Raw genomic sequence first — 144,179 nt, 5'->3', positions numbered from 1 at the left:
TACACACACCAAAGTCTATAAATTTGCCATTCCCTAAGAGCAGTGTCTCAGCCTGTAAGAACATCTGAGCTGTGCAAGAAAAAAGAGCTTCTATTTTCAAACCTCATGAGCTGGCATAAAGCACAAAATTATTATTCAGATACTTTATTTATTATACCTGACAAGAGATAATAAGGTGTTATTAATACATAATAAGTATCATACATTAGGAATGTAATGAAGATGCAGTCTCTGACTTTAAACCAATTATATTATTTCATCACTTTATGGTGTGAAATTTGCCCAAATTTTCTGAAGAGTTCAAAAGGAATAGAATCCATACTTCTTGAATATTCTGTTTTGTAGATCTGATCAAAATGCTGCCAGTCTTTCTCATAAGTCTCAGTAGTATTTTCTAACTGAACTCAGAGGGAGATACATTAATGTATTGCAAACCCATCTTTGCCTTTAACAGAAGGAAGGTTTTCGCAAAAATAATAAAACTGAATGTAGGACCATACCTACAGCCCAGAATGTCTGAAAGCCAAAAGGTGAATTCCAAGCTACACACAGTGTCTTATGGAAGCCTTATTCCTGCAATTTCTGTGCTGGAGAAGGGCAGTATTGTGGAGGAGAGAGAACACCCTGTTTACCCACATCTTGTTCCTTGTGTAGATTTTTTCAATATTTTCTTTCATTAACCTTTAATAAAGATTTTAAGACTCTGTAGCTCATTGAAGCAGCTCCAGATTGCAATAGCAAGTAAATATTAATATTATTCATCACTGTCATTCAAACCTAATATTCTTTCTTACCTCTCCTGGTGTCCACATAAAAAAGCATCCAACTGAAAGTGTTATATTTAACTAACAAACAAGCTTGCCTGTGGTAGTTCAACCTAAATATTGAGAGGAGGATTTCTTAAGCCTACTCTATTGGAAAGCTGCTGGAAAGGAAGATTCTGCTTGAAATAAAACCAAGAACAAAAATGTGTGATGGGCTAGAGCTGCTGTTAATAATTATTTTTACAACTGTACATCAGTACATCACCAAGTTACAAGCACAGTCATAATGCCATGACAGCTGTGAGGAGCAGCAGTGTCTCAGACTGTGGGGAAACTTGGTCTTGGAAGATGCCAAATATGTCATGGATGGAACAAACTACAGAGCACACTCTTGGAAAAGAATGTGTCTCTTGTTTGCTTGCTCAAAAGGAGTGTTTAGAGAAGAAAACCTCTGCCTAGCCCAGGGGTGTATAGTTAATCCAGAAATTGGATTAACTGGATGTGTGCCTCAGGGCACACAGATGATTTAAGGTCCTAGGAGGAATTTTTAAGCTATGTCACTATAATTTTTTGACCAATGCAATGATGTTCTACATGTACTGATGTCCTTGGATTTCTCTCTCACACGTAGAGGAAAGAAAAGCATTCCCAAACAGTTCCCAATGCCAAAAACATTCCCCAACATCAGGTCAGAGCAGCACACATTGTCACTCAGAAGAAAGAATTAAATGTAAGAAGCAACCAGGAAATCATTTACTGGTCTTGGTATGAGGAATTTTTAGGATTTTCCAAACCAACCTGATCACCAAAATTTAAACCTGATCCACCTTCTCTGCTATACATGAACATAATTATCTGGCTGTGGCATTTTGTGCATTGGAAGCTTCTGCTGGAGCTCCAAAAAGAGTACCTGCCTTATTTCAGTTCATACACACCACTTGAGATGAAAGCAGCTGAAAATACACCACATGCTACAATGCCTTTCTTCCTTTCTTTCTTTGGGGAGGGGATGAGACATTTTCCTTCAGCCATGGGCTGCAGCAGCTCTCCTACAAGTCTGGCACTGGTGGGAAGTGAGGGGGAAAATCAGAACATTGCAAGACAGAGTAAGCCAAAGCATTTTCTGCCACTGAACCAAACTTCTCCACCTTCTTCTGTACCTACTGCCCAAGAATCTGTGGGGAAAATGTATAAATAAAAAACCTGTGCTAAGCAAAGTAATCTCCAACTTGTGCTGAAAATGTCTGAGATGCTGCAAAGCTACAGAAAAAGAAACATGGCAATTTAAAACAAGATATACAAGGAATATGGAGTGATTCAGAAGTCTCTTGTAAATCAAAGGTCTCACTCTTCTGAATAGATGGCTTTCATTAATATTTTTCCCGCATGATTTGAAAATGAATGAGTCAGTCTACTGAGATCACACAAGGGAAAGGAGGAACTGTGTGCTTAACTTTCTCTGCTATCTCTGCAGTTATTAATCCAGTGCAGAAAATAAAATCTTCACAAAACCTGAGACACACACCTTTAGACAACACTATGTTTTAAATTAATAGACAATATTCTATTATTAGACAACATCATGTTTTGAATTTTTAAATTTTTTTTACTTTTGATTTAAAATTTAAGCAGAAATTGTTTGAATAACTGAATAAATAAATTTTTAACTCATTCCTAAAAGCTATTGTCTTGCATTAATAGAAAAAAATATTTTAAAATTATGTTTGGGTTCCCTAAAACTTCTCCTTTAATGAAAATTTCAGTGGCCTTCAGTAGAGTCTATCCACAGAACATAGTCAAACAGTTCCAGTATCTGCTTTTGCCTCCATTTGTGGAAATAGATGCCTGGGGACAGCTTCTGTCAAGAGAAATAAACCTCACCAGCCAGATAAAAGTGGGCAAGCAGGAAGCACATTAGAAGCAGCATCTTGCACTGTGAAAGGAAAGTGATAAGAGCTGATCCTCGCTTTCTATGGCAGATGATATGCCTGTAAACGAGCATTTGCTTAATAGCACCTTATCTCCAGAGAACCTGTCTGGACAATATGATTGCAGATTTTTTTTTTTTTACTTTGTAGCAGTGCCATTTTCTGTTTTAAAGGAAAAAGAAAGAGTTTTCTGCATTGGCACAGCTTGGACTACTCTTATGGGGAAGGTTGGCATCATAAGAAGTGGTTTTATTTCAGGAGTTCTTGCTCCTCCAGGCAGACTCAACCAGCCTGGATGGGCACCTGCTGCCTGGAGCCTTGCTGGCACACTGCTCTGGGAATTCAGGGGTGCTCACCATCACTCCCCTCAGCCTGCAGGACACTGCAAAGGTTTCTGAACAGGCAGCAGTGTCTAAATGGGAAGGACATCTCATACCACTCTGCATGTGGTCAAAGAGCTGCCTAGGTCCTGGTCAGTTGCAGAGCCATTTTTAATTTGGCACCTTTTGGATACAAAGCTGTGGAAATGGCATACTAAAGAAATTAGTATGCCTTTGTGTGCCACTGCCAATTTTGGGAGGAATCCTTTCTGCCTGGGAGCCCCACCAGCAGCCTGCTGCTTCAGCCCAGCAGGACACTGTCTGGGCAGCCTGTTCTGGAGTTCCTGAGCGATTGCATTCATAACCCCACTGAAGTCTTCTTGGAAAACAAGATCTCATTTTATAGCACATCATATATCTAAGAAATGGGCTGTTGGGAATTCATTTACATTTTAAACTAAAGGGGTTTGCAATGTTGTGAATGGTACCACGTGACATATTTTAAAACCATGTCTGGCTTAAGTTTGCCTCTTAGTCCTTTGGAAAAAGCTCCTGGTGTCTAAGCAATAAGTAGTGAAGTCAGATGACCAACAGCAACATTCCCTATTGCTGAAATGAACCAGAGGTATATAACATATGACTAGTCAGGGTGTCTGGCTTTTAAACTGGTACCAACAAGAATTATTCTTGTCCCTTTGGAGGGATAGATAACATGCTAGCTGAGATTTTTAAATCTATCCCCTGCTCATCTCTCCCTGCAATTTGTGCTGCTCTGGTTTTCTGTCTAGAGCCTTCTGAGCAGGGTCCTGCTCACCGAGCATTAGTCAGGTAATGTCATCCTGCCTCTCTGGACTGTGTTTTATCTTGAAACGCGTGTGAAAAAGTAGACAGTGTGAGCTAACCTATACTTATCAAGGCTGACAAAGCAAGAGGAAATTCTGTTGAAGGAGGACATGGAAATTTAGCATGCAGATGACAGACAGAAGATATATTAAATTCCCACGGTTGTGTGGCCAGTGATGTCTCTCTCTCTCTCTCTGACAGATCCTCATTTGTTATTTTGCTTGTTGCCCTTTTGACGGCAATTTGCTTCTTCACTTTGGTCATTCTCAGGCCTCCTGATGACAGGAACATGAGAAGAGGAGTGCAGAATATTTTTCTTAGCCTCTCTGGACTCCTGGGCACTTTTCAAGGAGAAAAGAGTAATGAGAATTCAGCATTTCTTTATTTCTTTTTATTTTTTCCTTCTGAAAGTGCTGCTTGAACACTATGAGGAGGAAAGCAGGTGCCTGGTTTTAATTTTACACACTCACATGTGTGCACGCAGACACACACACAAACCCACCCAGAAACAGGAGAGCTATGCCTGCAGGGCTCAGGCTGAGCTGAAGAACAAACTGCTTTAATGAATATTTTGATCAATCTTGCCAAATTGATTTAGAGTGTGAGTACAGTCTGGGAATTTTTCTCATTAGTAGTGAACTTCATGTTGGAGGAGCATGGAGTGGTGAGCTCATTAGCAGCAGCCTGCCTGTGTGTGAAGGCTGCACGGTGACAGGATGACACCAGTGACGAGAGACACGGGCTCTGCTGCTGCATGGTAAAAATATCCCTTGCAGGGCAGCCCTGAAATATTAATTTTACTAACACAAGTCTTACACTCAGTTACCAAGAATTAATAGAAGAGTGGGTTGAGTTGAAAGCTTTTCCCTAAAAGGAGATCTGCTGGCTCCTTTGGCAAAGAGTGAAACAAATACTGCAACATCTGCCTTGGATTAGCAGCTTGTTTGCTTCAAAAAGGGGAACACTCAGCAGATGTGTCGCACAGGAAATCACAGCTATTTCTCTTTACTGAGCAGAAGCACACACAAGATTGCCAGGCTGGCTTTACCTGTGATACAAACAGCTAGCAAAACAGCACTGAAAGAAATGAATGAGTAAAATTGGAAGCAGCAGTAGGGGCAGGGATGAAGCAGAGCTGTGATGCAGTGATGGACTGGCAGCCAGCCCCACCTCCCCTTGGCTGCAGCTCCAAGGAGCCCTGCAGGGCCATACAGAACAACCTGCCAGCTGAAAACACTCCCTTCCTAACCCCCTGAGTTAGTGGCTGCCTCCTGGCCCAGAGCACTGGACTTTATGTCCTCCATAAAAGCACTTTATGCTCTCTAATATAACGAGGTAACTTCTGATTGTACGTAAAAGTGTCCACTCTTTCTAAATCCTGCTACACTCCTGACCCCAGTGATACCATATGGCAACAAGTTCCAAAGGTTAATGATAAGTTTTGCAAGAATGCCTTCATCCATTTTACATCTGTTGCATTTAAATGCTTTTGAACACCCTCTTCTTCTTCTGTAGTAGTAAAATTTAAATAGAGGTATAGATGCTCTGCAATATGCAATTCTTACAAATATCTCAGCATTCCCATTCTGCCATGTTTGAAATAGCCCAAAACTCACCCTGAATTGAGTATTTGTTAACATCAGTTTTTTAATCTCACTGCCTCTGTCCTGTCTTTGAAACAAGTAGCTCAGAAATCAGTGTGTCATCCCAAGAAAAGATCTTTATTTCAGCCATTTCCATCATTGGCATTATATATAAAGATGGTCCCTTATATATAAAGGTGGTTCCTTTTTTGCTACATCCTAATATTTTTTTCTTCCCTTTCACTGACACTTAAAGCAACACCCTGAATATTGCTCTATTTATTTTTCTTTCTTTTTGCCTAAATAACTGTTCTGAATTTTGAAATTCTTGGTCAAACTCAATTGAGTTGTTTGGATGGCACTGATTTCACATTTCAATTAAATGTTTCCTGATCTTTCTAAAATAATATTTCTTATATTTTAATAATCAAAATTAATTATTGCTAGCAAGTGTTCCTTGACTGTTATTCTTTTTTGTTTTCAATTTTAATAAAAACTTAATGTCACCATTTTCTGGGGTTTTTTTTACCGTATCATAATCCTCATTCTCTTTTATCTCTGTTGCTGCATTGCAATGCTGTGCAGTTTTGCAATGTTTCACTGCACATACTATTTGCAATTATTGTCTCTGAGCAGGTTTTGGTGCAACTCCATTTCTTGTCCTCTTTGTGAGAGATGCCTTCCTCCCCCTCCCCAGTAGACAGAGGGTTTTTTGTATGTTATTAGCTTTGCATTAGACCTGTTTTAAGAGCACCATAAAAAGTTATGTGCTAGTTTTCAACAGTAAAAAATTTATGCACAGTGGAATAATTTATGTACTGCTAATTGACATGAAACAATTTGCAATTCTTTTTTTCTTCATAGTCAAATCAGTAATTATGTTGTAAACAACCAAATCATCTGCACTAATAACTTAAACATAACTGTATATACTTTTAATGATCAAAGATTTTTTTTTCATCTAATTTAATTCCCTGTGATTTTAGATACTGACTTTCAAATACAGCCAGGTTTAAGAGAATGCACCAATAATTAGTTTTGAGACAGGATCCAAATCATTAGCTTTGATTTATAAGTAAAACTATCTGGGTTTAAGCATATACAGAATAAATAATTTTCTTAATAAAGTATTTCTTTTCTAGAAGAAGCAGACAGGATGAATTTTTCTGCCTGTGTACTACTAAATGTGAAGTTATCAATGTGATTTCAGACATGTTCTGCATCCTTCTTTCACCTGTCAACAGCCTGGTTGATGTGTTTGCTCAATACAGCTATGTCTTTAATCAGGGGGAAAAGATGGATCTTGACAGAGTGTAATTATTTTAATTGCTGTGGAAAGACAGAGAACTAAATTATAGGAGAAATTTGATTTTCAAGCTTAAGTGTGTTCTAGAACTGAAATAAGATTCCAGTTCAAAACAAACCTAACAAAATTTTGAGCTCTGAGGGTTGTTGTTCCAGAACTACAATAACTTTTTCTAAAAGGACCCATCCATTAATGACAAACAATCCTTACACAGGTGAACACTTCTAACTTTGGAAAGATTTGGTTTTCAAGCACTTTTAGGGCTCCTGTCAAACAAAATAAAAGCCAAGCAGCTTGTTCAGCAACCATGCAATCTTTCCATTCTCATTTGTCTACCCTTAAACACTTTTCTGTCACAAGTGGACCTATGTTCATTTGACAGTCACACTAAAATGAAAATAATTTTGATGGCTGACATCCCTCCACAGCTCCAAGATGTTTTAAATTGTCAGAAAAAAATCTAGAAAGGAGTCTGTGGGCTTCAGATTGCACCCATGCTGGGTGGGGACTGCTTCCCACCCAGGTTTGTACTCCTCCAAACCAGGAGCCAGCTGCAATGTCAGTGCCATCTCTGCTTATATTCTTAAATCCTAAATGAAGGTGTACTGTTTTCACTTTCCAACAGCTTAAAAATTCCACCATTTAAAACAAAAGACAGCTCTTCTCAAGGCCTTGGAGGCTTTTCCTGCCTGCAAATATTTGCTCTTAGCTCCTGCCCTCACCCTGCCCATGGAGGGCTTGGCCCCCAGCTGGCAGGAGGCTTTGTAGCTCTGTTAGCTGGCACCATCAGAAAGCACAAAAAGGTGTTTTTTTTTTTTTTTTTTGTCTTTTCCATGTTGTTTTTGTGTGAAAAGAGAAGCTCTGGGAATTTGTTGTTTGACATCCTGAGACTTCAGGGAAGGCACCATTTTCAGGCTTTATGGCACATAGTTTAGGCTGTCACTTAGGTCACACAACTTAACATTATAGTAGTCTTTTCCTCTGAGAAAAAAAAAATTATTTTGAAATCTCTCCATTCAGAAATAGAGAAGAGAAACAGAAGAACACAGAAATCTATCCCAAAGAGCTTATGCCCCTAAGTAAAATGGAGCAGGTGAGAAATATTTTTGATTCTCTTTGACACTTTCTCACCAATTTCTTTCATTTATTATCTATTCATGAGAAGACAGGGCCTGATATTGTGTTAAGGCAGGCTGCACAGAGCAAAGGTTCCATTCTAAGTAAAGCTGACATAATTAAATAAGTACAGTTGGGAAAAATAAACCAAAAACCAAACCAAAACCAGCCAGGTTTTTAAAGCAGTCATTTTGGTTTGGGGTTTTTGTTTGGTGGTGTTTTTTTTTTTTTTTTTTTTTTTTCCCAGAGAGATATTTTTAATCAATACTACTTATAGATGGGCTGTAATTTCTTTATATATTCCTTTATATAGATAGATAACAGCCACAAAAGTTCTCACATGCCTGAGGGACTATTTCCACAATTCCATGGACTGAAATTGGCTGCAAGAATAATCTTAGAGCCATTTGAGTAATCTTGCAACTGTTAGATGATTACTTGTTACAGAGACTGATGGAAGAGCTAGCACTTTTGTTCAACTTGTCAAGTGACATCTGGAATCCCTGAAGTACTTGTTAAAAATCAGTTTCACTGCAGATGCTGCCATATAAAAGTGCCTTTTTTTTTTTTTTTTTTTTTTTTTTTTTTACTTTAACAGAAATGGATCATAAGCCCTGTACATACTATCCAGCCACAGAAAGAGTCACTGCTATAATTATTAGCTTTTCCCTGCATGGAAACAAAGAATGGGACACTGTTTGAGGCACTAGAATTGTCAGTGCCTTTTTGAGTGGCACAAGTGGAGTAATCTCAGTAGAGGTTTCCATTTCTTCTTGTGGTGGGAGGCAGGACCATAAATGAGTGAAAAATCAGCAGATTGATTGGGGGGGTCCTATTGCTGGTTGGTTAAACCCTCTGGAGCCCAGCTGGCAAAGAGAAGAGCATTTCTTTATTAAGGTGATTTTCCAAACCAAGATGCAACAAGCAAACAGGTGCTGGGGGTGGTGATGGGGGTGACTGCTCCAGTATCTTTCATGGGAATCCAGTCTCAGACCCTGAGATGGTCTCAATCACCATGTGAGGTGTACACAAACTGTTAGAAAAGGTAAATTGTAACTAATTGAACATTAAGCATCCTCTGTTCAGTCCTCAGCAGGGCTGAATCAGAACAACTCCCTTGAAATGAAATAATCATCCTATGACTAACGTTTTTTTACAGAAGTCTTTGCCTTTCCCTGACTCTTCCACATCCTTTTCTACAGTTCCTTGGGCATGCCTGGCTGAAATTCACCAAGAATTACAAGTGATTCAGGCTGTCATAAAACTCAGCCCCCTTAGTGAGTATGGCAGGGAGGTCTCAGGACAGGACACCTGGGCACTGGACCATGAAAACCTGAGAGGGAGCAGCCAACAAATTACTGCCTCAGCAAGAGCTCTGAAATGTTCCATCCTATTTCTTTCACATATTAATGTTGCATTCAAAGCTTACAACATCTTTAACTGAAAGGTTAAATGAGGGACATGGAAAGACCCCAAAGAAAAGGTTGATCTCTATAGTTATGTCATATGGGTCTGTGTTACCCAGTTGCAAGTCTTTCTATGTGCAATTTATTCACAGTGAGTGCTTAAAGCTTCTTGTAAGCCTTGCTTCCTTTTATTTGTGCAAGGCTACTCAATATAACATCTGCATCCATGCTTCATAATAGCTTCATCTGGGGATCTCTGTAAGTGGTTTTGTTTTGCATTGTAAGATGTACATAAAAGGTTTGTTGTTGATTACACATATAATTTCTTACAAGTCAACACTTCTGTTGTAAAGAGGTTCTATAGCAAAACATATTTTTAACTCTTTTTTTTCAGGCACTCATTTTCCTTTCAGTTTAAATATGTTTTCGATTATAAATTAAATTGAATTTAATTTTGATTATAATTATCAAATATTTTGGTTTTTTTCTTAAAAACACCCAAACAAAAACAAAGAAAAAGCACACACAGTCCTTTAGCTTCAATGAATAACTGAACAATATTGGTCAGGAGAGGAGCTTAATGAAATATATGTTATAGAAAAATGACTTGCTCTCCCATTCAGGGTCAGAGCAGCTATCTGAGATAATTTTTTTTTTTTTTTTGCCATGCAAAACTATAAAAGCTAAAGAAAACTGCAAAATAAAGGAAAATCCAACACAAATGATCTTTTAGAGAAACCCAGAGCTAACAGTTTTTCAAAATATCACCCATTTTCCAGTAAGAACCAATAAACTGGTGTTTTTTAAGCCCAGATAGCCAGTCCTGGTGAGACAGCTATGGGAAGTGCCTGGAATCCCACACTAAAGGTGCAGTTCTGTGGGAAATGGATTTTTAAAGAATTTTCAAAACCTGACAGAAAGTTCACATAGTCCTGCGCATCTGTATGTAAACACTGAGATAAGGTGTGTTGATTTAGGAAGGCTCCGGAATAGAGATGACATTGTTGACAGAGAGATTGAACAAGAAATAAGTTTTAATAAGTTTTAAAATATGGCCTTGGAACAAGACTAGATATTTTAGAGAATTAGAGCTGTGAAAGATGGATTGTAGTAGGATCACCTGGGGAAAAAATATGGGTGATTGGTGTTAGAAATAATAGTGACATCGTGTGGTACAGCTAATAGGCTGAAAAATGTTTATAAGCATTTTAATTTATAAAATATGGCCTTCCTAAATCAGCACACCTTAACTCAGTGTTTACACACAGATGTACAAGACTGTGTGAGCTTTCTGTCAGGCTTTGAGAATTCTTTACAAATCCATTTCCCACGCAGTCCTTGCCTTGTTTTGGCAGTGGAGCAAGAGATAAGCCAGGGCTTAGGCTTGAATATATGGGCAGGGCTGTCATTTTCCAGGTTTGTGAAATGGTGGGAAACAACAGAGAATAAGGGGAAAACCATCAATTCCTACCTCCATATAGTTCATATTGCTCAGCTAACTACCCACCACTTGGAAGTGGGAATTTAGAAGTATGAGTATTGCTAAAAAAGCCTTGGCACTGCTTACAGCAAACTTCAGCTGGCATTTGAAAGCTGTGGGCAATCCAGGACATCCTGCACTGGAAGTTTGGACAGAGATCCCAAAGAGCCTTGGGCTGAACACCAAGCTCTGGATTTCCAGTCTGCACTCACTGCTGTTGAATGGATATTTGCAGAGCCTGAACTACAGCATCTTCATAAATTAAGTAATAAATAAAAATGTAATTTATAATCTTTGTGTATTCAAACAGAATTAAAATTTTTATATCTTTTCCACTTGTAGATCTTCTACTTCTACCACAGTCAGTGATGTTATATCGCTGCAGAAAGACATCTCTTACAATTGTGTTTTACAAGGCAGCTGAGTGCCAGTGTCACTGTGCAGAGTCCCTTGACAATTGTAGACATTTTCCTCCAGAATATTGAAAGATTCACTTGTCCACATGCATTTTCCTGCAAGCTTATCCCCTAGAACTTTTAAATTAATCTCTATTCTGATCACCAGGTGTGCAATTTGGTAATGTCCTGTGGTATACATTGAGTGTGAAGGCACACAAGAGAAAATGTGCCTCCCCATCCTGTGAAGAAGAGTTCTGTGTGTGAGACGCCAGGACCTTAGTTTATACTAACTATGGGGCAGAACAGAATCCTGTCAGAAGGTGACACAGAATATTCTGCATGGTAGGGCTATTTCTACTCCACATCTCCATGCAGTGACTCTGATAGCCACACATTGCAACACATCCTGCACTCTAGAAGAAGCACTATTTCATTCCAGAAACATTCCATCCTGCACTAAAGGATGGCACTGAGAAACTTCACTGATGGTCCCTCTAAATTTCTCCTTTTACTCCATTGTTTTAACATGTTGGTTTTGGTCTCCTTAATCCCATCTCACAGATTTAGACAAGAATTCTTTTACTCACTGAGAAGTCAAATAAAGGGCTAATTTTGTGCAGGCAGTGCAAAAGATGAATTATAAATATACACTAGAATGTATAGATGAATTATAAACATACTATAGAAACATACTTTGGACCAGATATTCCTGTCAAAAACAGATAAACATGAACAGATCCTAGATCAAACAAGGGGTTTGGGGTACTTGGGGTTCAGTTGTTTTGGTTTAACTATTAGCTTGTCTGTAGGAAAAAAATCAGGTGTGAAAACTAAAAGTTCTTAGCAGAGGTTTTTTTGGGGGCCCTGCGCGATGCTCTTAAATTTATTTTTGTCCCTTACCACAATATTTCCTGTAAGTTGACCAGACTGTATCACAGAAACTCCAGACAGAAAACTGATGGACATCAAAAATCCATGGCTAAGGCCTCTCCCTGAGCTCTGGAACCACCACACATGCTGGTGATACAGCCTTTTGTAAGGAAGGACCACGGTGCTGCCACAGTGATGTTTCCATGACCAAGGTGCAGATGTGAGATGAATGGCCAAGATGAAGGCACTGGAGTGCCTCAAGAGTAAAGTAAACTGCAAATCACCGGGAAAAGAAAGAAAAAATACCCAGGTATGTTCATGCACAGGCACACACACTGATATTTCTCAAGGTGGAGTGGTTTGATAAAAATTATGACCTTTTTTCCTCTACCCTATTTTATTTTGCAGTACTAAAAATATTGCAAGTGCCTGAGGCGTAAGTCAGAGCAAACCTCCATTATCACCCCAGAGAGTTGGCAGCCTTGCTCGTTAGGCTTCTTAGGATCTCACTGAGTGACCTTGTTTGGTGGGAAGGCACAGATGGAGTCTGTCAGTAAATCTTCTTAATGTAGCCACTATCCCCACTGTTAGATGAGGTTTGCACCTCCTAGGAGCGTTCCTAGCCCCAGTAAACAAGCACTGCTCCCTCCTCCCAGTGTCAGCCCCTTTATTTCATGCCACCAGGTACTCCAGCATTTGTTTTCACTGTCAATTACAAAAAAAAAAAGAGAACACCTTGCTGTGAGTGTAGGATGATCCTTCTCTCAAAGGCAGTCGTGCACCTCCCTTCTAGAGAAACTGATGTTTGCTTTTAAATTTGGATGTGTTACCTGGTAAACAAACACTAAAGCTTTCTCCTGCTGTGAGTCTTTTTCTGAGCTTGAGAAATAATTCTATGATAGGAATGCAGTTTTTTCCTGAAGTCATACTCACACAGTTGTACTATACAATAAAAATAACTAATATACAAGTAATAAACAAAAGGTTTATCTATGAGTCAATTTTAGATTGTCTAAAATTTCAGGATGTAGCCTATTTAGTTTCAGTGAGAAAATAAAAAAGCTACTTTTAAAGTTCATTCAGCTTCTAAAGGGCAATGCTAAAAATGTGACACCACCTTGGTTCAATGAATGCCTTTGGGTAAAGGAAGAGGGATACAACAGTAACTGAAATATTTAAGTAAAATTCATTGTTGTGACCCTGAACACCAGGACAAAATTCACACTGTATAAGCCATGTTTCTAAGTGCAACAAGCCACATTTATAAGCCATATTTTCTAAGTGTTTTGCACTGCTGAAGTACAGCAACAAAGCTAAGAGTGCTTGAATTAGGGACTCCCATTTTTCAGTTCTGCTTTCAGATTTATTTACTAAGTTTCCCATCCAAATGCAGATGTGAAGACATCATTCCAAAGCAACAGCTTTCCATATTTTGAAATTATATTCCATCCTGCCTTGCAGATGAAAGAATCAAGTTTGAAATCAGAAACTGGGATGGATCTCCATTGTCTCTTCCCTGACCACTTGGTTCTACAGGCTAGTTCAGGGCTCCAGCACTCAGAATTTTGAGCCTGAATAAAAGAAGAATAATAAAATAAAAGAAAAAGCAGCATCCTGCTTGCCTCTACCTGTCCCTGCAGGAGGGGCTGGCTGCAGTGGGGTCTGCAACACCTGGTGCCTTGGATTGCTGAGAAGGAAGAAAGAGAACAGACAGAAGCAACCACGTGGCTTTTACTTCTGCCTTTCCACCCCTCATCCCTCTTCTAAAAGCCAGCAAGCCTCAGCCCTGCTCACAGCCCTACTAAGGTTTATAGTGCCTGCTTGTTTGTTTTTAAATATTATAATTTATCTTATGCCATGTGTGTTTCTGCCAAGCTCTTGTTGCTTCCAAGGTTCCAACACTTTTTTATTAGTTAAAACTCCTCTGTGCCACTTGCTACTGTAGGGATTATGAAAAGAAATTAAATTTAGGGCACCAAAGATCATCTCAGGCAGAGGAATAAAACCTCCCTGCAAGTTTAATTAAAACAAGAAGATGGGCTGATAACAGATAATGTTTTGCTAACTAGGCACCAAAGGTAGTACAAGGTAGGTCTGCAGAAAAGGACACACTATTCGTTTTTTTAAATGCATACTATTACAATATAATAATAATATTATATTACATACTATTATTGTTATTAAAATCTTAGAGCTGCATGAAAGCTGATGTCCAGATCCTGATACCACAGGAATGGGAAAAGCTTCTCAGGATCTGATGAGAAAGAAATGAGCAGAGGGTGTTAAACAAATAAATGGAACAGAGGAAGCTATTCTAGGCAGAAATATGTTGGAAATATTTTGAAGTAGAGTCCTGCCAAAGTGTTTTCAACATTGTTGTTAGTAAGGTTTGAGTAACACTGGTTATTTACTTGCTTCAGGTTTTTAGGAAGTGAAATTATGTGCTGGTGTGATCCATGATTCCAGAGATGAGACCCTTTCCTGTACCTGTGCTAAGGGGCTGAAAAGTCACCTAATTGTTTTGCTTGCTCATTTGGAACTACTCAGTAGTGTAAGAGATATCTACTTTTTTTTTTTTTTCAGACAATACAACTTTATATAATTCCTTGGGGAAAATCCTCCATCAGTGAGTGCATGTAATCTGCACATTTCACAGGAAATATATGCTGGACAGCATAAGTTTTGTAAATGGAATAATAATAATAATAAATGTAGGCAAATACATTTTAGCTTTGCCTTTTCCTCAGGGAGGACTAATTGGGATTTGCATGTTGTGAATACTTGTTAAAGACATGAGCTGATGTTTGTGCCAATTTTGCGTGCTGTAGTGCAAAATTAGGTTGATTCTTTCTGAGATTGGTAGGTCAGGATTGTCAAGCCCTTCCTTCCACTTGTCCTTGTTCACTGGAGCTGTTTTCCTGTGAGAGTGGCTCTGTGTTGCAGGGATCAGTGTATTCCAGGTGTCCTGCCCTGCATTACCATTGCTGTGGGTGCCTGCAGTAATGAAGTAGCAAGCCTTGGCAATTCCTCCTGGTAATGGTTTGTTCTCATGGTTAATTGACACAGCCATGGAAGCAGAGCCTAGGATTGCTTCTCCATCTCTGCAGACACACTTGCAGAGAAAATATCTGGTCCTAGGAAAACACCGTTCCCCTTCAACTGATAGGCCCTGCAATGAGAGCCTGGGGTAGCTGGAAGAGGTGGAGCCTGAAATTCAGATTGCCTTCATTTTATCAAAGTAAAACTACTTTTTTCCCCTCCCAGGAAATTCATAAGATATTTCCATTGCTAGTTGATTTTACCCAATTCATCCTAAACCATCCAGATTTTTTGGTCAGGTGTTGATTGTCATTATGTGCAAATGCAATTTTTCAAAGGAGAACAAAAAAAATCTCCATTTGTACTGTATTATTATGGTTGGGGTTTTTTTAGCTAACTTGCTACATTTAGAAATGAAAACATTCAGCAATGAGTAAACTATTCTTGGAGCAAAAACTTCAATGCAAGGACTTTTTATCTCTATGTTGAGTTTCTGTATTGAGCTACACTTGACAAATACTTGAATGATTGAGATGTTGGTTTCTCAAACACCAAAACAAGTTTGCCACTGATTATGGTCACCTGGAGTTGTCCTGGAGCAATATTTTGCTTCACAAGGCTGGATTTGCTGCTAACAGTACAAACTTATTTACTGTTAATTTGTTGAAATAACTGTGCTTATTTCTATAAATTTGGATTAAGCGTAGTTTACTTCAAATTAGTAAAATTAAACTCACAAAACACCCACTTTTTTTTCAGATTATTAAAAGTAATGAAGAGGAAATGAAAAGTTATCATGACATTATTAATTTAACCATGAATCTTTACCTTCCTACAGGCCACTGTCAACATATTTAAATAAAGTGCTGAGATCAAGGTTGATGAGTTGCTGTTTTGAAAGGTCTCTGATTTCATTTAAATCCATGCAAATCAGTGTAACACCATTCAAGTGTATTGATAATTGAAAACTTTCCACTGAAACTAGTTTTAGATGTGGGGAAAATAATATTTTTTTTACAAAGATAGTCATCCTTCTTAAAAAAATTCCAGGCAAAGAAGAAGAATGGTCTGATTTTCATAGGAAATTTTAACAAAAAGTAGTCTAATATTACTTCTCTGTAGTCTCACAAGGTATATAAAATAATCCTACCAGGAATCTGGAGCTTGTTAATGACTGGCATCGGCTCCAATGTCCTTGATATGTGTCATGGCATAGATTATTGCTCAAATCAATACAAAGCAATTTCCAATCAAGGGAAACATTATCCATTGGTTTGCTCTGAGCCATTTTCAGAGAGTGCCCCTACAGCCTCCCATGGATTTGCAGCTGCTCAATTACAGTTTAATTGCATGACCCCTGCAGAGTGACACCCAAGGAGGGCCCATGGTACGTGGTGACATTCAGAACAAAGGAAAAAAGCAAACACAGTGAAGACTGCAGCTCACACAGGAAGGGAAAGCAGATCATGTGAAAATAAAGATGTCATGCTAACATACAGTTGTCACACATGTTCTTGTACACAACTCCAGGATTCTTGTGTGGCTCTAAATGCCCACTCTGCCCACCAACTTATTTGAAGACACACAGAAATACTGATTTTTTCTTATCTACAGGAGAAAGAACAAACCAGAAGAAAGAAAACAACCAGTAGCTTTCACAGCAAAGTTCCTGGAGAATCTTCTCGTTAAAACCAAGCAAACATCTAGCAAGGCTGGTGTGCTAAACAACACCAGGAGTCATTGGGGAAATTGGAAAGCACCTTCAATCTTTTAGATATTCCAGATTTGGGAGTATTTACTGTAATAGAAACTATCCAAAAGCAGCAATTTTATGGCAGGTATTCAGACCTCCCCATACGTTACCAAATACCCCTGGTCCAGGGAATAATCCTTTTTGTCACACATAATTGTCTTGTGGACTTACAGGAAATCAGTTGGACAGAGAATTTCTACCCAGTTCCCAGGTCTGTCTCCTATGATGCTTCAAATCAGGTTTAATTATTCCATTTTTTTCCTGGCAGGATGTTGTGATGGTGTTATGCCAAAAGGTTTGAAGAAAGCTCCCTTATAATGCAGCATTTATGGTGTGGCTTTAGATATTTTACTGCTTATTTGAAACAACATTTGGACATTTTGCTACCCACTTTGGAAAACCATTTTATATACATTTCACACTACATCCATCTTAAGGAATGTCTTAAAGCCATTACTGTAACTTAAGGAGCCAAAAAACAATATATATAAAAATAATGTATGCATAAATAAGACAATGGAGAGCAAAGAAAATCATTCCATCAGTCTCTATCATCTTTTTCTAGACTAATGTTTTAAAAGAGCAGCAAATTTTTCTTTGTGACAAGGCTTTTCTCCATGCCTAATAAGGTTCTTCTATGTCCTAGGGGTAATCCATGCAATTTGAAGAAACAGATGAAACACAAAAAGATAGCATAATGAAAGTCATTGACAGGAAAAGAAAGAGTCTGTAAAAGAGAGTTGTCATATTATCATTTCTATCACTGATCTAATACAGAACATGGTTTTTCAAAATATTCACCACATTTTAAGTACATGAGCCAATCCTTCTTTCTTAGAAAATGTATTTACTGCTTTTGTAGTTACTAGGATTCAAGCACATACTTCAGATGCTTTCCTAAGTGAGATTACAGTGGGAAACAGTACATTCTAGAGATCTTGCTTCAAGTGTTTCCACTTCTGATTATACCTCCACTCCCTCTCTTAAGAAACCCTTATTATTCAGTAATAAATCCCTCCAGAGCTTTCTTAGAGGTTTTTTTTTTATGATAAATCTTATAGAAGGGGAGATGTGTGCCATGTCAGATGGCTGTAAAAGCTTTCCTGCCTGGAGCTGAAGTTTTAACAGGAACTGCATCCTCACATAGCACAGGACAACATTTTGGGTATCTGGGCAAGCTTATTTTAAAACTAAGGAAGTTGTTTATGTATAAAGCACTAAAATAATATAACTGACAACAAAGCACACTTTCTCATATTAAACATTCTGAACCAGTTTCAGATTTAAATGAAATTTTCAATTATTGCTATATGGAATATGACAACCTCAGTGATGCTGACCATTTCCAGTCACCTAAGTGATTTTTGCTATGGGAAGAACAGAAGGGATCACGATTTTTTTTTTTCCAGGTGTCATCCCATACCCTAACTTTGCAAATGCTTCAAACTTTTTAAAATAGAAATGATAGTGTGTCTTATCTATCTCCTTCTCATCCTGCAGTTAAACCAGTTTGATTATCTTGTAAGTCTTTGCCTCTTTTCTCCTTGCTTGCAGGATGGAAGAATGGGGACATGTGGCTTCCTTGGGGCATGGAAAGAGCTGACAGAAATGTTTCCACTCCATCTTGACCTTTTCCTAGAAATATTCTTTTCCACAGTCACCTGGGGACAAGCTGAGTGTCTCTCTGAGCCCCCAGGGTTTGTGTCTCCTATCAAGCACTGACCACAGCTGAAAGACTGGAGCACCAGACACCCCCAAACAGCATTTGAGTGTTGGTGCACTTTCCCTGGGCAGGATTTGGTACCACAAGAGAGAGCAGAGAGTGGAAGAGCAACCTGAAGTGATTTCAGCAGTAATTACTGCTGAGACCTGAAGCGATTACTGCGTTGCTAAACAGCCACTCACATTCCACGAGCCACTGTCTTGTGTTTCCAGTTAGCCAAAATGACAATTCCTATGCCTGGAATACAAAAGTCTTAGCACAAGGACAGCAGAACAATCTCACCATGTTCTGGAGGGCTTTTCACAAACCACTTGGCAATTTATTCCTTCCTGTGCAAATGCTCAGGCTAACCCCAGCAAGCATGAGCTCACAATACCTGCTCTGGGACTCCATACTGTCCAGGGAGAAAAGGATTTCTGTTTAAAATTGTACTGTGGGCAGGACACACTAGGCTCCTTTCCCTCTGTGCGTGGGCTAGAGGAGATGTGATTTGAACACTTCCAATTTTGGAAACTTAGTTAGGATCCTAAGTCAGAAATCATAAAGCCAGTCCTGAATGCGGTTATTGACAGCAGTGATCACAGCAAAAAAACAAAATAAAACAAAACAAAACAAAACAAAACAAAATAAAATAAAATAAAATAAAATAAAATAAAATAAAATAAAATAAAATAAAATAAAATAAAATAAAATAAAATAAAATAAAATAAAATATCAGGCTGCATGTACATGCTGGGATGAAAGTTTGCAGTTCTGTCCAGTGACAGAGAACCCGTGGGAACTTTCTATCCATTGCATTTGCACAAAGCAGAGGAACAGTCCTTCCTAGAGATAGAGAAGACATGTACAGCCTCCATCTGCTGCGGACACACAACCCAGGCTTTCAGCCTTTTGCTCTCTGCAGGGAGCTAGTACAAGTCAGTCCCCATAGACTGAGACAGATCAAAGGTCTCAAAGTCTGGAATCCTTTCCACCACTCTTCAGGAACCAGCACTGAGCCAGCCAGGAGTTAACACACGGTGCTTCCAGCATGTTTGCAGTTCCAGGAATCCCTTTTATTTTGCATAAACATCCCCACCTTTATGAGTCTGGCTCTGACATGTCCATTGAGCACTCTGCCCCATGTTTCCCCAGCCTCTCCCTCCAGCTCTCATGGGCAAGGCACCCCCTGACTCCCTGGCATTCTGCAGAGCCACACTCACCAGCCTGCTGAGTTTGTTATTGTGGTATCCAAGAATATGTTTTTTCTCTCCACAGGGAAAGTCTCAGAGACACGAGGTAGTTTCTCAGTTTTAGATTGTACTGGATACAGGAGGTTTTACACAGGGTCACCCACTACTGATTAAAGAGAATAGCTTCCCTTCTATGCTATAATTTAATCCATTGCTCCTTGCCAGTCCTGTACCTCTACTTGCTAGGCCTGTTATTACCTTTTTCCAAACCCTTCTCAACAACATCCTTCTATCTACAGATATAATTCAAATACTTTTGCTAATGCCATTATATGATTTTCTTCTGAATAGGGAAAATGTTTTGATTAAAAACCTTGGCATTATGTTTAGAATAATCTACCAATCAGTAGATGACAAGCTGATAGAAGGCAACATGTATCTAAAGAGTTTACAATCATATCCCTGGGTTATCTTAATTAATGCAGTAAGACCTGTGCATATAATTCACTCTTTTCTTAAGATATTGACAGCTGACCTCATTTCTCCATGGCATTTTAAAAATGCATTTATTGTGCTGCAGCCAGTGTGAAAACTTAGAAAAATCCTCTATTACAGAAGAAATTCACATTTTGTAATATTTACTTATAGTGATTAGTCTCAAGGTGTTCTGAAAGATACAACCAAAGGAGTAGAATGAGAGTCCATGAAGACAACAAATGACTGTGCTACAAAACATTATGCTAGAAGTATTTATCATGCTTTTCATGCATGAAATGGAAATAAAGGCCTTCTACATCAACCAATTCATTTGCTATTCCTTTTAAAAATTTTGTTTTCCTCTGGGCAGTACTTTAAGTTTGGTTAGGATAGAAAGAAACGAGAAGAAAGAAAGGAAGGGAAGGAGGTGAAGGAAAGGAAGGAAGAAAAGGAAGGAAAGGAAGGAAAGAAAGGAAAGGAAGGAAAGGAAGGAAAGGAAGGAAAGGAAGGAAAGGAAGAAGAAGCTTCTGCTTCTTACTAATTCAATTTTTTTAGTGAGGAGTCCATAGCATTTTCTGAACTAAGGTGACACACACTTTGAATTTTATAAGCAATAAAAACACATTACTGTGGACACAGGCAACTGAATTTTAGAGTTGTAAAAAATACTGGAATATGAGAAGTTGGAAAGTACTCTTGTTACAATTTACTGATTTGAATAGAGATTTCTGTTTCAAAATGGCCATTCCACTGGCCAAAGTTCTGATCTGACTACTAACCAAAGCAAACAGAACAAGATATTTCAATATCAATAAGATGGCCTCTTTTTGTTTTGTACTTTGGTGGGTTTTAAGCTTATCCAATTGACAAGTGATCACAAAAAGGCCCAAATCCATTAAGTATGGTTATATCAGCCAAACAGAGTGATGGGAACTCTTGTAACTACTCTCAGGCACTAATATTAGTAAAGACATGAGAGATTTGTCTTCTCCCATCAGAGTCAGATGATTTGGTGTGCAGAAGGGTGGCACATCCGCAGACAATGGGCACGAGTCAGCCCCAGCCGTGAATCTCCTCCTGGCACACAGGTGGGAGGGAAATTGTTCCCAATGCTCCACACAGGCTCTGCTTGGCTTCCCAGGGAGCTCCAGCTGCTCCCCCCTCCCAGCTGAGCAATGAGATTTCAAGCTTGGGAGCTGCTCTGAGCTGTTTTTGTGGCCAGGTGGAGTTTGCTTGGGTAAGGTGGGCCAGCTCACAGCTCCTGATTTCCACAAAGTCAGCTTCTATTCCATCTGTCTCGTGGGGCTGCCCTGGCGCTCTCTCGTGTCTTTCATGCTTCACAGAGGGACGTTTCCAACGTGGCCATTGAGGCAAAGGCTGCCTCAAAAGCTGTGCTTTTCTGTGGAGCATGAGAAGCAGCAGGCAAGAGCAAAGCACCTATGGCTCCTGGGGAAAAGCTGGCAGGTGGTGAGAAGCCAAATCCTCTGTGCACTGAAGTCAAATGTCTCAGATGGAGTGAAAGGACAGATGGAGCAAGACAGAACAGCAGTTCCAATGTTGTGCAGCACTGAAGTTTAGAAAAGTGATGCAGAATTTAGCAAGAAGGTGACCAATGTGACTGCAGACATCAAGGGAGGGACAACATTTTAAATCTATATCCTCATTCAAACAAATTAGTGTGAATATCTTGAAGCCAGTATAAGTCTGAATTCTTCTGCAGTGTAAGACATATGTAGAAGACTGATATGGTATGGAATGATATGTGTATCATACCATGAAAATGTCCCTTAGGAACAGGACTGTGACCACATATGGACTGAAAAAACTGGAATTATTTTCTCACACCTTGCAATGTTCCACAGGAATCAGCAATAATGTGTTACACAAGGAAAAAAAGGAGAGTACACATTTCAACCAACACCTTGTCCTCCATTTTAATTGTAACAGTCTCCCAGAAGATTTGCTCTTTAAAACTCATCTTTTCATGCAATTCACCACACACTCTTCATATAGCTCTCACAGCTCTCTTCTTCAACAGCTTCCTGAACACTTAATAATCTTGGCTCTTGACATTTAAGAATCTGCTTTGCTTCAGAAAAATGCCAAACCCACCACACTAATCTCCATCTTACCCACCTCACTGCTCCCTCTCCCACTTATGCTCCAGATGGGCGCAGGATAATTTTCTATGTGATTTTTTTTTTTATTTTTTCTTTTTAAGCTTCCTTATCTAAAAAACAAAACAAAAAACAAACAAACAAAAACCAGTCCAAAAAAAACCAACCAATTTTTATATGAAAATCTCAAACGTTCTCACAATTTTCAAGTCCCAAACAGTGCATGCCAGACACTATTTCTTAGAACAGCATTAAGTTTTCACTGTCACACAGCTATTCTCCAAAGCTGCTGTTCATCTGCTTCTCAACCTTTTACAAGTCTGGATGCCTTTCCATATTATCCTCATTATTACCTAAATTTTTCAGGCACTGTAACTCCTTCTCCAGCAAAGTGCTGACAGTGGGAAGAGAGGACAGGAAAAGGCCACTGCAGCAGTTCCAGTCTCCTCCCTCCCCATTCCCCTGGTGATATTCACACCTTCCTCTCTTCACAAAGGAGAATTTCCAGACTGCTTTTTTCCAAAACATCATCAGATGGTTGCTTGTGAATACAGGAAGACTCTGTGGAAAATCCCATGGGATATGCTGCAGTAGCATTTTTGTCTATCCTGGGACTTAGGAAGCTTTCCCTTGCCACACCGGAGGTTTTGGTCCATTGCAAATACAGCTGTGAGAAATATGTGTGTGACTGAAGCTGCTAGAGGTCAGGCAGACTTGTGTCCTTAGTTTCAGATAGAAGGAACCAAGACCAGGACAGAATTCTGAATCATTACCTTTCAGGATGTTTTGGTTTCAATCCATGCCTGAATCCAATCTCAGACACACTGAACTTCTATTTTCAAACAATAAATCCCCATGACCCATTTCACCACTCGTGCAACTTGCCCAGTAAATCAGGGCAAAATAATAATGGTAAAAAAAAGTGAAAAATGTTACGTCTCAAAGCTCTCAGATATTAAGCTGCCTACTACTGAAACTGACACCCAGTTAGGTTGTAATTCTAAAATATTAGATTTATCCACATACTCATGCCTACATGTACAACTAATCATATATGTTTGTATAAATATAATTACACATACAGACACTCTCTACATAGGTACAATAAACATACTCAGAAGGCATTTTATTCACTGGTTGAAACAAAATATTGAGGTGTGCCAGAGTCAATAGACAGAGGAGGGGGAGCTGTGTTTTATGTTGAGGAAGGATTTGTTCCTCTTTTGTTCCTGTTTCTTGTGGGAGCAGTTATTATTTGGCAGTTCATTTTGATCCTACATGAAAACAAGTGAAACTTGTGAAAACGAAAACAAACAATTCTCTACAAGTTTAAACACATTTGGTTGCTTGTGCTCTGTTGGACAAACCAAGTAATTTTTAATTTTGCCAGTGTTTGCAGGCTTATTTCTATATTTGTGTTTTGAAAATACAACTGCAAAACCCAATTCACTGGCTGTGAACATTTCATCAAAATTTTAGTTTTCAGAAGCAGCTAATCCATGGCCAGAACTTAAAGGACTCCAGTAGGAGCTGTGAAGGATTGGGTTCTAAATTACCAAAAAGTAAAACCCAAACTAGGTACCAATAGCACATTGCCAATGTTTAATTTTTCACATGTTTACATCTTTAATCTTTCACATCTTCACATTTATCAATTTTGATTTGATAAATTGTGGATTAATAAGAGCAGTTTACAGAGGTTGCTTTCTACTGGACATGCACACAGGGAAAGCACAAATGATATTTCCTCATTCGTTTTTGAATTACTGTGAATTACACAACTGAACTTAACGTATTCCAAACACAAACAGACTAAAATGAGCCAAACAAACTAAAATGAACCAAACAAACTCTTTTGGGACGTTCCTTGTCTTTATGAGCTGGTTTTACAGATATACAGGCAGTGTGGTGCTGAGACAGGCACTGGAGGTTTAGGAAATGTTTAGTCAAAAAGTTTAAGAAGGGGAAGCCAAAAACCACCTTGCATTTAACTAAAAGGTTACAAGGAGATAAGGCTCCATAAAAGAACATTGTTCTGCACCTGTTATCCTACAGCCTACAAAAATTGCTAAAAGATACATTATCATCTAAGGAAGAAAAAGGATTTTTAATTTCCCATTCTCCCTGACAAAACTAAAATAAAAATCCCTTGCTACTGATGGCTGGAATTTGATCTCCTGCTGCTAAGGTAGAATAATGTCTGTTTCATGAGAACAGAGTTTGCTGTAGGCTATCATCCCTACCCTCTCTGTAGGAAAATCTACAAGTAAATAGACATAAAAATAAGCAGCCATGTTAATCTGTGTCTCCCCACCAAACCCTCTCAAATGGAAGGAACTGAAGAACATGGCACACCCTGACTAAATAAAGCTGCAAAGACTGAAATCTTCCTCCTCTTTGTGTTGCATCTACTGCAGCGGTTTTCTTTGAAGCAAAAAGGCAAAATCTCTGAGTCCAGCTGTTGTCAGTGCTGTTTCTGAGTCACTGAGCAGCAGATGCTGAAAGTGCTGTGTTTCTAAAGGCAGCACTTCTGCTGAACCTTAATTTCCAAGGCCCAGCATTATACACAGACAGAAAGAGCAGCTGACCAGGTGTGTGTCACTAAGAGCCACTCTCAGGGTGAAATCAGAGAGATTGTCTGCAGGAAATGGTAACCAAATGCTCTGGAGGCACTACAAAATTTTCAGCAGTCCAATGGCAGGGAATTTCTTCAGAAAGCAAAAGAATTGAAATGATTTATCTTACTTAAAGACCACTATAACTTTTTCAAGACATACATGTGTCAAAATTCCGACTTAAATTCAGTGTGGTCTTAGTCAGACATTTCAGAAAAATGCTGCTTCTGGTTGCAGAAGCAACAAAAGAATTAATTCACCCCTTCTTAAAGAACACAACAGATTTACATGGTTATCATATAAAACTGTTTACTGAACAAATTCAGTGTAAACCCAAATATTTCTCTTTCTTGGAAAGTAGGGAAAGAAATCAAAGATTATTTCTGAACTGGAATAAATTTGTTCTTCTGACCTACAGTGCAACAGTCAAAAATTTATATAAAAAATATTTATATTAATTTTTATATTATACCTTTATTAAACAGTGTAGAAGTAAGTAAAGTTTAGTAACTGGCAGAAAAGGAAAATAGCAACACAGGCATTGCTTTAAGGGACACAGTTTTAAAACATGGATTATAAAACTATAAACTTGTGTGTACTCTTGAGGGTCCCATTGTCCACCCAGCCTCCCTGCTTGCCTGGGGACCAAGAGGACAGGCACAGATCCTGGGCAGACTTTTCAGAGTGGCTTCTTACTTCAAATTTTCCAAGTGTTTGTTGTATTTTTGGTTACAAACCACTACTGCTACCTAATGCTGACAGCTGTGCGCATCCAGAATCTCCTGGACAGAAAGTGCAGCAGAGTAACCAAGTGACAATGTGTCACCACAGCTTGGGAACAAGCCTGGCTCAAACAAAATACTCCTCATCCTCAGAAAGATGGTTCCCTGCCATCAAAGTAGAGACCGGTGCAGTGTCACAGCTAAATCTCCTCACTACCTTTCAGTACCATGGTTTTCCTCCATCTCCTTTTTTTCTCCAAGTATTTTCCTCCCCAGACTTATTCCTCCTTTTGCTCTCTGTTGGTCTGTAATGTTCCAATGCATTTTGTAGCTATTTACACCTGTGTGAGGTATGTGGCAAACAATGCTGAAGGGAAAGGTCTCTTGGTACAGGAGGTGCTTTGGACATTCAGCATTAACTCTGGTCCCTGTCTGTCCCCAGGGGGCTCATGGTGCATTCACAGCATAAGAGAAACAGACTTATACTTGTAGCCATGCAAGAAACTGAACAGAAAAAAATAAAACCAAAAATTTAAAGTAGTCTGAATATACTGCATTCATTATCCCATGCCAGCCAGTGTAAGGTGGCATTGTGAAACAGAAGCCAGGCAGAATGTAGCACACTTGACATATTTTCTCAGCTCTGCACACTGGGAAAACCATAACACTTATCACATTTGTCTCCTGAGTGTGTGTTTCACCTTTTAATGTCACACAATGCAGTAACAAACCCAGAGCTGTAGTGCATATGAGCTTCTGTTTACACTCTCTGAAATATTTTTGTATGTGGCCTGACATAATAACTGCAACACGTGCTCACACCTGTAGTCACAAAAATAGAGTATAATTTTCTTCTGGGTTTTTTGTGTATTTTTTTTATTTTTGGTGTTTTTCTTTTCAAGTTGGGAGGATCTTCTGACAATCTCAATTGTAAATTAATTTCTCCTTTTCATAAAATTTATCGTGATGAGTTCATGTGGTTTTAATCATATTCTTTTAATGCTTAGCTCAGTTGTGTGTTCCTAAAATCTCTACTGGGTTTTCACTTCATGTACAGCATTAACCACAAATAGGGTGAATTTACAGACCAAAGCCATCCCTCATAAGACCAATGTAATGAATCAGACTCAAATACTTTTGTGGGAATGTGTCCCTAATTCTGAGTGCATTGTGCATGGTGATTTCTGTCAGGTTGGTTCACTGATTCCATGGAAGCAGCCTGGATTGTTATTTCATAAACTCAGTTTCCAGGTTTCTTTCAGTATGTTTTATTGTGCTGCCCACTCACCCCACAGTAACAGAACCCCAGGACCAGCATCACCTGAGGTGCCAACTAAAGGCTGAAAGTACCCATGGGAGAGTGCTGCTGAGCAGAATATTGATAATTAATGTGATCACTTGGTACAGCTGCCCAGCCCTCCTGTGAACCTTGAACTGTGTCTGTCTACTGATCCATCTAAGAAATGATAATACAGGAAGGGAAGAACAGCAGCACTGATCATAACACACTCTGTGATGCACTCCTGCCTTAGGGAATGTAAATTTACCACAGCAAAGGGGTCTCTGTGGTAACCACAAGGTTTGGCCCCCAGTAACTACAGTCCGTTACAGTCAGTGCCTGCTTAGGCACTTACACACTGAATTGAGTTGTTTCCTGGTGAAAACAACAGTAACAAACATCCCTGTCTCACTGCTGTGCAGCTGTGCTCCTGAATTCCCTTTAAAAATCAGTTCCACCTACATCTGATAAATTATTTATTTAACTCAACCTTTAGAAAAACATGGAACAATTAATTTGCTCCAACTGAACATAAATTTTCTTTTCTGCCTCTATAAGCAGAGAAACAACAGATATCATGGATCTGATCTGGAGGCAGCTGGAGACACAACAGTTTTAAACCATTTTCCCAATTCTGGCCTCCAAAAGGATGTTTTTGAGAGTTTAGCAGAATGTTTATGGCATATTTACAGGTATGGGTGTCTGTTCAAGTCTGAAGTCTTCCAGAATTACTAAAATAGGAGATTAAATTTGCCCTTTTTCATCTACACATTCTAAAGGGAGAAGATGAGAATTTCAAATGAAGAGAAGGGTTTCAACAGAAGGTTTAGTAACTCAGCTGACACACTTGTTCAGATTTTGCTCAAAGGATCCCCAGTTACAAGAAGGCTCAAGTGACCCCAGATGACTCCTAAGCCCTCAAGCTCAGGCTCATTTCTGCCCACACCCCTTTGTGTCTCAGCTCCCTTCCCCTGTGCCCTCATTTCCACACTGGAGACTCCAACCCACGGGATGGGGACATGGTAAATTACAATTGTAGGAAATAGCACAAAATTGGGATTTCCTCTCTGGCTGAGAGATGGCTCTGCTGCTGCTAAAAGAGAACTTTGGGAGCTAAAACTTGGATGTACTGTCTCTAAAAGCCTTCTCTCCTGGTTATATCTGGGTGACTTCTGAGGGCGGAAAAGTTTTTTTTAGTGTAAAGTGTTCTGATCCTTTGATGAAATTAGGTGGTAAATTCAGCGGCAGCAGGTGAATGCATGCACATCCTTCAAGCCCCACACATTCACAGCTTGAAGGGTGGGCACAGGCAGCCACAGAGCTTTGGGGTTCAGAGCCTGGGGGTCGTTCTGGTGGTGATTATTCAGCTCCTTCCTGTGTCCGTTCAACACAAATTGCTCATACTTCAGCCATTTGCTGTTTTTCAAACCTTGCTCCTACAACTCTGTGAATGATAGTGCACTAAGAGTTTCCCTTGGGCAAACTTATTACCTTTTTTTTTTGGTTTGTTTTCAAAGCATTTTGGGGTTGCTTAAAGTCTTTGGCAGATGTAATGATCCAAAGCAGCAATTTCTACAGACTCTGCATGAACTCTGTGTTTGCTAACACGTCTCACTTTATGGAGTCACTGCACATTGTTAAAAGGGTGACAGTGCCAAGGTGGCTTTTTCCAAAGAATCCTGACAGTTTTAAGGACATATGGGCCTTGGAGTGGCTGCATATGTCTGACTGGGAATGTGCATCTCCACTGTGGCAGCTGTAAGATTATCCAATAGATTTTGTTGCTTAAAAACATGAGTACACAAACAGAAGCTCATCATGATGAGCTAATTTCAGCTGCTGCTATGATATTTCTAGGCTTGTTTTTAACTTTCATAATGAAGAATTGTGACACCCCAGGCCCCTACTGAAGTTCCACATAGCACCACAGTCCCACAGGTATTCTCTGCTGGGAGTACCTGAATCCTGGGATAAACTGGCAGACCATGGCCCTGATAAGAGCCAGAAAAACCTTGCACCAGTCTGACACAAACAAACCCCTCTCCTGCCTCAGCCATTCTTTCTCAATTTTTCTCCTAGCTAGGAACTGTGAAGTTACAGTGAATTTTACTCTCAGTAAAAAACATCAATTGTAGAAAGAGACAACCTCTTTTTGCTAGTTATCAGCCAAGAGATGGCCTTACAACTATTTGTTTGTTTAATGATTTTAGATACATTATTGTCAGGGTGAGTGACAGTAACAAAGATAAAACGAAAAGATAAGATAAATAACAGGAAACAGAAAATGAAGGAAATAGTCAAACACTATTAGGAGCTCCAATGGACCTCAGACTAAGACTGAGGACGATGAATGTGATAACCTGAGTACAAATGAGTCCCAAATAATTCTTCCTTGTTGCTCACACTTGCATTTATCTACTTGATTCGGGTAATTTGTATAACTGGAAGGTAATTTCCTGTTAAAAAACATGATAAAATGCTTTCACTCCAGCATGTCTCTCCATGCAAGGGCTAGTCTGGAGAAGCCAGAAGTATGGTAACGGAGTAAAATTTTGAAGTCTATGAACAAATAAGGAATAAATAAAATAATGGAGAGAAAGCAAGTAAGACTGCCACTTTCCAGGAGTTATCCTCTCAAAGAGTCACTGGTGAATGTAACTCAGGATTGTAACTCCAATTCCTAAAATATCAAAGACAAAACTAAAGCATGCTTATAACAATCCAACTTTGAATAAGTTATACAACCAAAGGCTTGACCAAGAAGGATTATTAAATAATCAATGATCAATTTGCTAAGTGATGCTTTTTAAATATGAAAGACAGTTGGAAACAGCTTTTGCACAGAGGGTTCAAAGGCCCTGAAAAGACACCCAACCATGCCCAGTTTACTGAAGAAGAAAAGACTCAACTGCAATCTGACCCACACCAGACTGAGTTTTACAGTGGGTGAAGGCTACAGTGTCTCTTGCATTAATTTCCATCAGATTTATGCTGTCTTTTAACTGCTGAACCTTGGCATTACTGACCTAGGATCCCTTAGAGATCCATCTCGATTTATGTTGCATAGAGAGGCAACTGCTTTGTGCAAGTCTGATGAGGAGAGGAAGCAGAGACCTACTGTTTCAGAATGAGCAACAGAAATTTGTGTTTCAAGAATGAGCAATAGAAATTTGCGTTTCAGAACGAGCAGTAGAAATTTGTGTTTCAGAACGAGCAGTAGAAATTTGTGTTTGTATCAGCTGAAGCTGCCTGATGCTCAGCTCTAGTTTTTTTTCAGAGGTTTTGTTTACTGGCCATAAATGTCCACGACTATTATTCTCTGAAATCTCAGCATGTTTTAATTTTTTAATTTCACAAATGTAAGAGCTACCTCTGGTCCTGATCAGACTTTGTGATGGGCTGTGAACCTTTTGCACAGATTGAGGTCCATATTAGTCCATCACCTGTAAATCCTCATTTTAAAGGAATTCCTGAAACAGGTTGCTTATCCTGGGGCCAGTAGCTGTGGGATACCTCACAGCCAACATTACCGAGCACAATATCAGCTCAAAACAAAGTACAATATTGGTGACCCTCTTTATGGGCAGACCTTTCAAGGTTACCTTAGACCAAAGGAGCAGCAATGGGACTTCACTTCCTCTCCTCTAACAGCAGGGAACAGGAATTTAGGGAGGTTAGAACTCAAGGACCAAGGGAATTTAAAGTGGGCCTGTGCTGAAGGTTCCTTTAGTAGAGATAAATTGTGGGTGACCCCCTCCAGAATGGGGCTCTTGTGCATCAACACTAATTGCCTCTTCAGGTGATTAAAACCATTGAGAGCACATTCCATAGCTGGAGATCCAATCCATGGGCTACTGAGCCAAGAGATGAGCAAACCACTGTACAGAAATGAACACATACTGCCAAAGGAGCTTGGAATGAAATCTGGGTTCACTGAAGCCAAAGGTTTCATTGAAATCAAAGATCTAAGTTCATTTCAGATGGAATTTTCCTATGTAAAAACACAAAACTCACCTAATACTACTTTTGCTAGGTTACTGTGGATAAACCATTTTTCACTGCAAAAACAAAAGTATTTTTTTCCTTTTAGTTTATGGCACCAGTGAAATTGCTTTCATGGAAAATCAGTATGTATGAAAACAGAATGAATCACATGCCCAGAATTTTCTTTCTTGTCTGTAGGCTTGCACAAAACACTGAAGATGACAGAAGAAATCTAAAACTTTCTAAGGTTTGTGTGATTCTTTAGACCAGGACCTCATACAAATATAAACTCTTAGGTTTGCTTCAATTTAATAATTTGATGTTAAAATTACAATAGAAAATGAAAGAAAATCCAAACTTTAAAACCAGTTCAAATCCATCAAAATGTGTATTTTTTTTCTAAAAAGGAGTTTAAATGAGCATTATTTTAAATAAAAAATAAATTATTTTTCAATTGAAATGGAACCAATTTCAAACACTGTATACATTTCTGGTGCCAGTTGGAATCAGGATTTAATTAAAATGTGGTGTGGTAACACAAAGTAGTTTTGATTTTGCAGCTCTGGTTTTCTTGTTGGTCCTTCTATTTTTCCCCATCCCTTATTTTTGCCATGGTAAGAATAATATTTGTTTGGAAGTAGCCATACAAACAGTGAATATATTATAATCACTTCCCAGGGGCAAAAGACACTGAACTGCTGAAGTCACAGTGCAAGGGACATTATTGTGGCTTTCTTCTGTCATAACTGTTTCAGACAAGAACAAAACATCTTCTTATCCTAACAGCAGAAGGAAAAAAAATGAACTTATTTTGTCACAAATTAATCTGAGAGTCACTGGAAGTTCCCTGTTATAACTTTAACTGGTATATGCTACAATCCTTCCAGAAGTATCTCAGCCTTCCTTAGGTCAGACTCAGTTGTCTAATAAAGACTTATCTACAAAATAATAACCATTAACTACATTATAGCTTTCATTTAATAGCTTAGAGAGACTTGCTAGCAATATGGAACTATTTAAAAAAGGAACAGTTGACCTGATTTAACTTTGGCTTAATGCAAACTGAGGTTTACACTACTGCATGTGAAAGCTCTTTGCATATGGAGTTGTTTGCAGGTTAGAAAGACTGAGAGTTTAATTGAGATATTATTTGTTGACTGAAGGCAAATTAAATGATAAAACATGATCTCATTTTTTTGGAGTACTAACATTCACCTGGAGTATTCATGTGTGGCTGTTTTTATGCAAGTACTCAGAGCTAAGGGTAGGCAGAATTTTTGAAAACCTGGTCAGCTGTTTGACATGAACAACATTCTTTCTAGAGATGTGTTGGGAAGTCACAACCACAGCTCCACAAATTCATGCCTGCACTGACCTTGCCAGACCTGCTGGTAAACAGACAAAGCAAAATCTGCAGGAAAAATTGCTTCAAGGCCACTGCAAAGGTATTGTGAACCTTCATACCTCAGACCCAGTAGTCTTGTCAGGTGAGGTACACCCTGCCCAAAGAAGATTATGAAAAGTTAAAGATTGACACAACCTCCTCTCTTCTCAAGCCAATAGCTGAGTTAATTAAGTCACAACCTCTCCACACAGCACCTGTCTTCAGCACACACTCTGCTTTAGTCAGGATTAAAACATACAGTGAGGACTGAAGCCTAGAAATCTACTAAGCTAATGATTGCAGCTGCAAGAAGTGATACTTCCTAAATTTCAGTGCAACACTTGCTGTAGTTCGGTTACTCCAAAGTAACTGTGGATCAATGTTATCATGTTGTGTGGTAATCATTTGATGTGTATAATTTATAAAATTAACATAATTCCTTAAGAAAACAGTTCCGTGATGTAACTTTTAGCACATTACACTTCAATACAGGGAGCATTGCATTTTCTTGAAGGAGAGGCAGATTTTCCCTATTTGCTGTTCCAATTGAAGTTGAGAAATCATAAGAACTGCTTCTCATCACTATCCTTTTTAAGATTGGGGTGGTAAATTTGAAGAATGAAGTGAGTTTTGAGTGAGAAAGGAATAAAAAAGCAATAGGAATTTTACCTGACTGCCTCAAGCCTTGGCAAACACTGGTGGGGATTCACTGTGAAGACAAGCTAAGATCCTTATTTCCTTTATTATAAGCTGTGAACCTGCCTTCATTTTATTCACCTGACTTTTCAAATAAGAAAACAACCCAAGCACAGTGCCCCTCACAGCCCCATGAGTTCAGGAGGACCAGAGCAGACTGCTGACTCCATCAGACAGCCAAGGCAAGGAGCCACAGTAAATGCAGGGGATGCTGCCAGCACTCACTGATGCATTACCATTACATGCACTGCAGGCAGGGATCACATTGCACCTAGACAAATCACTCTGCTGCTTTACATCCTGTTGAAATCTCTTACTCAATTGCTCCCTTCTCCTGGGAAGTGCAGGGTTTTCAAAACACAGCCAGCACACTTTGAGGCCATCCAAAGAAGACAAACAATTATTGATATTTCACTTCATTCTTTGCAAATAAAATGCTATGCTGCAACTCACAAGAGCATGCTGAGAACACACTGGAGAGCAGAGAGGAAATGTTGCCCTGTTTATTCTTCATAAATGATTGAATATGATATTTCTTTTATGTTACTGTACATTTTTCTCTTTGAAAGACATTCCAGCTGGCCATACCGTAGTGCACATTTAAATGGCCACTGTTGCGCCATTTTCACTACACAGACCTACTGGCACCAAATCATTTGCAGCCCACTGGGCCCAAGCCTATCAGTCTAAGAAATGGCTAACATGGATCAGAAGATGACACAAAATTATGGAAGAATGCAGTTAATAAAGCACATTTCTCTATAGAGCTGATGCTAAACAAATTTCCCAATTTTTACTAGTGAGGGATGAAACCTGGCAATGCTGCTATTCCACTCATACAAACTATACTTCCGTGTCAATAATTCATATTTCATTAACAATACTAATAGAAGCTGGAACCATTATCAAAACTAAAGTCAGTATACTAACATTCAAGTAATAATCAAAGTCCTTGTTTCAATGATTGTTTAATAACTAGTTAAATTTATTGAATGTAATTGTTCGTAGTTCAGCTAAAGCCTGGCTTAAATTTGCTAGTGAAAAAAAAGAAATTCTGATTTCAATTGTGCTGGGTCACACTCTAAAATTATAAATCCATCAGTCATGTTAGCTAATACAGCAATGCTGCATTCCACGAGTTCTCCTTGTTGCTTGAATACATACACTACATGTTTCCTGAAAGCATTTTGGAATGTTTCACAATGAATTTAATATCTTGTTGGCTCTAATTCAGCAAAACTCATAAACAGAATTTAAGTAGGTGAATAATCCCTCCCAGCTTCAGTAGGATGTCTAACATGCTGAGAATTAAGCACACAGTTAAATCTTTATCTGTTTGGAAGTCAACTGCCACACAACCATCTGCTTGGTGTGCTTGCTACAACGCACAGCGCAGTTTTAAAATGGTCAATATATTCCAAGTTGAACAATTTTATTTTATGAGCGAAATCAATCAATTAAAGGACAGTGAATGACTGTCCTTTTAAAGAAGAAGCTTTAGCATATTTTTCTCATTTATCTTCTTTAACTACATATTGTTATTGTTATTATCATTATTATTACTATTATTATTATTCTCTTAAGGGCTCTTCCCCAATTACCATTGCTAACAGGGAAAAGCTGCCCCTATTTCATGCCATCTGATGAATCTATGTGGTAGAATTTCATCTGAGCTTTGCAGTTTCAGGAAATGAAAGTAAGTTCATAAATACCCTAAGACCAGCAAAATTCATTAGTAGGCTAAGTTTCAAAACTGATTTTACCATCTATAGCACAGGAAACTAAATAAGGATATTTGATTCTCATTTACAAACGTTCTAGGAAAAGAAATGGTAAATAAAGAAAAGATCGGCATTACTTAGGATTGTCTGAAGGGCTGTTGTGAGTAGGGAATACAGGCTTGAAAGAAAAAGGAAAAGTCACCTGGAGAACTCCACAATAGGCCTGTTATGTATATAACTATATTTCCTTGTCTTTTTTTTTTTTCAGGAATGCTGATCTGACCAAACTGCTTAAATGCAGACCGAAATCCGCCGCAATAATTCTCCATGAAAAGTTTGACTCGCAATTACTCCGGATAGGTTTCTTTCCCAGTCTCAGTGTCTCCTGTCTGGCAGCAAGCCCACAGCCAGGGTAGTTCACCTGAGGCTGTGAGCCTGTCACATTCTCCTGCACTAAAAGAGGTCAAGCCAGGTCTCAGCTTAAATAAGAGAACATGACAGATTCGAGTCCCTGCTCTACTAACAGTGCCAGCCTTTGGACGATGCAGAAAAAGAGTTTCTTCTGCCACTGACAATCCCACAGCAGTTGTGAAATGATGGTCTAATAGCCTCTGTGTTCTGGCCAAATTCCAGTGAAGATGATTGCCTTTACATTGTGTAAAAATCCTTGGGATTTCAATTTGGAATGGTTTCACTCTCTGTCAGGTCATTCCAGTGGTGGGTGACAACTCTGCATACAGAAGTCAGAGACACCTAAGAAAGTGAGGTTATTAGGTGATGTTATTTATTTATTGAGTGTATTATTAAGTTCTTCCACTTTAATTTATTGTTAGGGTTTTTGTTGGCTCTTTTACAATTTTTTGTTCTGAAAAGCAGCTGAAGCAAACTGGGTCTGCAGTATTAACTCTGGGAGAAGGATAACGGCTCTAAATAAGCTTCTACATCCAGTTATTGAATTGGAAAACATCAGGATTACATGCTCTCATATTTCAAGAAAATGTCTATTCTACTTTTCAGATCCTTATTCCTTCATCCTCTAAAAACACATGCCCTATATACCATTCTGTAGCTTTACTCCAGCTTTTTTTCCTCTTTTCTCCCTTCCTTTCTTGCAGACTTTTTTGAACATGAAGTTTGAAACATTATGTTGAATTATGTTGCATATTCTTTCCTTTCCTTCTACACCTCTGAGAAAATAGGCAGGCATGATGGAACTTGGCTTGCACAAAGATTTTGAAGTAAGGACACAGGATTCTCCCTTTAACAACCAGCATTTAAACCCATTTTTAGAGAGTGTACCAAGGGCAAAAACCAGCAGAAACACCCAGATATTGCTGTCAGTCAATGATTTCTTGTCATCTAGGCTGCAGTGAGACACAAACCTGAGGCCATTGCAAATTACATCAATGGGCAGGCTTCAGGTGCTTTAGGATCAATGCAGAAGAAAGATTAGTTCAGGTTGCCCTCAAGGATAACAGAGGCTGACTTGAGTGTTACATCAGCAAGCAAGGTGCAGCTTTCTGCAGAGGATCTGGCACTAAAATTTGGTTTATTTTCCTCTTTCTCCCACACATGTCCTGCACCACATTCAGCACAGCACCCTCCTGCCTCACCTTTTCCTTGTTTACAAGCTGGTGGAAGCAGTTCATTTCATGCCGTGCAACAAAATGGTTTTGCTGCCCTGGTTGCTGTAACATCCCTGAAGTACAGGGATGTGAGCCTCTGGGACCTTGTTAGCTCTGCTGAGGAGTTTGCTGTAGCTTTATTTTTGCCATTGTTGTTTGCTGAGACATTTTCAACAAGCACTGAAAAGGAATTGCTGTCCTCTGGTGTTCAACACTCAGCCCCAGCTCTTGCTCCCAGTACGACTGCAGGATGTTTTCATGGCCCTATCAAGCCTAGCATGGACTCACAGAGACTCAGCCCAACTCCAAGATGTTAAAAACCCAAAATAATTTAACGCAACCTTGCAATTTCTTTATATCCTTTGTATGCTCTCATGCCCTATTGAACAAAAGCGATTTCAGAAGTGGCTTTAAAAGGACTTCCACAGGCAAGAAACACTTGACACCATGAAATGATTGCTTACCCTAAAGGGAAAATATGCATCTGGAAAGAGCAATAGGCAATGATCACATCAGGGTGGAACAATGCTAACACCTCACAGCAAAATGCCATCAAAGGGAACATTTGCTCTTGTGAGATTTAGAACATTCTCTGCTACTGTGCATTAGCATAAATTCATTAAAAACTGCAGGATATATTGATTTTAACTCACCAAGACTCTTTAAGTACTCTAGCTTTTTGTATATGTAGGAAAGAAAAGTAGACCTGGAACTCACATATGAGTATCTTGCACTTTAGTATGACAGTATTTGGGGAGCAGAAATGTAGAAAAACTAGAAAATGTTTTCTGCTGAATTGTATGTCCTTTCTAGGAATGTCAGAAAGAAAAGAAATACACATTTTATGCTGACATTGACAAATTAAAAAAACAATAGCGTTAAAGTCAAGCTTATTTCTGCAGTACCTTAAAGACATGTTTTGACAACTCAGAGTTTTCTGCTATTGTGCTCTTGTAGCTTCAGGTAAGAATGTGAATTTTGGTGGCTTTGCAATTGTATGTGACTTTATTTGCAGCAAAATAAAATTATAGAAAAGCAGATTAATTAGATTGCAAGCTACATAGCATGCATATCCAACAGCCAAACTACTGGGTAATCTCTGTGTAGTTCTTGTATTTATCTATTTGAATCTCAATTATCTGTAAAATTCTTCAAAGAGACACAGAGTCTCTAAGAACAGGCAAAATGCTTGATGGCTTTATCTGATGCACACTTTCCTTCACAGCTTAACTTCTTTACATATCAAACCTAGCACAGTCCCAGGGACTGCATTAGGGGTGGTAAAGGCTGGATCCAGCCTTCAGCTGATGCTGAAGAAACCAACCAAGCAAGACAGCCACATAATTACTAAAAAGTTCAAAATGCCAGCACATCATTTTGCTGATACAGCTGAGGTTAAAGAGATTGAGAGAGATGGAGAAGGAACTTAAATATAAGCTGGGAAATTCTACCAAAAGCAATATGAAAGTTTTGATTTAAACCTTTTTATAATCTGAACTTTTTATTTTCTTGAGATGAGAGCAACTTTATCAGCTGGACATGGAAGTTAATGAAAGGACTTTCGTGGGAATGGATGGGGTGTTACATAGAAGAGCACTCTGAGACAGGTTAATCTCAAAGCAAAAAGTAAAACTAGATCATTAAATTAACATCTCTGTAGTAATTTGAGTAACATCAATTACTTCAGCCTAATTTTTAGATCTCAAAATACATAGGAATAAAAAAAATTAGACTTTTTCCACTAGAACAACTTGTTTAGTTCCCTTGCCAGTTCCTTGCCCTGGTAAATGAAAAAAGAAAAAGACCTCTGCTTCTTATCTGGAAAGAGTTTGTTCCTCAGTTTGCCAGGTTCCCTTCCATTCCTATTCACTGTTCAGGAGAACACTAAATCCAGCAGGCTGTGTATGCCTTTGCAGTAGGATTCAGAGTATCAGACAAGCCCAGATATTGTCTCAAGCTCCAAAATTCTCCTAATTGATGTGGTAAGCCCTCTATTTGAACCCTTCTAAAAGAAATTTCTTTTTTGTGACATCCACCATATGATTTCTGAGAGATGAAGGCAGCCATCCCTGTCTTTGATACAGAGGATCCCACTGAGTAGAAAGGGTTCAACAGTCAGTTCAGATTCTTTCTAAATACTGCCAGACATTTGTCTACAAAACTGTGACTTCAGTCTGGTTTTCCTTTTGACACACAGAGCCAGACAAACTGCCTGAGCACCCCGAGCCATCTGGGAGCTGTTCTCTCTGACCATTCACTGCTTGCTCTTTGTGCTGCCACATTAGAAGACAAGTTTTCATTAAAACTGAAATAAGATCAACTCCTTTATTTTGTCACAATGGAAGCCCTACCAAGCAGCTGTGTGGTATTTGTTCTCAGGCTCTTTGAGCACTGGGGGGTTTTATGTTTATAAACTTAATAATTTTTTACCAGGAACACAGAAGTGTTTAGTAGACCTCGGCAGCAAAATGCACAAAGCCATTGAGCACTTGAAAACTCCATGGAAAGGGACACAGCCATAACCACTGAGGCTGCATTTGATATAACAGAATTGGATTTCAATGGGCTTGACTGCAGAGGCCTGGGAAGGATGACATTAATACTGTAGGAAAATTAGAGGCTTTTATTTTATTGCTGGTACCACAGAAACTCTCACAGAGATGGGACTGCTTCTCTGAGAAGCATGCCTGAAGCAGGGAACTGATTCTTTTAACATTTTGGCATAATGTTTGGTGATACATTCAGCTGTTCTGTTTGATGAGCTGTCACCATCTTCATCTTATCCAAAAAGAACATTTCAATGTGGTTTCAGCAGTGCTCTGGAAAGGAGGATCCCATGAAAAGCATTTCAGTGCATGAGACAGCACCAAGAGGATCCCAGCTGGAATGCTCTGGCTGATGTGGAACACTCCAATTTAGAGACATGGATCAAAATGCAAGTTCAGAAGGGAGTCATGAGAAGTGATCAGCAGCCTAGAAATTTGTACTTATGGGGGAAAAAGCCCCATAATTATATATATAAACTTCTGCTAAGAAAAAGTGGAATAATCTTCCTAACACACCAGGCAAGAAATAAAACTATAGACAACATTTTAGAAAAGTGCTTTCTCCTATCTCAGTAGCAGAAGAAAAGAGATAGAAATTTCAATCAGAGGAAATTTAAAATCACAAGTTAAATCTGGCAGTGTTCTTATTGCTGAAATTAATTTGGGGAGGATTGCATCATTGATTTCCTGAAACTCTCCACCTTATTTTCAATAATAGCAGGATGGTGTTGCTAATAATTTCAACTTAATGACTTCAAGGAAGAGGATGCCCCTATTTCTTATTCCGAGAACAAGATGGAAAAGAAGGAGAATACAGAAATTTGCAATTCTTTAGCTAAGTAACAGAGTACGCTTGCACTGCACTGAATAATAAAGATATAGACCTGCATGGCATGTTGCTTCTTTACCCTTATGTTCTTGTCACTCAGCAGAAAAGCAGAGTGAAAACAAGAGCTGAACCAAAGACAGAAACAGAAACACAGGATTAATAAGGGAATTACCCAACATTTTGCTCAGGTCCTGTTGGTTTCTTTAACCTACTGGAAGCTTTAGTGGTTGATTTCATGCAAGGAAAGATTTCTTCATAAAAATGCTAAGAAATTTTTGAGAACTAATGCAATTTAATGAAATTTTCTCTTCAGAAGACAGAACTAGGGCATTTCTATTTCTATTCAGTTTTGAATTTACTCTTTTCAATCACTTTATTAAATTACTTTCCCTCTGTCTGTATCAGTTTCCACTTTGCATGGATGCTTTTTGGAATGCCACAATAAAAACCTCAAAGCCAGGAAGTCCTGCTGAAAGGCAATAAAAAGGCACAGCATTGACAATAGATAACTCTAATTTTTAATTATGACCATCCTGTAGCAGCCAGAGCCTATTAGCAGGCCTCCTCCAGAAGCAGACAATTGTTCAACATGGGATTTTCAAGAATGTTCAGAATGCTTTAGTTTCCACTGACTGAAGCCACCACAGAAGGAGAAAAAAGGGAAAAGGAGACGTCTTCTGATAAAATTTGGAAAGCCTGGCCCCAGGCTGAAGTGGAATGGGTCTGGCAGGTCCAAGGGCACAGCAAGGGATGCCCAGGGAGGGGCTGCCAGGGGCACTCATGGCTGATGCTGACAAGTTAGAAAACCTGTAGTAGTCTGCTGCTGCTATGTGTAACCAGAGCTTTGCTCACTATTTCAGCTGTGGTCTTTTCCTCTTCAAGGGAATGCAGTGCTCTGGGGAGCTGCAAGGTTTCTCAAGGGCACGAGAAAGCAGCTATCTTAGCTGGATGAGGAAATTCAGAAGAACTGTAATCTGCACCATTAACTATTTTTAATACTTCACAATGTTTTACTGATGCATTTGGGTTTTCCATTATAAGAGGATCCTCCCCTTATCCCCTCTCCAGGATGTGAATCCAGTTTTATTAGAGCATGAAAAATACGTCCTCTTCTTCCAGTGATGTGGGTGAGAGGAATAAAAGATGACTCTGATGATATATCCTCTCAATTTCACTAATAACATCTCATTTTTTCCCAACTTATCCTGTTGCTGCTGATAGAAGTGTTTCTGGTACTGCTGTGAGGTGTCACTGTGATTATTGCTGTTCCCTTCGTGCCTTTTGTGCTCTGGGATCCAATCCACTAAAGCATTCTGTTCAAGGAGATTTACGTGGCCGGATTGCACAAAGAAAAATGATAACAGCAGCCCTATTTTTTACAAGAACATATTTACAAGTCCAAGACATCATGCCAGAAATAGCTTTCCTTGTAACACATAGCTCACTAAACCTAAATCCCAGCCCAACCTTTGGGCTTTCTTAACTCTGAGTTCAAAAAGTTTCAATGTGGTCATAACTACCAACAAGCTGAAGATAACAAAATTTCCCAGCAAACAAAAATACAAATTAAAAAAATCACCCAGCAAAACAAACAACAGGACCCCCACATACACACATTTATAAGCACTTTGTCACGTTTAACCTCTCTGAACCAGCTGACACAAAAGTCAGTAACCTCCTCGACAAGAATGCTTTTGCTGGAGCAATATTATGATGTTTTCTGTGAAGTTACTGGTTTAGTTATTACTTTGTGCTTTGTTGCCAGTATTTTGGTAGGAAAGAGATTTTTAATATATTTTTTATCCTTTTAATAGTTCTGAAACATTTCTAAATGTTCCCTGTCAGCCCTTGTGATTGCAAAGATGACAGCCTTAAGTGCACTTATACCATTCACAAATATCTGTCACTTCACACCTGGCTTCCAGTTTTGATCTGCATTTTAATTACTTCAGACTGTTTTGGTAAATAAATAATAGAGAGCTTATTCCTTATAAAATGGATAAGTTTCTCATGCATGCCCAGTGCTATTCTTTTTCTAGCCCTTCACAATTTTTAAGATCTTCCCTTACCAATGGGTTGCTATAAGATAGCATTTTGTCCTTTGGAAACAATAAACCTCCTTAATATCACTTTATGTTTTAAATCTCACACCAGAACATTATTTTGGCCAGGATTAGACCCTGATCTGTATTACAGCCATCAGTGTGCTGTGCTCATCTGAATAAACACACCTGTAAACCACTGGCTTCTTGCAATTAGTGTACCAACAACTGCAGAATATATTCCAAATTCCCATCCTAGTTAAACTGGTGTGAATTAGAATGAATTGAACTGACTGCACCATTCATCATTGCTTCAGGATTAATGTCTTTCACTGTTGTAAAAGCAAAGCAGTGACATTAGTCCTTTAGCATTTTATACTTTTGCATAATAGAATAGAAAAGAGAGAGCCCAACGAGTGTAAATTATGTGTTTTGTACAATAGTGCTTAACAGTGCTTAAAGTATCACTTACACCAGTCATACTTGAACATGCTGTTTTCCCAGGATATTCTGAACTGACACTGTCAAAACCTGGCTACAAAACAGCAGCACCAGCAGTTGGGGTAAAAGAAGCAACGTCTCGTTCATGTAATGCAGCCCTAGCAAACGTAGCTGGAGCTGAGGAGAGAGGAGAGAGACCTGTCCTAAAGTCCATCCCCATCTGTGGGACTGCTCTCCTTGTGCTTTGCCCTGGTGGAACATCAATTGTGCATCTGTATCCTGCCTCAAGGAGGGATTTAAAATGACCTGGTACATGTGCATCACCAGCTTCAGCTCAGGAGCTGGGAAATGCCCCTGCCCCTCAGCTTACCTTGAGATCAAATACTGTATTTCTCACGGGTGCTGGGGGACAGCTGTCCCCTCTAAGTGGGGACACAGCCACACAGCCAGCACCTCACTCCCTGGCAGGGCTCTGCCTTGCACTCCCCTCTTTTTGAAGGGGAGCTGAGTAAGGAAATCTGCTCTCAGAGTAATGCTGGCTCTGGCTGGTTTCCTGGTGAGCTGACCTCTCAGCAGCTAGCAGGATTTTGAAAAACTCACAAGGCCACTGGCATGCCAAGAATGTGAGGTTAGTTCTGATTTATAATAAATTATCTATGAATTCACGGTAGTTAACATTATATTTACATTCCTGGGAGTTCTTATTGCTAATACAGGCACAGTTGGAGAATGTACATTTTTTCCTGTCCCTAAGTAATTGCATTGAATAACTCCTATAGTGTCACTGTAGGTGCATGAAAAATCAAATATAGAAAAAACATAAATCTACCCATGGAAATCTCTCCCTTCATTCTCCAGGAAAAGAAAAAGGACAATTTTAACAAATAATTATTCTCCCTTTCCTTTTCCAGAACTAATTCTAATGAAATCTAATGTGGCTAATAAAGTAATTATAATTGAATGATACATTTCAGGTGTGTCAGAGCCTCCCCAGTAACTCAGACAACGAATTCTCATTTAAGTCTCCACATTTTGAATTACTTCTTTAATGGGATATGCTGCAGCAGGGCTGATTTGCAGCATATCATTCAGGATGTAATGGAGATGCAGGAACACGTGTGATGGCTTTTAAGAGAGCCCTAGAGAAGTGTTCCACAAAGGGTGGATCAGTGAAGCAGAATAGTGCAAATTCATTGCTGTCATAGCAGGCTGCTCCTCGGTCTCCCAGCCCAAAGGAGCCCAGGGAGCTGCTTTGGAAGAGATAGTTCCACCTCAGTGTTCCATTAGCTGCACATCCTTCCTCAGCAGGCTGGCTAAAGGACAAATTAAATGGCAACAAAATAGTCAAAACTCATTTGTCTTCCATAAAGGACCAGTATGCATATCCTAAATAAAACCAGGCATCTTCCAAAGGGTAGCTGAGGATCAGAGATTTGGAAAATCTCTCTGTGGGGACTGTTGAGTTTGTGAGGGTCCCCAGGACAAGGTGAGAGATGAGAATCTGACTCCCTGTTCTCAGAAGGCTGATATATTATTATACGATATGATACGAGATATATGAGACATGATGTGAGATATGAGATATTGTGCTATACTAAAACTATACTAAAGAAAGAGAAAGGATACAGACTGAAGGCTTAACAAGAATGAATAGTAAAAACTTGTGACTCCTCAGAACCTCAACACAGCTGGCTGTGATTGGCCATTAAGTTAAAACAATTCACATGTTTGGATAAACAATCCCCAGACCACATTGCAGGGCAACAGACACAGGAGAAGCTGAGGATTCTCAGCTTCCCAGGAGAAAATCCTGGGCAAAGAGGATTTTCCAGAAAATATGACAGCAACAGGGTACCCATAGTCCGAGATGTTATTTCTATATTTTATCCAGTGACTATGTGTGTCCAAAACAAGGAGAGAGCAGAACCTGGGACTTTCTCTTGCTCACAGATCACCAGGCAATAAATTGTGGCTGTCTGAGAAGTTTCCCTGAGAGTCCAGAACTCCCAGAGAGCACAGCTCTTTTCCCTAGAGCCTGGAATTAGCTGCACTTTACAAAGTCCTGCTACAGGTGAAGAATTGACGGTGATTCTTCCCAAAGACAAGTGGTAATTAAATTCTGCATCCTGGGGAAGTGCCCAGCCAATAATTTATTGTACAAAAGCTCAGCAGCAGCAATGCTTCCTCTGGACACATTTCAGAAGGGAAAAACAGCAACTTCCCACTTCTCCAGTGTTCTTCCCAGCTTTGTTCTCAAAATAAAATGTAATCCCAATGTTCCCAGAGTTCTAGGATTCTTGGATTAAATTTTACTTGGGAGCCTCAAAGTTTTATATTAAACAACACAGTGCTTAGGTCCCTCAGGTCTAATCCTTCCCATTTCAGCTAAAAATAAAAACAACATGTACTATGCTACAAAAGACAAATGAGATTGTTCTGTAAGCAAAATTCTGGCTGGGACGAATAAACTTCCCAACCTAATCCAGAAAGGACAATGAAGCAAGCAGCCTGATTTAGTGCTCAGAACCAGTTACATTTTACTCTTTACTCACACATCTCATTCTGGAACAGTGTGAAACACAGAATGATAAACTTGACTGGAGACACAGAGGGAAGAAGGGCACAAGAAACGTTACCACAGAACCAGGACAGAGCCTGACAAATGGAATGGCTATTTCAGGGTGATCTACTTAATGGAGGAGAACTATAGGAAATGAATGGAGATGGAGGCCTAAGGGTAAAAATTGAGTGATATCAGGAAAATGGAGATGAAGTGTGAGTTTGGCAGGCTCTTACAGGATTAGGCTGCAAATATTAAGGGATTGTTTGCTAATCCCTAATTATTCTATTATGTATGTTACCTGCTATGCATTACTGCTGCTATCATTGCCTTTTTCATCTGAGTGCTTATTTGGACTACCAAGATAACCAGCAGAAACTACAGAATCAAGTACAATTTAAAACAGAAGGGCTAAAGGAGAAAGTGCTTTAAGTCTTTCCTTCACAACAGAGTATTTATTCCCAGAAGTTTAAAGGAATGAAGATTTTATTCTGGCTACAGTTTGGTTCTAAGCATTTAGAGCAATTTCTCTGGTTCAAAGCAAGTCTAGCAAGGGACCAACATATTTTCTTCCCCAGAATGTATTTGCACCAATGATCTTGTAATAGAGATCAACGTAGAAGATGCCATTCACCTTGAACAGTAAGAACCATTTATCATATACCAAATAAATTCTATCCACCAGTCTAACATCTCAGTTTTATAAACCTATAAGTATTCACCATTTTCTAGCTGAAAAAAGGCAAATAACTGTTCCCTCCTTCTACTTAAAAGCATATTATTCACAGTCCTGAGATCCTAAGTATTAATTTAATCTCATAGTACCTTACTGGAAAAGGGAAAGTATGTCATTAGAAAACCTTTAAAAGCAAGCACTTGTTCCTGGTCTTTTATAGACAGGTTGAAGCTAAATACCTTTACATTTGGAAATTAATTTTAGGTCACTTGCAGACATTTCCAAAATGCATTTCTCAAAGTGGTTTTCCTGTATGAGCTTGTGTTTAGTTACCTGGTAAACAGGGCTAGTCAGGCAATTAAAAAATCAAGTTTTTTAGTAATAACTAATGGGCAGAAAAAAGAATAAGAGGTGGCATTAGTAGTTGAAACTGTGTTCTGTATGGCTTCAAGCAATTACAACAGACTAATTTAGAAAAAGGTACAGGTATTGTTATCTGTATATGTTATGGTTAGAGGTATGTTACTGTTCATTTTTACACATGTATGTGCTTACTCCAAAGCATAAACATAGATGAATTTCTCTGTGCTTTGTCTAGAGCAGATATTATCCTGAGGAGAATATATTACTTTAATTACTGTGCCTTGGAAGGACCAAATCTGTACATGTATTCCAAGTGCGTGGAAGTACACACTGAAGTTTTCTACAGTGTTAAAGTCTGTGAAAATGGTGCAACAGAAATAGAAAAACTTTTCATTCCTATTGCTGGGCCCTAGTTATTATGAAAGTTGGAACAAAAGAAACTTCAAGAAAATGAGAACAATGAGAGAAAGAGTAAGATTGTGTAGCCATTTCTATCAGGTAGTTCCTTCACATCCAATAGTTTCTATTTCCCAAAAACTTGGGCTTTGCTGCAGAGCAAAACATGCAGGGATGCACTGAGTTTCTTCTACTTCCAAACATTGTTAATTCTGTCCCAAATAATATCTATGAAAATTAATTTTCTGTGTATTGGGGAATAGGCAAACCAAAATAACAGAGTTCCCTACATTCCTCTGTAGCATAACATCTCAGGAATATTTTTCTCTCATACTCTGCATGTAGCCCCTAGCACACAGAACAAGGAACAGCTTCTTAAAGTTCTGCTTTAAGCAGAAAAAAAATGTATCCAGAGGCCTTAACACTGTGGAAAAGCTTGTTATGAGATCTCTAAGATGGGCTTGGTGTAACAATTTATTATTTATAGTGGTCCCATTGGGCAAATTATGGGCAGCATGGTCCCCTTGCAACCTGGGAAGGTCTCTTACAAAGACAAAGAAGAGAAGACGGATTTGCAGAATCAAAAGACAGAAAACCTAGTGGAAAGCTCTTGTATGCTCTCAAAAAGAAGTATTTTCCATTTGAATGCTACAAATTACCTATTCCTTTGAAGCTACTTTAAAACATTTTCTTGAGAAAGTATTAACAATTCTTGAGAATTTCAGTGGCAGAATTACTGGGGAACCCTCAGCTGACATCTGCAATACAAACTTCGGTTCTCCAAGTCAGAGCTCCAAGAGGGTGTGCTCTCTCAGTGACATCATTCTGGGGGCAGGAAAACCCTGTAGCTACATTTCCTGCTTCTTTTACTCCTTGGAAGTTTGAAGGGAACAGATGGAATTAATTTTACACTGTAAAGCACAGCTTTGTTAAAATAATCTGTGCTGGGAGTGTTTTGCCTAGATCAGCTGCAGTGTCGGTTTGATATTAATCTAAGTCTTAGGTTAAACCAATTTAAGGCAATTCTCTGATTTGATTGAAGGCTTCAGAGCACAGTGCTGGGTTAATACCACAAAAACCATTTTGTATGTATTTAGTTCAATTCTTTCTTAAACTTTTGCTTGCCTCTCCTTTGCATTACTTCTCCACAAAATTCTGTTATTTTTAGTTCCTTGTTGGCAATACACAATAATTACTTGGAGCAGAGATCCTTACATCCTTGTTTGTCCACTCTCACAGGAATTGCAGCAGTACTGGTATGAAGTGAGAGAATTTCAGGCAGGGTTGGAAGGGACATTAATGATCATCCAGTCCCAAACTCCTGCCATGGCAGGGTCACCTTCCACCAGACCAGGATGCCCAGAACCCTGTCCAATCTGGTCATGAACACTTCCAGGGATAGCTTATGAAATACATTTTCTAACCATGGCTCAGGCTTCAAAAAGGAACAGAAGAGGTCTAAGGTTATACAACAGGAATAATTGGTGATTGTTTTCCAAAAATGATTCTTTTTCCTTTATATTAGATTTGAATTGGACTATCTTCTCTTTTGAGAAGTAGGTCCAGCCTAATGATGCTTTGGTTGCTACTGTCATCATAAAAATACTAGCAATACTAATAATAATGAAAATGGTGTTACTTGAATTTTAACAGCATGTCTAAAGTTTTAAAGATGAAGCAATAAGAAAAATGTGATGTCATAGTTTAAAATTAGAGCTTCTCAAATTCATTCACCTTTGCCTGCCCTCTATGCATTCACAGAAAGAAAAAATATTTGCAAAATGTGCAGCAGAACCAATAGAACAGAGATGAGTATCATCTATATTTATATTCAGTTGTGATTTCTAGACTACCTTTATCTAATCTAGCCCCAGATTACCATTGCCAGCAAGAGAACACAAACCTGGCAAGTGGGATGGATGGATGGATGGATGGATGAGCATGTCTGTAGCTCAATGGACAGTGACTGACCTGGTAGAGTGGTTCCTACACTCATCCTGGGCATGAATCTGGAACAAGGCGCTTTGATTTAATGCAAAACAATTTTATTACGAACACAATTTTACAAAGTCTTTATTTCTAAGACTTCTTGTCATGCTGTTGTCAAAAAAAAAAAAAAAAAAAAAGGCAGAGAAAGATGTGAAAGTCCTGGACCAAAGGCAGGATGTTAAAGAGCTGTGCAATCCATCACTTTCACAATCTCCTCTAGTTAGGCTCAATTTTAGGTCTACTCCTTTTGATTTATGACCTCCAGGGGCAGAAGCCTTGCAAAAAAAGTCTGACTCAGTCGAGGGGAGTCATCCCTAATGAATTTAATTATGGTTTCTTAGTAAACAATTCTGCTCTTTTCCTGTGCCCCGGCGGTGGCCAGAGGGTGCCCCTGCTGTATCTCCTTTTGCTGTAATCCCATCATCTCTGCAGCCTGGAGCTCTGCTGTTCATTTATCCATAGCTCCTGGATTCTGAGCCCACCAAGCCCCCCGACACGGAGCCAAGGGACAAACTGCTGCCACCCTCTCTGAACCTGCCTTGTGATGCTCGGGTTCCCCGAGGAACAGGCACTCTAATAAAGGTGTCTGCATTTTTATCTCTGAGGAAATGACAGCCAACAGGTAATTCTTCCTGTCACAATGACACCTTTAAGAAATGAAAGAAAGATTAAATAAATATAACCATACTGTAACAATATTGTGCCTTCTACAGCCCAGGTTCTCATTTTAATTTCCAATTGGAACAGAACACAAAAACTTTAATTGCTTAACAATGCTCTGGAAAGAATGAGGAAAGGTTTAAAGGGCAGAAGCAATATCATCTAAATACTACATAGTTGTTTTAGATTTTCAACTCCACAAGCATTAATATGAAAATATGAAAATTCACTGAGGTCTTATTTTTCTCAATTTACATATTTCTTAATTATATGCTTTGTCCTCAGGTGATCTGCATATAAAATTTGTAATGTTATCTGTCTCCTTTGCAGACAGAAGTCTGAGTTATGGACTACCTTATTTATTTCAGTTCAGGGTTGGGATTTGTTTTGGTTGCTTGAATTTGTTTGTTAGGGTTGTTTTTCTAGTTTGAAAATTGTAACATATAATAAATACATTAGAAACATCATCATGGTTAAATATTTAAGGAGGGGGGAAAGGAAAATAATTTTGTTATCTAGGTAATTTTCTCAAGTTTCTATTACTTTAAATACTATATTATATTTATTCAGAAAAAGCTCTTTTAAAAAAGAGGAACTACATTTTTTTCTGACTAAGAACAGAGTTGCTCAAGGGAGCTTGTAGCTGAATTAGGTCAAGTTTGACCATAGGTGATGGCTCATTATGGCCTTGAAATTCTGATCCTAGGCTTTTTGACCATAGAGCCTTCAAGGCCTTTAGAAGAAGAAACTGAGACATAAAAAAACCCCAAGTAAAATGCTTTCAGGTTTCAAAATTAATTAAAAGTTGTAAAGGCAAAGAACTTATAAGTTTACATCTTGGAAACGTTCTACCATCAATCTTAATAATTCGTAGTTGTTATCCTGCTTTGTTTGATAATGATGAACAAAGCTGAGCCCCTCAGTCCTGACAGGAATTGAAGTCTCATTTCTAAACCAAAAACCACAGAAAGAAATCCAAATCTTCATAAAGCCCTGTGCACTGTATAGTCAAATATGGAAGGTGTTTCTCTTCATTGCCTATCAAACCTTCCAAACAGGAGCTGAAAAGTTGAATAGAAAATTCAGATCCTCTCCATTCCCATGTGTAAGTTGTGATTTTTGGGAATGCTGCCTGCCTTGGTACCTCCCTAGGTACTGACATAGATTCATAACCCAAACCAAGGCCAAGCCCATGAGACTTTGCCACTCAAACCACACAAAGCCCTTTCTGCAGAGAGAACATGCTCTCTTCTGTCCTGTAACTGGAGGACTGGGACAGAAGTTGTAATAATCTGTGGCAACTTTAAAATTAAGAACAATGTGCTTTTTCTTTTTGATGCCTACTGTGATTTCTTCTTGGGTGTCTGCTGCCAATGGTAGAAAATAAATAAATATCATTCTAGACAGTGCTTGGTTACAAAATATGTAATTGTCTTGCAATCTGAGGATTTTTGATTTGATCTTGCACGGTTTAAAAAGATTGTGCTGAATTTACAGTATCTTTTGTCATTATTGTTATTCAACAAAACATGAACTCCACAGTACATTTAAATGATCTCAGTTCTGAGCATGGTACAGACAAAGTGCAATGAGGAGCTTCTAATCAGATTTAGGTTCTTCACAGATGCACAATGAATGCATTCATAGTCAAACAGTAAAATTAAATTGCAGGTTACCAGGGGAATTAATCTTGATTTGCAGCTATTTATGATAAATAGGATTCAGGATGCTGGTGTCAATGAACTGCTCCTTACTGAAGGGAGAGATAAACAGCAGCAGCAGGACGGTAGGAAAATTAGCTACCAGACTTATTAAAATAACTGAATGATGAGGTGCACCAATTAAAAATCGTTTAGCAATTTGCATATAGGTAACTCACTAGGAGATCACAGATACCTCAGCTGCAAATTTGCATTTTATCTCTTTGAAGCATATAATAATTAAAATGGCCATAAGTGATAACAAGAATCAATCACATAAATCCTCTCATTCATTTATTTGACATAATAAAACCCAAAGTCTTCTCATGTTGTTTTTCCCCTTTTTATAATCAGCTCTAAAAATCTGCAATTTATGGAAATTAAATGCCTTAAATTCCTTGAAAGTTAGAGAAAAGTGTCATTTATGCATCATGCCATGGGGATGTGGAGAAATGCCTGCGCTTGTATGAATGTACCGGGCTCTTAAAGAGTACACAGAGGATAGGGAATTTATATCTAGACTATGACTGAAAGATACACCAGCCTGGAAACCAATACCAAATTCTCTCTCTGTTATGTAAGATAATTAAATGGCTTAATTAAGAAATTCTTCAAGGAGAAAAATTTATTATGAACCACAGAGTTCTGATGATTATCAGAAAGGTAATATACCGCTCTTGAAGATCCAGAGAAGAAGGACAGATAGCCTTAATTTATGAACCAAATGATGCAGTACCAAAAAATAAGCCAGTTTTAGGTAGATATATATTAATGAAAAAATGTCTTAAAAGGTTAAAAAAAATTCCTAAAAAATAGGAGTTTTTTTTTTTAAAGTAATGCTATAGAGCACAGGCATGAAACCTTAGCTATCTATTGCTTTCATGTCTGAACACAACCTTCATACTCTGAGTGAACAATAATTTTGCCTTCTCTCTATGCATTTCTAGAATGCTTCTGCTGCAATGACTGGGGACAGTATTTTACCAGAACACCAAAGATCAGGAATTTACCAGCCAAAAAAATCTTCTCTGAACTTTACTGCATTTGTCTTGGAATTTACTTTTCATGGGAAAATTAGGTAGCAGATGCTGATGCACATATCATTACTAAACAAGGATCTTTAATTTTAAAGAAGAATTTAAAGGCAACACATAAGGGCTGGACTGGCATATTACCAGCTACCTGCTAAATGGCAGTCATTTAGAGTGCTACCAGCATGGAGTTCTGTTGCTCAAATAATGGAAAAATGAAGTTTCAATGAGATAAGACTAGAACCAAAACTTTACACAGCAATCTACATTCAGGGAAGAACACCTTTCCTCATTAAAGAGCTGAATTAGATGTATATTTAGACAGGGATGAAAATTTGATACCAAAGTAAATGTTTGTGAGTGCCTGTGTGTTCTATGTATGGCTCAGGAACATTGCCATAAAACTGCGGCTGTGTTTTAAAACTAAGTCCATTATTCAGGTGTTTATGAAAGTTCCTAATGCACAGCATTGACTACTCCCCTTGAAGTAGCATTTTTATTGTTGCGTCTCCTCGCTAATTTAATTTACTCCTCCTCTCTTAGGTGGACTGTTTGCAGATATGCTTAGGAAAAAAGAGAATTTTGTGTGCAGAGACTTCCATGCCAGAGCTCAGCCTGTGAATGCTGTGGCCTTTTAAAGACTCACTAATTGCATGACAAAACTTGAAATCTTTCCTCACAGGTGAATGGCTGACAGTTGCTCAAAGGCTACTTGGAAATTCTGGTGGAATGCTTGCAACTGAGCCAGGAAAGAAATGCTCTTTATTTCGAAATGCTCTTTATTTCCTTTGTGATCAAGAAGAAAATCCTTAATTGGCATTCTTTCCCACTTCAGAATAAACTTTGAAACACAGGTAAAATAGAAGCTAAAAAGGTGCAAACAGTAACAAAATCCAACCTGTGTGTTTAAAATATGGAAGACTGAGCGGGGGAAAGCTGGGGTTTTAGTCAGACCTGCTCATAATAGAGTAATATTTAATGAAGATGAATGGGATGGAGAAAATATTAGTGAACTATGCTGAACCTCAGAGACATTTTCTTGGAGTCCAAGAGCACTCTGAACAGAAAATATCTGCTAAAGTAAAGCTTATGTAGTGCAGGATTCAGATGAGCTTTCCTGTGGGAGAAATGATTGTCTCAGGCTTCTGCAGGTACACTGAAAGACATGAACTGAAATTTTTCAACTCAAATATTTGAAACATTTTTTGTATAAATCTTGCCATTACTAAGCTTGTCACGTGAGCATGATGTTACCAAGAACAAAGCCCATCCCAAAAATTTTAGGAAATACATGACAGCCTTCTGCACATCTCTTCTGCCTTGGTGTCTCTTGTTCTGACTTCAGTCAGAGGCAGGGGAATGAGGCAATGCCTTCTCAGGCAAAATTCAACAGTTTGTAGCCACCACCAGAGGCTACAAGCCAGGTAAGGGAAGAGGCCAACAAGCAGATCCTGCAAGCTGGGGTAATACTTTTTATCACACCAATAAATCTGAATTCCAACAATCAGCACTTGTCATTGGCTCCATGCATGCTGCTCTCTTTCTACCATCATTCTTTCTTTTTCTCTCTTTTCCTCACACATTTTGTTAAGTGTTATTTTCATGCTTTTATATTCCCATATTTCTATAGATAATAACCAAAAGGGGTACATGCTACAACACAACTTCATTAAAATCTAGTTGACCATCTGATGGGTGATCAGGTCTGTGAGGTTGATCCTACATCTAAAATGTAAACCCATCAGATTAAATGGCCTGGTGGACACAGTTGCAGCCAAAAAAAAAAAAAAAAAAAAAAAAAAAAAATCAAAAGGGGAAGAAAAAAGAGCTCTGGGCTGTAGTGTAAGTAAAAGACATAATATAATATATTCATATTCTTACAAACATCCTCGGAGGCAACTTGCATCAGTAATGGCAAAGCAACAGGTATAGAGTGCTGGAGTGGCACAGACAGGGTATTCAAATACAGACTGTGCTTATATTTAATAACCACAGCAGGTGAACAATTGGATTTGAAAGGGAAATTAAATAGGCTGACCTAAGAGCAGAGGCATTTATTGTCTAGTTCTGTACTTTCTATTCCATGATTATTGCAAAGCCCTTTTGTAAACCAATATGAAGGAACACATCACTGTGATTGTGCATCAGCTAAGCACAGTAGCCACAGTAGGAAATACAAAAACATTTTTAAAAGTCAAATTCAATCAGGTTTTACCTCCAAGCTTTTATATTCCCTTTTCTTTTAATCTCTATTCCTGCATGATGCCTGCTTTAAGCCTAACTTTGTTTGCATTAATGCTGTTTCTAAATGCCTGATAATACAATAAGGTAGAAAAATTAATAAAGAGGGAGACAGAACTCCTATCCTAACCCCCTTTAAATTAAACCAGAAATAACCATTTATCTGGAACCATAAACAGCCAGTTACTCTCAAATTGCAAAATAAATTCAAAATGAAATGAGGACCAAAAATCTTCATGAGTTCTACAGTTTTGCAAATGAAAAATAGCTTTATGAGTTGAGACCATCAGCATAACCCTGAATATGAGATGTAGCCAAGGAAAACAATTATGAAGTTTCCTCCACCTGAAATTATGAAGTTCCTCCACCAAACTCCAGAAACCAAGAAAACAAAAATACTTAAACTGGGAAAACATGGCAAAGTTCTTTTGGAAGACGAGTGACTAGTTTTGCCTTTCTCTGGAATAAATGATTTGTAGCATTTAGCCACTGAACATTGCACATTTTACTGCCCCTGATGCAACTGGCAGAGACTTCCATGAGAAACTCCCCAGACGTAAGCCCACATTTCAAAAGAGAATGCAAATCACTGAAACCACAAGCAAAATAAAGCAGATTATCTAAGTGAGGAACAGAGGATATGAAAGCAGGACAATGGGTGTCACAGGTAATTATAAAGATGCATCTGGTCCCTAGTTACTTTTGACAAAGCTGGTTTTGTGATTTATGGCAGGTGCTTGTTTATAAACCTATTTCAGCACAGACACACTGAAGCACATTCATCATTCTGCCTGCTCTTCATTATTGGATAAATGTCATTTAAACAGAACCTGAATCCAGACTTCTGCTACCTTGATGTAAAAATCAGCATCTCCCATTTGCCGGCATTTATTTCTATATTTCCATTGACCTGCAGAGGTGGGGTGTGTTTGACAAGGGTTCTGCACTTACCCCACAAGGAAAGCAAATGAAAGTGAGCTGAATTTCAGCAAGAAGTGCTGGCAAGCTGTACTTCTTTTAATCTTGCTATTTATTGTTGTGCCCTGCAGTTGTGTTTTGTGGAAATGCAGGATAACCAACATGCAACTTCAGGAAACTACAACTCTGACAAAAAAATCAGAATGCTTTTGTGGTATTTTTGGGACAGGGGTGGACAGGGGGAGGTTGGGGGATTTTGGCTTACTTTGATGCCTTTTTTAATGCACTTTTCAGACTGTGAAATTTGGCATAGTCTAAAGTTTTCCTTATTCTTTACCAGGGGAATCTGCACCTGAGGAATTGCTCCATTACTGTGGCATAGAGTTGTGCAATCATCTCACGTGAACAGCATAATTTTAATTCCTTGATTTTTATCTTATAGAATATTTCTTGATGGGAACAAAGCTAAATAAAGAAGTCCAGCAAAAACCAGTGAGAACAGAACCCTTTGTAGCTTGCTACAATAAATACCTAGAGCCCACCTTGCTAGGAAAAGTTATACAACAATATGACCTCGTTTTGTAACTTAGAACTGACAATAAAAAGCTAAATGTAGAAAAAGGAAGTAGAGCAATTTAGAAATTATGGTGAACACAAAGCATATATTGAGGTTTGCAGGCAAAGTTGTAGTAGTAGAGAACATGATTTTTGTTATAGTTAAGGGTTTAATGCAGAAACTTTGAGGCAGCATATTTTCATGGAAGGAGGAATGAAAATTTAAGGGAATAAAAGCTGAATGTCTAAAACTCAACTGCATCATAATCTTCCTTTACTCAGTGCCTTAAGCTATAAGTCCAAGCAGTTTTCCCAACTGTTAATTGTTACAGAACTTAAATAACTTATTATGAAAAAGAGACACTAAGGAATATATTTCTAGAAGACCTTCAGAAATTTCTCAATTTGAAAACCAAGCCAATATCACAATAGCCTTCAAATCAGAGCACTGATTTCAATGAGCAGAATAGAGATATATTTTCTGAATGGAAGCAAAACATACCTCAACTATTGTCTGCTATGAAGAAAGTCACGGTCATCAAGTACACAAAAATCAAAACTTTGAGAGAATCTTTAGAAATAGTTATATATATTGATGTTATACATCTATATACATTTATAGATTATCCTAGGTATGGAAGGAATAACATGAATTATTGCCTGGCTTGGGAGCTGTTTTGCTGAACACTGACAGATTGACAACATGACTACTGGAAACTTAACAGAAATTATAAAGAAATTCACTGGAAATATAAAGAAAAAATGAAAGACTGTATTTCATTCTACTTTCAAAATAACTCCATGTATTGGACTAGCACAGAAAAAATAACTCACATTATGAGGCTTAACAAAAACCTTACCGGCAACAATGAGGCCTGATATTGCAAGATAAATTTTTGGTCTAACTAATTTCTTCACTTCCTATTAAAGGCTGTCCATACAGTTTCAGCTGTTACCTCCTTCCTGTAATTTGGTTGCTGAATGCAAGTCAGCTGGAATAATGCTTACCTGTAAATAAAGATATGCAATAACTTCTTGTTTCAGCAACACAGCAGAGTTACTTACAGCATTTGTTCATCGTGAAATTGTATATTCAGCACATGAACACACATTTTGTGACACTGATCTAATGACAACCCATGCATTTCCCAGTAATTTCAATCTGTTTATCATTGCATTATTGCTAGCAGATAAGAATTCATCCTTTGCCTTTGAGTTGTTATTCAACTTACTGTAAGTGTGCAATGTCTGAGATTCATAGTAAATCTATTTGTTTTTAAAGGAACACCAGGCCTACTTTAGCACAGCACCACTGGAAAGAGTCACTGAAAGAGCATCAAGAATTCTTGTTGGCTCTTCCCCTGCCCCAGCACAGGATTAAATGTATTTATATTGTTCCAGAAAGACACTTACTCTTCCTGCCTGTAAAGACCTTTAGTGTTGGTGTGAAGTGGCCCCAAGCCAAAATTAGAGTGCTCAGGTCAGGCTATATTGCTTTTCATTAAAGAGAGCCTGCCATCTGGAAAATTATTTCCAATTTCTACTCTAAGGGGGTTTTGTTGTTACCATTATTGCCTGGAACAACGTAACCCTTGAGAGGGAGAAAACTTAAAAGAAGAGGCTTGAAACAAATCTCTCCTAAGTCCTTTGTGTCTTTGCAAGGCAGGTCTCTCCCTTCAGGTTTGCCTTTAATCCAAGAATCCAGGCTTTTCCTGAAGTGTGCAGTCTGAAATTAAACTGAGCAGCACACAACCACTCCAGCCTCCTTTTCCTGGTCAGAGGCAGGCATCACAGATATATCTTTCATTTTCCTGATCCCTTGCCAGTCCTCCACATGTCCTCAAAAGTGACAACTGCAGACCTCAAGTATCCACAGACAAAATTCAAAACTCATCAGGCTCACCAGATTTAAGAGCACTTAAGGATTCTGAGTTTTGTTCTTTCCTTTACCAAGATTGAAAGGCTCTTTGGTTGAGATTTCCTCTGCTCAGTTTACTTTTTTGTAAAGGTTGATGCAAAAAAAAAAAAAAAAGGAAAAAAATTAAAATTGTTCAGTGCACTGAACATTTCCTTAGCATCTTCTGTCAACATCCTTCATTCCCTCAGCAGCAGTGCACAGATTGCAGCTCTGAGCTGGCCACCCCACGTGCTGTGCAAGGGAGAGGAGGCTTTCGGCTTTCCTCACTCTGTTACCCTGCTGCACCTCCTGGCAAGTGCCAGAAACTCCAGCCAGATTTCACTGACAAGCTGTACATGCTGAGCTCTCTTTGGCATCACCGGCAGCACTGATTTGTACATTGCTAACTAAAAATTTCGTGGCCTCTGCCACATTTCTAAATAAAGAACAGGAGCACCATGACCTATTTTCTAACATATAGAAAGCCCCAGAACCACTCAGTCACAATTCCTACCACAAAATACCAGATACACAACCAATTTAGTCATGTGTTAAGCTTCTATAAATCCTCTTTCCCACATTTCTCAGAGACAGTTGTTAAGGTGATGGACAAAGGACCACATGAGTAAGAGCTATAAACCTGTGATTACCACTTCACTTGCATTCTCTCTCTCCTTTATTTTTAGGAATTCTTCTTCTGCTTATTTCACTGAATTTTTAAAATTCTCCTCCTTTTCAGGTTGCTGTATTGGATATTTCTTTAGGGATTTCAGTTTCTAGGTTACAGAAGGAGCACTCCCCTTTCCTTAAGGTCTCATGTCTATTTTTAAACCTAACCTCTTTCCAAATCACATTTTTCACTTTCTGATGTGGAAAGAACCTTCTTTCTTTCAGCTTTACAATGAAAAACAACTCAAAAGAAAATTCCCTCATCTTTTAGTCATATTTCAGTCATCAGCAGTAGTTACCTGCCATTATTGCTACGGTGATGGACATGAAAGGACCTAAACAGATTGTCCTGCTGTTACCTATTTAAATTCTCATATAAAGCACTTCAGCATGGATATAGCCTGAATGTGCTACAGCAAAAAGAATGCAAAAAAAAGTCTTATTCTGTAAATGGTTGGTATATAAGAGCTCTGCTAAGGATGAGCTTGCATATTTTCTGTGCTTGGAAGGCTGGAGAAGGAAGGGAGTGTGGGGATTGGGACCTTGTTGTGAAGGAGCAGTGTTGAGGTGTTCCAGCCTGAAAGGGAATGGCCTTTAATTTTAATAAATTGCAAGAACTCTGAATTTGAGAGATATCTACTTTAAAATATTCAGGAATCTTTCCAGAAATATTCCAAATGATATAACCAACCCAGAGCAGAGAACAAAAAGCAGATGCTACTAAAGGGGAACAAAAAAATACCTCTTAATTCAAAAGTTCACTTAATCTGCTTGAGAACCTGATCCTCACCAGGAATCAAAATTTAAAACATTAACTTTCCTCATCCAGCATGTTGGGCATGAAAGAAAAAGGCGCAGTCAGGGAACCTGACCGATAAAATGAAATGAAAACAGAATGAAGGCAGAAAACACGACCTGCTGCAGCACATGGGCAGAAGTTATTGTCAGGTCAGAAATGAGTGTTTGCACCAACCTCTCCCTGAGGGACTGGGTGCTTAGAAATGCTCAGATAATTCATACAACTCTTTGTTAGGTAAGACTAAGCCTGGATGAACAGCTCAAATCCTCCTTTTTCTTGATGACTCAAGACATCCTACATGGCCCTCATTTTAGTTATGGGGTTTATGTGGCAACGTTATCTTCTGTTCAAGAAGTGTTTAGTTCAAATTTAAGCCATGATAAATTCAGACCCTTTGTCCTTTTTTGCCACCTTTACTGTGAGGTGCAAACAGCCCTTTGTGTCTGTCAGGCTGCTGATTTTAATGGTCTGCTCTCTGGCACTAGCCCAACAGAATAGATGTTGAGGTGAAGAACAGAGATACCAAATCCTTGGTGTAATACACCTCATCCTTTGTCCTATCTTTCTAATTTCTGAGAGAAATTAACTGCAAATAAACACAACCACAATGCTCACGTGCTTCCCTTACAGTAAATTTTTAGAAAATACAGCAAGCTCTCTTCTTGCAAGCTTAGCCTCAAATGCTATTCAATGTGACTCCATGGCATCTGAAATAGCCCATTAGCAGGAGGAGAGGATCAGAAGAAGCCTTCATGGCCAGCAGTCTGTGTGACAGCAGCAACACCGCGCACGTGTTCCGAGTACTCAGATGGAATTATCATAAACAGCTGCAGGAGGAAAGGCAGGCAAGGTGGCAGGGTGGAATCTGCCTATTTCCCCACACAGCCAACCCACCTCAAGTGACCCATCTCATGGAAAATGTCAGCCACAGGACGAGGCACAGGGTGGAATTGGTGAGAAATGCACTTCATGCCTGTTTACATGCATTTTACGTAGCCTGAGAACCAACATAATCTAAGATATAGCTCCAAACTAGCTGTTTACATTAATGATCTGAAAGCAATCATAATAAAATAAGATAATCTTAACTATTCCTGGGCTGCCAGAGAGATCTCTAATTGCTCTATTTAAATTGTTCCATTTCAATTAAATTGAGGAGGAAAAAAAGTAGTAGAATTAAGTGCTTCACTATTTACAGTCCTTGAGTGAATACAATTTACCTAATCTGTGTAGGATCCCTATTAGCAGGGCTCACAGTAAGAAACCACAGTGATTAAATCATTAAATCATATCTAGGAAGAGAGAACATTCCCATTGATATAGGAAGCCTTGATGAGATGTTAAAGCAATTAGAACCATCAAGTACTTTTATGAATAGCAAGGATTGTGAAGGCAGAAAAGGTTTTCAAAACTGGGGGATTCACACTATTTTTACCCTCATACATTTCACTTTCTCTTTGGTTCATTATCACTGATACAATTTGGATCCATTTTCAGTCATTAAATAGTAGTTCAGCTCTTCAGTATTTCAAGCCCTGGTCATTAATGCGAATTCATACAACTTATTCCCTCTGCCCCTCCAATCTTTCCCTCAAAGAGAGCACCCTTTTCAATAAATGACTCTCAAATTGCTGTTAGGATAGTAATTTCTAATTTCCATGGTTACATTTCCCAAAAGAGCTGCTGCTGCTAAGAAAAACACATTGGAAAATGGGAGAATTGGAATAGTATAGCTGGCTCTTCATGGTTTTCATTCAGAGAGGGGGGATGGAGGTGTTGGTTGCAATTCCTTTTTTTTTTTTTTCTCTCTTTTTAGAAGCTTGGTAAATCACACCCAGTAAACACACCTATCAAAACATGGATCTTATTGCACAGATCTTGAAGATAGTGACTTATTTTGTTTCAACAGTTTTGGAGCCATTAGAATAGCTAGAAAAGTTTATCAGGAGCACCAAATTGGCCAGTGTCACACACCACAGATAAGAACAGCCCCAGCTACAAGATGCCATGGTCCTCTCACAGACATGAGGTTCTAAAAGGTTATAGATACAGGATGTATTTTATACCACATAGGTATATATTGGACAGGTGCTAAACATTTTAATTCAATTTTTTTTAAAATCAAAATTAAAGATCCACAATTGTTCACGCTGAAGATAAAATTTACCAAGTAATTTTGTATAGAGGCCTGGGTTCGTATTATAACATCCTTACTTTCTTTAAAATCTTAGATCAATCCTGCAAAAGTCTCTCTAATCTAACTTTGAGCTTTGCTTTTACATTTTAAGCTGGGCAGATGAAGCTGTTGGTCAGCCAGAGGATAAAATAAGATATTGCTTATGCTACCCTTGTAAAAGATCACACTGACTTCAGGTTTGCCACAGAAATTATGCAGCTCAATATGATGTGTCACATTAAAAATTGCAACATTATTTCAGATGTGTCTGTTGACACAAGGGACAAAAAGCTCCTTTGAAGCATCCAGTGGCATATTTGGAAATCCTTCCTCGTTCATGGATCATTGAGCAGAAAGACAGGTTTATCAGAGAAATACTGATTTTCCCCAGTGGCATAAAAACGCTGCCATAGTTTTAGATGTTCTCTTTAGTCTTCTCGACAAATTCATGAGGCTTGAAGTCCTGGCCATTAATAAATAAAATTCTAAGAACAGTGGCACTTTGGAGTTTTTTCATCCTTCGCAGAGAAGAATGCTGTTGCAATTATGTAAAATAAACCTATTTTAAACCTAATGCTTCACAGTCATTATGGAAAAGATGCCTATAAGGAAATGTTTTATTGATGATTTAATTTTCTTTCCAGCACAGCTGGAAATTTCACACCTCCATCTTCATTTAGGACTGGTTTATCTGTTAGAGTGAATTAAATATGACCAGCATTTCCTCTTGCTTAGAAGGAGATGATTGAGGAAATTACGGAAACTTTTTAAATTGTGGCATTGCCTTTATAAAAATGGCCAGAGAAGTAGCTGGGGATATTGTTGTTAAAAAACCTCACTGGCTACACAATGTGATCATGAACTTTGGAAAAGAGAGATCCAATAATCACCGTATGTCTTCTTTTCCTTTGCTTCTATACTTTGCGTGCCAAAATCAGATTTATAAATCATGGCTATATTTTGCAACCAGGCCCCCTGCTTCACTTTTCCCCTGTCCTTGTTGTTATTTTCTGTGCCTGTCCCTGCTCTGGTGCTCACACTGCCCATCCCTGCCTTCAGCAGGGCCCTCATTACATCACACCAGGCCGACTCCGTGCTGAGCTGCACCTGGGCCAGCTGCGCCCTTCACAGGTTTAACTGTGGATCATCCTCTGAAGCCCACGTGTCAGGACCTCAGCACACATTTTCTGTGTTTATTTGCTTTCCTGAACAAGCCCAGTGAGTTCATTAGGACCAGCAAGAATAAAAAACAACTGTCATGTAACACTGGAGTTTCAGCCAGCTTAAGAGCTGAAAAAGTCTTGTCCCTTTGATCAGCTCCAACAGCAAACTTTTCTCACAATAGTCTGCTTCTTAAAAAAAAAAAAGAAAAGAAAGAAACAGGTTTTCACTCCATTGTAAATATTTCCTTTAGAGCAAGAAACTACCTAGAATGTTCAAAGCATTTGTCTTTCAAGGGGAGTTTCACAGACACATCTAGGTGGAAAAACACATTAATAGCAATAGAATGATGGCAAATGTTGGGAGAAGGAGGAGTATTTTTGCTACAGTTTTGTGAAACATTTCTTAAATCTCTTTCTGTGGGAGAGAAACTGGCTGTATTAATGAGGACTAGTGCCTCTGGTGCAAGGTTTCAGGATGAGCTGATTAAAGCCTCAGTAGGTTCCATGAATTGGGTAAATAAAAGAGCATCTGAGCATTCCCACAGCTTCTTGAATGGAATCAGTGCATGTGAAAATGTACCCCAAAATCCCTGCACTAACATACGTATCATACAGGGTTTAAAGCACTCATTTTCAAATGTAATGATGATTTTGTTACCAGTTGTATGTACCTATTAATGCAGAAAAATAATTTCCACCTTTTATTACCAACTCCTGCAATTTCAAATTATTCTGTCCTCAAAAAAATTTAAGCTAGAAACTTCAGAACAAAAGGTGAAATTGACTTAAGCATTTAATTATTTCTCCATAATCTCTTTGCCCTACACATTTGTGTCTTACAAAACATTAATGATTTTGTAAATACAGCTATTACTAACCTAATAAAAATGCTGCTCCAAATGGAAAATTATGACTGCATAAAAATGTAGATGGGTACTCAGGAGACATGATACTCATCGATCTCCCAAAAATATGTTTGCCTGTATAAAGCACAGCAGTTAACAGTGCTTTGTATGGTTCACAAGAGGCTGTGTAGCCATGAAAATAATGCCTGCAAATGATGCTTTTAGGCAACAGTAAGGTGAAGGCATAATGGTTCCTGCTAGCTTAGAGAAAAGTAAAACAAATATTATCATATTCTCCACATTTGTCATAGGGACACCTTGTAAATTAATCCAAATTAACAAGAGGGATCAGTTTAAAGTGCATTCATTAAACAGCATTAAATCTTGATATTGACACACTGAGGATGAGAAATATGGCCATGCTACTGCAGCTGAACAAGCTAAGCCCAAGTAACAAGCTTTGTATGAACTCATGCATTATGAAATGTGAGGTAAAATGAATTAATTTAAACCTCTTAGGTGAATATATTCAATATCACATTTGCTGTGTGCTAACAGCATATGCACACATACACATTTTAGTTAAGCTCATGCCCAGGACCTAATTAGTAAATGCCTATCCATGAATATTTAGACCCACTCTGACCATTGCAATTAACTCTTTTCATATGTAGCCACTGGAATATATTTAGAATATGGGGGGATTCCAAAGAAGTAACTTCATAGTCCTCACCCCAAAGTTTCTTTCATCTGTAAAATTAATGTTCTTCTGTCATTAATTAGGGTCTTTACATGAAATGGCCAAACAACCTCACCAGCTCTGCTTTCCAGCATCTACATCTTGTTCCTCCTTGAGTCTGTTGGTCTCAGGACCAGCATCTGCTGGTGGAAAGATGAGTGGAGTTGCCCAATGACCAATTCAATTGATTCCGGAATAGTTTTGAATAGTTCATCATTGCCTAACATTCCTTCTTGTAAGCTGCCTTATAATGGAATACTTAAATCTTTAACAGAACAAAAAAAAAAAAGAAAAAGAATACTGTAATGATTAGCAGCACAACCAGCAATCGGTCCTGAGCAAATCAATATTTAAAAAATGATTTCATGTACAATGTCTCACAAATGCAATGAAAAGTGAGCTGGCGCTGCAAGCTAAGAACTATAGCTCACTTTGTGCAAATGTGAGTCACTAGTGAGGGAAAAAATAATGCATTCTGGTTGAACACACAGCTAAGATAAATCTAATCAATGCTTCATAGGTGTTTAACATCCTGAGTCCTTTCTTTAAAAGTATCAGCTATTTTCACTAAGACACATGCTTAGAGTGAAGAAAAGGCTGTTTTAAAAGATATTATGCTTAATTTCAGGCATACAAAGTTCTAAACACCCAAAGAAAAACAATTGGTTCTAATTGACTCATTTGGTTTGCACTGATTTGTAAGGAAGGGCTCAAAGCCTTCCTAAGGCTTTTTGTGGAAAAGCAAGGGAATTGGGCAGATCACAAAATTAAGTTCTTTCCTGAAAACCAGTTCAGACAGGTGCACCATGCAACCTCTGAGGACAGCACTGAGCACCTCCCAGCAGTTCAGCTGGATCCAAGGATCACCCCCATCTCCAGAGGCTCCACAACGAGTGGTCAGGGTTTGAAGCCTCTGAGCAGATTTAAGTCCTGCAGACTGATGAGCATTGGGTTACATCAGAGTTTTTAACCTGGTGTTCTTCTGAGGCCAGAGACCCTGCTGGGAGCTGCACAGGCACTGTGGCCTTGCTGAGGACTGAGATGCTCAGGATCTTCTCCTGGGCTATCACAGACAAAGCTCTGCAGCCACATTAATTTACAAAGAGCTTTTCTGTGTGCACTAGCACACTGACCACTGAGAAAACAGAAGACACTTCTTTTTTTAATTGACTTTACCCTGTAGGATCTCACTTTCATAGACACCCCTAAGCCAATCAATTGAAATACCACTATTTGGAAGGAGCAACATCTCAGGTTTGAATGTAAGATGTTTAGTCTAAAGAAATAGGTATAATTTCAAAGGCCTTATAGTCAATGCCATCACTATAAAATCAAACCATGTCTCATGCAGGATTCATAATATTTGCATTCTGAAATATTACATCTGTTTGAATTTAAATCCCATATCTTGGCTAAAGTGCATGTGTGAGACACACCAAACAGATCACACAGCAGACTCTGCCACAAAGCATCCTGGTCATACAGATTTCCCTAAGCCATTATTTAGGGATCTGAAATGCTTTTCAAAAAATAAAGTCATTTGTAACCTTCCCACCCTTGGTTGTTCCTTGAACAAGAAGGGGAAATCAAGAATTCACAGAGTGAAAAGCAAAAAGTACTATGAAATTTATTACATTCTTCTGCTCACGTGCTTTAGCTAGAGAAGCAACTACCAATACAAGAGCACTGCTAAGTTTCTCTCCTAAGCCTGTTCACTTAGTGAATCAGAATCAAAAATGTCTAAGTGTAAAAATTCCTATGGAGTATTTTGAATATTACACAAGCAATTATTTAATCCCAAAGCAATATATTTGCTCCCTAACAGATCACTTGCCTCTGCAGAGAAAAAAGAGTGTGGGAAGATTACTGACAATCGATTCATTCAAGGCAAAAATGGGACTATCAGAGGAAGCCTAAGGTGGTGAGTAAACATAAAATCAAAGAAGTGTTCACATTTAGCAGCATGGATTTTTCATTCCACGTGTAAATCTCAGTGGAACAATATTTTTGACTGCCAAAATAAATTTTTCCTTTCCAATTTCCATATGGAATTGACTTTGCAGGTACTTTTGTGTGCATGTACTAACATATACATATAAATACTCATACTTGTAACTTCAGATTTCTAGCTCTAGACTTCAGTGGACAAGTAATTTTTTTAAAGCAATTGACAGAACACCTGTTCAAGATATAATGACATACATTCTATTGAAACTCTTCATTCTATTGTGTTGTGAAGAGAACATTCATACCTGTATAAACACACATCAGTGACCCTTTCTCACCACCAGGTCTCTTCATGTGTATTAAAAAAGCAAATTCACCCTCGTGTCAAATCCTCCACTGGTAGTTACACATTAATAAAGCCTAAGCTTTACTAGATTCCCTAAAGTGTCACAATTTCTCCAATAATTATATTATTTTATAATGCCTACAGTGCAATTTTACTAACTTTTAAGATTAGTTCAGCCTCAAAAGATGACCCCTTTTGCACAGGTTTTATTAAATTTTAAATTACAACCAAATTATGAGATTGAGATATGATTTTTGATATCAAGGTACAAAAATTGTTAAGCAAAATAATCCTAAGGAAAGTAGTATTCAATTCTCTCACATACAATGCCTATCTGATAATGAAATAAATATTCTATGCTTAAGAAAAAAAAAAGGAAAAACAAAAAACTACTTGAGAGGAAATAGGAAGCACTAGCAGAATCATTGTTAAAGAACTATAGAAGCAGTTTTAAAATTCTTCAAATTTTCTGAACAGCCAGTAATTTTGTTCCATACATAAATAAAGATGGGGTTTGTATACTCCACACTAGAGGGAATCTACTTTTCTAACTCAGTTTTATCAAATAATGAGGTTAATTACAATAGATTAAATTGAAGCCTGAAAATGCTTAGCAATTTACCTGTCTGAACATTGAGATCCTTCTGAACATTAAGATTTTTATCCTTCAAAAGGATAAAAATGAAAACTCTGGGAAGTCAGAGCAGAAAGTAATTCTCAAAATGCGGTAGCTTAGCAGAAAATACTGAAAGAAATGAAATTTGTAGTTTGAATCGTGCTTGGCCTGCAGATAAGAAACCTGAATTCCACTAGAAATAAGCAGTAGACCAGATATGGTCTGAGAAGAAATTAAAGTGAAATATCACCAAAGTGAAAGGAGCCCACAAGGACAGACACAATATAGCACAGGCGAGAGGTCACACCGTGCTATAAAGGCCGAAATGAAAGATCAACTGCTAAAACAGCACGGACAGCAAAACACACACTGCTCCTTTGTACAGGGCAGAACCCTGCACAGAAGGGCTGTTTTGTGAAATTTTAGCAGTAATGGGTTTAACTATGGAAGAAGAGTAATAAAGAAGGCAAACGCTTTCACCTGGAAGCCTTTAAGCTGTGAGGAGGAGCCCATGGCCAGGTGCAACACCCAGCACAGCAAAGGGCTGCTTTGTGCAGGCCTGCATGGCAGCTCCAGCTTGGAATTCCCAGCCAAAGGTCAAGCCTCCATCAACAACACAGCTAACAAACAGCAAACACAAAAACAACAGCTGCCCTGCAGCAAGACATATGGAAAAGCAGGCTCGTGCTTGGGACCAAACCAAACCCAACATTCTGTGGCTCTTTTCCATCACCACAACTCCCTGAACACACAGTAAAATGATGGACCCTGAGCCTCTGTCCATCACCTCTCAATAAACTGGACCAACACTGCAGTAATTGTAGGTATAAACCCTGCAGAGCCATAAAAGCTGTCGGCCTCTAAGAACAGCACTCTCTGTAGCCACAAAGGAGCCTCACTGCAAATAATCCCCCAAATATAAACTCTTACAGATTGAGAATTAATAACCAGTCAAATAAATATTTTTAAATTATTGGGAAAAAAGAACCCTGTCATCCCACCAAACAAATGGATTTCCTATAGCAAGTATAACCAAAGAGATCTTCACGGCTGGCATAAATCATTACATTCCCATTAACTTTAATGGAGAAACATCAACTTCCATTACTGGGATCAAATATAGTTAATACACTTGTCATGCATGATATGTCTCCTATATACCTTTCGGGTAAAAAATATTCATGCCAGATTTCACATAAAAACATTTAAAAATCCAAATCTGCAATGGCAAAATCAAAAAAGTAACATTGCATAGAAGACATGGAAGAAAATATTAATCACTTTAAAAACTGAAAAACTTTTATAATGTAACATGTAATTAATAGGTGTCAAATTTACGATGTAACAAGCAGCAAAAGAGTAGAAAATATATGGCAAGTTCTTCTTTGATAGATGAGAACAAAGAAAAGAGTTATGTCTGAGCCTCCTTTTCCTCTGTTCTCATCTTCCCTCATCCAAGGCGAGGCTTGACTCACTTGTCTTTAATTACCACAATGCCAGATGAAAAAAACCTCAAGACAAGAACAGAGCAAAAGGCAAAGGCAGCAAAACTGTCAAAGTGGCAGCAGAGCCCCCAGAAGGGAAGAAAATTCCCCAGAAAAGGCTGTGTGAGCCATGACTCACCCTGTGGGAGATCAGCCTCTGCCTCAGGATGCTCGGGACAGGAACGAAGCACTGCATCCCCCTGGCTGCAGGAAAGCACCCTGAGGAACAAACAAAACAAACCCCAACAATAAGGTCATGCTAAATTAAACTTTCTTCTTGCATTAAAACAAACTGGGGCTGCAAATGCCTTTGCTGTTACCGATCAGAGCAGCATAAAATTTTTCTGCGCACAAAGTGGAAAAAACACCTCAGTTTTGTTTCTCACTCCCTCTCCTGAAGTTTCCATTTTGCTTTTAACTTGGACAAGACTTTAAGGCTGTGTTTTGGGAAGGCCAAGGAAGGTGCAGCAGTGGTGAGCTGAGGGATGGAGGGAGAGGTGCCATGGTGTGGCAGCAGGGCAGGGTCTGGCCCCGCACACCTGGGCAAGGCAGCTCAGGGCACAATCCACAGGCACCTCCATGGGGAAGGCTGAGCCTGGGCTATGTCCTGGCACAACAAGTGCAGGGGCAGAGCTGTGGCAAGCCCAGAGCTGACTGGGCAGCCTGGGGCTGCTCACAAGTCTGATGTTCAGCAGCACCTACTGCTGTGGAGCCGGAGGACACCCACAGCAGCCCAGCAGATCCATGTGCTCTCATCAAGAAGCCGAGGAGAATCACGAACAAAAGCACCTACAGGAGCACAGCCATGATTCAAACTTGGCAATCCCAGGGCTGCAAGAGTCCCTAAAGCTCAGGATCCCAGCTCTGCAATCCCAGAGATGCCAGGATCCCCAAAGAGCAAAATCCCAACACCGCAATCCAAAGGCTGCGAGGCTCCCCCAAGCCCAGGATCCCAGCCCTGCAATCCCAGGGCTGCAAGGAACCCCAAAGCTCAGGATCCCAGCCCTGCAATCCCAGGGCTGCAAGGAGCCCAGCCCTGCAATCCCAGGGCTGCAAGGAGCCCCAAAGCTCAGGATCCCAGCCCTGCAATCCGAGATGCCAGGCTCCCCAAAGCCCAGGGTACCAGCCAGCAAATCCCTGTCACAAACTGACCCCACAGAGGAGATTGATTGTGCCAGTAAAGTTTCTGAAAACATTTTCAGACACCACATATTTTTAAAGCTGTAAGCATAGGGAAAGAATGCAGGAGGGAAAAAGCCGCTATTTTTTAGGAGCTGGCTTCCATTTTGTAAGAGGAACAGATGTTTTATTGTAATTAAAGCTCATCTTTTCTGTACAAGGTGACTCTTGAAGCACGTGTATATTCCATGTAAACAAGTTTACTGTATTGCTTTCACATGATGTTGATGATCCACAGTTTTCTTGTAAATCTAGCTTATACTCAAAGAATTACTTTATATAAAAAAAAATCATCTCTACTTCAGCTCATATGGCTTTACATTCCATTGCTTAGACTCCCTGCTAAGCCCTAAATAATTACTTTTACTTAGCCTGTCTTCAATATTTATGGAAACTTCCTCCCCATAATATAAAAATGAAGCCTAGACATCTGAGATTAGTAACCAAATGAACCCAATGTTGAGTTGATTAAAACCTTCTTAGCAGCAGCGCACCACATTGTCACACTCATATAAGCAATTTTACATAGTTACAACTATCCAATTACTTTTCCAAATATATTAGTGAAGCGCTGTAAACAGTGCAATGTGCTGGTTTACACAGCACACAGTAAAATGGGCATACACTTAAGTAAATCACTGTGTCAAGTCTGGCTCTTTTCTAGCAATTATTGTGTCAAAGTCAGCTCGAGGTCAAGCCGACGTGGCAGCTGAAGGATGTTTGCAAGTGGGTCATGTTCATGAGTGCTGACGGAGTACAAGAAGAAAACAATGAGCAAATCCTGTGTCCCACCAGAGTTTATCAAGGCTGTGGGCTACTGGCAAACTAGCAGGACTTGCCAGGCAAATGATAAACAATCCCATCTGTAGACTGAGTGTAGCTATCTGACCTGTGCAGCAAGATAAAGAAGGTAAAATATGCCAGCATTATGGCAGGAAAAGGAGCCTGAAAGGTTACCCCTCACCAAAACTAGCAGGGAACCCTGCAAACCCACACATTTCTGCAGCTGTACTTCTCCCCAGCTGAGGACTGCCCTAATCACAGGCAATTTTCTGTAGACAATGTCAATCTGTTGATTAAAACCTACATGTCAGAGAAAGTGAAAACTTGCCTGTGAATGTGTGAATGATTCATTATCCAGATGAAAGGAGAGCTGCTCTTGACTGGGTACAAACATCACCAATGTGTTTTCTTCCACTTTTATGACTGTCTGCCATTTCATTTTTGCTAGAATAGCGTAACAAAAAGGACTGGTGTTCCTTCTTTCTCCCCTTTCATTTCCAGCTGGAGGATGCTGTACATGGCTGACAGTTTTCAAATGAAGCATTTGTCACGTTTAAGTCAGAATAACATTAAAGTCAGAACCCAACTTGCTTTTGTGATAACAGGAAATTCTCCACCTGTGGGTTTTTTCTGTTGGAATACAAATTCTACTCACTTTATGTGATAATTTATCTGGAAGAAAAATATGTAACAGACCACTGCCCTCCAAAAGTCTGCATCTTCAAACTTTCCTGCTGTTTCTGTTTGAGTTGTCACTCTGAATTTTATACATCTGAAAAGTTTTAAATGCTAAAAGACCAAAAACTACATGTCAAATCATAAGTATTCAAGTCAATCCTCTCTTGCATGCCTCAGCCTTCTTTTTTTTTTTTTACATCATGGACATTGGCTTGATGTAACAGACTTCAGACTGCAAGGATTTGGCTTTGCCTTCAGTGAATGCTCAGCCCAGTGCTTCTGCAACTGAAGTGATTTCAAGTGGTTTTACTAATGAATTCTTAATCTAGTTTGGTGGAAATGTGCATTAAAAATAACACTAAGTTCTGGGATTAACATTTCAGAAAGAAATAAATGAAATGTTTGAGTTCAGAGCATAGTAACAGAGGTGACCAATGTTTTTCTTCTAATGAAATATTAAAAGAACTAGTGAACACAGAGCTGCAGACAGCAATAATTCAGGGTAACTTTTCAGTAGCAGTCCTCAGAGAGTATAAGATAGAAAGGAGGTCAATGAAGTATTTAAATCAGCTGAATCTAGGAGGAATGAGAAAAACCCAAGTAAAAGAAATTCTGAGAGAATGCTGGGGGGGAAAAAATGCCAGAGTGGTCTCACTCAGGCAATAATCTGGTGGAAGGAAGAGTCCTAGAAACCCTACAGCAGCAAAGCCTGGAAAAGTAGATCTGAAAAGAACGTAGAATGAAAAATTCCCTCTAAGGGACATTATCAATATACTAAGTTGCATCTGTACCTGTTTTGTGGCTCAAAACTTAGCTCTACTTTTATTTTAATACCATTAGTCAATAGTGGATTGTAAAGCTTTACATTGTGGTGATATTTTTGAAAACATACTTTTTACAAGCATCTCTGGGAATAATAACCCCCAAAACATTTGCAATTTGCAATCTAACACAGGCACAATGTAAAATAAGCTTTATATTAGAAAGTACTGTATGGATTGTCAAAGGTTATTTTTCAGGTTTAAACTCCAATCTTGTTTTCTGATGCTCTCAAAATATCTAATTGCTCAATTGCAAAGGAGGTTAAGGAAAAGTTGTGAAAAAAGAAGAGTAAGTTGATGTATTTTTTAATGGAATAGAAATTTTAACCACTTCTATGTTGGTCATTTTGTTATAAGCCATTGTACAAGCACATCTTATTTAGAGTTATTCTGATCAACATCATCTAGATGCTTTTACTTCATAAATAAATACTTCATACACATAATTGCTTTTACTTCAATAAGTTGTTCTGGAAGCTGTGGAACAATCTTTTAAAATCTTATCACTGTAATCCTGCATTGATATAAATATTATAAAGAATGCTGTAGGCTGACATAGGACAGCAACTGCTGGCAAAAAATTTTCAGTCAAGATCAGCTACAGAGAGGTAGGGCCCAGCTGGAAGTGTTTTACAGGTAACTGCTCATTGTGAGTCCTCATTAGTGCTAACCTGGAATGGAACCCTTGTGGAAGCTTGTGAAAAACAATTTTAAAATAATTGAATTCAAAGTTATGGGGCGTTTAAAATGTTCTCTAGAAAGCAGTGAGCAAGACTGCAAAAAAGGATAAAGATGAAGCAAGTGGCTTTTTGCTGCCTTAAGAAGCCATCACCTCTGAACTGGCTAGATCCACTTGAGAATGCTTTTAGCTGTGAATAACTGTGAATTGCCAATAATTGCACTAATGCCACCATTTACCATAAGGAATTCAGTTTCAAATGGATGACTCATGGCTTAACACAAAACACCTTTCAAACTGCATTTCACCTGTGTGTTTGAATGAAAAAATGGGACAATTCTATTAGTACTAGTAAAACTCAAATGTTAAAAATTAAAAGCTATTGCAGATACATACTTTTTTATTTTACTCTTTTGAAAGAAGGCTAATGAATTCAAAGGATTTGAACTATCAATGTGGAACTTTATTTAAAATTAACTTTTTTCCAGATTCTGATTCCCTTTACTTAGTTGCAGATAAAATAGAGGTTTTCTGTTGTTAACTCCCAGTTATAGTGGAAGGTGTTACATAGGTCTCAAACATGGAGTAATAATTCTAATTATTTCTAAATAAGAAAGTTCCCTTCTTCTTCTTAGGGACACCAGTAACATTTTTTGTCTGATGAAGACAGGGACCTACAAAGATGCCAAGCAAAATCTGTCTTACAAAAAAAACCGAGTTCTACAAAGTTTTAAATTGCCCCAGAAGTGATTTTAGAACATGTGCCAGTGAGGGAAAATTTTAGCCTTTATTTCTCTACATTTTTATTTTGGAAAAAAGCCTTGCATTATCAAGTACTGCATTTTCTATGTGATTGGATGCCAGGTCACACCATAAACAGAATATTCTGAAATAATATCCCTGCTTACTTTATGTGTGTTGTGATGAGAGATGGTCCAGAGACAAGGAGAATCCCTGGAAATTGGCAGCTTCATGCTGAAATGCACACTGAATAGCAATCCCTTTCCTTATTATTATTTTAGCACATTGAGTGGGTACCAGAGAGCAGCACGTGCTGTGCAATTCAGTGTTTGTCTGTTTAATGATGGCCTCTGTGGTCAGCAGCTCCACTGCTGGATCACAGTGATGGATGGTGTCCAATCACCATCCCTTATCCACCACCCAAACGGCAATTACAGCCATTTCCTCACTGGAACCTGCAATCTCTTCTTTATTTGGCACTAAAATTATTAGCTCTTTTAAAGAGTTGTAACATGGATTAATCAATACAAAAGATGTTTATATAGTCCTGATAATGATCCATTATCCCTTAATCTGATTATTGAGCTTCCTCAGGGTATGAAGGCATTTTTTTTCTCCCTTTTTAAATGAATATCATATCTTTAGTAATGGCACATGGAAAACCTAAGTAGGCACTCTCCCCAAGCTATATTACCCAAATTGTTTTGTCTTTCAAGACAAGATTCATTTATGGCATATAATTATATTCAGGAAAGGGAAGTAATAATGCAATAATGCATCCACCTAATACAAACAAGTTTAAAGCGAAGCCTGACCTGAGTGTTGGCTGAAATGCTGGAATAAAAAAACAAAAAAGGAAGTTCTGTTTGGACATATAAATCCTATCATCATCTGCTAACATGCCTGAAATAGCGTGGGCAGTGTCAGAATCTATTCCTGGACACGACTGCGCAGAGTGTGGATTGCAATCAGTACTACAGATGTGCTCTGTGGTAACTTGAATATGATGGCTTGTCACTTTGAGTATGAAAGTCAGCTCTTGGCACAGTTTGGCTTTGAGTTCAACTTCATGTTTGTTTCAGCTTTGCAATTCTGTGATTGATAGTGTCATATCAAGTAATGAAATAAAAACAAACCAAAGAACCCCACCCAAGCCCTCAACACAGCATGGGAGGAAGGAAAATGTGTTTAATGAAGGGACTACATAACAAATCACACAGCAGTGACCTGAGCAGTGAGTTCTTGAAGAGGTACATTGAATATCTGCAGTTGAGATATCTAGAGATGAATGAGAAAAGCAAACTCAAAAAAATTAAAATAAAAATATGAATGCAAATTAATGTTGTCTTTTCTTTCAGATCCTTCTCATTGCAGCATCAGTATTGTGCTAACTGGGGTAACTATTTAAAGTTTTACAGGTCAGCTTTTGAGCAGAAAAGGAATGGACTAATGTGAGTATGACTCTTACAAAGATTAAACATAATCCACATAAGAAGTAAGCAGTTTATGAATTATCAATTCTTTCAGGAAACTCAGATCAAACTGACTGTATAAATCATAAAGAACAGTTTGTTCTCTAAGAATTAATTCAAATAGGAAATGAAAGTACCAAAGCAAATTTTCCTTGTGCTCTAATTCTCATAGTTCAAGGTTCAGTGCCTCTACATAAAAGCATAAACACCTTTATCCCAGACTGAACACTACATTGATAAATAGCATTGGAGGTCATGCATCTAAGTGTAACATATGACAAAGCCTTGATTTCCCTGGAAAATTCTTAAAATTTTTTTTTTCTTTGTTTGGGTTTGGTTCTTCCCTTTATCCCTAAAAAGCTCCTAAAAGTGTCATCTGTTTAACTAAAAGAGCTGCTGTGGGTTGTTACATGAAGATATTAATTGGTGTGCCAGGTCTTGCAGCAGAATTATTTGAGACAGGTAGAGTAAACCTTCCTGGTGAGAGAGAGTTTCTGAACTACCACACAACATAAAGAATATTTCAATTTCACAAAATCATAAAATGGTTGAAATTAAAAGGGACCTCTGGAGGTCGTCTCATCCAGTCTCCTTGCTATAGGAGAGACACGCAAAGCTCTCACCTAAAGCTGTTTTCTCAGGACCTTGTCTGGAGAGTTTTGAGTATCTCCAAGGAGGGAGACCCCACAGTCCCTGTGAACAACTTCCAGCACTTAATTTGGGTTGTGATTTGGGTTTTTTCCCACATCTTTCCTCAGCTTATTGACACGGCTTATTTAGACCAAGAGCTCTTTGAGAGGCAGAAAATCAAAACATGGCTGCTGTAGTACTTCCTGTTTGTTGATACAGAAAGTGGAGTTAAACTGCTGCAACATAAAATATGGAAATATATGTATATTATATGTCTAATATATGTCTATAATATATGTCTATGTCATATATTATACATATATGTCTAATGTGTCTATGTCATCTTTCAGTAAGATAATGCAAACTGATTATTATGATGTTCATTTATAGAACCTTTCTTATTTAATCTAATGACTTCATTTGACATTCTAATAAATTTTCACCAGGACACTGCTGGGTGGTTAATAGACTCAATTAATTAACAATGTGAAGTTATTTTTAGTGATGATAATCAGCTGTGATTATTGACCAAGTCCAGCCTTGGCTACGTCAATACCAAACATGGCAAGACACAATTAAGGCCAGAAAAATATACTTTACAGCAAGCAAGGTAATAAGAGCTGAGTTAGTATCTCAAATCAATTACTACTAATAGACACTTTAAGAAGATAATCAAAACTGCTTTACTCCAATTTGGAATTCCTTTCTATTAATTTATAACAGATAGTTCACTTTCATAAGCCATGTTTGCCAGCACCTTCAAAGGAATCATTTTCCTTTCTCATTTATTCCATCATCATTCCATAAAACTTCGCTCACTGACTCAATGTTTTTTGAAATTTATTTGTCATGAATTAGCTGAAAGGACAGTTCACTTAAGTAAGTCTCTTTGTAAGAAAAAGAAAAGAGTTGAAAATAGACCTTCTGAATTCAAGGCATTCTGGGACCCAATAGCTCCCAAGAGTCTATTTCCAAATATTTAACTTCTGTCTTTCTAATGAGAAAAAGATTCAGGTATTTTATATATATATATATGTGTGTGTGTATAAACATGTTAATATGATCATAAATGAAATATTCCCTCACTTCTTCTATGAGCTATCCATACACAGCCTAAAATGTGCAAAAGCACAGTTGGAATCCAAATCTTTTCTTTTGCTCTCTTTTCACCATAATCTGGTGAGGTCTTTGCTTAGAGGAACATAAGAGTTTATGGTGCATTTTGTTCACAACAGGAATATCATTTTGCTTTCCTAATTTCCAGCAACACACACAAAGAGAATGTGAGGAGAAAACACATGTCAGCAAATGAAGATTTTCTCAGCCAGCCCTTAACAATCAGAGTTTAAAAAATAAAAAAAAATCTCAGGAGCTCAGTTGTCCCTCTCTGATGTATGAACTGTAAATACAAATTGGACACCCTGAAGCTGCTGCTGTACGACGGAGGGGGACACAGCAAGAGGGACCACAAGAAAGAGGAGAGCAACACTGAACTCCAACCCTCATGAATTCTGCTTAGTCCAAACAAACAAATAAACAACCAAATAAACCAACCAACAGGAGCCTGGGTACCTACAGCAGACTCATCCATCCACTCCTAAAAGATGAATGAGCATTTCCATCTCTGCCTACCTTTCCAACATTAACAAATCATTAACTATTGTTTCTGGACCTCTCTGACCTTTCAGTGATTAAGTAGCTGATCCCTATTGCACCATAGAGTATTTAATTACTTGGAAAGAACATTCTTAGAAATGGTAAAAACAGCGCTTTGCATGTCTTATATTGTATTTAGATTATAAATGGATTCCTGAGAAATGTGGGATGATACAACTCTAAACTCCTACTTTAAAAGTCTAAAGCAATATTTCTTATGCAGGCTTCCAAATCAGCAGCATTTGTCAAGTGGCCATGACAGGATGGCATGAATATAGTGTGGGAAGCACTAATTACAATAACTCTAAGCTGGTAATTTTGCATTTAAGATCTTTTCAGAATCTTTGTTCTATGTAAATAATTTCCCTCTCATTTTTGCAAAAATGAATTATCTGGAAATAAATAAAATAGTCTTTCTAAAGTGTCTTTCCTATCACTATGGAAATCATTGTTTTTCAGAATAAGAAATTTTCTTATCTATATTCATCTAAGGAAGACAAGATGTTTTTACCTCAGGTAAATGAAATATTTCAGCTATCCTAAATTCTTGGTTTAATTGTTTGGTGATTTCTGGGGGAGATAAAATTGATAGAAGTAAAAATGAAGGTTTCTGGCCAGTCCTTTCCCATATTAATACAAAAAGTAACAATCAAACATTCCACATTCAATGTATAAACATAATCCCCAGACACCCAGCAGGTACTATATTCTGAGTGAGGTCTGCAGTCTCTCTCTATAAATTTAAAAATCACAGACCTATTTTATTAGGAAATGATCAGCAAAGACACTGTGATACACCAAATGGAATCAGAGAGGACAGAAGGGAAGGAGGAATGAAAGGTTAAAAGAACAACCTAATTGATAAAGTCTGGGAAAAAACACCCAGAAGCAGAATGTAATTTTAGAGACACATAAGTGGTGGAGATAATGTCAAAGCTGGTTATTGGTTTTTGCACAGGCAGTGGGACAGAAGGCAGACACAGAAAATGGATCTTGGAGCCAGTCAAGTTCCAGGGAGAGGAGGCTTTTCCTCATTGCACATTAATCCATTTCTGGAAGGTGGAGGTTGCTCTTGCCATTGATTTCTGTTTGTATCAACAATTAGATGTTCTTTGGCCAAAGCAGGCTGTGAGCACTGGCTGAAGCACTGGAGAAATCACAGCATCAACCTGCAGAACTACAACTGTCTTTAAACAGCACATCTTATTGTGACTTGGACCTAGAATCACACTTCAGTTGGGAAACTACTTCCTAAAAGACTCTAAATTATTACAGCTGGATTTAGGTCACAAGATACTGAGTCAGGCTGGTTTTGAAATAGCACTTTTGAAATAAGAAGAAAAGTCCTTATCTATTCATAGCCATGTTACTTTGTACATTGTGTACATTAGTGCAGAACCTGGAGCATGCCAAGAATTACTTGGATATATCGCAAAACACAATTAGAGTTTATAAAAGCTCTTGGCCTGATGAGAATAAAGATTTTGTGTTCCTTTTAATTCCTTTAGCTACACTCCCTGTTCAGCAGCATGTTGCCAAGGAAAACCTGTGCTGTGTTTGGAACTGCACAGCACAGCAAGCCCACTCCTTGGGAGAGGCAGCAATGGTCTCACTGAATCAGCTTTGGGCAAAAAGGAAAAAAATGTATTTTTCCAGAATATGGTCCTCTTGCCTTTTTTTTTTCAGAACATCCAGTAGTCATAACTCATACCCTAGAGCAAGAAAAATCTTGTTTTCTTCCATAAGTCATGTTTAGTGTTTTAATATTTACCATTATAACTGTGGGGTTTCTTACCTCTAGCTCATAAGCTGCTACTCCTGGATCTGTGTGAACTCTGGAACTCCTGTTTCTCTTTTCCCCTCCTGCCTTTCTGTGCAAGCCCCATGTTCAGATTCAAGATATAAAATCCTCATCCCTGCTGTAGCCATTGATGCCTACCAGGTATTAAAGTTTTTAAGAGTGAGGTAGAAAGCTCTAGCTATACATATTTTTTATATTAATAGAAATATAGAAGAGAGCTTTCTACCTGAAAGTGTCCACAAAGAGGGAGGATGATTGCAGTTCAGAGATCCCAGGCTAGGCACTGCCGGAGGGAGGTTAAGCCACAGTTTTTAATTAGTAAAAATTCTAGATTTATCCTGCCATGTACAGTTCCAGTGCTACTGAAGGGTTCTGAGTGCTACCTGCCTTTTGTCCTCACTCTAGCACAGTGCCCTCACTGATAAAACTGGAGAGCCTCAGATGAGTAAATCAGATTATTAGTAGATTTACTATCTTCTCAATAGCAATTAGCAACCACTTGTTATATCCATCCTCCTGAAAGGAAAATGGCCTATTAGTTAACTGTCACTCAGGTTGTGCTAAGTGCCTGAACTACAACATAATACACATTTTCAGATTTGTTTATGTGAGGAAAAGCTTTGATAAGTTTAGAGGCAGGGCTCTGGTTGTGTTTGAAATAATTGTTTACAAACTCTGAAACACACAAACACTAAAAAAATCCCTTTGTAGCTTTTAGAAATAACTGAAGGTCAGTCCATCAAGGAAATAATTCCCACAAGGAAAGACATCCATCCTAACAGTGTTTAACCAGGAAAACCAAGGCAACAAAAGATTATTCTGCTTTAAAATGTCTTTTTTTTTTTTTTTTTAATTTGGTTCACCAAGAATAGGTAATTTAATTTTAAAGAATCAGAAGTTCAGTGACAGAAGTGCACTCCTAAGTGTTGAATAGAAGTTTAAAACATAGGTGAAACTTAGATTATTCAAAGTATCTGTAGGAAATCAACAGAGAAATGTCTGTTTTGGACTTTAATTTGCTCTGAAACTATAGAGGCTACCAAAATGGTTGGGCCAGAAAGCACAGATCTGGTGTGAGTAGAGAGCAAGGCTGGGTTTGCTCCCTGTTAGGGCTGTCCCTGTCCCCAAGGAGGGGCTGGATGTGGTCTGGTGTCCCCTGCACACCCCAGGGATTCTGTGCTCTCAGACTCAACCTACAGGGTCTGAAATCCAGAGGAAACAACTTTGTATGCTGAGCTAAAAGCTGCTGTTTGCTTTGACATAAGGATATGAATCACAAGTTCTGCCTTGGATCTTGCACAGATATTCTTACCCATGACAACCTTAACTTAGAGTGTGGATTGTTCTCAAGGAGATAGGTCAACTTGATAAAAATCAGATTATTTTGTTAAGACAGACCTACATTAAGCAGTAAGTGATGCCATTTCTGTTCTGCTGACATCTTCCCTCACCTCTTTTTCATTTCCATGAAAGCCCTAAAACAGTTCCCTTTTTCCCCCAGTATTAATTTCTCAGTTTGCTCTGAGCCACGGCAAACCAAGTTCTTCCTTTGCCACTGTATTCAGGGAGAACTATTTGTGTTAAAACAGTTTCTGAATGCAAAAACTGTTGGACTCCTATGACAAAAGTGGCAGTTTCATGTCTACAGCAGTGGGCTAGAGAACCAATGGCTTGTGAAAAAACTAAGTGCTAAATGACACTGGAACAACGCACAGTAAGGTGAAGTCATTACTTCAAGGAATTTTGGAAAGGATTTCAAGGAATGTTGCCAGAGTCACAAAACACCTTTTCCACTGGCTTCTCACTCAGATCCTCAGCTATGGCACTTCAGCTCTCAGATAAATAAAAGCCTGTCTGTACCTGTTCCTTACCTCATTTTGGATGAGAAGAGGGCTCTGATTCAAGTGTGATGCACTCAGGAACATTGTAATTAGAACAGTCCTGCCTGTAAAGAATTTGTTCCTCCATGAAAAAGTTTAACACAAATTCAGCCAAAGAAATGATTCTTGAACACTCTCAGGGATGGGGAGTCCACATCTCTGGACAGCCTCTTCCAGTGCCCCACCACTCTCAGAGTAAAGGATTTTTTCCTAATATCTAATGTACACCTACACTCTGTCAGTCTGAAGCCATTCCCCCTGTCCTGTGATTACACACTTGTCAATAATCTCTCTCCACATTTCTTGTAGGCTCCCTTCAGATACCCAATCAGGTCACCCTGGAGCCTTCTCTTTTCCAGGCTGAACAATCCCAGTTCTCTCAGCCTTTCCTCAGAGGAGAGGTGCTCCATCCCACTAATCAACTTGGTGCACCTCCTCCTCTATTAAAGATAGGTAGAATAAAGAGGAGCAAAAGGTTTAGTTGGTAAGTATGTGTTTGCTACTGGAGACCTACATTCAGTAAGGTTTTAAAATATTAGTAAAAATAATTTGATGAAACCACAAAGGTCTTAGACCACTGTCTTGGCCTGAAGGAATTACCTATCCGAGGTCGCTAAGAAATGTAATTAAATGACATGAGAAATTCTCAGAACTGCCCTAACTGTGAGCATGATTCTCCATCTTTCTGCAAAAAAATGTGAGGTCCAAAGTCCTTTTGGGAATATTCTGGCCATTCTCAGCCAGCCTCTCCCTGCCTGTCCTCCCCAAACCGTGGGAGCTGGGGCACAGCACCTCTCACCCAGGGGCTGTGCAATGCCAGTGCTTCTGCCAGAGCAGCACCTGCAAGCAACCAGGAAAGCACTGCTTGTCTGAGTGCAGCTGTGGCTGCCATGCTGATGAAGACTGGGCTTGGAAGTATTTCAGATGCAAAAAAAATAAAGAGATAAGTTACAATTTAATTTCAGGTCTTCAGTCTCTGTGTGAGACGCTGCACACGTGCTGTGTGAGCTCAGAATCTGCGGTACCATGAACAGCTTACACACAACACCATCACAGATTTACACAAAAGCAGGAAATAATTTAATAAGCTTCTATTATTTCTCACCTCCCCTTGATTTTTTGTGCTGATATTTAGTCACCAGAGGAAGCAGTCACATTTTTTTAAATTGAAGATACCTGAGCTCTATCTCTCCCCTCCTCAAGTCTGTCTTTACCCATGACCAGACAATACAGACCAAAAGTCATGAACAAGTTCTTCACTCAGACTCTCTGAGCTTGAGAAAGTAATTTTTCCTTCACCTAGCTGCAAAATAATTCTAATTTCCAATGCATGCCACTTTCTCAATAGAATAAAATTAAAATACACATGTGCAGGTCTGTGAATATTTTCTTGCTAAAAATTCCCATCCCCAATGAAAAAAAAAATCAGACTTTTGCCTCAAGTTATATGTGGAGTTGCAAAAATCTAGTAAACATTAGATTACTACTTCCCTGTAATAAGTAACAACAAATATAAGTAATGAATATATTTTATGACATTGCTGCTCCTACATTCATCTTGGGAGTGTTAGAATGTCTACATGAATTTTGCAGTCACGTCTTCATGTGAAGCAGTAATTTATGGCCTAGAGGAGTATGTGGAAGTGATTAATAAGATCTGGATAAGTTGAAACTTCATCAGAAGAAACTGCAAATTTTAGTAGAGTTTAATCTATCACTTTCTGGGCACACATATGCATTGGTCATAATGGTGGACTAGGAAGGAGTTTTACTTTCAGTTGTTCTATACATGAGTTTTTTTACTCTTTATGTAGTATAGAGGACTTATTTTTTTGATGAAGCAGTAATGCTTAACTAAATGATTTGGGAATAAATATGTCAATACATCCAGTTTATTTCTAGGGAAATTAATTCACATGTTGTATTTTCTTAAGTATTGTTAGTGACTTATATATTCTTTCACAACTACATGCAAAAAAAAAAAAAAAAAGCCTTTAGAGGCTATTCTAGGTCTCATTTTCTCTTTTCTTCCACTTTGGTCCAATGGTGCAAAAGGGATTTGGCTCAGCTTGAGCCATAAACTCTAGAAACAAATATTTTTGCTGTCTAAAGATAATAAAACCCTTCCAAAGGACAATTACTACTTTGTTCTATTTCCTTAGTTTTACCTCCTGCATAATTCACTCACATAATTCCTATATACAGCAGCTTTTGCAGGGTGGAATCCCATCTCCCTGCTGCACATAAACCCTGTGGCACTGGGGTTTTCTGAGGATGGAAAGAAGAGCACAAAAAGAAAGAAGAACACAAAAACTTGCTCACAAAAAGAGCACCACAGTTTAACAGTTTTTTCTTTTTTTTCTGCAGTATTTAAGCAAACCATTGATCCCTCCTTATAGAAACACTTGAAAAATAGCAAGACATTTCCCTATACACAAGATGCTCTCCCTGAGCACAGATTTATCAGTTCTTGCTGATAACATGCACGAACATCCTGCTGCTGCCCCACAATCACCGAGGCCAACCCCACACAGCCAGGACAGCAGTTATCTCTTGGAAACTCCTCAAAGCTGGGTCACTCCAGCTCTGCTGAGGCTGCTGACCCCTCCGGCACACACAAAATGGCACTAAAGGTCAGAGCATCCCCCCTGCCCCTCATTCCAAGGGGCTGCAGTAATTCCAGCTGCCTGAGGGAGACACTGAGGAAAAGCAGCAGCATCCCCAACACTCAACTGGTACTGAGATGGAAGCAGTGGCAAACTCTTTTGTGAGATTCACAGCAGAGTGTTTAGGGCTGAGTAAAATCATCAGGAGAAGTTACCAGGGATTGACCTCTTCCACAAGGAAAACATTAAAAATAACCTCTCCACAAATCAGTAAAAAGTAAATTGTTGCCTAAACTGAATCATTCTTTCATGGCAGCCAGCACTCCACAGGTTTCTTTGTCTTGTGCCTATTTTATGCGTTGTGAAAACTACAAGGCCATAACATTGCACTCATTGCTTTGGCTTCCTGGGAAGGCAAGGCTGTTCTACACATCCCAAGCCAGCAGCACAAAGAGCCCCACCTTCTCACCAAAATCCCTGAAGCCCTGAGAAGGTGGAACAGTCTTCAGACCACAGCACGTACACCAGCCACAAAAACCCAGCAAGAACAAAAGCACAGGAGCCCAAGAGCGATGAACTACCCAGAGCTGGCTGGAAATGGCTGCACCGCTGCTCTGACTGAAAACATGGCGCTCTGAAAAGTCCTGCTCTCTTCCCAGAGCCAGCTGAGGTATCTCCACAGGGATTTTTCACTGCTGTGTAGGCACAGGAGCAATGCCAGAGGAAATCTGGAAGCCTCTGGCTGGTGCCCTCCTGTGTGATTTCAACCAGAACAGCGGTGCAGCCACGCCAGGGAGCGCTCTCCACTCAGGAAAAGCAGTTTGTGGGCAGAAGGGCTTTCCCAAAAGCTTTACTTTTCCTTCTGCTCCTCACTCCAAAGAGCTCCACATGACATTTTGGTGTGCAGCAGCACTGGCCTTCTAATGACCAATTTTCTTTAGTTGTATTTCACTGGCTGGTGAATATCAAAGCACTCAGCTCATGTTTCTGCTGCTTTGGAAGTGCAACTGTGACTTAGCTTTTTGGGCTTCTTCCAAGTTTTTTGCTCTATAGTAAATGGTGAAGGTAGCAGGCCAATAAAGTCAGATGTTAAATGAGGCTTAGGGGTTTTCTTGTCATCATGGTGAGTTATTGTCTTTAAACAAGTCTCATTATTGCCATCACTTCCTGGGGGGTATGCTGGGAAAGAACAAGAGTATTGGTAATAATGACCTGCCACTGCTTTTGTTTTCTTTCCTGTCTGCTGCATGTGAACATAATTCCTGACCACAGCATTTCTTGAAGAGATCCCATTCATTTACCAACATCCCTGGTGACAAACCCAAAGGATCAAAAAAATTTCTTCTTCCCCTTGGCTACAACAGAAAGAAGTGTCAGGGGAAATCTACAGCTAATGGCATTTACTGGAAATTAGATTTTGGAGATGTACAAGATTATTTTTCTTTCTCTAGTTGTAGACAATGTGGCATTTTAACAACAGAAGAAGCAGAGGGTTCACAACACCAGCAAATTTTACAGATGTCAACAGAAATTTGAGCTTTCTGTTCAGTCCTGGTTTTCATAGTTACACTTAGGGTGGAGGGAGGGGATCTCATGTCCCAGAACGGCTGTTGCTGAAGATTTGCTTCATCCTGTCACCAATTCATGGTGGAATGTCTTCAACAGCAGCAGGCTGCACCATCAGCAGGGACACTGGGGGCAAGGTTTAGTTCCAGCTTGCCAAGGGGCAGAGGGCTCCTGAACTCTGTGTTTAATTATCTGCCTTAACATACCACTAACACTTCACTTACATTTATAAGCTGAAACCATTCTTTAATAGCACATTCTTAATAATATTGAAATTGTCTAAGAAGTCCTAATGGTGATTCCCTCTTTGAGACAGAGGAATTGGTCTGCTTGCTACTTCACCCACTTTAAAAATTCCCACTGTCACATGCAACAGCTTGCATTGCTTTCAAAACAGCCAGACCAGGGCATTAAACACATACAAGTAATGGTTAAAAGGGCCTATGAAAACATACTTCAGATGTCCCCACCTGTTTATTTTAGATTAAAAATCATCATTCATAGCTATGAAAAGGGGGGAAAAAAGTATTATCCCATTGTGTTATAATCCCTCTTCAAGGATTTAACACATAGAAGTTCACAGGAGGAAATTTATGCCTGTCATCATTTAGACAGAAGCAAGAATTCTGGGAGCAGTGAGGATAAAACAGCACAGTTCGGAGGGTTCGGGATTAATGGGTTCCATCAGATAACAGAAAATGGGAAGGAGAAATCAAGTGATGTCACAGGAAAACCAGCATTCACACAGCAGAGGCTGAAATACACACTGGAGAGGCACAGATCACATGATGGGAAGCATGTATAAATACATCATACTCTTATTTAAAACATTTTAGTGGGGGTTTTTGCCTCTGACACTTCAGTGGATTTCTATTCACTCACAGCTAATTGGCTGACAGCCCTGTGTTTTACATTTTGTGCCTGCCATGACAATAGCTATAAATTGTAAGAACTAACTATAGGTTATGTAGTATCATATTACTTTGGTCAGACATGCAAATCATAAATCCTTTTTTTCCCCATTTCCACATCCATGGCATACATATTTTGTATTTGTACTTGGCCCTTCACAGCTGGCAAGCAAGTTCAGTGGCACTTGACTCTTATCCTGTGGTTAATTCCTCAAGTGAAAGGCTCATTCACTTGGCTGTAACAGAGCCTTCCCTGGCCATGTTCTAGCTTAAATCCTTCATGAACAGCAAAACATAGAAATGGGACTAAATGACACTGAGGTTAAAAGCCAGATCCCAAGTTTGAATTGGAAACATAGAGGCAGATGTGCACCTCTTCTTTTATAAAAGTTCTCTTTTACTGTGACCCAGCTTCTCACACACAAAGGTATCTACATGTAGTAGTAACTATGAGCCATTTTCAAATTGCAGTGTTCGTATAATCAGACCCCAGTATCCACAGCAAAAGATACCCACAAGATTTGGGGATTTCTCTGCTCCCTCCGTGGAGATTTTGATCCTTCATTGAGGCACATCCTTTCAGAATGAAACCATTGCCACCCATGTCAAAGCAACTCCTGGCACAACTTGGATAAGTCTACAACTACACAAGCTGCTCTTCTGATAACAGACATGCTTTCAAGTTTTACCCCTAGAAAAATCACTTTTCAGGTTTCTTTCAAATATCCATAAAGAAAACCCGAAGGAAGACAAAATGTTCACCACCCCCACCCATGAAACGTGGCAAAAATAGAATGTAGGTGTGAAGATAATTTTATAGTGAGAAGTTGTGTCTCCCACAGAGCAGAACAGCAGCCTGCTAATGCAGTGCCACGAAGAGCAAGGCCTGTGGTGTCATGGTACTGCAGAAATGAGTCTGGCATCTGCCCTGACAACCAGGACTTGGACAGAGGGTGGGCACAGAAAATAGGAAGGAGATAAAACTCCTAAAACAAAAGTCCATTCCACCAATGAAAATCCAGAGAGAGCCAACGTGTCACCTGTATGTGATCTACGGCTGCAGAGCATCTTGAGTCAAACCTTGGCCAGCATCACCACAAACCATTGATTCCAGTATTGGCTGAGGAGTTGAATATGTGATTAAAAGTAGACAAATATGAGGATAAAAGAGATCATGAAGTAGAAGGCAAAATATGAAAAGGAAAAGAAACCGTTGTGACAGCAAGAATAGATTGCCTGTAGCTTATTTAATAATTTTTATTTCCCATCTAGATTCATATCTGCAGTATACAGATAAAGCTTATCTCTCTTCCAGTGTCTCTAGAAAACAGTGTCAGTTGGGGGAGAGAAGGTACCAAAACTCATTTCAAACCCTGCACTCAGATTTATGCCACAAGACAAAGTGTTTCCTGTCTCCATTGCTCTCAGTTTTGAGATTGCCATTCAGCCAAGCCTACAGGTAACCCAGCAAGCTCTGCAGTAACTTCCACAGGGTCCTGCTGAACTTCTCTCACTAAATGGTAAAGACCAATCCTCACGTTCACATAATCATCTACATCCAGCCCCTCATTTTCAACACCTTTTGGAAGAACAGAGGTGCACATGAACCCACTACGGTACAAACTTTGTCAAACTGGACCTGCCATTATTAGTGTCCAAAACAGCTGTTAGCATAGCTTCTCAGAATTGTTGTAAAAAACACCTTCTCTCTGTTTCTCACTGCAAAGAAGAAGTCTCAAGGGTCGGGATCTGCCCCATCCCTGCCTGCTGCCTGCTGAGGAGGGACCCAGGTGCTGCCACAGCCGAGCTGGCAAACACGCAGCTGCCTGGGTGCCTCCACACAGCACTGCAGCACTGTGATGGAAGAATTTAAATAAAGGACCCCGTTACAAAGAGCAAACCTCTGCTTTCATCCTGCATACCCACCACACAAATCTTTTAGCACGAATCACTCTAAATTTGCCTGTTATTCTGCACACTATCTAAATCTCTCTGGACAGCAGCTTTGAAAAATTAGCAAAGGAAAACACACGTAATGTACTGAGCTTGAACCTGAACACATCAACCCCAGGGCCTGGAGCATCAGTAGGACAATCTCTCCAGCAGCTGGACTTTTGCCTTCCTTCCTTACTAGGGAAGGCAGACCAAGAGGATCAGATGGTTTGTGCTTTTCCCATGAACACTTTTCTAACCCACATCTCTTATAGTTTTCCTATACATGATGCTGCATGGCACCTCATATACACTTAAACAACAAAACATGTGGAATTTGACTGTAGAATAATCTGACTTGCAGAATACTGTCTATCACAGAGGAAAAAATGTGTTTGACATCACTGTGTGGGAATCAGCCTATGCTGACTTTTTAATGTCTTTTTTTAAACTTGCTATTCTAAATAGTGGTAGAAATAAAACCCTCAAAACAGCATTCCTGTGTTAAACAGAACTGTGATGCTTTCCCCCACTGTTTGCAATTTAGCATTTAAATTGCAAAGAATCATAGACATTGTAGTGAAGGAAATATACAGAGAAATATAAAGGCTCCTTTCCGACACTTCTATTTCTTACACACCACAATAATAGTAAGAAAAAAGTCAAACCTTTTTACCTTCAAACCAAATAGATAAATGCATGCAACTGCAGCCTGCGAGCTTCTTAATCATACACCAACAACTGCTCCACATGTTTGAGTTGTGAAGTCATTGTCTTTTCACCTAGACAAAACCACAATTGTTTGTGCATTTATAGTGCTCTCCAGCAAGTATTTCATCATGCACCTTTCCTTTGGAAAAGCCTGTCCAAAACTCTACATTTAGCCATCACAAACACGCTAGTCTTAATCTTCTTGGCATGAATGTAGAAGGCTGTCATCTCCTGAGAATCAGCTGGGATTCTGCCTCAATGTTTTTCCAAGTGATAAAGCAAAACTCCGGCGTCTTATCTAGCACTGAACTAACAGAGTGTTAGCCACATGGGAAGAGGACTTTAAACATTCATTAATGTTTTAAAAAAGGGTCATGAAACGCAGTCAAATAACTGTGCCTGAGGTTAATTTATGTTTTCACAACTATACACAGCAGGATGAGTTGATAGTTTGTCTTCATGTCCTGGCTGTGAGAACAAATCTGGTGCTTCAGTTTGAAAATGAAGTGTTAGAGAGCAACTAAAACACACAGGCAAAATGCAGCATTGAGCTCTTCAGGCACCCAGCTAGCACCACTGCCTCTGAAATAAGAAAAATACAGCATATTTTGCCAATTTTCTATATTTACTGTTCTATTGTAATGTTGCAAGAAAAGAACATAAAAAGTAGATCCTCAGTTGACTGAGAAACTGGATTCCTTGAGACAAAAATTCCACAGAGTTCAGTGGTGTAACAGCCACCTGACAGCTGATGTGCTCCCAGATTTCTTGGCTAACCCTTCTCCAGGTGACCAAGGGCATCACAGCCACCTCAGCACCTGGCTGTGTTTGCACAGGCACATCAAATGCCTGCTTTGCTGGGCATCACTGCCACTCTTGTCTGGGCACACCTCAAACTACAAAGCACAACCATCCCCAGCAAATCCCAGTTACAAGATGCTAAAATCCACGTGAGGAAGCTGTTTTTCTTGAAACACACATTACAATTCACACAGAGCTTTCAAAGGAAATTTGTTTTTCAGAGAAAAGAATGTTCAGTTTATCTTAAACTTCATCCTGCTCAACTTAAGACATACCTAAAATGGTGCCTAAGCCCGAACTGACACTGTGGCAGATGCTCAGTAAGGCAAGGTTCTTCTAGTGGACCCCTTTACACAAAATACTGATTTCCTTCTCCTCACACACATTTTCCAGTTCTTTGATGCATTTTTTTTTTTAAAGAAATCTCAGATTCAGGAAAATATAATCCTTTTAAGTACATCACCACAGAACTATGACACAATAATTTATATGGAACATTAAGCAGTAGAGAAGTTATAATGGGAACTTCTCTCTGCTTCTCTTGTCATCTGTTCTGTGAAGCTGGAAGACAGTAATTTTAAAAACCCATGAAGGTAAATATGTCACCATTCAAAGAATAATAAGCCTACGAGATCTTATGGAATGAGTATCATTGAGAGAAGAAAAAAATCAGCCCAATTCTTTAAAAGGGAACACATGAAAGGTTTCAATGAAAAGAACTTCTAGAGATGCTATAAAAAGATTAAAAAAGTAAAGTTTTGGAAAGGATTTAATGCATTGTGTCACAAGATATGGTAGCCACAAGTATAAGAGAAGTGGCAGAAAGAAATATTTCCTGTGAAAGCAATTACCACAGTGTTTCTCATATCTTCTCCTAAAGTTACCAGCACTGGCCAGTGGCAGAGAAAGATATTAAATTAGATTGATTTCTGTTCTGCTTTAGCACAGCAATTTCTTCATATCATCTCCTTCGCCCTTTTTCAGCACTGAGGATTTAACTCAAAAACCATCTTGTTCACAATGGTAAGCAGCAAAGCTCCTGTTAGTCCTAGTTAAATGATGGCATGATTTTGTCAGGGAAGAATGTTAACAAACTTTGATCTTCAAAGAAAAGCACATTAAAATAATATTAAGATATCTATATTAAAAATGAAAAATACTAGGGCAGTTGTTAATATTTTTTCATTTTCTGATTTGTCACATGATTAGCAGCTCATGTAGATTCTCAATTTGTCTGGGTAATTTTATGGGAATTCGAACTTTATCCTTCGTAGCCCAGGATCTCTAAAAACTGTTTGTACAGCAGCCTGATAAATTGGACTGGGACACAGAGTTTATTGTGGCTGATTATTTTTCATGCTCCCCTGGGCCATGTGAATGCACAGACAGCAGGGGGATGTGGCAGAGGTGTGGCAGTGCTCTGCTCTGCTCGGGTGGGGTTGGACAGGGCTGGGCCTTTCCAACGCAGCTTGTCATGGTAGGGCATCATGGATCAGATATTATTATTATTATTAATATCAAATGCTATGATTATTATGAGACATGTTGCTATGTTTCTTGGCTATTAAAGTGTCTGTTCCTACGGATGTCTATGTGAAAAGCCAGCTGCATTTGCCATTGAAGGCCAAAAACATATTTATCAGTGCCGTGTGCTGCCTGGTCAGCACATTATCCCAGGGAGAGCTGAAAAACTCCACAGAATGTGGCTAAAACAAAGAAGCAAACTGACAAAAATCAATCCAGGTAACCAAAGTTTCCTTCCATCCTTTCTCCAAGGCAAACAGGATGCCTGCCCACCTCTGGATGCCTTCCATCCCCATTCCAGCTGTGCAGCCCCAGCTGTGGGAGCAGCACAGAGCTGCTGCTCCATGGGTGCAGGGGACACCACATCCCATGGGACAGCTCACAGCATGGAAAAATTGCTTCCCTCCACATCACACTTGCAGTACTGATCCTGCAGGAAAATCCCTTTAAATCTTGGGCAAAAACAACATCCTTTTCCCAGTTTTGATTCACAGGTTTCATTTCTCAGGACAAGGCTTTGAAACCAAGAAACTTTTTTTTTGTGTTCACAAAACCACAATAAAAATTTGCCACTTGGACAAAACAAACAACCCTCTTGCTTCTGCACCCTCACATAACATTAAACTCAGGGTTATAACAATAGGATCTGAAACTATTAGAAATTTCTTCAACCCTGTATCCCCTTGGGGCTTCTTTCATATGAGTGCTTTGTGTGGTTAGGTACAGCAGCTGAAACAGCTGAAATCACTCAGACCACAGAGAATAATATTTTTATTTTAATCTTTCAAAAGGTCAGTAAAGCTGAACAGGAGTAAATTACATTGCTAAAAATGCATTGTCTGTCAACACAGCACACCTTCCCAACAGCTGCTTTCCTCGGCTTTGCTGTCTATTCAGTGCAAGAATTCTGCTGGGTGGGACATAATAGGTTTGTTTTTATTTAGAACATATTTCAGAATTTGTGGGAAGCAATGGTACCTCTTTTGAAAAGGAGACTTCACCGTTCTTAACTGGAGATAAAATAATGGAGCTACACTGCCTGGCAGAACAGCTCTTCCCCTTCCCCATGCATAGCTGCAATGAAAAAACCTTAAAAATAGAATTATGGGTTGTTTTCATATTTGATATGAGCCTCTCCAATGCAAGCAATGTTTTGTCAGTTTATGCTGAGTATGATGGCAACAAGGGCTTCTTCTGTCCTGGAGATTCAGCATAAAGCTATTACATGTCATCAGGAATGAAAATCAGACAACTTTTGTTTACCAGTTAAGATCACCACTTGTTAAAGGGGATGTTTCTGTATGAAAGCAGCTGTGAAGTTATGTTTTAAAGAAGGTTTTGTTTTGACAGATCTCTATCTGATGATATATTGTTGTATATGAGAATTTCTAGGCTGTCTCACACAAATGCACCTTGCCAAGGTATGCAGTAACTTAAACTTTTAAAGACAACTAAAAAGTTATCTATACTGAAACCTAGAATCATAAAGTTTATAAGGTTTGTCTACATTCATGCAAAGCTGTACAAAAAGTGCATAAAGAGATTTGAAAAAGGCCTTAAAAAGACCAAAGCTGACATGTGAATTTTGTCCTGAGATTTATACTGCCATTGCCATATAAATCAGCTGCAATAACACGCATACCAATGCATTTGCTAATTAGCAACCTCTTTCCAGTACCCCAGGTCTCAGCATGAGAAAGCAATACTTCATTCACATGTTCCTATTTGCTTTTTTTGTTGTTGTTTTTACTGGTGTTTGTGGGCATATTTGGTTTCTACAGTGCATTTGAAGAGACATACATTTTTCAGGCTAAATAAGTGGCTAAACTATTTAGTGATAATCAAGGCCAAATGGAGCATCTGATTAGCACCTGAGGAAGTGAAGCTTCCTCATTTAAGAGCTAAAATTGAAAGGAACATTTAGAAATGGATCCTTTCTTAGACAGAAATATTTTTGTGACATTCTATATTTTGTATTACACACTAGTAATTTACATTGTCATCAAAGATCTGTGCAGACTGTCTAGATAAAAGTCTTTTTCTGTGCAGGTATTTATTCTGTACAGTAAATTAACTTAATCTGCTTGTCAGTTGCTCTGCATTACAGAATAAATACTTTTATAACAGGGAAATGTTTGGGAGGGGAGTTGTATATTTGTTCTTTAACATTTTTAGTGCTTGACAAAAGGTGATTTGAAGAATAACATTAAAATATCACTGATCTAAAGCTCACATAAATAACATTCCATAAGTTGATGTAGTCACCAATATGTTCAGATCTCTCTGGCTCTGTAAGAAAAGCCCCTTGCCATTTTCTTGTGCTGTTTCCTAACAAACAGCTCAGCAGTGAGCCAGGACAGCACCAAGGTGAGCAGCAGCTAAAGCACAGCAACTCCCTTATCATAGAGAGCAGCAATTGTGGGAAAATTGTCTCATTCTCATGGCAGCAATACTCTTACAGCCAAAACAAGTAAGTTCATCAGAGGAAAAGTGAAGTTTAGGGAAAGCTTGGAAGGCTGGTCACTTGAGGAAAGGCCCTGTCCCCCAGCAGTGCCCAGCAAGGGCAGCACAAATGCAGTGAAATTTGTGTTTATATTTGGTTTGCTGCTCTGTCAGGCTGAGCCCATTGAAAGCTCTCCTTCGAAAACTATGCTTTGAAAGCTTATGTTTTCACTTTAAACTAAATAACAAACAGGCTCCAGAAAGTTATTTTCATAATTTCTTAGGACTATAAAGTCAAAAGAAAAATACTGGGTTTTTTTTTTGTCTGGGTTTTTTTTTATCAAGTTTGCTAACTATTTCCACTTACATATAATATTTACTCTTATCTGTTGAGTAAAATAATAAGACTCTCTTCAAAGATTTTTTTTTTCCACTAGTGCTAGAACACTTCAACATTTAATAATTTTAAAATCACAACTCACAATAGTTCACAGAATTACTTGAAATTAATAACACTCCCCGCTGGTGAATTAGTGCTGTTAAATTAAAAACTGTGCCATGCCAGCCCTAGAAACCTGCCTCCTGCCTACATGGGAGCAGATAAGGAATTACTCCATTTAATCTAATTACAGTGCTGTAAAAGAAGAGAGAAATGAGCTCTAAATATTGCTAAAAATGCTCCAAGTCTCCATTCTCTGATAGACGGAGACATACAGGAAACTGTGTTTTTATTATCTCAGATGAAATTGGCTTATTCTCCTTTCCCCCAGCCACTGTTCACTGCTGAGATGCATTCATTAGAAAACTGCACCTACACCACTCTAATGTTTCAGAATAACAGGGGATTTTTATTTGTTTCAGATGTGAATGTCAGTGCAGCAACTGAGGCACAGCTCCCAGAAAGGACACTGATAACAGGATATATACCTTCATCTCTACTTCCATTCTGGTTCTAGGTAGTTTTGCATGCAATTCTTTAATAAAGAATGACACTGGGAACTCTTTTTGTCTTTTAGGTGAGCTGCATAACAAGGGTGACTGCCTGCTCCTCACAGAAGTCTCATAACTTGTAACCCTTGTAGATTTTATATTTCTTAAAATAAAATGTTTCCACTTTATCCAATCTTGTTTCCCATTGTGACCTTCGAAGCTTTTTCTTTTTTACTTTTCTTTTTTAACCTATTCCTAAACAGAGCATCTTAAAATGCAAGTCTACTATATGGCTATCCATGTGAGTCTAACTCAGGGTGCCAAAAGTGCAATAAAAAACAATTTTGAAAGTTCAGTTTTCATAGCTTTGATATTTTCACACAGCACCTTTCCATTTCGGTGAAATCATGGCAAACTACACAATTCATCATTTGGTGCACAGCTTTAGAGGCCCCTAGAGCTATTACAGATGAGCTGTGCTGATTTTCCAAGCAACAGGATGGAAACTTTTTCCCTTGGAACTAACTGGAAGAGCAACATCAGTGGACTTGGACTGTCTCACCAGACCCTGGCCCACAAACACCGCTGGAACATCTCACTTGCAATTCCCAAGCTTTTTTTCCCCTGGATCAGGGGTAAAGGACTCATTGTCCAAACTGCAGTGGATGCACAGAGTATTGGCATTGAAGCTGCAGCTCCTAAGTCAAAAGCTTAAAAACAGACAAGTATTTTATAGTTCAGAGCTGTACAAAAACAAGACTATAAAAGGCACCTTGCTGATTTATTGCCATTTAATCTGGCCTATTTCTACTGAGAAAGAAATATCATTGCTCTGAAAATGTTTGTTCTTTATTTAGGAGCAAACATTCAAAGGAATGCTGGCTGAGCCTGACATACAGTTGCTATGCTATTTGCTTGTCTACCAGCTACATCTTCTCCGGAACAAAAAGCCCCTTTTTCTAATGCATAGAACACAGGTAAAATTTTAATAAGCAGTCCTATTATCCCAGATCAATTCTCCCTTGCACCCATCTTCTCTAATTCTGTTGTCTTTAGAGCTGGTAGATGTGCCCAGGTCTTTCCCAAAGCATTGCTGTGATTGTGAGTCTCTCCACCAGCCACGTTTGCATGCTCATGCAGATCTGAGGGCTTTTTCTGCTTCCTTGCTCCCTTTTATGTCTCCCTGCAATCTGCAATGTTGTGTGCCAACCATTCAACCTTGATAGACACCAATTTGGTGTAATACACACAGAGGGCACCCATCATGGCTTCTCCATTGAAATTACATCTCTATTGTGTGAAGATCGAACATAAATCATTCATTCAAAAAGTCATAGTGAATAACTGTGTAGTTCTTGACAATGATATTTCCTCTTTGTTGAAAATTAAAAGCCCACGTTCATACATCACCCCCACACACAAAAGTTTGCATTCAAGCCTGGATTGAATTATTTATTTGGAACACACTAGTGTTTGGTGTAAATTTCGGGCAATAGAACATCAATTTGGTTTGTAAGCACTCTAGATTTCACTGTTGATGCGCAAAGGAATTTGTGGGAGCTGTGCATCACCAGGAGAAAGACAGAAGGGACCACTGGCTTTAGCTGCATGAACATGTATGAAGATGGTCAAATTTGGCTAAAAGACCCAAAAATATTATCCTTGCAAGACACTGATTCAGTCTAAAACTCTTAAGCTGTAAATTTCATTTAACAGCAATACAGGTTTCCAGCTCCAATTATTTTTCCACACTCCCCCTCCACCAAAATGACCACTTTAGACAGTGCATTCTAAACAAGAGGCTTATTTTTCCTTTTCTGTCACCTTCAGCAAAATCAAAAAACAGCAAAACTCTAAACCTTTGCACATAAATAGGCTTCACTAAATCATCTCATTACTGAGGAACCACACAATATCCATTACAATTATTAGATCAGGCTTTAATGCTGGAAATCTAAATGTGGCATCCTAGTGATGTGATCTAATATTATTACTGCTTGCATTCCTCCTCAAACTCTCCTAAAATGCCATTTCACATGTAAAGTTTAAATATTACAGAAATGCCTGTTTGATCTTATTTCCAGAATTAAAAATTACTTACTGTTCTCATTGCTTAATATACTTCCCCAATGAATAAAAATAAATTCTATTCAAAAACAGCTATAAAAAGTACTGAAAGACTTTTTTTCCTCTTTTATTAGCATTTTCCATTAAAGACATGCCTGGTCTCCAGTTTTACAAGAGCTGTGTGCTACTCCACTGAGCCCACATCCTGCAGCAGCACTCAGTGTTCGCGACTTAAGCACCTCTTCTTTATTTCTAAAGCCATCAACAATTATTAAACTCTGTGAGAATAAAGCTCCTTATTAACATGAAGATTAGAACATCTCAGGTGCAGAAAAATGTCAGCTGCTTGTCAGGAGTCATTTTGAGTGTGCTCTCCTGACCCATTCCCAATTTAAAAGCCTGTTCCTGTGGAACAGGACAGATAATGAATGCAGCACGGAAACAGCCAGCAAATGAGCAATACAAGAAATTTGTCTTTCTAATTGAAAGAGCATAAGCTAAAATTATAGTACATTAGCTAACTATCCAAAGTGCTAGAAATGCCATGAAAAATAAATAGCTTCGTCTTGGAAGGTCTTCCTCAGAGGAGCAGGGACATAGCACCACAGGATAAGCCAGGGGAAAAGCAGGAGGGTGAGCTAAGGTCACTTTATTTCTATATGAGAAGCCTACATAGGATGGTAATTTGGTTTGATTTGTTTTAAGCCTTCCTGAATCATCACACGGCTAAAATCTTAATGATTCTTTCATTCAAACAGACTTAGTAGTATCAATTTTAATTCAGAGAATCTTCCATGAAAGAACTCTGTCACATTGCACAATCCTGAGGGCAAAACCACTTGGAATTGTGCAAAGGGATCTACCGGCTTTGGTTTTATTCCTAAACCTTAGGAAGACATAAAAGTTGGGAATGACAGCAGTGTATTTTAACAGAACTTTAGTGATTGCAAATCTACTAATGAGGGCTGAATACAAACCTATTCATTAAATTGGATAGTGCTGCACAAGTTACTGTAGCAAGGGAAGCTGTAAGATTTGGTGACTGTGGTATTGTTCTACAGGAATTTCTTGAAATAATTATGCTGCCATCAAAATGAATAAGGTAATAACAGTACTTCAGTATACTTTTGAGATAAAACCTAAATAAAAACATTGGTTACATCCCATTTATTTATTTATTGTTTAGGCTTTTCCTTCTTAAAACAGCAGTCTATAAACAAGTGTGTCTGATACTCTAGGGGAATAAGCCACGCCCTGTGTATCTTTTGTAATGCTATAAATACATAGGGAAAACACTATTAGCATGACTTCATAAAGTGATTAGGGGAGAAGATTTTGACTAGGACTGCACTGAGGTCACAACAGTGGCAGGAAAGGTACTGCTGTCACGAATACAGGCTAAACAACCATCATTGTTAAAGTCTTCTGTTTCACCAATTTTAAATGTGGGTGGCTCTCTGTTCTCTGACAAAGCTTACAAGGAAGCCTCCTCATTCTACCCTTAGGGACAACCCTCCAGTCTTGTCTTTTCAGATTTTAAATGCTTTTGGATTTTACATTTTTGACATTCACTTTCTGTAATAGCATCCCAGGTGTTTGAGCACTGCTTTCACAGGAGAGAGATATGTGAAAGGAGGATGTTTTCCATACATGTTCATACCAGCCCCTTATATAACTGAAGAAATGTTTTGTTCAATCCCACAATAATGCTTATGTTGAATACAGTTATTTTTATTTTGAAGCTGCCAGCAGACCTGTGAAATCAGTCATGCACACAGCAGTAGCACTTTAAGTGCCTTACCTCTTCCCTGCACCCCATTCATCTTCTGTGAGGCTGATAAACATGTCTGCTCTCAAAGATATTATCAGACACTGCCTAAAACACCCCAGGATTCAGCCCAAACACAAAACACCAGGCAAAAAAAAAAAAAAAAAAAGTTCTGAGAAATCAATTAAAAATGCCACTTTATCTCTAGCTGGCATTCTGAGCAGATCCAGCTGCAAAGACACTGCAAAGAGAATTATGTCAAACTCTCCTGACAGCTCTGACAAGACTGCCCAGGATGAAGCAGCTTTTTTAAACTTCTTGTGCAATAACTCCCTTCTTTGACTGCAGCATCTGAGAATGCTCAGAGGGATTCACCAGGTTAGACAAGCTCAGAAGTTCTGCCACCCTTTGTGTAACACACAGCTCCTGTTCTTCTTCCCTTTCTGGAGACCTGAACTCGCCATTAACATCCCAAAGGCAGAGCACAAAGAGCCTCCCTCCCTTTAACATGAAGATAATTCCCTTTGCATCAGTTCTGCCACAGAGGCCATGTGATTTTGTAAGCAATGTCACATCTGACACCCACTGCAATCATGGTCACTGTCAAACCTCCGTGATAAAACTGCAGGAGTAACACAAAGGATAACAAAAATAAATATGATTTAAGAGGTTGCACTGGTGGACAGAAATCAACATGTACCCCCTTCAGGTATGAGAACAAAGCTGTTCTGCATTTGGTGCTACCTTACATAAAGAAATAGTAGGACTCTTTTCCCTAAGACTTGAAAATTGGGAAATATTAACAAAGACCTAGAGATAGAATATCTAAATTTCATCACTCCTAGGAAAATCATGACTTTTTGAAAGCTCTGAGAACACTAGTTAGATTTTTATTTTGTTTTTATCTGGCCCCTATTTCAGCTTTAATGCCAGTTCCTTACAAGAGTAGGGCTTATGTGTAACTTGCAGAGCTTCTGCTATTTTAGTCTGTAAAACCAGCATTATCCCATCTAAAATCAGCATTATCCCATCTATTTTTGGGTGCTTATTTGAGACCCCTGCTTTTGCAATTGCAGTTTTATATCATTGCATCTAAAGACCTTCCAGAAGAAATCCAAACTCTCCTGCCAGCAGCTGTATAAGGTTTGTGCCAGTCCTTTTTTGTGAAAAAAATGTTACACTTAGGTGCCATCCCACTCTGCTTAAAATACTGAACAAAGGCCTCTCTCCTGTTATTTATTGTTTAGTGACAATGCCATTACACATTCTGGGGTTTTCCCTGTAAGTCCTCCTTTACATTCTTTGAAATTACACAGAGCTTTTGTAACCAGTCAGAACCAATAAACGTGCCTCCCCTGCAGTGAAGCACAATCTTGTCAAGCTGAATTTAGGAGCCGCAGAGAGCCCTGCCTGGCCCAAACCCACCTCCCCAGATATTACAGGAACACATGATATTAATGCCATTGAAAGAGAGAGGACTTCATTTCACTGAGATGATGCTTGATTTCCTTCAGTCACATTTAAAGTTATCTGCATTTTATCTTTAAGTTGAGCACTTTTCTTTGCATTAATTCATTTTAGACTTACAGGTTCTTGTTTCAGGAAAACATCATTTGAGATCCCTCAATAGGAACAACTAATTTTTATTATATTTTCCATTAACCATAAATCTTTTGGTAGTACACTATAAGTACATATTCAGTGGGGGAAACATTAAACTGGAAAACATTAATTCAACAAGCATAATATTATAGAACATTAGTAAATGAAAAAAAATCCCAAGGAAATAATGGGAATAATGGGAAATGAATAGCTAATAATTACAGTACTCACACCACAGCACCATTAAGCAGAAACATATCAATAAGAATCTGCAACATAACTATTCATTTATGAAATACACTCAGTGTTTTAATGCTATAGTGAGCATATAGCAATTATCTTAGTTAAGGTGAATTTCAGCTATTGAATATCCCTTAGGTAAAAATTGTCATTGGATCCATCTTAAAGTAAACACAATTAATATGACACCTAAGGTCCCTGTTGCAGAGTTGCTAGGAGAGCTCCATACATGCTCCTTTAAGATAATACAGGCAGTTTTGAATTAATAACTCAGCCATTTTACAAAGGCCAGCACTCTACATTTACAGAATGCATTAGATTCAATCATGCTGGAACTATATAATTACAGGTGATTTTACAGTTGTTTGTTTCATTTCTCAGACCATGATGGCACTCAGAGTAATGTAATTATTCACCTAATTATATAACATGGTTGTAATAAAGCATTTGGACTGCTCAGCAATGACAGCTGAGAACACAGTTCAAACATGTGATGTATGCACAGCTTTAAAATTACCCTACAATAAAGGAACATCTCTCAAGTTAAAAAGTTATCCACATCTTAACCATCATGAGGTATTTGACAAAGGCATAACAGCACAATTGGATTAAGTAAAAGCCCAAACCAGATTTGTCCATTTTGAAATAGTTTGGGGATCCTATTTTCATTTTCCAGTGATGATCCTGATTTAGGGACTGACTTGTTACAGCTCAACCCCAGACAGGGCTTGCTGTAGGCACAACTCTTCCAAGACACAGGAAATATTTGAACAGGCTGCAGTAAAGGTCTGCAGAGGTTCAGCACAGAGAGCTCTGAACTGTGCCGTACAGTTATTTTCACCCAGCATCCCACAACGCCATTTCTCCAAGATGTTCAACTGGGCAGAATGCCACTGTAATGTGACTATACTGCTCATATCCTATCTGTGCTAACTCATTTATTGCAATTTATTTATCCTTTAGACAGCTCCACAGAGCCTGCAGAAACAGGGTCTCTGTGTTGGAGAACACTCTTCTCTTTCCATTTGGTGGGAAGAAAGGTTGCTGGTCACACCAAAGGTTCTATGCACAACTCTGATGGATGGGAGCACTCTGATTTACACAACTGCACAAACAGGCCATATTAATGAGATTTAACTGACCAAAGCAGCCTTCTGGGGAATGCCACAGTGGTTAGCAGCTCTCTGCTTCTCTTTCTGTCCTTCCTTCACTGCAGAACCTGCAGCTATGAACCACCCTTGTCTCAGCACTTCCTTCTGGAAGTACAGAGCAACCACTAGATCCAAGTGTGATTTTGCGTTTGCTTTCTGTCTATGGAGATGAGTTATAACGAACCACAGAGCAGGGTTTGGGACTTTGAGATGTTTCTGTACCAGAGTTTGTCCTTGATATACTACACTCAGTTTTGAGAGAAATAAAAAATATTTCCAGATGCTTTCTGCTCGCTGACCCATGTTCCCCCTCCTTAAAACCCAACACACATCACACTAACAGGCCTCAAAAGCTTCAGCTTTGTGCACTGCCCAGTGCTTTGGGTGGGCTGGTCAGGACAGTGTGAACAGGGCATGGAGCTCATGTGGTCACTTCATGCATTCCCAAAGTTACTCAGCATTTTTGACAGGGTTAAATTGCAATATCAGGTTCCTGTAGATGGCCCCAGCAGACTGAAATTGTTCAGATTGAAGCTGCCCTCACTAGTTTGTCTCTACATGATATTCTCCTACCCTGCCTACTGCACGTATTTTTTTTCCTGCATTTCTTTGCTCAATGTGAGAAGAGGATGTGTACATCTTTTCTGCTAGTCCTCACCAGAAGGGGCTATTTTGAAATTTTCATTGATCACGAGGCAAAGAAAACTCCCCTCAGCCTGCTCAGCTGCCCCTCTTCACAAAGTTTCCTTTGTACTGCTGTACTGTAAGTCAGATGTTTAACTGGAGCCCAGTTAAGACTGGAAAACCTTCAGGGCAGCATCCCAAAGAAGCACAGGGCTCCTCACCCACAATGTGAGCAGCCAGACAGCTCCCAGTGAGCTCCACAGAGCAGGATGGGAGCAGGGTCAAGGTGCAAGGATTTCACCTGGCAAGGACAGGAATAGAGAAAAGAGTAGAACGCCACAAGCAGTGCCCTGCACATTCAACGTTATCTCTGCAGCCTCGGCACTGAGAACATCACCTGACATCAGGAAAGCATTTTTCTGTCAGCAAAATCCAAAACACAAAGAATCACAATGACTTCTTGGGATTGGCACAAATTTCCTTCCTCACAAAACTCTTTAGTTTGTCAGGGTAAGAAAGTGTAAGACTGTTGACCAATAGGTGAATTTTCCTGCATGAAAAAAAGGCTACTGGTTGGAAAAGTGAGATAAATTCAAATGAGACTTAATTCCTAGAAAAGCTCTAAGCTCTTGCATCTGCTCAAAAGAAAATATTTTGGCCAACAGTGATCTGGAAGCAAAAAGAATACACATTTGGAAGGCAACACAATTGACTGATCCTGTGCATGTGTCACTTCTTTCAAGAATTATTTAATTCCAAATCAAACTCTTACATTTTGGCTGTCTTTCAAATGCATGTTAAAAATGCCTGTAAAGGGCTAACACATAGTGGTTTTTGATTCTGAAAACCAACAGAACTGAGACATTTACAACCTTATCTGTGAAAGGGAATTGCCAGCTGGGGAGAAGGATTTGAAACTTACTGCGACAGCATTCTAACAGGATGAAAAACCAGAGCTCCCACCCCTGTACATTATTTCATAGGGTTGTTGCAATCTAAGCAAGAAAGGATTCCTTTCTAATTAAAAATATGTTCTGCATAATTGTGATAAATGGGAAATAAAGTGAGATTGAATGTGTTTAATCAAGTTAATCGTTCACAAGAGAAATAGAAAGCTTCACATCAAAATGATGGCTTTCAACTCCATATCAGCTATTTCTGATGGTGATAAAATGTTCTATGGAATAAACCAACTATTCAAATACTTGGGAAAAAAATAATTAAAAAGACATCATTGAGCCTAAAATATCCAAGAATAGAAAAAAACTCAGTCTTTTGTGCTACATGGGAGCATTTCTGGCTGGACACATTTTCCAGCACTCTTTGTCCCCAGGTTGGTAAAGACAATTGTTTGTGTTCATACTGAGCTCCAGCTCAGGCTGCATTGGAAAGCAAGAGATGAGCACAGGCTCCATATTCCCCAAAACATTGCTAGAGAAAGGTGATTTACAAGCAGGGAAAAAAAACTTGCATACGTGTGCACCTGCACAAACAAAGGAAGGCCTTTAACAATATTCTGATTTTGGAGGAAAACAAAAACATAGAAAATATTTTTTTCCTTCAACAGTCCTTAGCAAAATGCAATAGAGAACAGAAAAATTAAAATAAGTATTCCCTGACATTCTAGAGAAATTTACTTTTATCTAGAACTGCAAACTACGAACATTCAACCAAAAACTGGAAAAACAATCTAGATCCTATTCTCCCTTTTAGAACTGGGAAAAAAAAAAAAAAAAAAAAAAAGGAGAGACAACTAAAGATGTGGCAGACATACTTCTAAACAGGCAAATAATACTTCCAGGACTCTCACAGGAGGGCAGGGGAAAACCTGCATAGCAAAAACTTGACTTCAAATCTCCTGTATCCCAGATGTCTGGTTTAATCTAAAACTTCCCTCTCTCATACATGTTTTAGTTGAATATTATTTTCTTTAAACCTGGCCTTTGAAAACCAACTTTCCAAGTAAAAGATTTCCATTGGAAGATTCCCAAGAAAGCTGCACTGCAAACTGAACTGATATCCAGTTATTTATGCACACACACACAGGAGCACGAGGGAACACTTTCCACAGGACCTGGAGGCTGAGCAGAACCTCCTGCCACAGGTACAGGCTGCCCTGACCATTCTCCAAGGCATCTGGTGTGTGACAAAGTGCTGTCAGCCCCAGAGGTGACACTGACACAGCAACAGGAGCAAGTCACCAGGATTCCCAAAGCTGGCCTTGGTCACAGGAACTCAAAGCCTGACCCACCAAGTTGTTTTCCTGGGGTTCATTAATGCCAGATGAACAGGGTTCAGGATAACTCAAAGTTGTCTGTACCATTAGAGGAAACCTTAAAGAAAAGCTTAAAGCAGGGAAAATAACTTGTTATCTTCTTGTGTGCCATGTTGGAAGGATAAATCGTTGTCTCAGAGGCTAAAAGTCAGCCGGGCAATTTGAAAAGGTAACAGAACCCAAGAGATGCCTCCAGCACTGGTGTTTCAGTGTGGCTCAGAGCACCTAAAGTGGGGGACAGCCCCTCAGTTCCCAGCCCCCCAGATAGGGACTCACCTTTCTTTCCAAGGACACAAAGTCAAGCCTGCACTAAGCAGAGACCCTGCTCCTCCTTCCCCTGATTCTCTCACAAGCACCTGCCATCACAGCAGGGCTTTAAAGAAAGAGCCTGCATCTGTTTCTGCTGTAGACGGCATTGATTTTTTCAAAATTTTTTTTCATTAAAAATGCATTTGTAATGGAAACTGCAATAAATCCATAAGCATGGAAAACAGCTTGATACCATCATTTTTTGCTAGTTCGCAATCCCCAATTTGCTACCTCTAAAAACAACACACTCCTCCAATATTTGCCAGAATTTATTTTGGTGGAAGGTTGTGCAGATCAAATGGTAGCTCCATCTGGCTCCAGGTTTATTACTCCAGGACAACATTTTTAGTACAAATTTCATAGGGGAAAAGTGAAAAACACAGTGAATTATTGTTGTCCAGAAGGAACCAGCCCATCTGCTCTTCTCAGGGTGACAATATGATATCACTTGCATGCAGTGACATATGGACAAAGGGGACTAAGGAAAAGCAGCTTCTTAATCACCTTCCATGATATAAAGAGATGCACATTTCAGTTGTAATGTTAAAACTTGGACTCTGGCACAGGCAAGATAAAACTGGTGGCAGCACTGAGATGAGGAATATTTTACATTCCATGGTTGTCCTGTCTTTTAGTCTGCTAAGAAAAGACACAGGCACTTCTCTTCATCAAATATCAAAGTTTTCACTTTGTGTCTATATACACACGTCCCTAAAAAAACAAAGATATTTTTCCTCATTAGAAAAACTAATTGGTTTTAGCTATTATCTAGAGTGCTTTCTGGCTCACATGTATACTTTCAAATGTAAAAAAAACTCAATTACAACTCCATGTGAGCTCAAGAAGAAAAAGAAGACTGTAAACTAATACAAGATGGATGTTGTATTTATAAAAATAATAAATAAAAAATTCTTGACAAGAGAAATAGAACATAAACAGTATTTGCTGTTTAACTGGGATGTAACAGGTAAGTTAAGAGCCAAAATGGAATTTGCTTTGCGTAACAGGAAATTTTCTTATCTGGAATTTAATTCACATTTCAACAATTCCCATTTTTAAGATACCCTTGGCATAGCAGAAAAGGTTTGAAAGTTTCTGAGAATGCATTCCAAATAAGATGATCTTGCTTCAGACTGGGAAATGCAATTATAAGAATACTTTTCATTGCTGAATTACTTGCAGAAGTTCAGATAGAGATGTTTCAGGTGTTGTCAGTCCTTCATGTTGGGGAGAAACCAAGTCTTATTCTCAAGAAGTATAACAAAAAATTTCTGTTAGGGATTTCCCTCTTAGCTGACAGAGAGCTGAGCATTCAAAAACTTAAGACCAAGGAAAGCCATCCATGCTGCCAGCATTACAAAAGGCAGGCTCCAGAATTTTTCAGTCAGTAGCAAAGCTAAAACAAGTCTCCTTTTAAAAATACTTTTTAAAAATACTACTTAAATTCCAAATACTAAAATGCAAAGCTGTTGTGGAATCAAATCCAGGTTTGACCAAAGGAAAAGGCAGCCCCAGCAGAGGAGCTCCCACTGCACGGGAGGTTATTACAGAGCTGTGCAGAGCAGCACAGAAGAGCACCAATGCACATATAAATTCACATAAAATTCAAATAAACTGAGAGCAGGGTCACACCCCCTGCCCACATCCCCAGTCAGCCACAGGAGCTCCCCTTGAGCCCCTCTCAACAACTCATTTGTTGTTCAGCACCATCAGCAGAGCTGTAAAGCACAGGGGCCCAGAAATCCCTAAAAAAGGCTGTTTGCTAAACAGTTTATAAGCACCTGGCAAATAGCAAGGCAATAAAGCAGCAGTAAAACTGCTGAAAACAGGCAGTGCTGAGCTATTTTGGTTTCCTTGGCAGGGTAACTGGCCTGGCAGACATGGGACAGCAGCAGTTGTGATGTGTCCTGAATTCAAGAGGGTTTTCTGGCACTGCCTCAGGTGACAGCTTCCTAAGCAAGCTCATGAAACAGGGCACAGCTCCCAGAAAATTGTACTTTAAAAGTGTCATCTGTAGTTTGCGGTCAACTTGTAAGACTTAAATTTGGTCTTGAAAAGAGTTCAGCCTCAGGCCCAACTACCTTCAACAACTTATTTATAAATTTCTTTATTATTTTTAAATATTCTTTATTTCTTTATTGGCTAACATAATAAAATCAAGCAACTATAACACTTAGAAGGATCAAAATACTGGGAGTGGCTGCAAGAACTTTCAAGGAGAAGCTCAGACTTCAAACTGATTTTGACAAATCGAAGGGAAGGGTTCAAAACCAAAAGAGAACATAGATGAAGGCATGCTTAGGAAAGAAAAAGGTCTACACACAGATATTAAATGGAAAATTGCAATCCTGCCCAAGAGGGCTGAATTGTTGGCATTGATCATAAATTCTGTGACCAACTGGGAAGAGAGTCTTCTAAAAGGCACAGAAAGCTGAGCCCGTTTTTTGGCACAAGTTTTTAAATATCTTTCCTGGTGGATTCAGAGAAGGTGAAAGAGACATCAAGGGCTGGAAAACACCATTTCAAGAACAGCTGAAGGAAAGCAGTTTTCTGTAAGAGAGGCAAAGTAGAACGACATGTGGTCTTGCAAGACAAAATACAAAAGGGTGCTAAGAGGACAGCAGTCAAGTTTACCAGTTCCACTTGAAAAATGGATTCATTAGCTCAATTTGGACAAAAGAGATTCACTTAAAACATCAGGAATGTGCCAACATGGGAGGAAATTAACACACTTCAGTTATTTGCAGAGACTTGTGGAGTTCATATCCGTTTTCTCCAAAGTACATTTCTATCAGAAGCACCAGGGAACATTTAATTCCCATCACCCAAAGACCAGGGATGGATTAGGTGATCCTCCTGGCTCTCCCCTTGCAGAAATTTCTAGGAAATTCAGGGCAAACTTTGGTACCATGACTGATACTACATGGAGGATGCAAAGCTACTACACTACCAGAAATAACTTAATTCATTAATTAACTCATGTTTCATACCTACAGGCATGTTTAGATTGCTCAACTCACCTGCAAAATGACATTTATAGTATCAATTAATCTGGATTATATATGACAAACAACTAGCAAATAATGCCATGGATTCATGGTGGGTTTTTAAGCCTGCTGCCAGTACTGAAGTGCAAGTATGAAGCCAGATTTTCTTCCAGGCTGTTATGGCTCCATCTGGAAACTTCTCTAGTGCTGCTTATCCTTCCTTCAAACTGGTGAATGAAAACCAGCCAAGGAAAACCCCAATGGCCACTTCAGGGAATGCACAGATTGAATTATAAGCTTTGAGGAAAAAAGCTGTAAACATGGGTTTGGACCTCTGTGATGGACATAAAACCATTTATAAAACAAATTGTGTGACCTGCAGCATAAGAGAAAACATAAGGGAAAACAAAAACAACAATAAAAGAATGGCACTACTCAGTTACATTGACTACAATATTTGGGTAATTTCCTTTCCTATTAAAAACCCTGTTAAAGCACCTATTAAAACACAAATGGTGCAATAAAAGCTCTACAAGCTGTTTTTTTTTTTATTTTTAAAGCCGACCACAAATAATACAGCATTGCTACAGCTAAAAAAAAAAAGAAAAAGCATGGTTCTGTTGTGAAATTGATGGAGATTTGTCTCCTTCCTGCTGAGGAGCTCTGGAAGCCGGGGGGTAATGCACACAGCAAGAGATGCTCACTCCAGCTCAGAATCTTTAATGCAGCTGGGACAGGAGTAGATGGCTCTTATTCATGCTGTTTATACTCCTCCTCAATGCATTGTCTTCTAAAGTCTCAAGAAGAAATCAGATAAAATTACTTGATCAATAAACTGGAAATGCATGTAGAGGATAATTTTTTTCCCTACAACTGACATAATATCAGTGAAATTCATTTCAAAAGAATGGGGAACACAATGAGAGGAGAGAAAAACACACCTCTTACATTTCACTCTTGGTCAAAGCAAAATTGTCTTACAAAAATCTCCTGCTGTCCTTCATTCTATAATGTCTTTAATTTCTTTTGACTTTTAATGTCATGTCAGTACCTGATTAAATTCACACTGCACATCAGCCTGATGTCATGCTAAAAGCTGCCCCCAGAAAGATGCAGCCTTGCACAGAGGGGTCCTTTCAGTGATCTGAGTCGAACCAAAATATTTACAAGAAATAACTAACTCTTCTCAATAAATGTCCTTTTTCTATCTTTAAATTTCAAAAGAAAAGTTAAAAAACCAGCTCTGAGGGGGTAGTCTTCACAAGAGATGTAACTCCTGCAGGGAATTTGCAACACTTACACTCAGGGAAATGCTGGCTGGTGGCTCTAACTGTGCAAAACTGTGTTTGGAAGTGTTGATCAATAAATAAAACACTGATTCAACTGATTTATCAATAAATAAAGTACTGATTTGACTGATTTCAGTCATTTGTTGAGGATTTAAACAATCAAGTGGAACTGGTTGCTTTGTTAGAGTAACATTTTTACAGGGAATGTCTTTTTAACTCCCTCCCATCACAAAGTTAATATTCCCAATACGTGGGGTATTGTTACTTCTTACCAAAATAATCTTAAGTAGATGCACAAGCCTTCAATTAGTAGAAATGAATTGACCTAAAAAATCCTCAAATTTCCCCTGATACATACACAGTGGGAAAAAAAATTCCCAAACATTTAAGATAAATTCAACATGAAAACCCCCTAAGATTATTTTTCTCATGATCAGGGGAAAAGATTCTCTTTTTCTTTGACTATCTATATCAAAGAGGAAATTTCTGAACTATAAATTATATATTTCAGACAGAAAACTCTAAAACATGAAAATACTGAAAAATACCTCCTGTTGTAAAAGGCATGCTTGAAATCATTAATTTTCTCTTAACTGTGGCAAACGTGGGAAGAAAGCAATAAAGATCTTTACAATTACAAAATTTATTTGGGAAAAAAGCCTAAACTGAACTTTTCTTAAGATCTTCACTTATTTCAGAGTCACTCAAACTCCAGATTTTCCCACCTTTTGCAGCACATATAAATATTTCTGCTCTGAAGGCAACTTGCAGCAGTTTGTGAAAGAGCAAATAATCCAGGTATTGAGCAAACTGTCCTCAAGCCAAGAGCCACCTTTTTCAATAGAAGTTCAAGCCAACCAATTTCTGTTATTTTCTCAATATAACACTCAAAAAAAAAAAAAAATTATTTAACTTGCTCTCTACAGACCATGTAAAGGATATACTTGAAAACACTTCCGAAGGATGCAGAAATCAAAAAAGATTTTCCAGGAACATAATTTGAGAGAAAATCCTAACCTCTTCCTTAGCATTTGATTTTTCATATCCCTTCATGGCATTGCTTTGGACATGACCTGACAGCACCCTAAACAATTTTGCCCAGGATCTTTTTTTTAAAACAAGTCTGGACAAGTCTCCAGCAGTCTCTTCCCACCTAGAATTTCCTCTGGTTGCACATAGGTTGCAGACCCAATACCTCTGGTCAATAAATAAGGACCCATTTTGTACCCACATTGAACCAAAATCAAATTATTTTAGATCAAAGGGGAAAAAAACCCCAAACAAATGGGGCAGAATTCTCCAAGGAGACTCCACACTTGGCATTCATGTAAATGCACCATATTAAAAAAAAATAAAATCCTTATTTAGAACTAGTTTCTTCTTTGTGAAAAGCTCTAATCAACACACTAGGTAACTCTTTCTTAAAATTAAGCATTAGGGTAAATGGATTAAAGTATTCACAGTTTATTTTACCAGGCAAATTTCCTGTATTACTTCATGCTTATTAAGCACTCTACCTTAAAAATAACAAGGCTAGATTGCGCCTATGAATCCATTATTGGATTCGTGTCAGCAGGTGTGCTATAAACACCTTCAACCTCACAGTGAATATTGCCAAAACAGGTCCAAAAGAGTTGAAAACAAATAATTTTTCCACTAAGGAAGTGTTTAGTATACTCTGGGATGGCTGCTACATAACAAAGCATTTTGATTCAGTTGTTTTTGCAGTGGTGTTTGTGCTTTGAGAAATTTCTGGAGGAGCTGATCTGGTTCAGGCATGCCTTGTTACCCAAAGTCAGGTTTTACGTATTTCATATTTTACTTTTAGGAGCACATTTCCAACTTGCACCAACACCAGGAGCCTTACATGACTGTGGTTGCCAGAAAGGGGAGAGGAACAACCCTGAGGACAGAACAAACACCTTTGTTTTTGCTTCTCTGCTTTAACCCAAACCCATATTTCTCATGTCAACCACAGAAAATCAAGGTCTGACATCCCAGAAAAGAGTGATTTCATGGAAGCGTCCTTGCTGCCATTGATCACTGAGGACATGCCCACAAATGTGTTTCAGCGGCAGAGCACAGCAGCCCTGGCTGTGACAAACTGCCTGCGTGCCTCACTCTGGAGGGTTCATTGACTTCTTTTAGACCTGAGCGCTGTGGATTGTGCTGGAAAAGGTTCTGCCAGCACCTTTCCACCACCCACAGCTGCACAGCCTGAACTCTGGATCAGCCCAGAAACCCACGGGCTGCAGCAGAGACTGGCAGAACTTGCACCAAAGCACCCAAGGACACCGAGCTCGCCTGGCCACAGCACCCCTAGCTCCTACAGGACCTTCAGTGCAGTCACCAATAACTTCTCTGCCCACACTTCAAAAAATCTAGAATCCACTTCCAAGCCTTCTTCTCCAGCAACAGAAACAAAAAACCCTAAAAAATTACTTGCATCTAAATCTGAGAGCAGTTCATAAAAGAACCCATGAGTTTTTTACATGCCTGGTGATTCCTTGCTGCCATTTTCTCTTGCTCTACGGCAATTCACGAAAGCTTAAAAAAATGTCAAGGTTAAAACACAGAACAGGAAAGCAGCATTTTAAAATAGTTAATTAAAACAGTTGTTTGGGGCTGTTTCTCACAATTAGATACTTGGTGCAGCCCATTCAGAAGTCCAGACTACAGCTCAGCTGGGGAAGGAAAGGTGCATTTAGCAGAACCTGGGGTTCCACTGGAAATGGGCTGACTTGGACTAGCACAAATTTTACACACAACCTGAACCCCAAATCAATTTTTTCTATGACAAGAGCTGAATCTCAAATCAAATATCTTACTTGGACCCTCCACATATAAGTAACGATGCTCATGCAAGAGAATTAAATTTATTATTAGACTATCATGTAAATATCTGTCTCAGGGTACTAACAAAAAGAAACTTGCAAAAGTCGAACAATTTTTTTTCCTTGCGTACACTTGCTGAAACAAAAGAAAGTATGCTTACAAGGCTATAAATACCTGTGCTTTGCAGAGTTCACTGTGGAGTTTCAATAATTACAGGATAGGAATGGAATGGGAAAAGTCTTTCCTGAACCAGATGGCAAAGTAATGTATTCTGTACAGTTAGCACATCCGAAAGCTCTCTGGGAATTAGTTCAAACAAACTTGGAAAACAAGAATGTAAGCACAGCCAGGGAGAAGAGCTATAACTGTCCACTAATTTGGGGAAAAGGATTGATTGAATAAGAGATGTGGGTCAGTATCACCTACTGCAGAGACTAGAGAAAGTCAAAGAAATTAAAAACTCCTGGAAAGCTTTCCAAGCTCCTGTCCATTGCTCACACTGCTGTAAGAGCAGGCAGGACACAGATTTAGCAGTGGTTTGATCTGAACCCTGTCTTCCCTCTCTCTTTGGTGAGGGCATCTTACAACAGGCTCAAGTAAAGGCATTGGCATTCTGATTGGCATTTGAAATCCATTCTGAGGCTGCCTGCAAGACTGAGATGCAAGAAGGGATTAATCTTGTCATAAACATTTTTTCATACATATTTATGTAACATGTGAAAAGCTGCTTCAAAGCTGCTCTGCTGTATGTAGGCAAAAATGAATTTCCCTGCACAAAGATGAGAGGAAAATAATTTCACATCCATCTGTGACTAAGTCTACCATTTCCAGCATCATCACAATTCTTCATTCATTAACTTGGCTTCTCCTTTTGCTTCTCTTCCTTCAGTGGTGATGGTCTGCTAGAATCTGTGAGTGGTGTTTTCTGAACTGGGCTTCCAAATAAATAAAATTACCCAACTCTCAGTTTATTTAACAGCTAAACAACTAGAGGCAGAGGTCTTCAAAAGCACAGTAATTCATCCTGAATTAACTGTTATTCAAGAGAGCAAAAAGTTCTGAATGAAGATGATGTCCTCAAAAAGTGAAGAGTTGATGGTGAGGAGCAGGAAGGTTTGGATCTTTGCTTTCTTTTTTCCTTTCCAACTCTCAATTTGAGACATTTGGTAAGCACTGATGCAATCTGATCTTTCAGCCTTCTGTTTCTAACAGTTTGTATTTCTAGTTCAACTTCTCCGTGTTCTCTTCTTCCTGCAGTTCCCTGCCAGCTACCACAGCAAATGCTCTTTTAACTCATACAAGTCACTTCTGTCTCTCCACTGGCAGCACAGCCTCACTTCTCCTGCTTGTTTTGAAAGCACATTCATGTCTGCACACTTCAGCCTGAGATAAGCAGCTCTGCAAACTCAGTGTCACATTTCTCTCTCATCTCCAAATCCAGAAATGCAAAAGCCTATCTATTTTTTAATGAAAACTTTACCACCAAAAATGTCCCAGAAGAACCATTTTACTGCTTTTGCCTTATGCCCAAAATCCATTTTCTTGACAAGTTAAACACGTAATTTGAGTTGCGTACACAGCACACATGATGCATTCCCTTACATCCAGAACTGTGTTAGAGCTGTAACCAAGCTAACATCTGTGGAGTAGCTGTCTAGTTCAACAACTAGCTGGATTTCCTTTTATGAAGGAAAACTCAGAAATATGAGCAATTCTGCTCCAGGGACACTTTTGCAAGTTTTATGCTTCCCAAAGTAGCGTGCCATGACTTACACACTGGTCTCCTTTTTTTTATTATTTTCCTTTCCCCGTCCTCCTGTGACAGCTGTTGCACAGCTACTCGTGTTCCTTTGCGATTTGTCCCCAAGCCTGAAGTCAAAATTAAGTTGTCACAGAGTAGTGAATTTGACTCACCAGTTCAGCTCTGGGCAGAAAAGCTGCTCTGCCAAGCTTGACTTGCTATTAAACATTTGTGGCCAAGAGCCAAAAAGCATGATCCTCTGAAAGTTAATTGGGAAGTTTTGTCTTTGCTCCCAACAAATTGCTCAGCAGCTCTTCCCCCACAGGGTCACTGAACAAGCAGGGTCAGCTCACCCAGAGAGGTGAGGTTTCATCTCCCTGTGCAGGAACTGAGCCTTGGGAAGGTGACAATCACCCATTCCTGCCTGAGAGAAGCACTAAAGTTTTGGACTATCAGCAGCCCAGGACTGGAGAAGTCTGTGGTGGATTGCTAATCCTACAGAGCAGATGACAGACTAAAAAACCACAGAAAAAAAAAATATCTTTTTTTTTCTTTCCAGAGGCAAGCTTAATAAGTTTCCCCCTAGATTTTCAGGAAAATAGAAGTTAAAACCAGAACCAGAGCACAGCTGATAAGTATGTGGTTTCATCAAATAACTTCTTACAGCTGTGAGAAGGGCGGCTCTCCTCTCATCCTGCCAGCCCAGGTCACACTGTCCTTACCCTGAGAACCACAGAATCCTTCCAGCTCATTCAAACCCACTGCAAAGCCTGGCACAGGGGAGGCGTGTACAAGTACAAAGCCACAAGAAAGAGAAAGAAACACAGGGTGTCCAATCTCAAGCATCAAAGACACGTTAATTCTGCGTCAAAACCATCTGAACCATACATTTCCAGGCAGCCACTGTGAAGTTTTCCCAAAAGTCCATTGGAAGACTGGCTCAGAGAGCCTCCAATGAAGAACTAACCAGCAAAACTGGTATTTGTCTCATTGCAAGAAAAATGATTTCTAACTCAGTTTAAGATTTCCCTTAAAAGCTCCACAGCCAAGGAACTATCTCCTCTTAATCAGTGTAAAAAGGCTACTACTAGTGCTTCCTCCACAAGTTTTGGTAAAATAAAACAGACCCAGGCAGCAGCACAAACCACAGCAAGCTGTTTCAGTGTGTGCACAGCAGGCAGGCCCTAACAGAGCACTGAAGAGTTACAGAAATCAGATCACTGAATTATCCCAGGCTTGCCGAAAACCCTAAATTAAAAAAGAATTAAAATTCTATCCCTCTACCAGCCCTGAGTCACTCAAGCTCTTTAGACCCCATCTTGCTTTGCAAGTTCCACTAACATGTGGCAGCACATTATCTTGGAGAAGAGATCTGCTCAGCAGGTCTTTCAAGTCTGCTTTTTTCCCTGAGATGGTGAAAAGCAGATTGATTTGCACTGATGCTCTGGCCAGTCCCTGTCTTCCCATTTGCCTCTTCACAGATTTTATGAAAGACATGAACTGCTCTGGCTGCCAGACTTTTACGACTTCATCTGCAACATTTACCATGTGCCTTTCCCAGTTTGAGCTTGTTTGCTGCAGTGTCAGGCCGGGCCAGGAAAGGTGAAGGTTATTTTGTGGCTGCACAGATGATTGCCTTGCTCTCTGTGCTGGCAGCAATGTCCCCTCCTTTGCCATGGAAGTCACTTCCCAGGGACTTCCCGTGCTGCTCACACTCTGCCATCTGCTGCCCCCACAACACTGCCACGAGGCTTGGGTCTGCTGCTGAGGTGGAGAGATGGAGAAAGCCCTATTTCTGCACTTAATGACCCCTTTGTTTCTGCCTGCCTCCAAAGCCACATTTTCTGCACATTCTGTAGGCTTTCAGAGGCTGTGATGCACAGAGCAGCTCATAAGTCCATAACAGACTCTGCCCAAGCTAAAAATCTTTTGACCAGCGCACAAAAAGAAAGAGAACAAGTGTAAATGATGAAGGAAAACATTCCCCAAAAGGGTCTAACATCACCAAAGTGGCATTCTAGTAAAGACTGCTGTACAGAGAGGAAGGTGGCAGTACTTGTAGCAGGAGACGCAAGGATCAGTGGCACAGGAAAATGCAGAGTCTATTTGAAGAATTTGGAAGGTTTCCACAGCTGCAAAGCATCAAAGACAACCCAAAACCTGCCCACAGAGTCCCTGCATGCAGCCCCAGAGGCCATGCTTGCTGTTACTGCCCAAGAGAAAAGGGTGAGGTGACTTTGGTACCCTCCACACCCTTTTTACAGCTTCATGTCTTGTACTCAGCATTGCATGGAGGGCACAGCTCCTCAAATTTCTTTGGCATAATAATTTAACTGATTGTGATAGATCCCTCCTAACATCACCACTGAGCTGCTTTTCCATGGAAAGTAATTTCTTTTCAGAGAAATGAGCTTCAGGTTCCAAAGTCATTCCCTAAAGGGCTCAACATTCTTTTGAAAATAAGTATGGCCTCCAGATTCTAAGTAGCACATTAAGGAAAAATGTGTTTAAATGTGTTAATTGTGCCCCACAGTCTGTAAGCACTTGGGAGAATAGTGGAGTTCTCCAGTACTTATTGAAGTTTGCATTGCTACTCTTCTCTGAGAGTGACTATCAACAGATTTCCCCTAAACTCTTGTTTATGATCACACTTTCCTTGTCACAAACTGCTCAGACAAACCTGGCACATGAATGGAAATACATTAATCACTTACAGAGCAGAATATTTTAATGCCAGAATAGTGTGTAGGCACGTTTGTGCATGAACATATGTATTTTAGAGGTGCACCAGAGAAAATGGAGTGTCATATGCCACATTATTTCCTATGTCCATTCCCTTTAATTTGGAAGAAAAAGTAGGTTTCAATCTCATATTTCAGGAGAAATTATTAAAAGGAAAGGTGAAAACCACTGAGCACTTAAAGCCACTCAGAAAAAGTTCAAATGAAATAATCATGAAAGTGCATGAACAAAGTATTTTCTGGTGCACCATCTCTCCTCCTTTCAAGTATATTCTGCTGCTTCCCTCACCTGCTGCATGGACTGCCCTTTATCACACGACATTTTCACCTCAACTGTTTTATTTTATGATTGCTGTAAAAACATACAGCAGCTTAGAGGAGGTGGGTGGTGACTGAGAGCAGCTACAGCTGCTGGACCAAACACTGCCTTTATGGTTAAGGTTTGTACAACTGCTGTGTACAAATACAAGCTAACAAAAGATCCATATGGTCATGAGCAAAGGGGATGTGAACAGCTTTTGGGTGAGGGTGACCTCTATAAGGCCCTTAGATGAAAAAGATTTTATAATTAAATTGCTTTTTGCAGGAGTATTTCAGTACTGAGTTGCAGTCACATCCAGAGCCATCATTTCCATAAGAATGTTCCTGTGTAACTTACAGATTCTAACTCTGGTTTTTTCAATTGAGGACTGCAAGGTACAGGCAGTATCAGAGCATCTCTTTTTGCACACTTGGAAAATATGTGGAAAATAACTTTTAACGCTGAAAAAAACATTGCAACTCCACCACAAATTAGGCACTGCCATGCAACTATTAATGAATATTTACAAAATTCTTATATCTCTCTCCTGCCTGCTGTAAACAAATATCTCAGGATTGAGTGGGGAAGAGCCATGAGCTGAGTTAGCAAAGAAATAGCAAACAACCATTTCCCCTGTCATGACTGAACATGTAAAGCACATTAATCTTTCCTCTGCAAATACTCAGAGTAAAGGGCAGACAGGAACTGTTTTTCTCCTCTCTGAAAAGCAGCCTGTTAAGTGACACCTTGATGGGAAACTCTTTTAAAGTTTTAACTAAGATGGCTTCATCCATGGAACCAAGATAAGGAAGAAATCAATTTAAGAGCAAATGTACAGCTTAACACCAGTGAAGAAGCACCTTTCAAATTAACTCACGTTCCCTCACTGACCACCCTCCTCCTATTCTCATTTTCAGAGGACAGCCTGTTACTCTTGAACACTCCTGACAGTGCCCCAAAAGCACAGGCAGCTCAAAGGTGGGAGAGGAGAGAAAGGTGACCACAGGTATGGAAAACAATAAAAAAAACCATGAAAGCCTGCATGATGTCTCAGCTTTTTCTCCCTGGTGAGCCTTCTGAGGGTTCAGTCTCCCTAAGGAACACGATCTAGATTAAAAAGTGCCCCAGGCATAAAAAGAGTCACCCAAATATTTGATAAATTTTGCCTGGACCTTGTTGCATTCTGCTGCTGCTCTGAGCTGCTGCAGTACCTGTACCCAGTGTAAACCAGAGGAGTTATCTCAGGTCTCAGAAGGAAATCTAGACCTTACCCTTGTGGTTGTCACAGAACATGTTTTCCACTAGAACCTGGATGATTCATTTGGCCAAAATGTTGATTGGGTGTCTAACATAGGAATATCTAGCAATAATTATTTTGATGCTATGCAGGTAACATCCACATTTTTTTTGCTAAAGTAGCCTGCCATTGTCAGCAAGGATCACTTGGCATTACTTAAGAGCAGTTTAATTTGGGAAAGCTATAAAAACATTTTTCATTGCTATAAAAGCATTTTCATTTCCCTCACTCTGCAGAACAAGATTTTCACATGGGTTATGAAGTCATCACTAGAAAGAGAATACATGACACCTTCTCCTCTTGAAAGAGTTAACACCACAGTAACTCTGATTGTTGTGAACAGTAGAAACAGGAGTGGCAGACAAATGGGGTTTGCACCTGGAAATTCTCTCCTGAGCACATTTGAGCTGCTCCTTTCTGCACAACAAGGGTGAAAAGCACAGTGCAAAAACCATAGTTGTGCATGCATAGCATAAACCATAGGTCCAAATCAAGAGTCATAAAGATTCTTCTGTAAAAATTCTGATACTGCTCCCTTACCTTTTGAGTTTATCAGGGAGCTGGAAAATGAAGGCTTGGTTTTAGGTGGAAAACACAAATTTTGATTTTTATCCCCAAATTATAAATTCCCTGTGTCATCCTAGAAACACACTATTTAAAGGATATCTCCTTTCTTACCCTGTGACATGGACACTGAAATTTTTACTGAGGTTATGGTTTGGATGTGCCTACAAGTATATTTCAGGTCATTTATTAAATAATCACTATGTGATCACTGGAAAAGAGTTCAGATATATAAAAGTATCAAGATTGTCTAACACAAGAATTGTGAATACAAAACTTGATCTAAAAAAAAAAAAAATCATCTGGAAGTCCGAAATATTGCTTCTGCTGAGAAGAACTAGGCTTTCCCCACAGCTTTCAATTCATGACGAACTTCTTTTTAGGATCATAGAGACCCTCCAAATTTCAATTCATGCACATTTCTCCTTTGAGTTTAGTGATTTTCAGAAAAAAACACGAACAATGAGTTAAGTACTCTTATATTCTAACTTTAGTTCAAAGCCTGAGAGAACTAGGAAAAAAAATTAAAACTAAATAAAAGAAAGGCCCATTGACAAATGTGCATGAGGATCATTCCAGTATGCATTGCCTGGAAAAACACCTGAGCAAGTGATATTTTGAAGTCATGCTACTTCCAAAGTTGGAAAATATTTCAGAACAAAAAAAGCTTACTTATACTCCTTTGCTCTGAAGTTTTACTGTACAAATAAAAGAGCAAATTCTTGCAGTTGCCAATAAGTCCTTAAACTCACGTATAAGCACTTAGCTAATTCTTGGATTCATACATAAAGACAGGATAGTTTGCAGCTGTGAATTGTGAATGCATTTTAATAAAACCACTCAGGGCTTCCTGAGACAAAATCCCAAATTGACTTGTTATGGTTTACTGTAGTGCATATATGGCTGTTAAATTCATTACTGCATTTGGTGCAGCTCCACTTTCAGCAGCAGCAATTTAACACCCTGTAGTGGCAATCCTAAACAGAAAATTAAATTATACATTTGCTACAGTTCAAGCTCTGAAAATTATCTCTGTATACAACAGCATAACATCTCTTTGAACAATAGGATCTAATTATTTCACAGGTATTAAAAACAGGTCAACTTCAGCAAGGCAGGAGAGGGAATGAGACAAATATCTCTGTCTGGTATTGAGTGTGATAGATAAAGTACAAGGACAAAATTATATGAAAAAGGGTGACCCAGGAGATGGAGAGCCACAGCAGAAACACTGAAAGTCAGGAAAGGACAATATTTTAGGGGAGAAAAAGAAAATACTTCAGGACTTTCAACTCACAGAATGAGATAAAGCTCAAGGTCTGCAGCTGAAGCTTTTATCCAGCTTTACATAAATTACCAACTGGGAGGCAAAATGTTGCTATTTAGCTTGGTATGATTTCTAATGCAAAAAAATAAATGACCTTTTTAACAATTGATCGTGAAATAAAAACAGCACATTTGCTCCTGGTAATACTTCCCTGGCATCCTACTATGATGTTTACAGTCATCTCCTTCAAGCTCCTCCAAATGGCTCTCAAAATGAGTCTAGCAGATATCCTGGCAGGTTAATAGGACAGCTCTGCTCTCAGAAGCTCCTGCCAAACAGGTCATCCATGTATATTAACAGCTAGCAACAGTGCTATTAGATTAAATTGCATATTTACCAGAAACACATCCAACATCTTGCCCTTAGTAATAGGGTTTGCTCTTTTAAAGACAATTAGTTTGTAAACTATTTATGGGAACTCAGAGACTAAAGTCAAAGAGGTCGTGAGGCTGCCTGTGAGCTTGGCTTTTCCTGTGTTTTGTTCTGAGAATTTGATTAAGGACAATGACTAAAACTACAGGAACAGGAGACATTTCCCTTCACTGGCTCCATCCATATAGTTTCAATGAGAAAAGGCAGCATTGCATTATCTCATTTGACATGCTCTCAAACACAACCTAGAGAGCACTGGTCTGAACCTGAACCTTCATTCAAACAAAACACATCATCTCCTGCTGCTCAGGGTGGAAATCATGGGAGAAATGACTCTGCTGTGCAGAAGCAGAGGGGGAGTGCCCAGAAGAGCAAGAGCTGCAGTGATGCTCAGCCCAGTGTGTCTGCCAGAGCTCATCTTGACTTTTCCCTGAATCCAGTGCCTTTCACACCATTTTAATTGAATGGCAGTTTCTGTTGAAATCAGTTTATTCATTCATTCAAAAATAAAAAAAGACAGCAAAGCTGAAAATAAAAATCAATGTTTACTGGCCTTAAGACCTGCTGACTAATCAATATCAAACCAGCTTGTATCTTGCAATTATGAAGCATATTAATTATACAAAACATAAACCACCCATTGAGTACTGAGACTGATATGCTTCTCCCAAATATCTTTTCCATTCAATACTGGAGAAAAGCCATTGAGGTAAAGGTGTGTGGGTAATTCCCCAGAGCCTCATCCTGCCCTGAGCTCAGTGTAACCCTTGCCTGCACAGCTCCACTGAGTCCTGCAGGACAAGCAGCCTGGCACAGGGACTCAGGACAGTGACAGCCAGAATATATTTTGAAGACCGAACTACACAGCAAAATTCTATTTGGAGACCAGAAACTGTGGAGTTTTTAATCACAGGACATCTCCGCTTTTTTCAACACATAACTGCGTGTGAGCAATGCATTTATTTTTTTTTTCTTCAGTGGCACTCATCCCTCCTCTGCAGGTGTGCTGCCAGGCAGAGAGGATGATTACAGGAAGGCTGAGATGAGGGAAAGCCTCCCCAATATTGCCAAGCTTTTCACACACCACCTCAGAATTAGCAAGACTGAAAGTCATAATGAGGGGAAAAAAAATCTATACACTGTCTCCAGAAATAAGCTGCCTATTTTCGCACCTTAGATCTCACCAAGACAATATTGAAGGAGAAATTGCATGAACCACCTGCCTATGTGCAGTTCAAAAAATACCAGACTAATGGTGTAGTGCCCACAAATGCAGAGTTGGTGCTTTGATTTCAGAAGTGCTTGCCTCTCCTTGCCCATCACAGAGCAAAACACCACAAATAAAAAAACCTTTTGGCCCCCAGGAAAGAAACTTTAAGAAGAAAACCACTCCAAATTTCTCACAGTAATTTATTTAGAACAGCTAAAGAAAAGCTAGGTGGGAAAGACAGTGACTGATCTTAAGAGCCTCTGGAAAAGTACTGGAAGATGCTCTTGTGGTGTGCTTGAAAGAAAATTCTCATCAGGTGCAAGTTTACTTGCCCAAAAGTCAAGCTGCAAGCTTATCGGATTGGCAGCGGATTACCTCACCCACAGCCATGTAAGGCATTCAGTGACACTGTGCTGAAATAAGATAAGCCTGGGAGTAATTAGATACTTTTTTAACAGACAAAACAGCAGAATACTGCACAGAATACAGACTTTGCACCATCTGCTGCAGGCCCTTTAAAGGTCCTCTGGATCACCTGAAGTGCACTTGTGCCTGGTAAGCTTAATTAAGAGCTCAGTGTAGAGTTTCACAAAGAAAGAAATCACTAATCCTCCAGTCAAAACCAGGCAAATACATATGTGTTTAGCTTAATGCTTTGCAAAGCTATTCTTGACCTGAGGATTTTACCTTATTATAATTGACCAAAATCTTGTAGGGGTGTGTTAGAAGATGCTGGTGTATTTTCTCAGTATTCAGATAATTATTTTTTTCCCCAACCATGTCAGGACTGCAAGGTCTCTCAATATTGCTGGAAATAATTACTTTAAGAAAAAGAAGTCACTGATCTCCAATAACATTTCTTTGAACCCTGTAAAATCTGGACTGACTGACATTATGCCAGAAGACAGCATATTTTTGTTTTCAATGCCATTTTAGCATCTCTTGCTAATTCAGTTGCCTCTGACCTCCAGCAGCCCTTCTTTCCTACACCAGGGACAGAATGCAGACTATCAAACCATAACAACAAAATGCCTTCCTTCCACCTTGACAGCTCTGTGGTAAAGTACAGAAATATTTGCCAGCTTGAGGAAGCAGTCAAATTCTTGCATTCAAAATGGAAGGGAACTGGTTTTATCTGGCCAAGCTAGAAAAAAAGCACTTATTTAGTCAGTTGTAGAGCAGTGGTTCTTGGGCAGGAGAGGACAGAGCCATGCTCAGTGCGGCTGTGCAGCCCATGAGGTGCTTTGGCTCAGGACAGCGTGTTCTGCACCTGTGAAACCTCAGTGCAGCTGCACTGCTGGACCTCAGCTCCTCTGAAGGGAGATCATAAATGGGTCCCTTTCCAGTGACATCTCTGTCTCAAAGCACAAGTGGAAAAAACCCCACCAAATCAAAATCCAAAACAGACACAAATCTGAACTTTGTGGACCCAGCAGCAAATCTCCCACTGGTGGCAATGGTGAAAAACCATTGGAAAATATTGATGTTCCGGCGAGTGTGTTTTAATTCTAGAGAAAAAAATGGCATCATATTCTTTCCTTATCATCCTTCTTTTCCAATTTATGTTTTCACCGGCATTGCCGAGAGATCTAACTGCAGCTTCTACCTGTACCAGTAGCAGCTTTCCTGAAATACCTCCCTGAAGTTCACTCAGCTGGTGAAGGAATTATTTATCAACATTTCCAGTCAATACAGAGCTCAGGTCCTCATATTCCCTGTGAACTACCACAACAACCACTAATAGAAGGAAAAAAGAAAAAAAAAGTCCAGCTAAAACAAAGTGATTTCTCTTTCAAAATAGCCCAGCTTCAGTAAATTACTCAGTGATAGGTCAGGAAGCACTTGGCAAAAAAAACAAAAAGCCTAGCCCCACTGAAAAACCCCATGTGAATTAACAACACATTGCATGCAGCCAGACACACTAACAGGTGACAATCTACGCAAGAAAATTTACAGTCTTTTGCTTTGCTCAGTCCTAGAATAGTTTTTTCCAACATCTCTCCTTAGAACAGCAGAAGTGGTCAAATACCATTCTAAAAATTATTTTTAAGAATACTTCATCAATTCCTTGACATTTTAAGTTCTCAATCTTTTCAGTTACAGCACAGCAATATTAAAGTATAAGCCATCAAAAAACATAAAAGCAAGATAAAGGGATCAGTAGGGTGTTTTTGGAAGAGATGAAGATCCTTAACCCACCTAAATAGAACATCTAACATTATTCCTTTAGATCTTTCCTGACTTTAAAGAAAACATGAAGTTATATTTGGGATTGAGCCTGATACAGTTCAAGATCTGTTGTAATGGCAGGAAGAGTAATTTAAGAGAAGCAGTTTTCCTGTTGAAGTAGGTAAGTGCTTTGTATGCAAAACCAACAGCCAGCTCTGTGTGAAAGGGCAAAAAACTTTTCCCAACAATGCAAAGCAGACAACTGCAAAAACTGACTGCAGCAGCTGTAATGTGTCACAGGATCCATAATTAACAAATGTAAGCTACAAGTTACAGATCTGAGTGTGACATGCCACTCTGGGAAATACTGCTTCTCTTGTGAGCACCTAACAGGAGAACACTGAGCATGGCAACGTTGCCAATTCCCTTTTTTCATCAGGACACTCGCCCCTGTGTGCTCCCATGGGAAATGCATCAGCCTGAGCAGCACATGCACAAACCTGAGCACACAACATGGTCCTTACTCCTACTGAAATGTTATTTCATGGGCCCATTTCACCACAGTTATGTGCAACAGGCTGGACTTTCAGGCATCTACCCAAGAACGCTGAGGAATACTGCATAGATGGCACAGCTGGGGCTGTGTTCTTGTCCCTTGCTTCCATCTCCCACCTTCAAATCTGTAACTTCAGGTTACCTCCTCAAACAGCAGCCAGCACTCCAGTAAAACTGATAGAAGGGAACCTGAGCCACTTCCTTCAGCATATTTAGCAAGATATACCTTTAAAAAACTTGCCATAACTATAATATTGCTTATGGGTTTAGATACTTATTTTATTAACAGAAATATTCAGGGTTATAAACTTTAATAAAGGTTCCTGCTTTCTGCAATTCAGGACAAGCTAAGTATCACAGAAATAAACACTTTGAGAGATTTTTAAGTCTGCTTTCATTAACAGAAATTTTTCTTTACAACCTGTCTTTATGTTGTTCCAAAAGATGCAGAAAATTGACTTATTTTGTAATACAAAGGATGCGAGCTGTAAATGGAGAACAAGTGATGAGCAAATCTTTTTGCCATAGTGAAACCTAAAATGAGGGAGCTTAAAACACAAAATTTATCCCTTCCACTAGATGTTGAGCATGTAACTCTGACTTCAGTCAGCAAAACCAGGATTTTATCCTCTGTACAAAGCTACTGCTGGTAAAGCAGTGATGCCCATGAGCTCAAGGTGCAGGAGCAGGGCAGAATTTGTGCTTGCAGTGCATTCTGACAGAAAGAGACCATCACAGAGCTCAGGGAATAACCATCACCTGTGTGTGAGAGCCTCAATGAGCTGATATCTGAGCAGCTCTGGCAGCAAAACTCTGCATTTTATGGAGCAATTTCACTTTGTGGGAAAGGGAATGGAACATAACAGGTGGAGGTTAGCAACAGCTTGTGGACCTTAATAGGTTCCCTTCCCCTTTTCAGGAGGGATCCAAGTGTCCAAGTCATCATCCTTAAACTGAAAATTTTGATAGCTATGAAAGAGTTGGGAAAGGATTTTTTTTTTTACTGCACATTCCTCAAGAGTATTTTAGAACATGCCCCACATCCTTCAGAAACACTGAAATGCCAAGTGCATTGAAATATCTCCTGGTGTTATTATGAATAAAGGTGATCAAATGCTTCATACACCAACATAAATAAGCTTATTTTACTGCTCTTATGCGAAACTGAGACATGCTTATAAAAAACACTTAGAAAAACCTTCAGCCTCCCAAGCTACATCCTCACTATGTTTAGATAGGTAAGGGTCAGATCTTCCAAAAGCTTAAGGTTTTCTCACATACATTGAGAATAAGAGATAAAGATATTTTTTGCATAAATTTCTTGTTTATGCAAGCAAAATAAAATTTACAAGAATCAAACACACACATCTCCCTCCAACTTTCAGTTCTTCAGCAGCAACATGGAGGTATTCAAAGTAAATTATAGATGACATTAAACAAGTTTTACTAGAGAAAACAAGAACAACAACAAAAATTACTAATTGGAGGCAACATTGAGACTTTCCTCCAGCTGCCAAAGTCAAAGAAATATATGTGTAAAGGTGAGATGAAAGGATGGCCCTCTGCACACAGGAACAGCCTGGCTGCTCAGGAGCTGCAGCCCCTAAAAGCCAGCAGCAGTACCATGAAGGTGTGCAGGCAATGAAAGGAAGTCAGCAGCTAATTCTAAGCCTAGCCAAGCTTGAAAGAGCTGCCTTTCCTTCCCTCACAGAAATTATGGAAAGGGGGGTTAATCAAGCACTTTGAATTTTCCAGGCATCTCTCTCTGCTGCCCTCAGTTTCATGGCACTCATCACAGCCCATCCCTTCACCCTTGCATGCACAAGTTGCCACAGACAGCTTTGAAGGAATGGATCAGTGCTCCTGCAAAACAGAAAATGCCGCTAAAATGCTGCAGGTAAAAGGAATTAAAGCATCTCCTTCCCTGGGTTATTTTAAGGATACTGAAATTCCACTGCAGTGTTAGGTAACAGCTTCAGCTATCAGCCAGCTTGTCTAACATATGAAATCTTGCAGATGGTCACATAGGTTTAAACAGAGAAACAAAGCACTCAAATTTTCATTTGAGACAAGTTAAAGAATTAGTTACCTCCTGAAAGCATCTAGAAAAAATTTTTAGTATTCACCAAGATACCTTTCCAAAGGCAGGCTCATTCAGGTTTGTATTGCTACTGAAGGCAGATAACAAATACCAAAAAAATGAGAGTTGAAGGAAAGCATTGTCTGCTCTGCTTTCTCTCCAATGTCTCTCAAAGAAAAGGAGAAATCACATGAAAGTAAGGTATTGAAGTGCTGTTCTCTGCCTCCATTTAAGAAGCAGCTGTATGGTGGTGGCTGAAGTGACACCAAGGAGGTTGGAGCAAAGGAAATCCCAACGTGGCCAAGAACCCCCCAGGCAACTGCTCAGTAAAGGGTGACCAGAAAGTCCAGATATCACCAGATATCCACATATCACCTGACCTGCCAAAGCATTGAGGAGTCCTCAAACTACCAAACATTGTGTCTTTCCTACACCTAGCGAGTGATAGGTGTAGGTGAGGTAAGTCATCTCAGGATTTAGAGCTTGGAAAACAAAGATCCTCTACAACACAAAGGATGGACTTCTAATACAGCTGTACATAAAAATAAAACAGATAATCGCTATCCTCCAAAATTACAAAGTTGTTTTTCACATATATTGCCTTCATGGTTGGCATCAGTGCAATTTTTGCTTACAAAGGATGTCTGCAACAAATTATGACCCTCCTCCCCCCTCCCCATATTAATTACAATTAAAACATTCCAACAAAACAGTTTCTTAAACAAATAAAGCAATCTATCATTTTGCACGCTTAGAAATTCAGATTCACCAATGTTTGTTCCAGCAGGCAACATTTAGTCAAGGAAAACAAACAAAGAAATCAAAATGGGCAAATATGAGCAGGTCAGTCTCCATAGAGACTCGGGTGAAATGACAAATGGAGCCCACACATTTCACACTTGGACTGTTTGGGAAACAAAACTACCTCCTGGCACTTGTTTCTTTTTCAGTCCTGCCATGCATAAAGCACAAAAAGAACAGCCCCAGTCCCACAGAACTCTCACCAGCATTATGTGCATCATGCACAGCCTTATTTGCTCCACAAAGCCACTGGGGGCTCTTCCAGCTCCCATCGTGGGCTGGAGCACTAGCAGGACTGAGATGTGAACCACGAGAGGGGCACAGGCACCAGGCAGCTATTCCAGCCTTGCCAGACACTTTCCATCTGCATTGACAGTGATTCATTCCCCCTGCTGTCCCTCCTAACAGCTAAAATGACACTCTTTAGCTAGACTGTAAGCAAGGAAGTTTTCTCCTTAGCACATCCCTCCCAAGAGATCCAGCTCAGAAGGAAGAACAGGACTGCATCAGGGAAAAGAGAAACCAAGTGAGGGCAGTGGGTAGGAAAAGCTGATGGCAAGCAAAGGAAAAAGGCACATGAGGAAGGCCAACAACCTCAAAAACAGAGAGATGAGCAGCTGAAGGCAATTGCTTACAGTGATTGAAACTTGAATAGTGGGGGATTCCTTAGTTTGTCACTAATCTGTCTCCACACTTCACTACATCTCTTTGAAAAACATACAAGCTCCTTACTTAAGGAGTTGCTTCTTAATAGAAATTTGTTATAAATGAGTAATGTGATGGTGGGGTCTTACAATCAAGAGATGAATATTATGTGTATGTTAAGAGAAGCTTTATAGATGTATAGTATGTTATTTTTATATGTGCTCCCCATAGTACTCTTGTGATCTCCACCAAGGGACAGCAGAGGCATTGCCTGACAAGACTTTGGGAGAGGCCAAGAGTGTGAAAAGGAGAGCATAAAATGGACAAGCACATGGATGCTGGTCACAGAGTTTCCCAGTGCTGTGATATTTCCTTATTCAGTCTTTTGTTGTATTTTTGTTAAGGTTTAATAAACCTTTGAATTTTTAAAAGTGACCATCATTTCTGACAAAGCTTAATGATGCCCAAGGAAGGTGAAGAAATGCAAGGCAAGATAACAAAAACTCTGATGAAACAGGTGTGATTTGATGGCTAAAATCCAGTACTATTTTAATGTATTTAAGCCTACAAACCACATTCCTTAGCATAACTGTGTATAAATCAGTTCTGAATTTTCAAAGACACACTAAAAATGGAGAAACAAAGCTAGGAAATGTAATAAATATTAAAAAATGCTTTCGCCAGCATTTATTGCCCCTAAATTTATAAAGTGATAAGTATTTTGAGTAACAGCTTAGCCCTTACTGCTTTGGGGCCAGCATACTGGCATAGCTGCAAGTTCCTTCTCAAATAACCTGGTGACAACAGCACAGGTGGTTTAGAACCTTCTTGGCTCCTCTGGAACCCTGGTGAGACCTCTGCTTGCACATTTCTGGAGCCTGTCTAGAGCACCCAACACCACAAAACAACATTTAAGTGTCTTCCGCTGCCTCCATAAATTCCTCTTTCACAGTTTATTGTGAATACATCAGCCCCAGTAAACACCAGCTCTGTTTTATGACACAAGGAAAAGTTTGCAATGATCTGTCTAATGATACCACCTCATCAGAAATTTTATACTACAACAATAAAGTGCCTGTTTGTTTCAACTGTCTATTACTCTCAAGGGACTAATTCCCATTGTACTGCTTAGAATTCAAATGCACCCCTTGATGGCTTCATATCCGTTTTCCCCATATTATTATTTAATAGATTTTTCTGGTTTAGTACTTTTTCCCTCCCTCAAGACACAGCACAGCAGTGCTGACAAATGTTGGCAAAAGGAGAGAGAGAGACAGACATCTTTTACACTAAAATACCATGGGAATGAAGCTCCAAGCAGCAGCAGCATCCATTATCTGCAGATAGATGCTTTTCATTCTTGGCTAACACAGGTAGTGGAAGTGGTTACTTGTACCTCAGTCTAAAATGATCAAAGGCAGGGAGAAGGATTAGATGTCAAAACACTTGAAGTGTATCCCTTTGATCAGGATCAAAATCAAGACTGAACTTTGAATATAATGTGCTAGTACATTTCAGTGGTCGTTTGAAAGGGGAAAACCTTAAATTCAGGAGCAAGTGATGCTGTTGCTATGAATGGGATAGGAAAGCTGACATCTTATTCTCATCTCCTCATTTGGCAAACCCACCACGCTTACAAATTTCAGTTCTTTCTTCAGAACCTGAATTCCTGCTTTTCAACAGGGCAGCATGACTCACATCATCTTCATGCACAGTGGTGCTGGCATTGTCACATCACTCACGTTCTCTGCACAGCCTCACAAACAGATTCACTTCCTCATAACCAGCTATAAAACCACATCTGACTTTCATTTTTACCCATTATCTAATGTAGAGCCAGTTCTGTCTCATGCTCCATGGTGTCGCATCTTATTAAACATATCAAGGCAATGTTCCTAGGGGTGCATACAGGACATTGGGGGGAAGCTTAAAAATAATGAACCAAAAAAAGCCCCCAAAAAAAAACCTCACCCAACCAAAAAAAAAAAAAAAAAAAAAATCAGAATGGTAAAGGACCAAGACAATGGGATCATGTAGTAATAAGTTTGTCACAGACAAATTGGCAACAGAAAAAGTGTTGAAAACAGTTACAAAATAAAATTAGTAATTCCTGCTACCTCTCAGTTATCAGGTCACTAATATTCTGAAAAATGCAGAGGATGAAATTCAAAAGGAACGAGCAGAAAGAAGAAATTCTTCTTAAGGTCACTCCCAATGCAAAAAGTCTGGTACAGAAAACCTCAGCAGATTAATTGCTGCCCCATGGCAGGGGGTTGGAATTAGGTGATCCCTAAAGTCCCTTCCAGCCCAAGCCATTCTATAATTCTGTGATTAAAATTGTTACTCAGGCCTGAAATGTAGAATTGTGAGGTAAACAACAGAAAAGGTCTGAAGGCATATAAGGGGTTTCCAGACTTTAAGAGTGAAGAAGCAAAAAATTCCATGCAAAACACAGAACAATGCACAAAGGTCACATCAGGCTGAGCCAAATTCAAGCATCTACGTGGCTGCATGGGCTCTTAAGGCAGTTGTGAAAATTAATAAACCAGTAGCACAGGAAAAAGCAGCTGGAAGTCAGTACACAGTAATAAATAGGACTGAGGTGCTTCTAGCCCTGTATCAGCTCTTTCACAAAACAATTTCTGAGGGAAAATTACAAGTTTGAGCAGTCAATGGTAATTTCACAGTAACTTCAGTTCAAAGCCTGGATTGAAGCTTGCTATTTAGACAAAAGAAAGCTCTTCTTCATAGTCAATAAAGATTTTTTTCAGGGAATTCATTGTGAATATGCACAAAGTATCTTTAGACATTACGAGATGGCATGTGAGTAAAATAAATTACTATTAACTGAATGTACTATTAACTGAAATCACAGTATTGGCTAGAAGATAAGAACATGGGCAAAGATCATATAAATGAAACTGTTATAGCATGAAAACAAAGCTATGTGAAAGATCATTACAGCATGTCTGAGCAAAAATAATGCAGACAGACAACAACACAATGTCAGACTTTTATTACTCTTTAGCCCCTTCTGTGATTAGGAGCTTGTTTGCTTGCTTCACATTGAGAGATGAGTGTGTTTTGTGACTTTTTAAAATGATGCCTATTATTCACATGGGAAATTCATGCATGCCATCATTGTGACACCAAGCTGGTTTTTCACCAGGAAGATAAAATGCAGCTAATTGGTTTACAAAAATCACTTGCACTGGAAGCACTCCACCCCTCATTAAGACACAAAGTAAGGCTGGACACTGAAAACACCTTCTGCCCCCACCTTCCAGAAAAAAAGAGTTTTAACTTCTGTTGCGGTGGTATAAAATGGTACAAACTCAAATGCTGGAGATAATTACACAAACTTTCCCCAATTTAATTTTTTATTTCTCTGAAGAAAACAAGGTTTAAGAATTCCTAGCTAATACAAGTCTTGTTAAACTAAAACACATTGCAAATCAGTAGCTTATCTCAGGAAGAGTTTGCGGGCACATCGATGGGCACTGCCCAGGAAAAAATCCAACTCTGATTCAATAAAGTTGTTGATTCTGGTGTCCTTTCCATTGAAAGTATAGATGAAAAGCACAATTACTCACAGTCTAAAAACCTAGGAGCCACTCAAGAGCTCCACCTCCAAGTGATAAATTGGAACCACAACCAAAATTTCATTATGAATTCACCAAATTTATTCTGGAGTGGTTTTGCTTGTAAACATTTTGAGAGGATTGAAACTTGGGAGCATATTAAACCCTTCTGTGATTCAACAAAAAGAAAACTTAACAAAATGCTTTTTCCACTTAAAGCACAACTGTACATTTTTCCACTACATTTTTAAGGTATTTTCAGCCATTGCATTTAAACAATTAATGGTATGCTTAGCTACCAAGTGGCAGTGGCCATTTGTGAAATCCTTATGATGGGCACTCTCAGCCTTGAGATAATGACACCCAAAGATAAACACTCCAGGACGGAAGAGCTGCTTTTTCTTTCAACAATTCAAATCTTTGTACATCAGCCAAAATTAACATTCAATATAATCCTAACTTATAAAATTAAAAGTACTATATATCTCAATCATACACATAGCAATTTTACATGTTCTTCTAGTAAGAACTTTCTTCACATAATGAGTTCACAAGTTTTAAGCTGGTGAAAGCAGCAATTTGTTCAATGTCTGCCATGAATGGTTCTTTGCTAGGTGGAAAAAAAGGACTTTGGTATGACAAAGACTCAGACAATACAGTCAGCAGCTAAAGAAATTACTGTGTTCTGCATTGTTACACTCCTTAATTATATAAATTTAATCCTCAAAGTTTGCTTTTGTTACAGCACTTTCCTTTACAATGTTAGAATTGCCTTTTGATGGAGTCTGAGATTTTCCTCTTTCTGGCCCAGAGAGCTATGGATAATGCCTTTCTCATCAAGTTTTGAATTCCCAGGAGCAATGCTATCAAGAATGAGATTAAGTCATGTTCCCAGACCAAAATTAAGCCCTTCTGAAGGAAAATTATTAGCTGCAGCTATTTTCTCTCTGCTTTCTCTCCCCTATTCCAAATAAATCTAAAGCTAGAACCTTCCTTCTATTCCTTCTGATAAACTTCAGCAAAAATCCAGATAGAAGCCTCAGCTGAGCATTTACACACACGCATCAAACAACACCACCAAGATAAGCAGGGGCCAACACTTTACTTAACATTGCTTAAAATGTGAGGTTTAGATAAATTGACGTGGATTGAATCCATCAGGAATCAGGGAGAAATAATTTACAGGTAGGCATATATCTGAACTACTCACACAATGCTAAAGAAACTCAGATTTCCAAAAATATATGTAGTCAACAACGACATAATGAAGGAATGCAGAGCATTCCAGTCTAGGATTACTTGGGTCTACATTTGTGTCTCTTTGGGCTTTGTATTAGAAAGTCACAATTACAATTAAACTAAACAAGAGGAGATGAGATAGGAAGCATATCCTATCTCATCTCCATATCATATTCCATATTGAATAATGGAAATCAGCTTTGAGTCACACCTTTACTCTCCTTTTAATCAGGTGCTTTCATTTCATTGTAGTAAGGTTGCTCCCTTAAATTTCAATATTTTTCCCGTTCTTGCCTGATCATAATTGAGCACATATAAGTCATATTGAGAACATGACTTTAAATAACTTCATATTAATTAAAAATGTGCATACAGCTAGATCCCAGGGGTGAGAATGATACTAACCTTACTGCTTGGCCCATGGGCAAGCTTTCTGGGAAATACTTGGACCCCATTTGCCCAAAGGGATCCAAATATGTAAATAAAATAATTATTTTCTTAACAGTAGCTATACAGGTTTTTTTCCTGTTCTTAAAACATTCAGAAGTGCATAATTATGTTCAATATCATGTTATACTACCACAAACAGAATATATAAGGTAAAAAAAAAAAAATCAAACAAAACATTAAAATTACTAATTAAGTAATTAAGTAAGTAAGTAGTTCAGAACAGGAGACTTTTAGTGTAAAAGCTTGTCTGAAACTTTTTGGTGATATTGCTAAATGTCCTATTGTGAAGAAAAGCTGATTAACACAGAAGTTGGGAGAAGTTTATTTTAGAACATTCCAGCAGCAGATCAGTGTGTTTTAGCAAGAAAGATCTATGTAAACAATAGACATTTATCATTCAGAAAGATAACTTTGAGCATAGAACAAAAACTTATCTCCTTCAGGGAAAAAAATGCAGAAAAGAGAAAAGGATATTCTGCACCATACAGGCAATTTCAAAAAGTCATATCACAGGCAGAATTATTTCCCATAGATTTAAAACACAACAATAAAAGCAACATCCTTTGTTTGGACAAACTCACTCGTGGGGTGAATTCTTCCCCTTCACACACTAAGCTGAAAACCACAAGGCACTGATATTTGAGACTTGTTTCGCCTTTTATTTGCAAAGATTTATGTAAAGAAATGCATTTCAGTACTATAGAATTCTGAAGGGTAAAAAGTAAATCATCATTGTTGGTGCTGCTTTAACAAATGACCCGAATCAAAATAGTTTGACCTTGAATCACCATAATGTATTAAAACAGGAATTTTACAGTTTTTTCTTTCCTGTTTAGCCCTCCACAAGGTTACATTATCCTCGAGCTGTCACAAAGTTCTGCTTTGTTAACACCATTTTACTTTAACAGAGATTCTAACAAGCTAACTTTATTTTTCCAGTTATGCTACTTACAGAATGCATTCTATTTCTATGCAATTTCTCTTGAGGAAACTGAAATACTTTCAGGCTTTTTAAATTGAAAAATGTAACAACTCATTGAAAAACTGAGTAAGGGATACCTCAGCACAGGCATAACTAGATCAGACCTCACTGAAGGCAACACCAAGCCAACATCTTTGTGGTCCAGCAGGACATGTACATGGGGAGTGTCTGACAAGAGCAGCAGATACACTGAATTAAAACATTTTTCTTGGAATGCATTCTCCAGACCAAAGGACAGGGCTAAGCACTCAAGTTGTGCTGACTCTTGGCTCACAGAACAAGCAGGGTGCTGTACCATGCCAGAGGGAAAAATCCTCCAGGTAATTGTGACAACCTGCCCACCACCTCAAGGGCACTGTGTGGAGCAGCTTCACTGGACACACTCAGCACAGCTGGAATCAAATAAGTTTCTGCTTTAAACATACTTCCACAATGCCCCAAAACCATAGATTTCCAACTCCATTACAATCTTGGAAGAGGGAAATGAAGCTCCATAAAGTTTTAAATGATTTCTGAAAATCGGGGGTCTCTATAAACTCCATCTAGGGAAGAACCACTCTGGTGGCATCCTGCCTACAAATGCAGATGCGAAATAGGCCAGTTTTTCCTATCAACACCTGCTAAAATGAAGCAACATTAACACACTCTGCTACAGAAATTCAGATCTTCAAGCAGCAGTGCACAGAAGAATTTCAATTTGTTAACCTCATCCAGCTATGGAGGAGAAGAATGAATAGCAATGACTTCTACTTTAGACATTTAAGTGGCAAATACACATAACAAAACTTTTAAAAGCAGGCCATACACAATATTTATTCTTTCAGTAGATACTTACTCAAATGCTGGAACATTCCATGGGTTCATTACAGGAGTACCTGGTGGAAAACACAGGAGCTATGTCAGCTATCATTATTACACTCAGCCAACAGATCCCGCAGAATTCCCTAAATAAGGGCTTATCTACAGGATTTAGATGATGAAATACGTAGTTGAGACAAACCATCAATAAATCTGCTTTCAAATAAAGTGCCTTAATTAAAGCTGTTAATTGTTTGCTTTTTCCAGGTGAAGTTAATTGCCTAGAGAGCATTCCTGAGATACCCCAGTGCTAACCTTTCATTGATGGCCACTTCTCCAAGGCAAAGGAGCCAATAAAGCATTAAACCACACAAATTCCACAAACATAATCAAAACTTCTGCTCATTGCAGTTCATTGAAATTCTTCTCTATATACTTTTGCTGGGTTTGCCCACATAAGCTTACAGAGTGAATGTGACCAAGTTTTCACAAGCTAGTTTTGTTACAAGAACCCATTTGAGCAATTAACCAAAATAATAGCTTAGATAACAAGAGGAAGACCATCTTTTGCTTTCAACAGGCTAAGAAAGCCTAAAGCTATACTCGTTATAGTTTGAGTACAGTTCACTCAGGTGGGACAACAAGCAAACAATCCAAGCCCAACAATCCTCCCTGTGGCTGCAAAAGGACAGACCACAGACCTTTCAGGAACCTGCCTCCTCACATTTCCAGAACTTCTCCCACAGCTCTTGAAATACCATTAAGATACAACATTAGCTACATTAAACTATTGCTTCTCATGAGACTATCAGTAAATAACACATCCCCATAGCTAAGGCCTACCTCACAATTAGACCTGCTAAAACCCCTTCACACCTCCTCCCCAACTCCACTTCCAACAACTCCCTTTTCTTTCTCCCTTCCAAAAACTCAGCCCTACCTCCATCTCCAGCAGCACCACCCAAAATGAACCACAAGCTGCAGCAGCTCCTGCAGATACAGGCTGGCCCAGCCCTCCCACCCCAGGTGTTCCTCATTGCCATCAGCCCCAGGTGTTTCTCGTTGCCATCACCCCCAGGTGTTTCTCATTGCCATCAGCCCCAGGTGTTTCTCGTTGCCATCAGCCCCAGGTGCTCCCCATTGCCATCAGCCCCAGGTGCTCCCCATTGCCATCAGCCCCAGGTGTTCCTCGTGGTCATCACTGGGTCTGCTGCAGGTTAAATCCTGCCAATTAATCAAATGATCCAGCCCAGCAGTATGGGGTCACACCAAAGCTTTTGAAGGAAGCAAATCCTACCAGATCCTCAGCTATAATGTGTGCCATACAGGACCTCACTACTAGCAAACCTCCTCCCCACCTTAAGCACATAAACTATTATATTTCACTTCCTTTATATACCATAACCACCAGAGAATCCTCTTCTGCTTTAGAAAATTATTTATACTTGTTTAAGGCTGGAGTCCTATCCCAGGACCTTGCCCACATGCCACACCTGAGCCTGATCTCTCCCATTCACTGAAATCTGACATTACTGGAACAGCCAATAGTGTAGAAATAACATCCTGAAATTTAGCAAAAAAATACCAAAATAAATTATTATAATAAATAGAAAATAGTCTGTGCTCATAATATTCAAAATTTAAATGAGATTTTTAATAAGAAAGAGTTAAAAGAATAGGGAATAACTAGGTAGTGTTTTGCTTCTCTGCAGTGCTTGATTTAACAATAGTCTGCAATAAACAATAATTACTCAGATTAGCACCTCTTCAACACCTTCTCAAAACTGTGTAATTTAAATATGAGAGTGAACTCAGGGAGAAAGTTTTTTTCTCACTATTTAATATTAGGTATATGTAATCAGACTCCAGACCACAGGATTCAGAGAAGGAATCTCTGAATCTCTTTTTAATCTTCATTTGAGCACTGATGGTGCCTGAAACAATCCAAGGGGCTCAGGGTACCCTGTGCTGGCAAAGGGCTGGGTTACACTGGGGCTGTCCCTGTCCCTCAGCTGTGTCTGGCCAGCTCCAGCTTGGAGGGTGGGACAGAGAGCAGGAACAGCATTGCCCACCTCAGGATGGGCTGGATTTTCACACTGTCATAGCCAGAAATACCAGCAGCGGCGATTCTCAGGCAGGGCACTGACAGGCTGTGCAGAAGGGATGCTCATTCCAGCCGCCCGGGGATGCTGGCCCAGCCCAGGCTGCCTGGTGAGGATGTGGGAAAGCACCTGAGTGCCCACAGCCAAACAAACACACTCTCTGCTGGCTGTTTCAGAGAAACTGAGATGCCTTTGGGGCTGCTGCAAGAAATCCTGGGGGGAATTCTTGCAAGCAGGGCTGTTCACTGCAGGAAAGCACCACCCTGTGCAGGGAGAGCTTTTTATTCTCTGCCACTTGGAAATGTCTGGGGAGGCAAGAGGGGGTTTTGTTTTAGTTGTAGAATGACACTGGTGGGTTTTTTTTCCTGTACTTATCAGCCCTTTTTTATATCCTTTCCGAAGAAGGGCCATGTGAATGCTGCACTGGGTTAGGGTGTGTGTAATTACACTCACTCTGTAATTATGTATTTTATAAAAGTGTAATGCCTATTTGTTTTGACACTTTCCCCAGTGCCTGATGAAAGAAAAACCAAAGCAGCATGGTTCAAAGCTGCTCTTTCTGAACTTATTGATAGATTTTAAAGTAATGGCTTTATGAGAGAATATTTTTTTTTTTTTACTTTTACAGAGTGTAAGGCTTGGTGTTAGAAGTATGAATCAAAAAAGACAGGATGTTAAAACACTAACTTCTAGCTATTTTCTAATAGTGGGAATATACAGGATGTTAAGACACTGACTTCTAGCTATTTTCTAATAGTGGGAATATACACTTGCTTCTACAATCTATTTTGATCTGTCTATATCTTCATGTACACAGATCTGTAAATATGCAAAGTATTTAACTCTTTATCCCTTTAATTCTTCTTATCCAAAAGGAGAACATTTACATCTAGGTTCCTAGGCCCTCAAATATTACAAAGTATCTTTACTATGTTATTTTCAGTGGAATTCTATTAATTCAGATCAACTGTCTGACAGATTTCATGACTGTGCCTCCAAAATTGCCAATTCCCTCACAAAACCCAACTCATTGCAGACTCCAGAAGTTGAAGCTTCTGATTTGCATAAATTGATAATGTGTATTTCTCACCCTGATTTTTTTTTTTTTAATGATACATCATTTATACATCATTTTTGCCGATGTCTAATGCTCATCTTTGCAAGGGACGAGCACCTTTAATTTAAAGTTCTGGTCACAGTCAGTAAAGGTGACAGATGTAAGTAAAATCTAAGGATTAATTGAGGATTAACTGTTAATCTGAGAGCCACATTAACAGAGATGCAGAGGCCAAACCTCAAAAACTTCAACCCCGCTGGCATTTGATGTCATACATCCAGGGGTCAGGCACACACCCTGATGATCCCCAGTTTTAGAACACTCTGGGCTCACAGAAAGAGCAGAGCCTTAAAAATGGATCCTCATTCTGTCCAAAGTTGATGGATATTATGAGCAGTGTGGCTGCCAAACCAAGGAATCAGTAATTCAGATAAGGCCATTCTGCTATCAGGTGCTGAAACATGCCTGGAGCAATGTGGGACATCAGCACTTTACAGAAAGAGCTGTAAAAAAAAACTTGGGATAAAAGAACCTCACAGAAAACTGAAACTATATCTCAAGTGACTTAAAATAAATGTTTATTTTTATAGGCTTTGATTTATGAAGATGAGCATTTTATTTGCTCTGAAAGTAAATCATGTTTGCAAGACTGAGGCCTTTGTCCCAGTAAAAATACAATTATCACAGTCAAATCTATACATCATGCTCAAGTCATATTGTGTATATGCACCAATGATGAAAAGATCTAAAAATTATTTGTGAAAATTTAATTACTTTAAAACCAATGTCCAAAGAGTGGACAAAACACCATATTCTGCCCCTCTTTATTTCTTCTTTTAATGTGTTCATTTAGATTAATAGTTTATCATTTTTTGATGTAGAACTAGATTTGAAATTGATCACAGTATCTTTTGATCAGTGAAAATTTCCCTTAAAACTCTTAGGTTCTTCCTTGAAGTAAAGTCAATTTCACAGTAACACCTGTATGTGAAAAACATTTTTATTTTGTAGCAGAATACTCTTTCTCTAAAGGAAGCCAAGCCAAAGTTTCCAAAATCTCTCTTTTTCATATCTATCATGGGGCTCAATGAATCCCCACAGATTACATATCCCACTGATTATTTATTGGAACTATCTTGATCAAATAGATGTGTAGCTGCATAACAAACAACCTGATAGCCAATGTTAGAGACATTAATTTTCCAGAGCACTAAATCTTCACACAATTCAGTTCTTTCACTCAGAAAAGCATGTCCTACTATATATGGCTCATATCTATATAGAAATCTCCAGGTAGTGTAATTTCAGCTTTCAGGGTGAAAAACTTCACTATTTATTCAATAAATGGTAGGTCTTTAAAATTACCAGCAGACATTCATACTCACTAACAATCTGAAAACCAGGCAAGTGCCTGTTGCTCCAGCTGGAATGGGAAAATGCACCCAGATTCACGTGGTATTCAGGAGCTCAAAATTTACTCATAGATCAAATCTTTGGAAATCCTATTAAGGGTAACACCTTGAGATGTCATGATTAATCCATACCAGTCCTTCAGGAAGTCTTTGTGCAGTCACTTTGAATGCCTCAGTAATTAATTCCTCAATGTCATTTGGCTTGAGTCAGGAGCATGATTTAGGCTATGCTGGAAATAATGTTGTCCTCCTCATTGTAGGTGAGAAGGATATGCGACAATTAGGGATAATTTATGCCCTTTCATTTTAGAGGTAATGATAGATTTTCATTTTTTTAAAACATGAAACAGATTTTGATACTTTATTGCACAGTTACATACAGAGAAATTGATTTTTAAAACTTTTGACTGTGGGATGACATGGAAATATTGTTCATTTTACATTTCTCAGGGTGGGGCAAAGTGCTAATTTATTTGGTACAGAAGATTAATATACCTCTAGTCACAGATATAGAATAGAGAGAAATCTGAGTACGGGGGGGAGTTTATAAGTCAATATTTCCACTTAAACAAAAAAAAAAATCACTTTTGCACACCATAAAAAACCATTCTGGCCTACATATAAAAATGGGTAAATTACTGTATTGATGAATACTGTCAATTATTCTAGCCGAGCTTTGATGTCCTGCTCTCATCCATTCCTACTTGCACACATCTGTATGCCTGGTGCACTTCGAGCTCCACTTAAGTTCCCCAAATCCAAACCATCCCTGAGAACTTGCTCTGCCTGTGCTTTGGGCTGAAGTGGGAAGACTGCGACTGTGGGGGGCAAATGAAGGGCAAGGAGGATTTCTTAGAGATTTCTTTGATATTTACCACAAAAAGTATTTTCTTGAATTGAATTTACATGCAGAATAGAACATACATCTAATTAAACATGCTTTGTGCATCTGAACATCTCAAACCCATCCACAGGCTCCAGCTACCCTCATTTTAGTGCATTTAAGAGCTAGCTGGACAGTCAGAGCTACTACATCAGAGTTAAATCCTTTAATGGTGTGAATTTCAGATTCAAATCCCTTAGGAGGTGAACCATTTCAGTTGTAAAATTTATTTACATTTAAAGTACTACTTGTAGTATTTTAGCTGAAATCACACACAAAGCTAGAGACTACTCATGGAAAACAAAAGCATGCAAGATGAAGAGGCAAAAAATCAACTTCTGTGCACAGAATCCAGAGGCTTTAATAGCAATATGGTGGAAATTCAGTGTGTATGTGCATACATAACACACATATGTTTGTAATATACAGAAATAGATATAATAACTGCTATACTGTAATATACTCCAATAGATATGTACTGGATATATGCACTCATGTGGAAATACATAAATGTATACATAGTTTGACAGAGTTTGATAGTTATATCTACACATATTTTATATACTCTGCCCTGAGGTGCTGCAGGAATGACCGTCTGGGGCTGCCCTGGGTGACAGGGCAGAGGGATAAGAGGCCTTTTCAATCCCGGGTAAACCAGGCTCTAAATGCTGATTTACTACTGGGACAAAAGATGTCAAAGAAAACATTTTGCAGTGAACAAAAAAGGGCAAACCTCCCAAAGAAGCAGATTTATTACACACATGCTCCTGCTGTACAGTGACATGTTTTCTAGTGCATTTCCTCTCACAGGTGAAAATCACAGCTTTATTCCTCAAAAACTGACTGCTTCAGGTATGGTTGAAGATGGTTGTAAAAGCAGATGGCTTTCTAAGAACTCTGATAGTCTGATCCATTAAACACTTCCATAACTGGGTTACTTTTTCTTCATTCACAAACTCAGAGGAAAACAGACATGTTTGCTCTTCAGGTAGGAAGATTAAGAACTGAACTTCAGGAGGCAGCAGATACCTCTGCTAGAAAATTCTGTGGTATAGAAGTTTCAGTACCTATTCCAGTGCTGTTCTTTTTGTGACTTTCACCCCTCAGATATCTGTACCCTAAAAAAAATGAGGTATTGGTCTACATTAAGGATACTTAAGTAAAGATATCCTAACCTTAATATTAAGGAAGAATCCTCAATGTAGGAAAAAAATTAGCAACGTTGTTCCTTGGCAGAAGGATTCTATTGTTTGGGTCAGCAGCCACTGAGTGCCACACATCACATGAGGTGTGAGCTATATTTTAAAAAGGAAAAAAAAAAAAAAAAGTGTGATTTGAAGTGTAAAGCCAATCACATTGGGAAGGTAACTATCTCTTCTTCAATAACAGCAGTGGAAAAACTGAGGGGAGCCAAATGGTGACACACTGCTGACTTTGCACACACAGGCTGTATGGCTGTATCCATGTTTATTTGCTTTTCCTCCAGACTTTTATTACATTTTAAAATTTATCTATTTCTATTCTATTGATTCTGCATAGCAGTGAAGGCTAAATTAATTTTGTTGTGTGGGTCATTTGATGTATCAGGAGACAAATTTTGCCTGTTAGACATGGTTTAGAGGAGACAATGCAAGTCTAAATGTCTGAGCTTTGGCAGTTTACAAATCAATTATTTCTGTTAGAGAGCCAACTGCCACACCAACTGGGAAAGAGATTATATCAGATTACTGCACTTTTAATTAGCTGATGGTGACAGGCAAGGCTTGAAGAGGAAAAGAAATCAATCAGAAACTGCCAAAGTTGGTCAGGCGAGTACACAGCGCTATTATTGAATCTCAGACATTGTTCTGCAGCAGAACTTGATCTCCAGGGCTCTGCCAGGGGACCTGCCTCACACAAGTGATCCATCTTAGAGCCAAAGGTTATTCTGGAGCAAATATTTCCAAACATTTGTTATAATTAGCCTCTGACAAGGTCTGTCACGGGGCAGAATCTCATTAGAGAGGAAGGAGGAGCAGAGCACACTCACCCCAGTGACATGGCAGAGCATCAAGTACATGGGAAATGTGTGTGTGTGAAACATGTGCATGGGGATGCACCTGTGGGCACAGAGCAATGCATTTTGGCTGAAAGACTTAAGAGAAATGTCTTTCACCTGTCCAAGGGACTGGAGTGCTTCAAAACTGAGCCACTATTTGCTTTTCTATCTCATTGCCTTTGTAACAAGATAATTCTAGTGACCCAGAGCATCCTGTCCTATAAAGCAAGATTTATGGCATGCTGTCTTGGAACCTAATTTTCTCATGCCTTCACCTCACACAGTGATTTGCTCTGGAAACTCCACATGCAATGGCCTTACATCAAGATGGTCCCTCACTGCACAGGCAAAGGGAAGCCAAGGTTAGCACAGCTGAATTATGGTAAAAACCCCAAAACATCCAGGGACATGGAACAAATTTCTACATTTTTGCAGGCATAAAGAAAGCAGGGTGTCTAGTTTTCCCAGTGTGTCAACTTCAGGTTAAAACTGTAAGAAGTTTTGAGCATTAAATTGTACATTGGCACAACTTTTTCCAAAAAATCATCCATGAACTGACAGAAGGGCTGTGAAGATGGTGAGAAATCAGAGAAATCTGATGAGGAGAGGCTTAGGGAACTGAGTGTTAACTCTGGAGAAAAGGAGGCTCAGGGGAGACCTTATTGCTCCTTACAATTACCTGGAAGGAGGCTGGAAGGAGTGAGGATCAGTGACTTCTCTCAGGTACACAAGTGAAGGTATGAGAGGAAGTGGCCTCAAGCTGTGCCTGGGGAGGTTTAGATCAGACATTAGGAGAAACTTCTTCAGTGAAAGGGATGTCAAGCCTGGAACAGGCTGCCCGTGGCAGTGGTGGAGCCACCATCCCTGGAGGTGTTTAAAAGAGGTGAAGATGTGGCACTTAGGGACATGGTTTATTCATGGCCTTGGCAGGGTCAGCTTAATGGCTGGACTTTAAGGTATTGTCCAACCTAAGTGATTGTTTGGTTCTGCCATCCTCATGCAGGTATCTGGGTGACCAGGACCTGGTAGAGTGCCTTCAGTCTCTTGGGTGCCCAGATTCTGCCAGAGGAGGACATTCAGCCTCAGTCTGACAGAACATTTATTGATGCCAATTACATGGTTGGCCCAAGGACTGGAGTTGGTTCAAAATCCAATTAAATACACACTTCAGAAAATTGTTGGATCAGAATGACATTGTTCAGCCCTTTGCAACATCAAACCATTCCTGGTTAACTATTTAAATACCTTTAACATTTCAGCTGTAAAATATATTTTCTTCTAGAGATGGAGAAAACAGCTAAGCATTTCTTATTCTGTTCATGAGCATCCTATAGCTTTTTTGTTCCATTTGCTAAACTTAGAGTCCATTTCCAACCATATTTATGTGGTTATATATGTGCCTTTCTTTTACTCTGTTAAACAGGAAGAATCTTATCTAGCAAATAAAAATAAGGCATATTATATGTATGCCTATTATGTATGTCTATATAATATGCCTAAAAAGGTATATTAAATATGGTATATTATATATGGCATATTATATATGGTATATTATATATGGTATATTATATATGGTATATTATATATGGTATATTATATATGGTATATTATATGACAAGTAAAACCACTGCATGTCACTTCTGTGGATTTTGTGAACTTGTGTGCCTGATGTTTGGCACCCTGTAGCCAAACCATGTGGGGGTTCTGTTTTGTCTGGTCTTTCTTTGGGTTTCATTGATCACGTGGGTGCAGAAGCAGAACTTCTTTGCCACTTCACTGGGAGCTGTCTGGATGGCTGCAAAGTGTATCACAAATCAATTCTGCTCACAGGATGGCTTGCAACAAAGTCAATAGCAGAGCAGGAAAGCACACATGCTATCAGAAGAGCCAGAAAGAAAGAAGGAAAAAGCCTAGTACTGGGCTTAAAAAATAACAACTGAGCTGCAGCCAGGTTTTGTCAAACACATGCTACCAGGCCCTTTGCTTGTTTGCTTCCACATCTTGTTTTTAATGCCAGTTCACACACCATCATAATGAGGATTCAGGCTAAAACAAGGATCTCTCTCCTCTGAGCAGCTGAAAAATGGAGGGTGTTAGTTCACCCTTCAAAAATAAATTTCTAATTCTGCCCTGGTGCAGACTACCCAAAACCTTGGAGGATTTATTACTATATCATCTGCTTTTTTAAGACTTTTGCTTCTCAATTCTATTGCAGCCTTCTTTTTTCACTTAAAATTTATGTATTGACAACTGCCAAAATTATTCTTGCAGTAATCATGTATGTATTAAAGCTGGAATAAATTTTCTTTATTCAAAATTTACTTGGGTAATACCACTATACATCCTAGTATTGTTTCTGGCCCTTCTACCTGTTTGTCTCACCTGTTATTTTTCTACCCAGAGTGTCCTGATCCTGCAAACCATCCTGACACCCACAATATATGATATATATGATGATGTGGAGGAAGGAAAAAAATTGCAGAAACCGATATTGCTCTGTTAAAGTCAGTGTCAACAGTCATTTGTCTGTACTAAAACAAGTAAGTAACATTAAACAAAGTGTGTCAGAGTTCAGATAAAGTCTTAATTTAAACACCAATAACTATCTTCCAGTTAGAAACAAAATACTGAAATCATTCGTGTAATTTGCCAATGTGTGTGAAACCAGTAACAAAAGTCCTCTGGGTTTAACACAGATTTAGATTTTCTTACAGTTTGTTTTCATGATGAATATTAATACTCTGAGTCTTCCAGTTTCAAGTTGCTTATTTTTTTACTTTGTTCTCTAATAGAAAGGTTGGTTTTCAAAGGAAGCTTAGTGCTTTTTTTTCTGGTCCCTTTGTTCAAAAGTTTAAGGATTTTAGGCAATTCCTTTGAGAGTCATTAGTCTTAAGTTAAGACAAATATGAAAGTTAATTAAAAGTTTAGTTCATTGACAGATAAAATAAAACTTTACACTTACTCTGGAAAATAATGAGCAGGATTAGCTACCAGC

General features: G+C 39.0%; 1 long non-coding RNA gene across 1 annotated transcript; it reads right to left on the bottom strand.

Annotated features, from left to right (window-relative positions):
• Positions 1–48,325: 48,325 nt before the first annotated feature.
• On the bottom strand, positions 48,326–133,771 carry LOC132075769 (uncharacterized). The gene is made up of 3 exons (XR_009418823.1): positions 133,730–133,771; positions 68,089–68,168; positions 48,326–48,810 (listed from the first exon to the last, which is right to left on the bottom strand). It is a non-coding gene; the product is annotated as an uncharacterized LOC132075769 (long non-coding RNA).
• Positions 133,772–144,179: the final 10,408 nt, after the last annotated feature.

The sequence above is a fragment of the Ammospiza nelsoni genome, chromosome 7, assembly GCF_027579445.1.
Source record: "Ammospiza nelsoni isolate bAmmNel1 chromosome 7, bAmmNel1.pri, whole genome shotgun sequence".
Taxonomy (NCBI): Eukaryota; Metazoa; Chordata; class Aves; order Passeriformes; family Passerellidae; genus Ammospiza; species Ammospiza nelsoni.
The sequence above is the reverse complement of the archived record's forward strand: the minus strand, read 5'-3'. Positions and strand labels throughout refer to the sequence as shown.